The sequence below is a fragment of the Polistes dominula genome, unplaced genomic scaffold (genome assembly GCF_049000335.1).
Source record: "Polistes dominula isolate Pdom_NZ unplaced genomic scaffold, Pdom_raw_medaka contig_18, whole genome shotgun sequence".
NCBI lineage: Eukaryota > Metazoa > Arthropoda > Insecta > Hymenoptera > Vespidae > Polistes > Polistes dominula.
The window spans coordinates 2,597,049-2,741,227 of record NW_028301164.1 but is presented as its reverse complement, the minus strand read 5'-3'; the positions used below and the strand labels follow the sequence as shown (position 1 = coordinate 2,741,227).

Here is a 144,179-nt window from a genome sequence, read left to right as displayed (position 1 = left end):
AGTAAAAGAAAAAAACTTAGGGGATGAAAAGATTAAAAACGTGAAGGGTTATACCCATACAAACACACATACACATACACTAACTAAACCACACGCTTTCAATTAAACGTTCTTCGTTAAGTCGATCCTTACTTGAGCTCTTCTTAATTAATACTTCACAGCTTTCCTTTCAACCGTCTAATTATTACGATCTCATGACCATGAACGTGTTTAAAACGTAACCCTTTTAGAAGAAAACTTGTATTCCTATTTATCCCATAGAAATTCAATCTCGACATTAAACGCTTCGACGACTGTGTTAAAACTTTCAACTATTCAAACGATTTCACAAACAGATTATTTCAATTTCAATTTCAATATCAATTTGTTATGTATATATAATTAAATTTATATATATATATATATATATATATATATATATATATTACGTTGGTAGAAACTCGAATAATAATAATAATAATTATTATTATTACTATTATTATTAATTATTATTGAAAGATATTTTAATAATTGTTATAAAAGCATATAAAACATGTAATTTTATCCTTTGATCTTCTCGTTTGTTTCAAACTCTTGGCATCGTTTTACTACGAATATTAATATTATTATTATTATTATTATTGTTATTATTATTATCTTTATTCTATAGAGATAAATAAATCAATAACTAATATATATATGAACGTTTGAATGCAAGAACGAAGAATAAAAAATAAAAATTAAAAAAGAAAATTTTATCCTCTGGCAGGATATATCAAATTTATGTTATTGACGAGAATCTATTTATTATTACAATTATTATTATTATTATTATTATTATTATTATTATTATTATTGCAATTAATAATGATTATATTAGGAGATTTAAAGTAATAATAATCGTTGATAATTGGATTGCAATAGGAAAATTCATAACGTGAAAATATTTATAAACGAATAATAAATAAAAATATTAAAAAAAAAAAAAAGTAAATGATAGAAAACGCGATAAGATTCGAGGTAGTAGGAAAAAAAAAACAAAATACATTATTATTATTAAAAATAATTAAAAAAAAATCGATCACCCTGTAAATACGAGTTTTATACAGAGCATTGTAATCGTTAACCGCAAAATAAATAAAAAAAAAAAAGTAATGACGAGGAGCAAAGCAAAAAAAAATAAAATTATTAAGAAAAAAAGAAAGAGATAGTATCTATTACGAAGTAACATAAAATACACATATACATATTACATATATGATATAAATATACACACAAACAGGAAGTAAAAATATTTAAAAAAAAAATAAATAAAAACTAGAAAATGTAGTGCACATGAAAATGATGTGACAGTTTGCACGTACTTATGCAAAAAATCATTTTTAATTATAGAAAAAGAATAAAAATTATATATATATATATATATATATATATATATATATATATAAATATAGCAATTATATAGGCAGAGAAGGATAATAAATCGAGAAATGAAAAATTATATATTAAAAAATGAACGTTGGGGGATCGAAGTAGATACGTTTGTTCAAAACTCCTTCGTGTTTGTTTGTTTGTTTTTTTTTTTTTTTTATGTGTGTTTTCTCTATCCAAATAACGGAAAAATATAAATTAATAAAATAATTCAATAGAAGGATTATTATAAACAGAAGTAAACGGGGGTGTTCAAAAAGGCGGTCGATCGTGCTAATCGATACTTTCCTTGTTTTTTTTATTTTTTATTTTTTTTTTTTTATCGATATTAACTCACAAATTAATTATTATAATTCGCAAAAATGATGGAAAAGTATTGAAAATAAATAAAAAAAAAAAATAAAAAAATAAAAACAACAATAAAAATATGTGTTACTTCAAATTTTGAGGGAAAGAAATAAAAAATGAAAGGGGAAAAAATAAAGGAAACAAAATTCTTGGTTTAAGTTTATCAATCCACATCAACTCACATAATACCCACCAAATTCACACAAATACACGTATTACACACATACTGAAACCACACTGAAACGGCCGGCTCGTAAAATAAAATAAAAAATTAAAAAAAATTTTTTGCAAAGATGACGGTACGAAAAATGCGTTAAAGAATAAAAGAAATAAAAAATAAAATAAACGAAAAACTGCCAACTTCTTATTAAAAATAATACGTTATAGTCAATCGCAGCTTAACGCGACGGTGTAAAAAAAATGTCGGAGTAAAAAAAAGAAAAAATGAAAAGAAAATGAATAAACAAAAAAAAAAACGAAAAAAAAACGAAGCAATGTATTAATAAAAAAATAAATAAATAAATAGAATAAAACAAACGTAATTAAAACACGAACGAAACGGCGAGGAAAAGACGATGTTTTAGTTTCGTTAATATAAATATATAAATATATATATTAAATTATTATTATTATTATTATTAATTGGTGTTGTAATTAAATTATTACGTTATTCTTTAATCTTATTAAAAATATTCGTGTATAAACAAATATATATATATATATATATATATATATAAAAGATGCAATGACTGAACAATTGAGTGAATTTGAAATTGCAAATTGTGCGTTTGAAATTTTTCTTTTTTTTTTTTTCCTTTCTTTAGTAATAAAAATTAAATAACAATTATAATATAATATATATATATATATATATATATATATATATTTTTTTTTTTTTTTTTTTTTTTTTTTTTTTTAATATTAAAACAAAACACACACACGTCGTCTATCTCCACGCGAGTCCAACTTCGATCTTGAAAAAGAAAAACAATAAAATAATGGTACGTACACGATCATTCGAATGATTTATTTATTTATGTATGTATATAAATATATACTTATTAATTTACTTACACATATGAATACGCGTATAACGTGTATACGTGTTAATACGTTTTAATCGAGATCGAAGAAATCAATAAAAGCCTTTTCCGTCGCTCGTCCTGCCCGAAGAAACAAATAAAATTGATTTCCATGGAAAAGAATTATAAGAAAGAAAAAAAAATAATAATAAAAAAAGTCAGACACAAATTTGACGATAAGAAATAAAAATATAAATGCAAGAAATTATAAAACATGAAGTGCAAAAATCAGATCACGATCCCCGAAAAAAGCGAAAATGTCACGTTTAAGGAAAACAAAAGAAATTAAATAAAAGTATCGGTGATAATAAATAATGAATCAAATGAACGAAATAAAAGAAAAAAGAACAGAAAAATATATTAGAAAGAAAAAAAATAAATTATTACGATTTATTTAAATATAATAATTGAATGATTGAATAAATGAAATCGTGAAAATGAAATTAATTCGAATTTTTGTTGTCTTGATCGATTTACGTTAAACGTAATAATAATAATAATAATTATAATAATAATTATTATAATAATAATAATAGTAATAATTATTGTAATAATAAAAATAATAATAATAATAATTACAGGCACCGATAAATAAATAAATAAATAAATAAATAAATAAATAATCAATCAATCAATCGATCGATCGTGCGAAGCTCCGACCGAATTAGTGGAACGAAAGTACGACGATATTTGCGAAGAAAGTTTTTTTTAAAGAAAAGAAGAAAAAAAACTCAAAAACCAAAAAAAAAAGAAAAAATAATAAAAGACGAGTCGTCGTCTCGAGACAAGAGAGAGAGAGTGAGAGAGAGAGAGAGAGAGAGAGAGAGAGAGTACCAAATTCTAAAACTGTAAACTTTAAAATAATAAAATATAATAAAATAAAAAGAAAAGAAAAAAAAAAAGAAGAAAAAAAAGCTGAATATGCATAATAATATTGTAGAAAACGTATTCTACGATCGTAAACGATAAGATTAAATAAAAAAAAAAAAGGTGACAATGTAGATACACGATTGACATAAACATACATTAACAACATATACATACATATATACATACGTACACATATACGAACGCGCAGAGATATAAACGAGGAGAACAAATAAAAAAAATAAAAAAAATAAGAAACATGCATACGTACATTAATTAAATATTAAATAAACGAATGAAAAAACGCGGTTTCGAAAAAAATAAAAAATAAAAGAAATAAATATAAAAAAAAAAGAAAAAACAAAAAAAAAAACAAAGACAGAAAAATCGCGTCGATGAAATGTGAAATAAAATAATATTAGAAAATATAAAAAAACAAAACAAAAAATCAAATAAATAATTGTTTGAATGAAATTTAAATGGTATGCACGTTTCAGTACGCACAACACTATATCTTCTTAACGATTAAATTGTAATACACTTACGATACACACAAAAAAAAGAAAGAAAAAAAAAACACTCAACAACACACAGACACATACAACACACAACACACGTACATTAATTAAACGAAAGGATGTGAACCCAATACGGATAACAAATAAAATCTGTAAATCGGGAAAAAATTACTATCTCTCGCGATGCGTTTATATATAAATTAATTATGTACTTTTACCAGCACACACTCGCGGCGTTTAGTCATAGGTATATCACTAATTAAGGAATGAATGAACAAAATAAATAAAATAAAATAAAATAAAATAAAATAAAATCAAATAAAATAAAACGTATACCTATACTAATAACCGAAACACACAGAACGATTTTACGCGGCATTTCCAATTTTCCGACTAATATGATCGAAATGGAAAACAATGACGGAAGGGGGGCAGAGGGGAAAGAAAAAGGTATAAATTTAATGTAAAAGAAAAAAAAAAGAAAACAACAAGAAAGAATAAAAATTAAAACAACCGAAGAAAGATCGACGTAGAAATATGATTGGTCGGATGAAGTCGAATATGATCAGATGGGAGAAAGAAAAAACAAAGAAGAAAATTAATAAACAAATTATAAACAATTATAGTGATCTCGAAGTGAGCGAGCGAGTTAAAAAAAAAAAGATAGTTTAAGCATAGATAAAAGAAAGAAGAATAAATAAAAAAAAAATAAACTAATATTTCAACAAAATATGAAATAAAGATAATAAAACAAAATAATAACATATTAATTAAATAACAAACAAACAAACAAACAAACAAGCAACAAGAACAACCACCCTCGGAACGACGTGAGAAAGTGAAAAACGCGTTGCGCTTACGCGTGTTAATAAAAATGAGCGTCAACAAGAAAGAAAAAAAAAAAGAAAACAAACAAACAAACAAATAAACAAATAAACAAACAAACTAAAGAAAAGAAAAAAGTAACGTGCGTGAATATAAAATAAAAAATGATATATACAATATAATTAAATGAAAAATACTGAAGTATAAAAAAGTAAACACAACAGAGATAAAACACATTAAACAATTAAAAAAAAAAAAAAAAAAAAATTAACAACATTAGATTAGAAGCGTAGTCGTATAGGGATTCGAAATAATCGAATGAATCGAAAGAACGAATAAAAATAAAAAAGAAGAAGAAGATGATAAAAAAGAAAAGAAATAAAAAAAAAAACAACCATTAAATTATAACATTAAACATTAATGATATTATTATAACGTGAAATGATGCGAAAGAAATGAAAGAGAGGGAAAAAACAAAACAAATAAAAACAGACGAACAAAAAAGTTAATAACAATAAACAATGTTGAGAAAGGTAAATGTGTGAATGAAATTAAAATATGAGAAAGGTGGAAATATATATATATATATATACGTGTGTCATAACAAGTATTGCGTGCGTGTATGTAAGTTTCCGCGGTGGATGATCGATGATGTGCATGTATGTTTACATATGTTCATGTACACATATGTGTTGTGTGTGTGTTATGGATTTGTATGATGTGCGTGATACGAATGAGTGAGTTTATCCACGTTGGTTGTATTTTAACCGGAAGTTCCTGTTCCTCGAGATGGCGAAGAAAGGAAGAAAAGAAGACAAGAAAAAAAAAAGAAATGTAAGGAAAGAATGTGAATTAAAAAAAGAGAAATAGAAAGTTAGGAAAGTTAGAGAAAAAGAAAGAGAGAAAGAGAGAGAGAGAGAGAGAGAGGACAATGAAATACATCGTAAAAATTAATACAAGAAAATTGGATCTTTTTATAATAATTAAAAAATAAAAGGATAGATAATAAATAATTAAAAATATTTGATTAAAGTAATTGAAATTAAACAAAAGCAAAAAACGTGTCTTCTTCTCTCTCTCTCTTTCTCTCTCTCTCTCCTCTCCAATTAAATAATTAAAAAAAAAAAACACATTGTATATCGATGCGTGCCTGATCGAATATTTCGAGGAAAAAGAAAAAAAAAAAAAACATGAAATAATCAAACAAAATAAAAATAAAACACGTGAAAACACGCTGTGTATTAATTCGAGATAATTAAATTCACGCAATTAAAAAAAAAAAAAAAAAAAATCATTGAAAAAAAATATGATTTCTTTTTTTTGTTGTTCTAAAACAACAGAAATAATTCATAATTATTTTTGTGTTTCTATCGAAAATCAATTATGTTCGAGAAACTTAATCTTACTTTTTCTCTTTTTTTCGTGTACAATTATTGATTATCGAAAATAATATTATTCAACGTTGGTAACAAGGATCGATACTTTTCCGGAAATCGGGAAAAGAATACCATCTCTATATATATATATATATACATACAAACATACATAGATGCATACATGCATAGATACATTATACATAAATACATATGCATTAACTAACTATACAGGAATGGCTTGAATTTGCGAATAGAAATTGCCATTGATGAAATTTGAAATCATCTATTCGTTTGATGTTGATTTAATCGTATACTTGTTGTTTTAAATATCATACAATTTATATATATATATATTTTTTTTTAATATCAGATTATAAAATGTACTATTATTATTATATATATATAAATGGAAGATCAGGTTCGATTGATAAATTAATTAATTAATTAATTAATTAATTAATTATCGATAATCATTGGGTACGTTGCGTTGTTTAAACGTTTCAAGGAATTATACAAAATTTATTACGATAGAGAAATGTTTGAATTTAAATAATTATATATATATATATTATGTAAATATGACATATGTGAAAGATATTATTATTATTATTATATTAATTATAATGATCTCTGATTTTGTTACGATTAAGAAAATCAATATTCCGTTCCACGTCGTCTCGTCTAAATGCGTTTCTTCTAACGTAAAATATAAAAAAAACTAATCTTTTCCTTGAAAGATGATCAATATACATTAGTGCTGCCATACTTATTATATATAGATGATTATATAACATATATATATGTTATATAATTGAAAAGTACTTTAGTAACGATGGAAGTGGTAATAAGAAATAAAAAAGTATTTTATGATAAATTAAATAATGGAAAAACACAATGAAATAATAAATAGAACCGAATATCGAATTAATTTTAATCAAGTGGAACAATCTTATGAAAATATACAAATAATTATTAAAAAAAAAATTAGATTATATATATCGATACTATAATCGATATTTACAAAATTCTTTATTAATAAGAAGAAGTAATGTATAATTAATTTGAAAAAGATTAATATTCCATTTATTTTGTTATTTTTTTTAAAAACCTATTTTAATAAAAGTTGCATTTAATGTTTGACGTTTCAACTAAAGTTCTTTTCACATAATTATTATATTATATATATATATATATATATATATATATTTTATATTAATTAATTTATAATATATAAATACAGTATTACATTATATAAAATATATATTATTTTGTATAATATATATTTTATATTACTTTAATTATTATAAATTAATTTATAATAAATATAAATATAATATAGAAATATATTATTATTTAAAATATATTAATTTATTAGCAAATAAATAAATTAATCTATTTTGAATATATATTAATTTATAATAATTAAAATAATATATATTTTATATTAACCTATTTGTATTAATTAATTTTATAAACTATTATTAATAATTACTATAATAATTTATTATATTAATTTTATATAACTTTTTCATACTAATCAATTATTATTAATATTATTATTGCATTTTTTTTTTTTTTTTTTGAGAAAATTTTAGAGAAAAATTTCAATTATTCGCATAATGTTTCGCACATTGAACAAAATGATTAAAATTTTGCATTCGAATTGAATAAAATACTCTCTAACTAAAATATAAATAATAAATAATAAATTATTTATATTATAATCTATATCAAGGAAAAGAAGAAGAAAAAAAAAACGAAAAAAAGAAAAAAGACGAGACGCATTATAAGGAACGAAAAAAAAAAAAATTAATTCAAAGCAAAAATTACAAAATAATAAAAATAATAATACAATACGATGGATAAAACGAATGAGCGTTTATTAAATGTGTGTATGTGTCCATGTATGAATGTAATATTTAAATGTAATGCGTAAAAATACGTCGAAAAAAAAAAATACGTGATGTGTATGTGAGAATATGTGATAGGGGAAAACAAAAAAAAAACACGTATGTGTATGTACTCAAGCGAAAAAGTCAAATGAAAAATGAGATACAGGAATGCATTTTAGAAAAAAAAAAAAAAATAAATAAATAAATAAATTAAAAAAAGTACGTAGTAACCAGGAACGCTTGTGTTGACTGCCAAGAAAAGTATGAAAAACTCGATGGGGTTGTAAAGTTTGTGAGAAAAATAATAAAAAACAGATCAAACGATTGCATGGGGTGAGGAAGGGGAGGAGAGGTTTAATAATGAAAGAAAAGAAAAACAAGCAAGCAAATAAATAAATATTAATTAATTAACAAACGAAAAGAAAAGAAAGGAAAAGAAAAAAGATTTGAATTGTGGTAGAGGAGGGAAAAAAGAGGATTTTGCGAAACTTGAATATATATATATATATATAAAAAAAAAAAAAAAACGGTAAAAAAATGGAGAAACGAAGAAGCCAATGAAGATAAGAAGATGGGGAAAAGAAATTCTCCAAGTTACTTGCTCACTGAAAATAATATTCTAAATAAAGTTCTTACCCGAGATAACAAAAAAAAAAAAGAAAAAAATAATCTAGATATTATTATTATTATTATTACTATTATTATTATACATCGGTATAATGCGATAATTAATTATTACGTACAAAACTAAGTATCGAGACGTAAAAGGAAGATTAAGAAAAAAAAACATGTGAAAGAAGAATAGGAAGAGGTGAAGGAGGAGGATTTAAAACGAGAGGAATGAAATTAATGAAATGAAAAAATTACAAAATGTAAGCAGTCGTTGACATTGACGCGCGCACGTTAAATTAAATTAAATTATAAATTAAAGTATTATTAAATAAAATATAATAAAAAAAAAAAAAAATAAAAAAAATCGAATTCGTATAATATTAATAAAAAAAAAAAAAAAAAAGAAAAGAAAAGAAAGAAAAAGAAGATGTGTGTGATGATGAATGAAAAAAAAAAATAAAAGTTCAATGGTTTTTATCAATAAAAAGGAAAAAGATAAATCTCTTTGATAATTCCTAAGATCATTTAAATAATTTCAATTAGAATAATTATTTATTATCGCGTTCTCATTTGCAAAGATTTATTTAAAAAAAACGTATTATTCAAATCATCGAACATTTATGTCATTGAAAAAAAAAATAAATAAATAAAAATAAAAAATAACGAAAGCGATAAAATGATCTCTCGCGTTTGATTAAAACGAGATAAAAATCACATAAAATCGTGTTTAGAATAATAACGATTCGATTAGAACGATCAGATATGAAATTTTCTCCCATCAGAATTTCTTTTTGTACCCTCACACCCTCTCCCGCCCTATTTTTTCATCGCAAGTACCGATGATTCATATAAATTCTCATTTAATGAATAAACGTCAAATGTAAAAAGAAATGTCTACCAATTCGATTCGATTTTTGAAATAACATAAACTCAAAATCTTTATACGACTTGCCGAAACGTAAACGTAAACGTAAACTAAACGAATAGAAAACAAAATGAAATGAAACGAAATTAAATGAAATGAAAAAAGAAAACGAAAGTTTTCAATTGACAAATTGAAAATTCCAAATTGAAAATGAAAATTTAAATGATTAAAAAGAAAAGAAAAAACGAGTGCGCGCGTGATTGTTCAAATCGATTATTGCTCTGAAAAAGAACACACGAATTGTATTTATACAAAAAAAAAAAAAATAAAATAAAAAAATAAAAAAATAAATAAACAAACCATAAAAATGAAAAAAGAGAAAAAACGATAAAAGAAAAAGTAAATATTAAATAATTAAGTAAAAAAAGAAAGAAAAAACAGCGCTGTACATTGCGAGGGTGTATAAGTTTACAGCGAAACGCATAGTATGGGACTTGTAAAAGTAAACTAACGAATACGAACAAATACAAATGAATGATATTATAAAAAAAAAAAGTCACAAATTGAGAAATTGAGAATGATCAAGAAAGTGTTCAGGTGAAAAAATAAAACGAAATCGTCAATCACCTGTGGTACGTAAAATATACACACACACACACATATATAAATATATGTATATACACACACATATATATATATACAAAACACATAATACATACACACGGAAAGAATGACACCGTTAACAAACAAAAAAATGGCGACGAATACATTATCCACTGTTACGTAAAGAAAACAAAATGTAACACAGAAAATAAGAAAAAGAAAAAAAACGTATCGTTGCATGATCGATATACCTAAAGAATTATTACTACGTGATACGTCATTATTATGTAAAGTTTTTATTGAGTGAGTAAAATTATGTTATCGATGAATAATGCATCATCAATCAGTTTCTTTTTTTAAACATTTCCTCCTTCAAATCCTATTCTAAAATCCTGCAAGTTTTTTTTTTTTATCTAAAAATTTGTATAATAATAAAAAAAAATAAATGTTCACATGTTTTCTTTTGTATCATCAACGAGAAGACGATAATATTATTATTTATATGGTAAGTTTAATATTAATATTAATATTCGCAAGATTTTTTGATTAATTACATACACCATCATTTGTTGTTGTTGTTGTTGCTGTTCTTGTTGAATACCTAAATTTTGTAAATTATGTCAATAATGTATCATCAATCAGTTTCGTTTTTAAACTTTTTCCTCATTCAAATCCTATTCTATAATCCTGCAAGATTTTTTTTAATCTAAAAATTTGTATAATAATAAAAAAAAATAAATGTGCACATGTTTTCTCTTGTATCACCAACAAGAAGACGATAATATTATTATTTATATGGTAAGTTTAATATTAATATTAATATTCGCAAGATTTTTTGATTAATTACATACCCCATCATTTGTTGTTGTTGTTGTTGCTGTTCTTGTTGAATACCTAAATTTTGTAAATTATGTCACAGATATACTGTCTGTATTATACATATTTACATATAATTGTATATAGAAAGGGATAAAAATTGTATATGCTGTGTCATGAGATATATTATATTTACATTATGTTGCTACATAATATAATACATTATAAGATATGAAGACTCACTTATGTTGTTCACTCGCATAATCACTCACGATATTTAAACTTGCATACAAGTTTTTGTTTTGCTCGTAAATATATATATATATATTATATCACTTAAAGAATTGCACATGGTTTTAATAAAATAAAAAAAAAATAAAAAAATACAAATGAAAATTAAAACAAAAAAAAAGTAATTATAAACAAATCTTAAAAAGTGAAATAATACGATAGTATTGAAGCAAGTTTTAAACAACAATATAGTCGTTTGAACAACTAAAAACGAAACTTTACACTTTAACAAACAACAACAACAACGATCGATTAAAAATACTAAACAAATTGGACTAATTGATTCTAGTTTCATTTTTTTTTTTTTCAATACTCCTTGTCAATTTTTAATCAAACGAATTGAGAGATTAAAAATTATACGAACGAAATTATTGCAATATTTTAATATCACGTTATTTTCAAACAAACATAAAAATAAACAGAAATTTTTGTGTGTAACTCAATACAAATAAAAAAAAAAATAAAAAATAACACATTAAATTTATTACTGATTAATTAATTTGAAATATAATTTTATATTAGGAGAGAGAAAAACAAAATAGAAAATAAAATTTGTATAAACGCGTACAATAAAAAAAAAAAAAAAAAAAAAAAACAAGAATAAACAATCGTACTTTGCAATCTTACAAAGTACTTCATTCCATTGCATTTATCTATTAATTATTAATATTAAAAAAAAAAAAAAATACAACGTGTAAAACAATCTTCCTTAAATATATTATTTCAATTTGACAACTCGTACGAAATACTAAATGAATTTTCTTCTTTGTATTTGTTTCTTAGTTTTTTAGTTTCATTTTTCTCTTTTCATTTTCATTTTTTAAATGTATACCCGATAATATCTAATCTAAATTCGTATAAACAATAAACATCAAGAAGATATATAATATCGTATATATATATATATTAATAAAACAATGAAACTTTAAGTTTATATCTAGTCGACGAAATTTTTGTGTTTTTTCTTTTTTTCCTTCCTGACTCGATATTCTTAAACAAATTCAAATTGCATTGTCATATGCAAAATAAATTGTTTTCTTTTTTTTTTTAAATAATAATCAATAGCCATGTATACATATATATATATACGTTTTTTTTTCCACATATCACACCACCATAACGCCATACACACCACTTCATACGCATCGTAATGTTCATTTTCAATAGGTGCACTAATATTTGGAAATTTGTACTTGTCTTATCGTAGTATGTATGACAAAATATTCGAAAATTATTTTAAATACGTACGTTCGTATGTATGTATGTATGTATGTATGCATGTATGAATGTACGTATATGTATGCATGTAAGTATTTATGTATAATATTTTTTGTTAACATAAATAATTGGTTAACAATGCGTTATCATTGAGTTCACCAATTATAAGTATACGATTTTGCACATATTTTGCAATACGTATTTTATAATATCTATAAATTATTTAAACGATCCGGAGGGGGTATCGTTAAAAGCATTACGTTCCTAATTTCATAATAAATATTTTATGGTAAACGTATTTTGTTATCTATAATACCGTTGTATGCATTTTAAGTGTTAAGTTAATAGGTTTATTAGTTTTTTTTTTTTTTTTTTTTTTTTTGGTAATCGTATAAAACAACGAATGACGAATAAAATTGATGGAGTTGATAAATTAAATCAGAATTTCTCAAAGTGTATGGTCCATAAATGGGGTTCGTCAACATTTGAAATAAAAATAATCAATTCTTTAGATAAACCAAAATGAATTCTAAACTAAACGTATAAACATGTGTGTAAGTTTAATATAATAAAAATAAAAATAGTATAAAATTAATGCACAGTGTAACGAAAAGATTGAACCATAGAAATGAAGAAGGGAGTTTAATCGAATGGATAAACTTTGAGAAACCCTAAATTAAATTATATTTTTCCATCTATCGTTAAATTCGAATCTTCAATCTTGTTTATATTAATTCATTCTAATCATCCTAATACAATACGATTATTAATAATTAAAACGAACATTCCCCTTTCGTATTTACTTGAATGTCGTATTAAATTTTTGATCCTATCAAAATCACTTTTTAAAAGTGTTATTCCTTGAATAAAAAATCAAACTTATGTTTTATATTTTCTCCTTTTATCAATACTTTCTTGTTTCTGCAAATAATTCTTAATAAAAATGTATATAGCACATAATCCGTCAGTGTTAATCAGACTCAGGTACAATTATACGTGAATAAACGGAAGAATAATTAATTAATAATTAAATCTGTGCAAAAAAATTTCCGTTGGTTTTTCTTCTTTTCTTTCTTTTTTTTTTTTGTTTTTTGTATAAATAAATACATGAGAATTACCTTATGTTACGTTATAAATGATCATAACTTTAAACAGAGAAAAGTTATTTTTGATTAAAGCGAAAACTATGGAAACATTGTCAAGTTACATTAAACGATATCTTGACCATTTTCAACCTGACACCCATAATTATCCTTATCCTTATCATCTTCCTTATCTTTGTTGCTATCGTTAAGAAGATCCCTCTGTTTAGAAAAATCATCCCGATTGTGTCCCCTTTTATCAAGATCCGTGGTAATTGTAGTCGTAGACGTCATGGTTGTTGTAGCACTCGTTGACGATGATGTTTTGCTAGAATTTTCATCGTTTTTACATAAACCAACGTCATTGGTTTGCGATTTGTCGAGTAACGAACTAAATTCACCGAATTTTAAAAAATCCTGCATAGCCGTTTGTTCGGTGTTAACCTGAAAACAAAAAAACAAATCCATGACACAATTTATATTAACATGTTTGAAAATATATATATAAAGATTTTACTTTGATAACATTTATCAAAATGATCATAGTTCAAACCTTTCTCGGTCTTCCACGTTTTCCTTTGACCGGTAAAGATGGCGTAGAAATTGTTGGAGTTGAATTTAAGTTGGTCTTTTTTTTTGGATGATTGTAAATGGGAATCCAAATGTTGTTTCAATTTGTCTTGTCTTGCAAACATTCTTGGACATATGTTACACGCAAATGGTCTTTCACCTGTATGAACTCTTCTGTGTCTTGCCAAATGTGATGCTCGTGTAAAAGCCAATATACAAAGGTCGCATGAAAAAGGTTTGTATTGTGCACGTTCGGATTTTAATGAACTTTTAACTTCCCTTCCTTCGTTTATACCACCCCCACTACCACCACCACCACCACCACCATTAGCACTACCACCATTAGCACTACCATTACTACCACTACCACGTTTTGTAATCATATCTGCTTTTCTTTTTACACCTATTCTCAAGGTTTCTTCTGGGCTCTTTGGTGATATCTAAATTGAATATAAATTATCAATGATTTAATTAATTAATTAATTAAGAAAAAATTATCTGTTGGATTTATGAATATGTGTACATACCATATTTTCTTCTCGTTCTCTCAAATCATCATTCATTTGAATATCTGGTACCGTTGGATCAATAGAACCATTGTTGAATGATTTTACTGTACTACTCGCATCCTCGTAACGCCAATCTCTATCATCGTCCCTTAAAGTTGAACGATCCTTTGGTTTGATTTCTAATGGATCACTATTTCTTGTTATACGACCTACCGATACTCTTTTTTGTCCCTTGTATCTGGTCTCTCTTTTATACATTGGTGGTGGTATACGTCTCTAAACAAAAAAAGAAATAATACTGTAATTAGAACAAAAATTGTGTAAACAACACATTTATAACATTATTTATTAAAAATAAATCATTTTGTTAGATTTTTTTAATAAAATCTTAACCCTCAAAAAAATTTCTATTAAGCATAAAAAACAAATTACAAAAATTACAAATGATTAAAGTATTAATACCAAGTAATATAAAATAAAAAGATAAGATAAAAAGATTTTTATATCGTATTTGAAATAATTCAAATTTTTATTATTAATAACGATAATATAATTAAGACAAAAATATTATTTAAAAGTAGATAATTTTGCTAGATTTTCTAATAAAACCTTAAACCTTAAAACTTTCTATAAAAAAAAAACAAATTACAAATTACAAATTACAAATTTAAATATAATACAATGAAATATATTTATAAATAATAAAAAATAATCGAAATATTAATGTACCAAGTAAAATAAAATAAAAACAAATCTAAATCTTTTCATACCATAATTTCAAATAATTCCAAAATTTATTCGTATTAATTAAAAAATAAAAGACACTTTAAACTTACGATAAAAAAAAGAAAAAAAAGACAAAAATAAAAATCGAATGAAATGATAAACAATTAACAAAAATTTCAATAAAATCAAATGAAATAAAATCTTACTTACGATTTGCGTTCCGGATGATCGTAATGGTTCGTCGTATGTATCTTCGTGACCGTCCATGACCATAGGATCGTCCTCGACCTCGATCTCTTCGACCTTGATGTTATCCTCCAACGATTCAACCGACGATTGTTTTGGTAAAAAAGGAATAACCGATGGTTCTTTTATATACTCGGTTGTATGTACTCTTGCTTCTATGTGACATCGTTGAGTTCTCGATGAATCTAATCTGTTATAAGAATTTCGATTGTTATCCTGATTTCTTTGATCACCCGATAGACCACGTATTTCCAAATCTGTCGCTGTTTTTATCAACGATGGTAAATGTTCTTCGGCTACGTCGATTGATCCACGATACATGAAATCCAAAAGACATTCCATTTCTTCCACTGCAACACCTGTGAATAATTAACTGAATTATTTCTTCGTTTTTTTTTTTTTTTTATTTATTTATCTTATTATATATTATACATTTTATTTATTTTATTTTATTTATTTTTTTTATATCTTATATATTTTATTTTATTTATTTTTATTTATTTTTATATTTAATATCTTATCTTTCTATCTTAACTCTTATATATTTATATTAATTTTTTTTATTTATTTTATTATATATTATATATTATATATTTTATTTAATTTTAATTATTAATTTTATTTATTTTTTTTATAAATTGATTTTTAACATATCTTATAGCAATTTGTAATAACTAAATGATGAATAAATGTTTTTTTCTTTTTTTAATTTATTTTTTCATTAAAAATTTATTTATATTATTAACAAAATTCTGTATATTTTTCTTTTAAACATAATGACTTCTTGAACAAATTTTACCATCAATAATATCTAATTTAACTAAAATCAATATCTCATATATTCAAAAGATTGTTAAAACATTAAATAAAAGTTACACACCTGAAACTATTTTATGAAATATTGTAAAAAATTCTTACAAAATATACGTCAATATTGAAAATAATTATTAATACAATAAACAAATATTTGAACAATCTATATTTTAAAAATAATATCATAATTTTTATCAATTTCAATATAATATTTAATATAAAATTATTATTGAGATAAAATATTAATGGAATATTTTTTTAAAGATTAATTACTTTTTAATTTCCTTTTCTTTTTCTTTTTCAATCATCCATTTCATTGGATTATCAATTCGTTAGAGGAGTAAAAGTGTAATTAATTTCTCGAGTCCTTGATTAAAGGAAAAAAATTTTTTTTTTTTTTTTTAGTTGATGCAAATCCAATTTCAATAATAAATCGAGTAGCACGAAAGTAGAGTAAACGATTGTTAAAGGATAGTATGATATTACATTATACACATCCATATACATATATATATATATATATATATATATATATATATATATATATACATCTGCCAGTTCAATTGTATATATATATATACCTAAAGGTATATTATTCAATTCAAACGACACATGCTATGTATTGTTTCCCCCATATGCATGCATACACGAACAAACGATCCCATTTAATATACATTGAGATTTTCCTTATCGTGCTTTAACGATAAGAGAAACCTCGTGACATGAAATTCATTAGCATAATGAGTTAACGTTGACTTTATAATCAAGTAATATGGAAATATAATAATAATAATAATAAAAAAGAAAGAAATTAGATTTCTTTTTCTTTTTTTTTTTTTAAGAGGTTCAAGATTTCGATGAACCTTTCAATAAATTTACGCTTCAATTTTAATGATACAACACACTGTTGAATAATATCGATCGATTATTATTCATTTAGAAAATGTATCATAGTTTTTAATAATATGTCCAAATATTTCGTCGAATTTAATTATACACAAATTTAATATTTATATTTGAAATAATAAAAAATAAAGAAAATTGCTTTCAATAAAAAATTTAAAAATATAAAAATAAGTTTCTATAATATATTTAATAATAATTATATCTAATCGAATTTAACTACACATTAACTTAATATTTCAATTAGAAATAAGAAAAAATAAAGAAAATTATTTTTTATAAAAAATTCAAAAATATAAATAAGAGTATGTAATACATTTAATAATAATTATATCATACCTTTGAGTATGAGAATAGGTTGTTCTCCATAATGTTCTTTGAAAACTCTTTCGAAGTATGGACTGCATGCTGCCAGAACAAGCCTATGTGCCCTTAACATGCCACCCTGACAAGCTAAGGTCGCATCCGTGAGGGAGCCACTTTTGTAAAGACCCTCGAACAAACCTGACAAGTTTGCAAGGTGATTGTTCCAAGTAAGATTGAACGTTTTCTCGCCCATTATTCTAGAAGACTGTAATCCCTGAAACATTAACAAATTAATAATATTCATCAGAATTATCATAATAATAAATAATAATAATAATAATCATTATCATCATCATCATTGTAATCATTTTCGAGACTTGATCAAAACTCATGAATATAACATACAACAAAAATAACTTATACAAAATCTAAGCAATTAAATAGAGTAATAAATATTTAAAAAAGAAAAGAAAAAAAGAATAATGAATAAAATAGATTCCATATTGTTTCGTATTTACGTAAGGTACATGTAAAACATGTGTTATATAAGATATCAGAGTGTGTGAATAATAAGAGAGAAACAAAACGATTTCTACGACGTTAAAATTCTTAACGTTTGATCGATCGACGAAAATAAATGCCAAAAAAAAAAAAATCATCACCCATAGTTAAACTGAAAAATCCATTTCTCAAATCTTCCTAATAATAATTATACAAACTTAATTACAACAAAATATAACAAACATACGTAATATATCTATATGTACTAATCATTGAACATGATTGAATTAAATAGAAAAAATTATTATTCATCGAATCAAGAACAGAACAGAACAGAACAGAACAGAACAGAACAGGAAAATAAAAAAGAAAATAAAAAATTCTCTATTAAAGATTGTACAAATTTATAACATTGGTACACACACACGCACATTACCATATACATATACATAAGTATGTATATGTGTTTATACAATAGGTTGTTTTAAGATAACAACACAGAGAGGTTCTCTTGTAATAATAGTTACATCATCATTGAAAGAACCACGAACCGACTATCACATTAACGTCGTAGCAGTTTTAATTGACGCGTTGAACGGAAAAAACATTCCTTCGTTCGATCCTCGTTGTCATCATTGTCTCTACCAATATATATATATATATATGATGCATATTTTATATACACTTGCAAGAGAGAAATACTTACTATGCAATACTGACTAGATCGTAATGGTTTGTGCATCACGGATAACTCGTCCATGAAGTAACATTTAAAATAGATTCAATCGCGAGTTGGACCATGCACCCTTTTTTTATTTTGTTTTCTATTTTTTTGTTTTTTTATTTGTACCAAACCCTGTTTTTTTTTTATTTATATCAATCACCAAACTAACAAAATCCTTTTTGAATTTAAATTGCGTTTTATACTCTTCTAACGAGTGTATATATTTATGTATGTATATCGTTACTTATTTTTTTGTATCTTATACGTGTATTAGATATAATACACGTGTGTGTTCATGTTAATGAAAAAAAAAGAAAAAAAATTAATTTCTGTAAAGTGTGTGTGTGTGTTTATAATACACGTGTCATTTGTTACATAAACGTGCTTCGTATGAAGATTCTTGCATAATCTCGCTAAAATCAAATGAATACTTTCGTGAAAAACTGTACTCTCTTTCTCTCTCTCTCTCTCTCTATTTCTTTCTCTCTTTAATTCTCTCTTTCTCTCCTTTACCTTTTCTCACGACGGTCTTATAAACACTGTTCTATTGAGTCGTCTTCCTTGATACTAAATGAATGTGAATAATAAATTTTCCAAATATTAGTCTAACGACCATATGTTTAATCTCCCTCTTTCACTTTCTCTCTTGTTCTCCTTCTCATTCTCTTGTCCTTTTCTATCTTTCTTCATTTCCTTTTTTTTTTCTTATCAGATTGATTGACAAATTTTGAAATTGACTAATGTTAGATAAACAATTTCATTTTGATGACATTCAATTTATATTTATACCTAATCTTAAATATTGTTTTTTTTTTTTTAACTCACCTATCTTCGTAAAAAAGTATATTAGTATTTTATTATAATATAATAATAAAAATAAAAATACCCATGTATCCCGAAAGGGAATCATTATTTTGAGTAAAATATAATAATAAAGATATATTATATAATATATATATAAAAAAAAATATATATATATATAATATAAATTATTAAATAAAAATAAATTATTTATAATAATATAATCGTATAATTACTGTATGCATCATTTTTAAAAATTATAATATTTGTAATTACAAAATATTAATTTAATTAATTATAATAGTATTATAATATAATAATAAAAATATATTATTTATAATAATATAATCGTATAATTACTGTATGCATCATTTTTAAAAATTATAATATTTGTAATTACAAAATATTAATTTAATTAATTATAATAGTATTATAATATAATAATAAAAATATATTATATAATATATAAAAAAATATATAATATAAATTAATAAATAAAAATAAATTATTTATAATAATATAATCGTATAATTATTGTATGCATTTTTAAAAATATGATACTTGTAATTATAAAATATTTAATCTTTGATTAAAAATCGCTGATCAATTATATAAAATTCATTTGATGCGTTCTAATTAATAATATATTATTGAAACAAATAAAACAAAATCTAAATTATTATTATTATCTTCTTTTTTTCTTCTTTTACTTAATATAAAAATAAAAATTCGTACCGTGTTCTCATAAAAAAAAACTCTTTAAATTAATTTATAAAATACATAAAACTTCGTATAACTTTGAAGTCTTTTAACAAATAAATAATGATTAAATTATTCAATCATTTTGTCTCTCATTTTCTTAATTTATCTTTCTCGTTATTTCACAATTATATAAAATAAATGAGGTTAAATTTGTACAAGTGCACATGTGTTCCATCAAAACCACCCTCCGAACAGAATATAATCGACAAAGGGTAACGCGTGAAAAAGAATAAACGAAAAGAGAGAAAAAGGGGGAGAGAATGAACGGTTCAAACGAAAAAAAAATAAAATAGAAGTAAAAACGAAAGAGAGAGAGAGAGAAAGAGAGAGAGAAAGAGAGAGAGAGAGAAAGAGAGAGAGAAAGAGAGAGAGAGAGAAGACGGGGGTGTATATATACCAAGGGGTGAATTTGTACGGATTTTCATGTTCACCCGGGTACGGGGAAAAACGCGTAGAAAACGTGCAAGTTAAGAGAAAGAAAGAAAGAAAGAAAAAAACAGAGAGGGGACGTAAAGAGTGAGAAGAAAACTAAAGAGAGGAAAGGGGGGAAAAAGAGAAAGAGAAAGAGAAAGAGAAAGATAAAGATAAAGAGAGAAAGAGAGAGAAAGAGAAAGCTGTAGGATAAGTTAAAATGCGCAGACGCGAACGCTCGGCTCGACTCGATCCATAATTTCGTTGGTGGACCCACGCACGCACTTTCCAAGGGGCTCCCTACGTTCTCCTCAACCTCCTCCACCTTCCCCGTAACCCCCTAACCCCACCTCATCCTCTTCCTTCTCTTCCTTCACCTTCTTCTTCTTCTTCTTGTTCTTTTTCTTCTTCTTCTTCTAGTTGACTAGAATTTATATTCATTTCTTTTCTCAAATGTGTTTAGTTAATTTTTTTATGTTTGTTTCATGTTTTTAGAAATATATATATATAACTCGTGTAACACTTCAATAAAAAAAAAATTAGTTTCTAACACGAAATACTAAATAATACGAAAACGAAAACGAAAACAACAAGGTTTTTGCTTCTCTTTTTGTCTCTCTCTTTTTTCTCACTTTCTTTTTAGGTTTCTTTATTTTATTTTATTTCTTTCTCGTTTCTTCATATGGTTTTTTGTAAAAAAAAAAAAAAAAAAAAATAAATAATAAAAAAAAAATGTCTTTTCTCATGAACACACACGTGTCCTCTGTACCATATGACAAAATACAACAAGCTTTAAACTTCAAATGATTTCAATATTGTATCTCAAGTTTTAATGATAAATAAAATGATAACCATCGAAGGAGGAGGGGAAGGTGGAAGAAAAGAAAAGAAAAGAAAAGATAAAGATTTGGATAATATAATAAATACCTTTAACAAACAAGGATGTCATAGATCAATATCCTAATCTTATAAATATAATAAAAGAATATCAAATTAAATTCAACGAAAATAGGAGAAGAAGTGTAAGAAGATAACAAGAATACTATGAATATATAAAGAGTATTACAATAAAAAAACAAAAAAAAAAATAATAATAATAATAAGAACATTATATTATCAATATTACAACGATGAAAGTAATTTTCTAACGATTTTATTCCATCTTCTTCTTCTTCTTCTTCTTCATCTTCTTCAATATATATATATATATATATATATTTTTTTTTTTGTATTCTTTTCCCTTTTATGATAAAAGTTAAAACGAAAAAGGGCTTGGAAAAAGAGATAATTGCGTCACAGTAGAAAAAGAAGAGTGATAGTGATAAAAAGAGAAAAATAGAAAGAGAAAGAGAGAGAAAGAGAAAGAGAGAGAAAGGGAAAGAGAGAAAGGGAGAGATAGAAATGTCGAAGGGAGTTTGTCCATGCCGGCACTCTCTCACGTAGGGGGGCCGGAAGATACACAGCGTTCGGCCCGAAAATCGATTCCTCGATTCGCTAGAGGAGAAACGACTCGGCGAACGACCCTCTCTCTCTCTCTTTCTCTCTCTCTCTCTCTCTCTCTCTTGGTACGTACGCCCGCCGATAATATACGGTGGGTCGATGCAAGCCACTAGAATAGACAAGCACGAGTGACTGCATAGCGTTGTACGAACGAAAAGGGGGCTGACTACTATCCTGAGGGAACGTGCCATATTATATACCTCTATTTTCGGAAACGAGTAAAATTGTAAAAACAAGATGGTGGAGAAGTATATATATATATATATGTTAGAAATCATCACTAAAGAACGACGTACCAATGATTCACGTTATTTTTAAGTACCCTATCATTTATATCTACATATCATTTTTATCTAACACTTTTCTCTCACTTTCACTCTCTTATAATTATTATGTTTATCTTTTTTTCCTCTCTCTCTCTCTCTCTTTCTCTTCGTATCATTATTATAAAAAAATATAATATATTTAAATGAAAAAGATAAATGAATCCCACGTGTTGTTGTTAAATTAATTAACGGGATTAATGAAGATTTAGAATAAGAGTAGAATTAATTTAAAAATTCGAATAAATGGTCATAGATAGACGAATGGGATCGAGGCCATGCCATCCTACGTTGTGTCAGAAAGAAAGAGAGAAAATAAAAAAGATATAGAGAGAGAAAGAGAGAGAGAGAGAGAGAGAGAGAGAGTAAGCAACAACGAAACAGAACAGAACAGAACAAAACAGAACAGTGTATGATCGTATGAGTAAGAACGAGTGAGAAATAAAAAAGCTAGAGAAGATAGAGATAAATAGATAGGTAAATAGATAGAAAGAGAGGGAAAGAAAATAAAAACGAGAGAGAGAGAGAGAAAATCTCGATTCATCTCACCGAACTAAACGTCGTCGTCGTAGTCCTCACCGTCGTCGGTGCTCTCTCTATTAATATCCGCGCCTCGACGTCGCCGACACCAACCAACCAACCAACCAACCAACCAATCAACCAACCAACAAACCAACCAACCAATAAACCATCAAACCAACAAACCAACAACGGCTACCTTCTTCAACTAACAAAACGTCTCTCCTTACCTTTTTGTTAGTACAGTCCTCGATGCCCACCTCCGAATCGTCTTATTTTATTTTTTTGAACAAGCGTGACACGTTGGGGTCACCAAACAACTAATAAGAATAAGAATAAGAATAAGAATAAGAATAAGAATAAGAATAAGAATAAGAATAAGAAGAAGATGAAATAGAGGAAAACGAAGAATCAGATGATTGAAGAAGAAGAAGAAGAAGAAGAAGAAGAAGTAGAAGTAGAAGAAGATCAAGGGGAAAAGATAAACCAATGTTAATAATGCTGGCGATGATGGTGGTGGTGACGATGATGACCGATGATGACGATGATGATTAATTGTCTCCAAAAATCCATAAAGAATGTGTCTAACTTTTGTCACACTAAAATTATAATCCACAAATGATAACACCGGTCGTATTTTGCCCTTGTGCACGTTCCCCCGTAACCTCAGCTTTAATAATGAGATTTAAAAGAGTAAGATAGAAGGAGAGAGAGAGACAGACAGCCAGAGAAGAAAAAAAGAGAGAGAGAAGAGATAGAAGAGAGAGAGAGAGAGAGAGAGAGAGAGAGAGAAATAGAGAGTTAAAGAATTAAGAATGAAAGAGTAGAAAATGTTTGAGGAACAAGGTAAAAAAAATAATAATGGTAGGTAGATAACGCGAGTAAAAATTGGTAAATACTTTTTGGTTCGCGTCAGAGGGGCACCGAGCGTAGTTTCGTGCTGTTGGGGCTCCCTCGACCGAGTCGCGACTGATATCATTTCCAGCGGGGGACTGTGGGGTCGGGAGTCCGAGCCCCACCAGGGGGTCTCTGTGCAACCCCCACGCGGTATCGTGCCAGTGGTCGTGCCCGTTCTCGTCCTCATCGTCGTCGTCGTACTCCTCGTCATAGTCATAGTCATAGTCATAGTCATCCTAGTATTTTACCATAAAACTTGTTGTCCTCCTCATCGTCATGGGTCGTCATCGTCGTCGTTTTCGTCATCATCGTTGTCAACTAACACATCATTTTTTTCTTTCTCTTTTACTCTTATTATTTTTTACTCTCTTGTTCTCTCTCTTTTACTTTACTCTCGAAACCCCCCGTGGTAAAACGCATACGAAACTAAATCGTACATGTGTGTTGGTAACGTGTATTACACTGTACGGAAGCCTTACTCTACTAATACTTATACACATTATACAGAAAGATATGTAATACATATATGTATTTATATACCTGTCTTTCTCTTTTACTCGTTGGAAGTTTACTCGTCGTTCGTACGACAAACACACAAATACAAACACATACCCTCCTCCCTCCCTATACACATACTGAGAAAGAGAGAGAGAGAGAGAGAGAGAGAGAGAGAGAGAGAGAGAGAAAGAAAGAGAGAGGTGCGCGCGCGCACAAGCAGAGTCGTACGCTTCCAACTTCTCCTCCTCCTCCTTCTCCTCCTTCACCTCTTCACCCTCCTTCTCCTCGTCGTCCTCTCTTCCTCTTCGCGTTTCATCTTCGTCTAATCGACGAACAAAACTCACTCGCTAGCTCACTCGCACACTCACAAACTTTCTACCTCCCCGCGAGTATTCCAGTTTCCCCTCTCTTTTGGCTACCTCCCCACCATAGAAAACCCTTGTAAACTCCCTCCCTCCCTCCCTCTGACCCTTCTACCCCCCGTTCACTCGGCTCCGCGTACCCGGCGGCTTTATCCACCCTGAACCCTCCCGTATATACATATATATATATATATATATATATATGTTATATACCACCAGGGGTTGTTGCTTCGATTCGTTGGGGAGTCTACCGAAGAAAAATCAAATTTCTTTCTTTTTTCTTCCTTCCCTTTTTTTTTTAATTATATTATATTATATTAATTTTATTTATTTACTTGTTTATTCATAATTTTGTCCGAGAAAGGAACGTCCATTTAAAGTTTTTAATAAAGCTTCGCAATCTCTTGGCGCACGCACCTACCTCGAAACTTTTCCTCTTCGTCGATCGGATATTTTCGGATTTGGATGCCACGCGTACACCAAGCTAATGTTGTTCTTCTCTATATTTTTCACACACACATTCTTGTTTTATTTTATTCGTCTGATACAATACGTAGTTTAATTCTGTTGTTTTCTTTTTGTCCAAAATAATAATTGATTTTTCATTTATAATAGCAAAAAGAAATGTTTCAAAGCTCTCGTGACAAATTAATTTTAACCTGTCTCTCCTAGTGCCTTGTTTATAATTCTTTACGTTATTTTTTTTCTTTTTCAATTAACGTTCGATTAATTAACTTGTCGAATTTTCACGTTGTGATAAAGAAACAAATTATTTATCCACTCGAGAACACGCTGTTTTAATACAAATATTTGTATAAAAATTGTTCGCACAAGGAAAATAGAAAGAGAGATCGATCGAATGAAAAAAAAAAAAAAAGAAAGAAAGAAAAACATAAAAAAAAAAAACAAGAAAAAGATCAAATAATTTTTGTTTAACGAACAATTTAAAACCAGATTGTAGTAGTAGTAGTAGTAGTCCGTGCCCGTTTTTCGTTGTCTTTGCAGACGAGAACCGAAATAGACCAAAGCATGCGTAGAATGCTTAAAAAGGAGGAACTAATTTTGTATAAATGCTGCTAGTTGTTAAAATGAATACAGAGAAAGAGAAAGAGAGGTAAAACCTGTTTCTCTAATTAAATTATATAAACAACAAAAATTGAATTTACCTTAATGAACAAGTGAAAGAAACAAACCAAAACAAAAACCAAAATGAAAATGAAAATGAAATGTCCACATTAATCGTGCTCCCAACACAAATATTTTATTTAAATAACTATTTGTTAAAAAGGTAGCTGCTAGATGAATGGAAAATGAAAAAAAAAAGGATTAGTTCAATCGTATCAATTATTTCCTAATAAAATAATCCAACAACGACAAAAAGAAAAAAAAAACAAAGGTTCTAAAGTTTCGTCGACGTATTATTCCCAAATGCAATTTCTTTTAGTCAATCGAGAACGTGTCAGCGTTATTCAATATTCAAATCTATTAGTCATCGATAAATTCGAAACAAAAAGAGAAAAATAAAGTACGTAGAATCTCTCGTTGACGAGAATTAAACCTTATCTGTAAAAGTACAAAAATAAAATTACAAAAAAAAAAAGAAACAGAAAATAAAAAAATCAATTTTATAAAATGGATTACTTACAAATCAAATAATAATAACATATACAACAACAACAAAAACATGATTCGAATTAAATAATCACGTTCGTTGTAATATCACAGAATATAATACGATATAACAATAATTATCTCATAGATAGGATTATCTCACGTTTAAAGGATTATTCAATATTCAAATATTATTAGTCATCAACGAATAAAAATAATAATAATAATAATAATAATAATAAACAATAAAGTAGTACGTAGTTAGAAAAAATGAAAGAAAATTATCGGTCATACTTCGCACGATGGATGACAAAGAAAAGATATAGCATTGTACATAGAAGGAAGGGACTTGTGAACTTGGACAGAAGGGGGACAGTGGGGTAAAAGGGGGAAGGAGTAAAGGGGCATTTAGGAAAGGGGGCAAAGAGGAATAATAATATAAGCATCGGAGACGTTAAAGTCGTTCGTCTTGAGAAAGAGCTATGAGAAGAGAGCACGTAGGGGCCTTGGAACATGAAACTGCTACTCGTTCGAGGAATGTCGCAATACGATGAGCAGAGACTGCAACGGGGTGCTGACGTAATCGTTCGCCGCATTTATGCGTATACACCACACCGTGAAAGAGAACAAGATCGTTTTTCTCTTTCTCTTACTTCTTTCCCTTTTCCTTTTTCTCTTTCTAATTCTCTCATCCCATCGTTCGTTTATATTTCAATTCGAAATTCGACAAGTTACTTCTAAACATATATTTCTTTTCAATAATTATGATAGTGTATGTTTATATCATATCTAATTCTTTAATAATAGTTTTATTTTAATTAACAATTGTAATTTTTGTACAAATAAAATAATAGCATCAAAATTGTATTCAATTATATTCTCTCTCTTATCATAATTTTATTAATAAAATTATTTAATCTATGTAACATTATCCTATCGTTTTGTTTTTGATTTATGTCATTCCTATCATTTAATAATAAATGAAATAATAAATGCATAAATGAGATAGAGATACGGGGAAGTCAAAATTACGTCAACGTGTTAAAACATTTAAAAGAAACTGAACCGAAAGAAGGACACGTAACGAGATATATATATATATAAGCGTATTTTTTAATGACTGTTTTAAAAGGTGTTTATTTTTATCTTAAAAAATTATTTTAAAAAGAAATAAAACAAAATAACGCGAGAGACACATAATAAACCATAAAGTTAAATAAGACAACAAAAGAAAAGGTTTCGTAAAAATTCATTTCGACTTAACCGACCCGTTATCAAGAGTTCCTGATTAAGGTCAATGTAAAGACTCGACATACATGAACGGGATCAAGGGGCGAGGGGGAGGTGGTTAACGTAATAAATTCGTTCAAACGAGACGAAGAAAGAAAAATGGTATTTTATGGTGAAATATTTTTGATTCGTATATTTAAAAAAAAAAAAAAAGAAAGAGAGATTAAAAGCAAAAAAAAAAAAAGAATAAAAAAAGTATTGCGTATTTATTTACGTATAACAGATAAATTGATTTTTCGTGCAGCAGGAGGTGACCGGAGCGACCGGTTTGGGGGCAACGAGGGAATATCGATTCGTTATTTTTAGGGGAGGTTCAATCTACGGACCCCACCTATACTTTACTTCAGTATCTTCAAAAATTCAATGTTAGCGGACCATCCCTTTTTGTAAACGATTCGATCCTATGTTTTGCATATAGATATATAGATATATAGTTGCTTTCTTTCTCTCTTTTCTTTTTTTCTTTTTATGGTCACGCGTTCAAATCGCTAACAGCGGATACAAAAATAAAAAAAAAGACAGAAAACAAATTTATTTACTATTCGTTTCATTGACGAATTATAATGAATTTTATTTTATGTTTTTATATATATATATATATGTATATTTTTCTTTTTTATCATTTAGTAATTTTAATTTAGACATACCAGTTTGTAGACTAAAAAGAAACAATAAATAAGTTTTAAATAATTTGCATTGAAATAATTGTAAATAATATATGATGTGATATGGATAGATTATGTTTTACTTTCATGATTTAATAATTTGTTCATTCGTTTTTAAGATAATTTGAGAATTTGGATTACAGACTTGTCGATTTAATGTTAATTCATGATATATTATTGTCCTATAAAAATTCTAATTAAAAAATATCTCTCTTATACGTGTACACGGGTTTTACTACTAACCTGCAATCTTATAATTTAATAATACGGAAAATGAAAAAAAAAATATATATAAATAAAATGAAAATATTAACATAAATAAAAATTATTCGCCTAGACATCTAAATATATATATATATATGATTATATTTTACAAGGCACTTTTATCGTCGAATTCATTTAAAATTATCTCGTTGATTATCTCCTGAGAAATATTAACGTCTCTTAAATAAATAATTTATATTATTATATATTAATTATAGTCGATACCTTTAGTCATAACAATTAAAACAATTTGTTTGCATATAAACACCCATATTAGAGAGAGAATGTGCACTTTAAAAACCCTTCTTTTTTCTTCCTCCTCTTCTTCTTCTTCTTCTTCTCCTTTTCTAGTAGAAAATTTTATATCAATGCTTTGAAGCATCATTGATAATTATTACGATAATGTGTATAAACCATTGGAATATTTAAGCGCTTCTACAAGTTCGATTCTAGCTGGATCTGGATTACAGAAATGTTTTAACAAAATACTATTAAATCCACAATCGCTCAAATTTTCTTGTCCGAATATATTTTGTTGCGTTTTAGGTACATCCTCCGTTTCTATTTGTTCTAAAATTGTAAGATAGAAATACTCATTATATTATTGTTTAATAAAATAAAATAGAATTGTGATAAAAAAAGAAGTGTTATTTACCCAAACCATGTTTAGCAGCAGAGAAGGATGTCGTCGTTGATAAATGAGCACAACTAACCGAAAATTGTTCTAATTGACTTGATTTCATCAAATCGCAAAGAGAAGGTAATACGTGAGGTAAAATAGGACCTTTCAACTCCAATGAATAAAATCTATCCTTATCCACTCTAACTATGCTTTCTTTTACCTTGACAAAATTGATAATTGTTATTTAAAAATGTTAAATAAAATAAAAAATAAATGAATTAATTAGTACCTTCAATGGTCTTAGAGTAGCTCCATGAAACGCAGATGGTGCTAACAGAGTTGGTGGAACACCAGCCAACGCACCAGTTGTCGTTATGGCTGATTTACAATTAATTAACAAATTGAACAAAGCTTGAGCTTCGATACCTTTGACAAATACTAGAGACTGTCTCATGCTATCCACTTCACTTTCCTTTTCTAAGTTCATTCTTGCCTGTGATTATGAAAATTTGATGACAAATGAACAGTGGTCATAATATTATTAATCATAATATTATTAAGCATCTTCTACCTGAGAACTATTAATTTTTTGAATTTCTGAATTCTCTACGCCAAGACTTTGCAACCATTTATCTTGTGCCTCGTCTTCTTCTTCATTAAGGACCGCAGATGAAGAACAAGAATCCAATGTTTCACAACCAGAATCACTTAAATTTAATATCTTCTTGTGTTCTTTTTTTAATGGCATAGTATATTCTATCTCTAAAATAATTATGTCGTGCATAAATGGTAATATTCAATTTAAATAAAAAAGTAATATTTAGAAATTTGTTCTACCTTCTTGTTTTAAAGATTGTCGAAAACCACGTGTTGTAGGTGTCAACAAGGCATGCATTTCAGACAGACCACATATACCAGCAGCACGGAAAAGAACAGTGAAATTATTTGTACAAACATAAAAATATGCACATTGTCGTGCTCGTAATAAATGAAAAAGTGATCTAAAACTGTCACACCATTCTCTGTACAAAGCATCTCTTATCATTTGATTATTTGCTACTGCAGCATTGCTTCCTAAACTTGCACTCACTTTGCCAGCAGAGCGAGGAAATAATTCTAACCATGGTAATGATGGATGCTGCCATACGAGGCAACATTGATGAAATCTAATAAAAAGATAACGCAAAATTGAATAGCATAAATGAAATACAAAAATTTAATATTAACAAAAGAAAACTTTAAGAAAGCTTACCTTGCATTTGGGCTCGTATCTAATGTAGTTTCTTTTTCTCCTATATCTAAACATCTTACAAAACTGGTAGTACCCGAAGCCTCTTCGCTTGTTTTCAATTTACTGTTCCAAGGGAACGGCTTTGGGGACATAAACCTCATTTTAGTTTTCAACGACCAATCTATTGGAATGTATTTTTCACCTTTCTGAACTTCTAGTTCTGGTATGCATGCATTATTTTCTAGCTTAGCTAATACACTTGTAAAATTTAAAGAACTATCTGGAATACTATCTTCGACAGTCTTTTTTTTCTTAACATTAATGTTTAATAACTCAAACAAAGTACTGTCACTGCTCATTTCTAAATTGCCTTCTACTACAATATCTTTTTCTTCCTTCTTCGCATTGTCTTTTAAAAAAGGATTTTTACGCTTTAGTGATGCTGGTTGATTCAAATTAAAACTTGAATTATTGGATGAATTATTAATTGGTGAGGATGATTCTTCATTGGTATTGTGCATTTTATTATTCATGCGTGCTTGCAAAGCACGCTTTTTCATTTTTAAACGATGCATTTGCATCACTTGATCCGGCAGCTTCCATTCCAGTATGTTTGGACTTTCTACGTTCTCCATTGGTGATTTTTTATTTATGTCATGCTAATATATAAAAAAACAAATATTAATCATTTAAATAATCTCTTATAAAAAAAAAAATATATATATATCAAATTAAAATTTCTATTGTAAATTAAACTTTTTAAATGATTAGGTTATGTTATACAAAAACACTTAATATTTACGTTAACATATTTACAGGGAATAATAAATATAAATTAGATTATTATTACGTACCAGTTAATCTAAAAATTCATCAATAGGATGATTATCACTTCTAAATTTCGTTTTAAAATTTTAATACATGCATTCCCGACACCAAAATAAATACCCCACCTAAAGCTGATAACGCTCCCATCATGATTCTTAATGAGCATGCGCAATGAACGTTCAGTGCTCTGCGCATGACTGTTCGTGGCGCCACTGCACCTAATCGAGATATTGCGCGCGTATATTCAATTTTAATATATAAGGTGAAGTAATAATAGCGTGTGTATATTTAGCATATAGTTATATTAAAAATACAATTGTTATACGAACAAATCTATGAATAATAATTTCAATTAATTATGAAAAGAATTATTTCAATAAATAAATAATTTATATACTTTATTACACATGAAAGAAAAACAAAACAAAAAGTATCAAATAAAAATTGTATTTTCGTCATACGCTAATATTACTTCTTATTGTATACGCGTATCGTAATAAATTTTAAATGATAATCTTTCGAATTTTGTTATTCAATTTTTGCAGGAAATATCTACGGACACATATAAGGAATTTGGCACGATTTTTAATTATTCGAGTAAAGTAATTATACGATCGTACGATTACGCGCTCGCGTTAAGATTTTATAGATGGATACGAGTAGCAAAAAGCTTTCTATTAACAAATAACATTACTTTGAAAACTCGTAGATAGTATTTCAACACTATTACAGATCATAAATCATAGATTGGCCAAAGTTAAAAACGCTCGTCGTATATAATACAATATACTTCTTATTAAAATGAAGTATCCGATTGTATTCATATATAGGATGTATCAGTTTCTTTCAGAAAAATTTTACAACCATATTTTATGAGTAAAACTAAGAAAAAAACCAAAATTTTATATAAAGCATGAGATCTCCAAATGTTTCTTTTAAAAAGTTATATGAAAAATACGAAATAAAAAGAAATAGGAATAAATGTTTAACAAATAGAATCATCATTATATTTAAATCGTAATTTAAATCGTATTTCTCACGTTTACCAAATCTATCTTTATTATTATAATTTATTAAAATAAACGTACATTATAAATTAAGTACACAGCGTAATAGTCCTATTTTTTTTTGCTTCGTTTGCTGTGTCTCTTCGATAATTTAACAATATCTTCGAACAATTCTGACCGCAATTCATTTTATAGAAGATCCAAAACTAATGGTACAGTTAATCTTTCAAGTAAAATGTTAACTTTCAAATTTATTATCTTTGAATATTCAAATAAATATCGACTGTTGTTTTTTATGTGTTTTTTTATGTAGTATCGGCAATACACTAATTTGTCAATTAATTATTTACTTATTTTTGTTGTAAATGTTTTGGATCAAACCATTTTAAGAGCTCATGCTTATATTATATTTTGTTCTTATTTCTTTTTACTTATAAAATATAGTTGAAATTTTCTGAAAAAAAAAAAAAATAAAAACTGAGAGAGATATACCGTATGTCGAATTTTTTTCTAATTTTATGAGAATAAGCATTGGACGAAGTTAAAGTACCGAGCTATAATATAAAACATTTGTTTACTTATTATTTACTCTTCTCTCTCTCTCTCTCTCTCTCTCTCTCTCTCTGTCTCTCTTTCAATACTTCTAACAACGTTCAAAAATGTATTCTTATTCTCGGAGATTTTGTTTGAAAAAGAACGTGAAGAACGTAAATTTATATATATATATATGTTAGCGTTAAATTTTATAATTTAACAAAAATCGTGATAATAATTGAAATTCATTCAAACAAAATGCAAATAATTTAAATGTAATTTGTTCTTAAAATCTACTTTCATTAATTCTACGACAATGTTTATAGTTATTTCTAGTCTTATCTCATTCTGTATTTTGAAAATGAATGTTCAATTAGTCGTGTTGTTTTATCTGATCTAATCTACGAATCAAAATTTCACACAATCTCATACATTATAATTATTAAATTCATATATTACTTTGTCGAAGTTATATAATTCCTGTTTTTATTTATAATTTAAACAAATCAGTATATAGTTATTATCAGATTTTACATTAATCATTTATCATACGAACTAACAAGATTTACCACAAAATAACGCCAACATATATAAATAGTAACGATTCGTCGATGAAATGTATTTTTATTTTATTTTTTTTTTTATCATCACTTTTTTATTTCGAAACATCGATTTTTCGAGACGTCTAAAACATCCCCAGCGCTTAATATCAATGACAAAATGATCGTTTAATTATTATCGACGATTCTTGTATGAGTGTACGAGTAATTTTTTTCTGTATTTTGCGCACATATGTATGTTTGTTAGAAGAGTGTGTACGTGTATTTATTTATTTTTTTTTCTTGTGTAAGCATGATTTAAAAAGGATCACAAGCATGATCGGGCGCGATCCCTCTTATTTATTTATTTTTTTGTTATTATTATTATTATTTTTGGCGGCAAGTTTCTTTTTTTTTTTCTTTCTTATATATATATATTTATTTTAAATTTTCTGTTTCTCTCTCTCTCTCTCTCTCTCTCTCTCTCTTTTTCTTATTCGTTATCAATCGCTTGTTGTATAATTGCAAAAAAAAAAAAAACCAAAGAAAATTGTTGTTGTCTCATCGATTAATGGCGATTTGCAAATATATCACTACGTCGAAACGCGTACACATTGACAAAACATCATCCATTGATCTCTAAGAAATATTTTTCTCTCGTTCGGCGCTTAAAGTAGGAGTAGGAAAAGGAAGATAGGAAGAGTTTTTTTTATTTTTTTCATTACTGTTTTTCTTTTTTTTTTTTTTTATCTTTCCCTATTCTCCATATCTCATTCTCTTTCTTCGCGTTTCCTTCCTCCAACCTTTTGCATTTTTTTTTTATTCGTTTTTTAATCTCCTTCTTTATGATTTTTTCTTCTTTTTATTTTTTTTTAAACATACACACGAATACACGTACGTACGTCACGCACACCTTACAGACACACATTAGTAGGTACAAGCAAACAGACAGACAGACAGACTGACACACGTCTCTCGCGCTCGAACGACACTTTCGTGTAATTTAATTTTTTTTTTTTTTTTCCTCCAAATCCCCATCCACCCTCCTTTTTTTTTCTTCTTATGGAGAAACCCCTCTCTTTTGGCACACAATCATCCGGTACTCAGCAACTTTGTAGCGAACAGGAAGGGATGCCTTTCTTCACCGTGGCCAGAGTACAGGTATGAAGAGAAACATCGATAGAATATGTGACAAGCTGTTAGTGTATCCTGGAACTTTTCCACTTGCATTGCTTGCACCAGAACTTTGAGCAGCTTCTGCTAAACCTGAAAATAAAGAAAATAAAAAAGTAGAAAAAATTTTATTTATTTTATTTCTTATTCCTATTTTTATTATACACTTATCCTTAAACTGAAGTAAGAATAATATGTAGCAATTATATTTAATAAATATATTTGTATATAAATATAAATATAAATATATATTATATCATATTATATTATATGTATTTCTTATTATATTATAATATATTATAATATATATTTCTTATATATATTATATTATAATATATTATATTTTATATTATTATTATATTATAATATATTATATTATATTATTTATATTATTATGTAAAATATTGTTCATCGTTATATTAATATTTTTTTTCGTATTAAACAAACGTCTATCTGATTTTGTCATTTAAGAAATATATAAAATATGTTACTTATATATACATATAATATTAAATGTTAGATAAAAATATAGAACGATATTGACAAGTGACATCGAGTAATCCACTCACCGCCTATGATAGACACGTGTTCCTTCCCACGAGACGTTCTGTCAAAGCCGATTTTGATCTCTGTAACAGTCAAGGGATAAGCGTTACGTCGATATATCGACTACGTGCTTCTACTAAACATGTAAGATAGACGATTTTCTTTATTTTTAATGGCATTTTGAAATATTTGTCACGTGTACAAATGTTCGCATATATTAATATTTGAATTATTAAAATCAAACTGATCAATTAAAATCAAAGAAATATTTACGATGATAGTACTCTATCAATATTTTTTATTGAACAATATTAATAATTCTAAAAACATATTGTATTAAATAATATTTTGTTTATTTTCAATTTAAATACTCCCTTTTTTCTTTTAATAAAATTGTAATTATTTCAATTTGATACAATAAAAAAGAAAGTAATATTGTCGAAACTTTTGGCATACGAATTTTTATTTAAAAATACATTGATTTGGGAATAAAATTTATTCGTAATTTTTCCTGGATTGACATATACTCAGAGTATCACATAACTATGTCGGTATTAATAAGAATTTTAAAATACTTGTGTACATTTGACAACTGGACGTATCACGGAGTAATTAAAAACAATACTGTGCTACTATATTTGTTTTGCACGGTCAAAAGTTATTGGTGTATGTGTGTGTTGTTTTTCTTTTTTTTTTTTTTACAAAAAAATAAACGAAATGAATGAAGAGAAGAAATTCTGTACGTTTTAAAATTTGATTACAAAACAAAACAAAAAATAACAAAAAAAAAAAAAAAAAAAGCAGGGAAAAAGTGTGACAGATAGATTGATAAAACAATTTGTTACGTTTGTGAACATGATGCTGTATCGAGTAAGAGTATCGTACGTAAAATACCACGAGATTTGAAATTATTTGATAAAAGTTCCATAGAAAATATGAAAAGAAAAAAAAATAAAAATAAAAGAAGAAAGAAACAATTTCTTTTGCTTTTGGATTGAAATTAACGAAGAAACTTATTATTCGATTAAATATTAAATGATTGATAATTCAATTGAAAAATATTTCAAGGAAGAAATAATTCATACGAATAATCACTATTAAAAGGATAATAAAGTTACTTCTCGTTATATTTTCAACATTTTATCGAATAATATTATAAATTATGGAGAATAGATTAGTTGAAAAAAAAAAAAAAGAAATGTTGTTCCAACGTTAGTTGGCCCCTTTTATCTAACATACCGTATAATCTTAAGGTACCATCGGCCCTGCCAAGACTGTTGGTAGAGATGCATTTGTAGCTACCCACATCCTGTTCCGTGAATCCTTTGATCGCCAACTCCATTAGGACTTTATAACCCGATCGTTCCTCGCGAACACTGTACTTAGGTCTGTGTGTATATAACAAACGATGGATTACTAACTTAAATCTTCATTAAAATGATTCCCCCTAACCAAGAATGATGAAGCTAAAAGTATTACCAAAGAATAATTTAAAAAGAATCTTTAATACATAAACCTAAGGAAAAAAAGACACACACAAAAGAAAGATTTACTTTATTCCCCCACCTTTTGTTGAACTATAAAGATAAATGAATAAATTAATACAAAAAAAAAAAAAATTAAAAAAAAAAGTTAGATAATAAATGGTTTCTTACCCTTCCAACAGCATCTCATCGTTAGTTCCACGATGATTTTTCACCCAATAATTAATCGTATTTGGGAATGCTTCGACGTAACATTTTAATGTTACTTCAGTACCCAAAGGTGCTCCTAACAGTTGATTTGGTACCGTCACACTTGGTGCAACTAATCAAATTCAATAAATAATACAATTAAATAATATTCATTAAAAAGTTTCAATAGAAAATATTTTCTATATTCTTAAATATAAATAATCCTAATAAACATTTACGAATGGATTTAATTACAAAATTTAACTTACATTAGTAGTAATAAATATCGGTTAAGTTTAAGGTAAAGGATTACTCGACGATTATTATACCAATGGTGGTTTTATCTTGTAAATATGCATGATGATCCATTTGTAAGGAGTATATGTACCATACTAGTTGTAGTAGTAGTAGTAGTAGTAGTAGTAGTAGTAGTAGTAGATATATACGTCCATTTACAGATGGAGAAGTTTCTAACGCGAAACGTAAATCCAAAGAGATAAGATAGGAGACATGCGATGGACGTTAATACGCTTTTGACTGTGTCAAACTTGAATTTTCCCAGAGTACAAGTATTACTCTCTCTCTCTCTCTCTCTCTCTCACACTCACTCACTCACTCATTCTCTCTCTCTTTCTTTGAACAAGAAGGTTGAATAACTCTCCGAATAATTCGTATCGTTTTGTTTATTTGAACTACGAATATATATTAAATATTATATATATGATATAATATACGAAAAGCTAAAATGTTTGAGATATCATTCACGAGAAAGGAACACGACGATCATTTTCAATATTTATACTATACTACATATATGTTTTTTAATCTAACATGAATATATATATATTTTTTTTTATTCGAAGTGAAACACACGATTTTGTCCATTCACTTGTTTGTTCATTCATTCGTGTTCATTTTCGTTTTTATTCATTCGTTCGTACGTAGACCATACGTGAAAATTTTATCTAGGCAGTCGATATTGTTTTATTTTATGATTTTGTTGTTGTTGTTGAATGAAAAAATATATAACTCTCTCTCGGCCGGTTAATTTCAAAAGAGGAAGGGAGGGGAAGGTTGGGAAAACTAAAAAAAAAAAATAAAAAATATCTCTGACAAATAGAAACGTTGATAATCGAACGTGTCAACGAATATGTTTAAAAGATTATCAAATTTTCTTTATATTTGTATACAGGTGAGAATTATTATATTCATAGGAATTATTCATAACTCGTGATAACTATAAATAGTAAAGTATTGATAAGTTTGTTTTCCTTTTTTTTTTTTTTTTTGGATTTTCAATTTGATAGCAATTTTTATTTGAAGATGTAATAGAGAAAATACATTTTATTCTTATAAGAATAATATCATTTAACACAAATGATAGGAAAATTGTGATCATTCACAAAACTATTTCTTACCTGTGGAAAATATAAATAACATTTATTTATATCAGTTATATGTGAAAGTATACTCATTGATAATAAAATTGATATCGATGTACGAATTGAATAATCTTAAAATGTGTATTTTTTAATTTTTCTGTATCTTTCTGTATAAAAGAATTAAAAAAAAAATTGCATTACATTACATTATAAACATTTCACAATTATTTAAAATATAAATTATAATTATAAGAAATTATATTACTTTTTTTTTACAAAAACAAATGAAACACATTTAATTAATGATACCGAATGAATTTCTGACGATACGAATAATTCTTCTTTCCCCTACCCCCTCTCCAAACTTAATTAGTTTTATATCTAATATTCGAATGACTTTGAAAAGGTAAAATATTTCGAATTACGATCTCGAAATTTCGTTGAAATGGCACGGACTAGTCGAGGTTGGAAATTAATCACGTAAGATATCAAAAGTACTATCAGGTTATATCATATATATTATGTGAAATTTGAAGATGTTCGTTTGTATTTCCATAAACTAAGTAACGTCGTCGTAGTCGTAGTCGTCGTAGCTTATTTCGGTGCTGTAGCAATAGGAGCAGTGCACTCCAATTCTATGTTTAATTCACTAGTAATATCAAAGAGATAAATGTAAAGGAATAGAGAGAAAGAGAAAGAGAAAGAGAAAGAGAAAGAAAGACGGAAATACAAAGATAGATAGAATGAGTGAGTAGTAGGGAAAGTTGGTAGGTTGGATGAGTGGGTGGTTGAATGAAAGGAGGATGGGGATAGGGATGGGGATGGGAATGGGAATGGAAGTGGGGGATAGAAAGGTATTCTATATTTTCTTCTAATCATACTCGAGGTAACCAATTTAATTATGCACATTGCTATTTCTCGTCGCAATACCTTAATAGGAAACAAAAACGACTTTAGAAACGTACGACGACACCGTACAGGTAGAAGGAAAATAATAATAATAATATATATATATATATATATATATTATACCCTGTAATAGAAACGTTCAGAGACAAAGAAGGTAAATGAGAAATATATAGAAAGATAAAAAGGTAAAGAGAGAAAGAGAGAGAGAACAATACTATATTCAACGAATACTCGTTTCGAAATCCGCATTGAAACGACTCCTCTACACCAATGCAATCGATTTACCTAACTTGTCTTGGTTGTGTTTTAAAACCTCTTTGAAAATCGGTTTATCTATCAAATTTGAGGAACTCAATAAGATACTATACTCCTTAACAAAGTATTATATTATATTTTACGAAATAATATAATATGACTATTATTTTTAATATCAAATTTATAATATAAAAGTAATTTTTTTAATTGTATATCCTTCTATTCTATATTCAATTACTATTCTTATATATAGTTATGTTTTTTTTTTTACATGATTTTAAGTCATGAATCTTTCTCCAATAAAATTATGAACAATTTTCTAATCTTTTATTATTTTTACGACGATCATTAAATGTCTAACATTATATAATTTCAATATTTAGAAAGATGACGCTCGCAAGCAACATTTTCAAAGTGTGTCTGGAGGGTTGCACCCTTACAGGCGCACATTTTTATAATTATTAAATAAATAATTACAAAATAAAGTACAAATAATATTATATTATAAATTATCTTACTCCTAATATTATGCATTAGTCTCATTTTCTCAAAAAATTTGCTTTTTTAAAGGGTTTTCATTTCTAACTTGTGTGATCTGCACACACAGGTTTTTTTTTTTTTTTTAAACAAATCAAGTTATTTTTTATAATTACAATAATCGTTTCAAGGGGTTTTTTTTTTAAACACATTAAGTGATTTTTTATAATTACAATAATCGTTTCAAGGGTTTTTTTTTTTTTAAATTATTCGTTAAAATATTGCATTATTTCTTACGATCATTATAATTATGAAATATTGTTTAACGTTTTATTTTTAAAATCAGTATTAAAAATGTTCAAATAAAAATTCGAATTTAATATTTTTGCAATCTTATTTGTATCGTATATAAATAGTAATACTTTAAACTGTCTCTATGAAAATAATTTGAACTATATATTCCAGAAAAAATTAGAATAATAAGTACAATCTTAAAAAGAGAAATCATCTAAGAAGATTATTTCGTTACGTGTTAATGTTATTATTCAAAAGAAAGTATAAAAATAGTTTTTCCTTCCTTGACCAAACTAATGCGAGAAAGTCGATAATAACCCGAGAAAATGAAAACTCAGGATAATATATAAAATATTTTCTTTTGAAAAATATAACCAATTTTTTTATAAAATTGTATGTATTTTTTCATTTGAAAAAATAATCCTATACCTAATGATATTTAACACTATCTCTCTCTTTGCAATAAATCATTCTGAGAATTAAATTATCATCTTCTATAAAAAAATCATAAAGAAATTTTATACGACAAATAAACAGTGTGTGAAAATTTTGTATTGTTATGAATAAAAATAATTTATAAAAATACCAATTGTTCTTGGTATTTTTCTCAAAGAAGAAAAATATTATACAGTATAAATCAAAAACAGAAACAAATTGATATTTCTTTTGATTATTTTTTCATTCTTTTATAGTATTTTCACATATTACTATTTTCTTCGTTTAATAAGATAAAAAGTAGAATAAGAATATGATATATACAAAGGATACGCGTATAACATTTTTTTACATATATATATATATATACTATACATAATACTTCGTTAAAATACCTACACGTTAGAGAGTGTATTATCAGTAACAATATTACTCTGTAGTTAAGGAAAACTTTGGTACGCGCGACAAAGTCTCGTTACATCTCTTTGTGATCGGAACAATGAACCGGAAGTATCGCGATTATGATAATGACAATAGCGTAATTAATAGCTGAGCTTTGTACCGAACAGCGGGAGCCCGCATACGATGGGATTAATTCAACATCAAAGTTTCACAGCAAAGTACGATGAGGAAAGACAGAGACAGAGACAGAGACAGAGTCAGAGATAGAAAGAAAAAGAGAAAGAGAAAAAGAAAGAGTTAGATAGAAAGAGAAAGAAAAAGTAAAAGAAAGAGAGAGAGAGAGAGAGAAATTTCAAAGACGGCATTAGAGAAAGAAAGAAAGAAAGAAAGAAAGAAAGAAAAAAACAAGTAAAATGATAAGAAAAGAAAAGAAAAGAAAAGAAAGGAATAGAAAAGAAGGAAAGATTCTGAAGTGATCGATAAAGAGATCGCAGGATAAAGGGGTAAAGAGAGGGATGAAAGAAAAGGAGGGTAAAGGTGGTTTGAGGGTGGTTGGAATTGAGTTTGGTCGAAGTCGACGGTCAGCGTCTTCAACCTTTCGACGCGTCGTAGGTCCGCAGTGCCAGGTCGTTACATCACACACACACACACATACATACAGACACGTAACTACCACACAGACAAACACAACTACAAATATATAGACAAACGTAAAAAGACAGACACCTTGACGGAATTCAAACACATACACACACACACAGATCTATCTATCTATATATATATATATATAGTAACACATAAAGTAAGAAGGATTGTAGGAGGACAATTCGTAGTTCCTTGTAGATATGTAAGTAGGTACAAAGGGAGTAATAGGTGTGGGTACAACATTGGTTTTCTTGAAAAAGGGAGTATTTTCGCGGTAGAAAAGAAAAAGAGAGAAAGGGGTTGGAGTTGAGGGGGTATGGGGAGGTCATGATCGGAAATCAGAGAGAAGAAAGGAAAGGAAAAATAGGGGAAAAAAAGAAAAGAAAAGGAAAAGGGTAAGAAAAGAAGGTTGAAGGGGTTAAAGGGGGAGTTCGATGGGTGAGTGTTTGAAGGTAAGTTCAGACTTACAATTCACGGCGAGCGTCACTCGCTTGCTAACGGCCGGCGGCACGTCGTTGCTGGCGATGCAGAGATACACCCCCATTTGTCGTCTCTCGACACGATGGAATTGCAGTTGGGAACCATTGTAGGTCTCTAGCTTCTCGTAGGTATTTCCTCCACCTGCGCTCACGTAAGAAAACGTTACTGTCAACTTCTATTTTCCTACTCTTTTCAAACACCACACAATCAAAACCACAACCAGTACCATCAAACAAACACCAAATTTAGTCCTCTACTCCTTACTTTGTTTTTTTATTTTTTAATACTACCAAAACCTTTAGATCTTATTTTGTTTATACATCACTATCAAACTAATCCCTCATTCTTATATTTTGTTATATTATTTTATTTTTCTATCTATCACTATCAAAGTAACCCTTCGTTCTCCTCATATTTTAGTTAAATATTTTATTATTAAATAAATTTTATTATATTAATTATGTATCTTATATTTCAGTTAAATATTTTATTATTAAATATATATTTTATTATATTAATTACATATCTTATAATTTAGTCATATATTTTATTTTTTCTAGATCTTCTTTTTCTTATTTGTTTTCCTACCCTTTTTCTTAACATCGATCGAACCTATAAGCTCTATTTTTTTTTTTTTTTTTTTGTATATCTCCTTTTCTTTTTTCTTTTCTTTTCTCTCTTCGAACTACTCTCCATCACCGATAAGATAGAGATATATTTGACTAGTCACGTAACTTGTTACCTCACGGAGGTATCTCGGTTTACCCAGAATTCACGAAAAGATTCTGAATGGAGAGTTTTTTTTTTAGATAAATCGTTTGTCGAAACGTTTCGACAATTTTTGTGCTAACCTTTTTCCCTTTCCCCCCCCCATTTTGTTGCTATTTCTGTAGCTACTACTGTTGCTGAGTTGTTGTTGTTACTTTTTTCCATTTGAAATGTCATGGAGAATTTTTCTATTGTTTCGATCCTATGTATTTGTTCGCATTCAATTCATTTTTTCTCTCTCTTTGTCTTTCTCTTTCTCTTGATTGAGATTACATTGTCAATAAAGAAAGAATTTAATTAAAAAATAGCGGAATTCTCTATCACATATTGCATAAAAAGATCGATTTTATTTTAATTGACAATATATATATATATATATACTATATATGTATACATATATATGTTTTGATACCTGTCTTTTTATTACATTAAATTACAATTTGTCCCTTCTCGTCTACCAATTAAAAAAATTTCTTTTTTTTATTTATATATATATATATATACCACTAGAGGGTAGTAAATATCGGAAATGAGTGAAAACTCGAAAGACATGGAAAGGAAAAGGGAAAGGGAAGACATTTGGAGCATCAAAGACCACCAAGATGAAACGAGATAAAGGCCTTAAGGCATCTACTACTCTCTCTCTCTTTCTCTCTCTTGTTGTAATTGGTCTAAGTTTCAACTTCTCTCCCTAGCTACTCACCTGGTTGAGAACGTAGATATAAACGTTCTCTACCGGTAATGAGAGCGACTCAACCGGATACGGTTTTGCTACGAAACGGAATACGTTATAACGCGTTTTAAACTAGCAAAGTACGTAATACGTACTACGTAAACGAAAACGATAAGTTTATCGATGAACGATCGTAAACGCTCGCGTTAAATTATATATGCCATCATTTTAATAATTATATTCATTTTCTCGTTAAACTATAAACGTTTACTATAATATATATATTATATTATATTAATATAGTATAATACAATATTACTAATATAATATAATACAATATTACTATATATAATATAATTTAATATAGTATAATATAATAAAATATAAATAAATATATAATAAAATAATATAATATTATACTAATACTAATTATAATATATACTATACTAATACTATTATATCATACTAATATATAATATATTGTAATACAATATTACTAATATAATATAATATTATACTATATATATATATATATATTATATTACACCATTATAATAACAAATAATAAAATAGACTAATATATATGGGAAACTCCCCCTATATTTTTTAAATGTGAAACACCGTTTTAAATGACGATTGCAAAACGATATATGTTTGCGTGCACGACGTGTTATATGAGAACGAAGAAAAAAGGTTCGTTTGGTTGGAGGAGTGGAAAAGAAGAGTTGGGGGAAAATTAATGAAAACGATACATAAAAAAAAATAAAACAAAAAAAAGAACAATAAAAATCTGCTTTGATCTTCGTACGGTTAACGCGATCTGATCGAAAACATTTCGAATATTTCTAAACGAAAATTTCGTACGATAAAACGACGGGGGGGAATGGGGACGGGGACGGGGACGGGGACGGGGACGATTATAAAAGAGAAAATGAATGTATAACAATAAAATGTTTGTACATACGTACGTCGTCATCGTCGTCGACAATTATAATAACGATTTAATATAAATAATAAACATAAATATCGCATCGATGAATATCCTGAAAAGGGGGATTGATAGGTGCATCAAAATTTCAATATGCACGCCTCGCCTCGTTGAACCGATGAAAAATTCAATCAGTTTTTGAGTTTTATCTTTCTTTTTTTCTCTTTTTCTCTTTCTCCCTTTATCATTGTACATTCGATTTTATGTTCATTAAAAGGTTGAATGAATACGATATCAGAGAGAAACGTTTATGCGTGTGTAATTAAAAAAAAAAAAAAAAAAAAAAACACACAGAGAAGGAAAGTATATCGGGATAATAATAAAAGTGTTCGTGTGTGTAAAATTCGAATGAGATTTACACATATATAGTATTATATACGTATTTAATATTATTCATGTTTTCCCCTCCCTTTTCTTTTTTTTTTTTTTTTTTTTTTTACAATATCTATATACAAAATGCCAATAGTAATTCGATTCGAATTTCGAGATTAATTGATAAGCATTTAAATACACGTTAAATATGAAATAGGGGGAAAAAACAGGGAGACAAATAAAAAAAAAAACACCACGAGACTATATATCCGAAAGTAAAATTATCCTCTTTCTATCTGGCATAAGCAAAGACAAATAAAAAAAAGAAAAAAAAAAGAAAAAGAAGAAGTAGAAGAAGAAGTTTCGATAAAGGAAATCCGAAAGTTTTCGAAAGGTAAGAAGTAAAAGTCGTGAACGAATAAGAAAAAGCAATAGGAAGAGAGGTGAAGAGAAGGTAGAGGAAAGGGGGGAAAAAGCAAAGTAGCAGGAAGAAGAGGAAGGGGGAAGCAAAACTAAACGTACAAACACTAGAAGCAAAAGAAGAAGAAGAAGAAGAAGAGACGAGAGAAAGATATATGCTTAATTCACTACTTAGGCAGCTTTAACGAGTTCGCTAAGTGAGCGAGCGCTAACGAGTTTGCCGAGCTCGTAAGAAAGACGATGGTGGTGGTGGTGATGGTTGTAGGATGGTAGTTGTAGGGTGGTGATGGTAGTGTAAGAGGAGAAGAAGAAGAAGAAGCTTGCTCGCGCACGCAAAACTTAAACGTGAGTGAGTGAGTGAATGAATGAACGAATGAATGAGTGAGTGAGTGAGAAAGCAAAAAAGTGAGACAGTCAGTCAATTAATCAATGAAAGAAAGAGAAGGTGAATTAGGAAATGCAATTCTACGGGTTGTTCTGCCATCTGCGGTTTCATCCTTTCAAAGGTAAACGTTGATAAGACCATACTGAAAAATAGTTTACCTGCAAATAAATAGTCTATGGGGATGAGAAAAAAGAAATAGGAAAGCTAACGTGAGTATGAGTGAGATAGACTTTGAAGTAAAAAGAACAAAATTAAAAAAAAAAAAAAAAGAATAGAAAGAAAGAAAGAAAGAAAGAAAGAAAGAAAGATAGGTTAAAGGAAAACTACGTCGACCAAAAGTTTTACCAACTGTAGCCAACTACTAACTTCGTAGCAACTATCTTTTATGTTTGTCTCTTTACGTATATACACACGTATATATGTATGTGTGTCCTGTAGGTGAAGTTTTTTTTTTCTTAGTCTTATTGTTACACGTTCTAGCTCATACATATAGATAGAGAAAGGCTACTACTAGTTCAGGTATACTTTTGAAGACACTGCCCGAAGCCGCGGAACATACTGGCCTGATGCGCAAGTACCATCAAGAGGATTCTACTTCTCCTTTTCCTTACTCTCTCTGTTTCTTCTTATTCGAAAACGGCATACTACTACTATTACTACTACTACTATTACTACTATTACTATCACTACTACCACAACTACACGTTTTAACGTCATCCACCACCTTTCCCTTTTCTATACGCTTTTCTTCTACCTAAGTTCACCAACCAACAATCTTTGAAGAGAAAGAGGAAGAGAAAGATAAAGAGAATGAGAAAGAGAGAGAGAGAGAGAGAGAGAGAGAGAGAGAGAGAAAGAGAGTTCAAGAAGTGGAACTTGATTCAACGACCTTCCTCGTTATACCCACTCCACTTTCTCTCTTTCTGTTCTCTTACATCCAATCTGTGTACTCACGTACGAAAATGTTCCTGCCTCTTGACTTTACACCTACCTACCTTGACTCACGAAACCTTTCTTGGCACCCGTAATATCGCGCTAAAGGTTTTGGACCCTTCGATAACCAACGACCAACGACCTACGTGTTCTACGTGTCTATGTGTGTGTGTGTTTCTTTCTTTATTTTCTTCTTTTTTTATTTCGTTTTTAAACCGCAGTTTGTTCTTTGTAAATTTGCGCATACATTTACAGCCATTAAAAATCCTTACCATGTAAACGAGTGGTAGATAGAAGAAATAGGAGGAGAAAGTAGTGAGAAGGAAGAAAAAATGAAAATAAAGAAAAAAATATCATTTAGCAGATCACACATGTTAAAAGTAAAACCTTCGAAAAGCTAAGTTTCGAAAGAATGAGACGAATGTAGAATATCAGGTGTAGGATAAATACAGGGTTGTAATTTTTTAAATATTATTATTATAATATTGTTACCACTTTCAAAATATATTTTACGTTATATTAACATATAATGCATAACATATTAAACAGTAGACAAGTTCTCAATTCGAAGAAATTGCTTCTGGTAACTAAAAAATGTAATGCTAACTAAAAACCTCTCTGCATACAAGAAATGCACAAACGCCTTACGTCGAACTCTTTGAAACTTCCCTAATAAATTATCTCTGCAGATTTGCATGAAACTGGCGTTAATATTCAGTCAAGAGACACATAAATAACAATTAACAACAACCAATTGCAAATAATTTGGATAGAGAATAAAAACAAATGATACAAAAGTAATCTATAAAAATTATGCTTGTCTAAAATAAGTAAAAAGGATAAAGAGAGATATAAATTGATTAGAAGCTATTTAATGAAGTCAAGAGGTTTATTCCAAAAAGTAGTGAGGTTTTTTCCGAAAAGTAGTGAGGTTTTTTCCGAAAAGTAGTAAGGTTTTTTCCGAAAAGTAGTAAGGTTTTTTCCGAAAAGTAGTGAGGTTTTTTCTGAAAAGTAGTGAAAAAGGAAAGACCCTACGGAAAGACCATACAGACTTATCAGAAAGACCCTACGGACTTATCGGAAAGACCCTACGGACTTATCGGAAAGACCCTACGAACTTATCGGAAAGACCCTACGGACTTATCGGAAAGACCCTACGGACTTATCGGAAAGACCCTACGGACTTATCGGAAAGACCCTACGGACTTATCGGAAAGACACTACCTCACTACTTTTCGGAAAAAACCTCACTACTTTTCGAAAAAGTACTTTTTCCGAGGTTTTTTCCGAAAAGTAGTGAGGTTTTTTCCGAATAGTAGTGAGGTCTAGTAGAAGAAAAACTTTCCGATAAGTCCGTAGGGTCTTTCCGATAAGTCCGTAGGGTCTTTCCGATAAGTCCGTAGGGTCTTTCCGATAAGTCCGTAGGGTGTGTTTAATTAGGCCTCGTAGAAGAGTCTCTTAAACAAGACTCGTTAAAAAGCCTCGTAATCAAGTTTCTTGTATTTACAAACTTTTCTATTTTATTGAAAAATTAGTATAAATTTTCTAAATACGCAAATATTATAATTAAAAAACATGTCTTTGGATATTTATAAGAAAAGTATTCTACAATGTTGTCTAATTCTTTTTCTCTCATGTATCTTATAATCAATTTTTTTTTTCTGTAAAATTTTGCAGACAATACAATTATTTTAATCTACATATTTCATAATCATTAATAAGAATAATTTTTACGAAATAAATAATTTAATAATAATTTTTCAATAAAATAGAACATTTTTAATTAGAAATGAAATGACACGCTTGGTAACAAAAACATACCACGCACCTTCTTTGTTTATGTCGACCGTCGGTTCGTTTGGACCGTGGACCTTATACTTTTGTCGCATACCTACGTGCTTATCTCTTTTACTCTTCTATCGTTCCTACCTACAAACATTTCGAGTATCGAAAGAATATGTGTGTTTACGCTTTGTAGTATGCAGTCGCACTCAAACACACACATATACAACCAGGAGCGATAACCAGGAAGCATAGCATAAAGAGGAGACCGAGAATAGGAAAAACTGTATAGCTATATTCCGTCTCATTCCCTCGCAGTCTAAATCCTATGTTTGTCTCTTTTTCTCTCATTATTTAGTATGGCAACCGTTTCATAGCTTCGTTACATAGCTCCGTTTCCGTTTATTTACTTTTCAGATCACTCCCATTCTAAAGAAGTTTTCACTTCAAAAAGAATTTATTTTTAGATCTTTGATATCCAACATCGGTAAAACCGTTTTCTATCCAACCCATAAAACACTCATCTACCTTTTCGTATTACGTTTTTTTTAAATACCTTTAAGGGGTTGTTTTAAGTTCGTAAGATTTATTTAACGTCGTACTTTTTAAAAAGGATCCTACGCAAAGATGGTAGAAATATACATATATATATATATATATATATATATATATATATATATATATATATATATATATATAAAGAAAAATCGAGATAATATTGCACGTTAGACTTTACTTTTCCCAACACCACCCTACCCTTCCCTCTCTTCTTTTCTTAGTTAGTTTCTCGAAATCCAGGAAGGTACAAAGTATCTTTCCAAACCGATAAAAAGTTGAAACGACGTAACGTCCGTGGTTGTTGCGTTTATCGCGAGAAGTAGCAAGTTTATATCGGTTGTTCAACGCAGACCCTACTTCGTTGTCGTAGTTCCAAGTGGGTGGTAGTGGTGGTAGTGGGTCCAACGAAACTCGAAACCTGCTCAACCCCGATATACATCTATGTATACACCTGTGATATGAGTATACACCTATCTATGTGTATGTATATCTATATATATATATAGATATAAATAGTTCAATAAGCGACGATAAATCGTAAGGGCAGAGTTACGTTGAGAAACGATAATGGCTATACTATGCTACATTTTTGTCGTTACCAAACCATTTTTTAACGAAAATATTTACGAACTAACAAAAAAACAAAAACCACGCACACACATACCCATATATATGTATATATATATAATATAAAAAGTCGAGACAAATTTTATTTACAAATTTACGAGATACTTTCTTTGTCAAGCGATAAAACATTTCGGTAAAAAAAAAAAAAAAAAAAAAAAAAAAAATAATAATGGAAGATGAAAGAAGGATGAACGTGTTCTTTTATCGTAAAAGCCGATTTTCTTTGAAGAACATTCGAATATCTTATTCTAATCCTTAAAAGCATAATCGTTCTCAGACGAATTACTTTTATATAAGTGTGTATATATATATATTTTAAAATTAACGTGATACACTAAGCGGAATATTCGTCGTTGACTTTTCCAAAAGGTGTCAGATTCAAGTGCAATTGAATTATTCAAAACTGTTCTTAACTAAGCGTAGAAGAGACGAAACCGTTCTGTCGTAGTCAAGTTAAAGTTTTTGATTATTCGGAAAGGCCATTATTCGAGTGTAAGCCATTCTTGAAAGAAAACTGTTTTCGCTGGTTCTAATTTACATACGTCCCGCGTGCCACATTTCACGCTGCTAATTAACTTTTCTCTCTTTCTCATACAAACACACACACACACACACACAAACACATATATACGTGTACGCTATTTTCTTTCTACATTTACGGTTTTTCTTTTTCTAAATATTCTTTTTTTCTAATATTTCTTTTATTTTTCTTTCTATGAAACTTACACTCATACAAAAATAAACGACGAACCCATTTTACTATTCTTATTATATAAATGTGTAGGGGTATTTCTAATTATCCAATTTGTTTGATAAAGAATAAAATATATTTTTAAAATAAAAAATAATATAAAAATAAATAAAAGGAAAGTGGTAGGTAGACGCTTTAAACAATTAGAAAATAATAAAAATTATATAAACGATTAATAACATTTTCGAATGTGGGTCAACTAATTTTCTTACTACATTTAGGTTCTTTTTTCTAAATATTCTTTTTATTTTATTTTTTTTTTTAACTACGATAAAGTTTACGCTCATACAAAAATAAACGATGAGCCCATTTTACTATTTTTTTTTATATAAATGAGTAGGTATTTCTAATTATCAAATTTGCTTGATAAGGAATAAAACATATATATTTAAAAAAAAAAAAACAAATAAATTTTAAAGAAAAATAAATAAAACGAAAGTGGTAGGTACACGCTTTGATATAAATTAGAAAATAAATAAATTTTGGGTTAACTGTGTGGGTTAACTAAATGTAATAAAATCTTGAGAACTAATAAGAAAAAAAAAAAGAAAAAATAAGAAAGCAACTGTTAATGTGTGTCGTTGTATGTTTCTAGAAGTAAAAGTTCTTTTTTAGATTTTTTTTCTTGTTCATTTCTTTCCTTATTTCTTTCTCTTTCTTTTCCTTTTTCCTCCTGTTCAACCACTCGTTTTATTTATACCGGTTAAACACTTCTTTAACCGCACGAACGAACGTGCAAGCCTGCTTCGAATTCGTTCAAACGAATATATCACGACAAATGAGGTAAAAAAAAAAAAAAGAAAAAAAAAGAAAAGGAGAAGGGAAATAAAAAATTAACGAGCATTACTAAAGTATAATATTACCGTGAAAATCGTGTCGAGATTAGGAAACTCGGTCAGACTGAAATATTTCTCGATATTTCTAATTATTGTTCGCAATAACCTTTTATTACTGTTTATTTTTCTTCTTTCTTATTAAATGTTTCCTTTTTTTTTTTTTTTTTATTACGTTAACAGTTTATATTATTAGTTCTTATTACGACAATCGAATTGTATATATAACTAAATTTTTATATTTCGTAGAACAAACATTGTACTTTTTATTTAAAAAAAGAAAAGAAAATAAATGTGTAAAGAAAAAATAATGACGTTGATCTCATTTCCTTATCTCTTATGGAAAAAAAAAAAAAAATAAAAATAAAAAAAATAAAAAAAACAGATTATTCAACGCGTGACAACTCGTTATCCATGTTCGAGGAAAAAAAATAATTTGTATATTCTTCGAACGATTCTTCGTAAATGATAACGCGAGTTCTCTATTTTTATTTTTATTTTATTTTTTTTTTTTTTTAATTACAAAATAATGATGTAGATTTAATTTTTCTTATCTTACGAAATGAAAGAGAAAAGAAGAGTGAGAAATGAAAATTCTTTAACGCGTGACAATATGTAGATTCGTTCGAGAAAAATAATTTTTATATTTTTCCAATTCTCATTGAAGAAATGACACGTGTTAAGTAAAAGATTAAGAAAGCAAAAAAAAAAAAAAAGAAATAATAAAGTATGGTAAAAAGAAAAATGATTACGTCGCGTTCTAATCATGATGCTTTTAAATTGATAGAAACACATACGTACACACACACACACACACACACAGATATAAACCTAAGAAGCGTTCGACTATGTTCATGGGGAATAATACTTTATCGGTATTAAACCGGTATACTTGATAAAGCTGTTAGGTGAAAAGGATTCTCTTCTAGGATATTAGAAATAACAAGAGAAAGCGAGAACGAACGAACGAGAGTGTGTGTGTGAGAGAGAGAGAGAGAGAGAGAGAGATTATGGTACTTACAGTTGCTGACTAGATTCTGAAAAGACCCTTGCGAGATGCACACGGTACGTGAAAGTATAAACCTTGCACACCTGCTTCCTCATCGGTTCTCTAGAGGACTATCAACTAATTACCCTATTAATATCCCTAGATTGTTACACGAACAGTTTAATATTTTGACTACCAAGATATTTTACCTTACTGCTTACACGTACCTTCATTTTCTTCCATCTTATGCATAACTTGTGTAGTTTCAAAACAAAAACAAAATAATTCTTCGAAAAATTTTCTTCTAACGTTTCTAATGTATTCAAATGTTTGTTTCTGAAGTCAACAATTTCTTTTACAATGTCAGTGATTTGAAAACAACTGCGACGAAAAAGCAAAGCAATTAAAGTCTTTAACATAGCTTAAGTGAAGACAAATTGACGATTAATTAATTATTCTATTATTTATTAATTATAGTTAAAAATCTTGAGAACATATACATAAAGATACATGATTTTAATTCATGAATCGTTATCCAATAAAATTATGAACAATTTTCTAATCTTTTATTATTTTTACGACGATCATTTAATGTCTAACATTGAACAATTTCAATATTTAAACATTTACTTATCATGTAAGATACTAAATATTATTCTAAAAAAAAAAATATCATGTGGGCAGATCACACGTGTTAGAAGTGAAACCTTCGAAAAACTAAGTTTCGAGAAAAAGAGACGACTGCATAATATCAGGAGTAGGATAATTGTTAAGTTTATTTGTTATAATATTATTATTATATTATTGTTATCACATTTAAAAATTATTATACGTTTTATTGAAAACATATATAAATAGATAACATATTACACAGCAAGCAAGTTCTCAATTCAAAGAAATGAGACGAGTTGCTTCTGGTAACTAAAAAATGAAATAGAAACTAATCACCTCTGTTAGTGTAGTAAACACCTCTATAGTAAGGTTTTTTCCGAAAAGTAGTGAGGTTTTTTTCCGAAAATTATCTGTATATATATTTTAAGAAATATATAAACGTAATGTGTGTGTGTGTGTGTGTGAATGAAATGTTATTCTATATAATAAATATATTTTAAGATATAAATAATATTTTTGTTTTTTAATTTGAAAATGAATTATATTGAAATTTTGATGTATATATATTTTATTTCTATATTTGAAAAGATATTTTTTGAGTATGTAAAAAGTTATTTAAACAAGCGTTTTAAAATTATCTGCTTGGTGCATAGGATCTGTCATATTTTTGTATTATACAAGTATATTTTTACATGTGCCCCGAGATTAAAATAATAAGAAGACGAAAAGCAAATATAAAACTGACAAGGATATTAAAAGACATATTATATGATTGCTTTCTCCTTGCTTGCAAAAACTGTGATTTATTTAATTATCCTTATCATTTTTTTTTCTCTTCACGTATTTCCTTTGTAAGTAAGAAAAAATTATATTAAAAAAAAAGTGACAGGGGGATATTCAAAGGACACGTTATTATTTCTTTCCTTACTTTGAATGCGTTAAATTAAATTATTATTATTATTTCTTTATACGTTTTGCTAACAGGAAGAAGAAGAAGAAGAAGAAGAAGAAGAAGAAGAAGAAGAAGAAGAAGAAGAAGAAGAAGAAGGAACTAAAGAAAAATAAAAAAAGAAATTGAGAAGTATATTTTGAAGACGTATTATTGCTTTTCATTCTGGTTACCAAGAAAAAAATAAGAAAACCAAATGTATTTTATCTCGAGATGAGTTTTTGGACTGTTAAAAATGTTGCATTCGCTATAGGCATGCATTACAGAAGCCGCGAAAAACTTTTTCAAAGAAATATGTATTATAGTTGTAAATAAACGGCTATCGAACGTGAACATAAAAGGGTAGCTCCGAATATCCGGCTGTAAAGAGTTGCTGCTGCTCTGCCTTTCTCGGTGAAACTCGATTTACGTCAAAGTCTCGATATCGGGTAAATATGGAAAATAGTTGTAGGAAGAAGGGGAAAAAGAAAAGAGAGAATAAAAGAGAAAGGGGTGGAGAGAGAGAGAGAGAGAGAGAGGGAGGGAGATGGAGGGAGAGTGGTGAGTCTTTGTTAATGCGAGTGATGTTTGAAAAAAAAAAAAAAAAAAAAATAAAGAAAAGATTGTAGAAAATGAATAGAATATCTTAAATATAATAAAATTATAAAAGATAATTTTCATTGAAGATATATCGTGATAGATATATACATTGAATATTATAAATAAAATTTGCTAATGTAAAATAAATTAATAGAATTTTTTGTTAATCTTAAATATAATAATATTAAATTATATTAATAATTAATATTATTAATAAATGGTATATAATGTAAGATAGATTATATATCATAGAATTTTTTTAATCTTAAATATAACCAAATTATAAAAGATAATTTTCATTGAAGATATATCGTGATTGATGTGTATATATGATATATATATACACATCAATGATATATATATATATATATATACATTGAATATTATAAAAATTGCTAATGTAAAATAAATTAATAGAATTTTTTGTTAATCTTAAATATAATAAAATGATAAAAGATAATTTTCATTGTTCGTGATTGATATATATTAAATATCATATTATTTTTATAATCTATGTAAAATAAATTGATTGAATTTTTCTAATAACTAATGAGTTCATTTCTAAAATATTTAAAATGTTTAACAATAAAAATAAAAAGGAACAAACTCTTGATGATTGTTGTTTGTTAAATATTAATATGATCAACGTGAAAAAATACATATTTGAAAAGAAATGAATTAGTAAGATCTATTGAAAATCTCCATGAATAAAATATCTAAAAATAAAAAAATAAAAATATCTAAAAGAAATAAATGAATGATATCTTCCTTTCAATAAAAAAATATTCCTTAATATTTTTCTATATAATATCATATAAAAATAAATCTTGTATATAATTTTTTTATTTGTATACGATAGATAAAAATAAACCTATATAACTGTATATTTATTTAAATCTAAGGATCTCTTTCTCTTTCTCTTTCTCTTTCTCTTTCTCTTTCTCTTTCTCTTTCTCTTTCTCTTTCTCTCTTATCGACAAACATGTAAAATTTGTTAAAATTCGTATAAACGGATATCGGGTTGGCTCTTGGTAAGAATAAAAATTAAATATCTGTGGAAAAAGTTGCATCGGTGTGAAGTATATAATAGGAGATATATACCTACCAACCAACCTTTAATATATTGAAAATTCGATATCGAAAAAATATGGTATGGTTACGGAATAGGTACGTGAAAAATAAAATAAAAGAGAAAAAAAAAATAGAAGAAATAAACCAGGAGAGATAGAAGTTCCAAAGATAGAAAGAAAAAAAGAAAAAGAGAGAGAGAGAGAGAGAAAAGAAGGAAAGGAAGAGTGGGGTTTAGGATGGTTCAGAATGGTAGAGGATGGTTGAGGGTGGTAGAGGATGGTTGAGGGTAGTAGAGGATGGTTTAGAAGGAAGAAGGAGTAAAAGAGCTTTAATATGAAGGTGAATAAATACGTTGCCGTGCTTTGTGCACGCGTTGAGCACAGAGAAGACGAATAAGAAGAAAAAGAAATATAAGAAAAAGAAAAAGAAGAAGAAAAAGAAGAAAAAGAAGAAGAAGAAGAAGGTAGGCAAGCAAGTGGGTGGTTGGGAGTATGCGATCGTTACGAAATAAAGGAAATAAACGTAAGAATAGAGTGGAATCTTGTTGGAAAAGTAGAAAAGAATAAAAATAAAATAAGAGTAAGAGTAAGACTTGGATGGTCTGCTTTACTAGAAAGAAAGAAAGAAAGTGAAGTGAAGAGAAGAGATGAGAAGAAAAGAGAAGAGAAGAGAAGAGAAAAGAAATAGAATAGAATAGAATAGAAGAGAAAAGAAAAAGACGGTTTCGCAAAAGGTGGTAAGACGGAAAGCCGAAGCAAACAAAATTAAACCTTCGTCGTCTCGTTTCTGTGACTCTCTTCTTTCTTTACTGACATGAAGAAAGAATAGCAAAAGGAACTGAGATACAAGGTGAGTAGAAAAATATAAAAAATACGAAAAATGATAGATGAAAATGAAAAATGAATGACATAAAAAGATATACAAGGAAAATGCAATAAAAACAAAACAAAACAAAACTAAGAATAAACATCCCTAGTAGCACAAAATATTGACAAATATTGAATTCATGTGTATTTAATATTTTTCAATATTTTGTGTTACTAGGGATTTATAAAATAATAATAGGAAATAAATATAATATAATAGTATAATAAATATATAATATAATAGTAAGAAATAAATATAATATAATAGTGCAATAAAAATATAATAATATAATTATAATAATATATACTAGATAAATAATAATAAATTAAATAAATAGAAATAAATAACAATTTAAATAATTAAATAAATAAAATATTGTATAATAAATATATAATATAATAATAAGAAGAAATTCTAATATAAAAAGTTTCAAAAAAAAAAAGATATAAAAATTTGATAATATTTTTGATATTATATACCTGTAGATGAGGACCTTAATAATATGGGCTCGTTATTTTCTCGTTTCCATAAAATTCTTGGAGTTGGTCGGCCAGTAGCTCTACAACTCAAAGTTGCATTGTCACCCTCCGAAACTGCTAAATCCGCGGTGGTATCACCCCCGTAAACAATGTCCGGTGGTACTGTAATGAAAAACACACACACAAACAAATATAAAACAACAACAACAACGACGAATTAGTTTTTTCTTAATGAATTTTGTAGTAAAGTAAAAAGTATACCTACTCTCGAAAAATAATGAAATGAAAAAACAAAAACAAAAAAAACAACAGAAATAGAAAAAAAAACATACGTCAAAAAGAAAGTGTTATCCTTTTGTTACATTATTTAATTATTTATTATTATTATCTAATTTAATGATATTAATAATATTAATATTATTTATTATAATATATTAAATGATATTTTTTCTTTTGGCAAATCATATTCTCTAATTCTCTTTTACATTTCTTTTCTACATTTTTTTCTCTTTCTTTCTTACTTTGTTTTTTTCTTTTTTTTTTCTATTTCTTTTTTCCTACCGTTAGTATTTTCTTTTTGCTATTACGTACCGTAATTTACCCTCGCGAGTAAGTAAAAGAACACGCGAGGGAGAAAAAGTGGGTGAAGGGGGGTCAGTGTCTACCATTCGAGATGATTGATTACACAAAATGTGGGACGATAGCCGAACTTGCGAGATGTAGGGGATGATGGTTGAGGGAAAAGGGAGGAAGGAGGAGAAGAAAGGGATAGGTATAGGGAAAAGGTACGATCGATTTTGATTCGCGAGAAATATGAATTAACGATTCCTAAATATATATGAAAAGAAAGGTAACTCATATATGTGTCAGACCCTAGGAATTTAAAGGAAAGTTATTTTAATATACATTAAAAAAAAATTATTATATAATTATTATATTATATTGTAAATTAATATATTTTATATAAAGTTTATACTTCTGTATACTTTAAATAAGTTTATTTGCTTTGATTTTATTTATAAGTATATTTTTATTTATATAAAAATAAAGTATAAGAGTATATACTTGTAAATAAAGTAGTGGTAAATAAAATATACTGATAAATAAGTATATTCGATTTGATTTGATTTTATTTTTAGTAAAATATACTTATAAATAAATATAGTGTATTTTATTTTATTTTTAGTAGTAAGATATACTTATAAATAAATATATTTTGTTTTATTTTATTTTAAATAGTAAAATATACTTATAAATATAAAAGAGTATTATTTTATTTTATTTTATTTTATTTTAAGTAATAAAATATACTTATAAATAATTATATATTTTATTTTATTTTAAGTTTACTTCTTTATATTTAAAATAAAATTATATCACGTTAATTTTTCTACTTGTATATCATTATAAACCAATGATACAATCATTAACAAATTATTATAAATTTATTCTCGACCTATTACTTTTTGATTTTTTTTTTATATTTGTTGAAACAAAAAAGAGTTAGTAAAGGTAGTCTGAAAAAAAATGTCTTAGAAGATATATTTTGAGTGAGAAAGTTTCGATAGTTTGTAAGGACAAGGGAAACAGATAGATAACAAAAGTAAACCTTAACAAACTACAAGCTTTCGTGAAGTAAGTTTCGTAATGAGATAGACGTTAATATGTAGCGTATGTTATAATTAGACTCGATTCAGGTTTCTAGATAATAAAAATCAAGAGTAGATAAATTATAATTAATAGTTAAGATAAACCTAGAATCGTAATAATTATCATCGTTGATCGTATTATTTGCTTTCATGTAATATAAAAAGTATTTAAAATATCCATAACAATTTAATATAATTCAATGATTCCAATATAATTAATTAATTAATTATTAAACAATACTTTTATAAGTTATTTTAAGATAAATAATAATTAATAGTTAAGATAAACCTAGAATCGTAATAATTATCATCGTTGATCGTGTTATTTGCTTTTATGTAATATAAAAAGTATTTAAAATATCCATAACAATTTAATATAATTCAATGATTCCAATATAATTAATTAATTAATTATTAAACAATACTTTTATAAGTTATTTTAAGATAAATAATAATTAATAGTTAAGATAAACCTAGGATCGTAATAATTATCATCGTTGATCGTGTTATTTGCTTTCATGTAATATAAAAAGTATTTAAAATACCCATAACAATTTAATATAATTCAATGATTCCTATATGATGAATTCATTAATAAATAATAAAATTAAATTACCGATAATTATGTTACTCGATTTACAGCTCAATGAAATTATAAAAGGTACTAGTATTAGTGTACTGTAAGTGTGTGTGTGTGTGTATGCACGCGTGTATGATATTGGAAATTAATCGATAAATAGTTATTACGAGATTATTGTTTATTAGAGGATGAGTGGTGTTGAAGGAGGGGTGACACAATTTGAAAATGTTCAAGTTATTTAAATAATTGTTAATTAATCAAAAAAGAATGTATATTGTATTCTAAATGTGAAGAGTATTAGTTATACGTACCGTTCTCTTCGAAGTTCCATGTTTAAACTGACTCGTTTGTCTCCTCTGTTATTGAATATTGTTTATATGACATCACGAACGTTGTTGAACATATATACAACGAAAATATTCTATGTAATAAATGAAAAATCCTTTTAAGGAAAGTCATATAAACAACACAGTGGATAGAAAAGAATTTCAAATGACTTTCATAAATAACAACGGGTCAGTTTAATGTTAGATTTTTTTTTTTAGAGACGATACATTTATATTTCTTTATATTTTCTCTGTATACTTTTTATTTATAATTAAATTTTTATTTGAAGTTTTTATTAATCTCGTGTAATATTAATAATATAATGGGAATTAATATAATCCAACGTGATAAATGTAAGTGTGGTTGTAAGTGGTGTAATGTAAGTGATTAATTAAAAAATTATTATATTATATATACATTACTAATATTATTTATTATATTTATTTATATTAATATACATATATATCTAATATATATATATATATATATAAAATAATAAATTATATATTAATTAAATAATTATTATATATTATATAATATATCAATATACATATAATAATAAATTATATTTAGTATATACAATTAATATATTATTTATTTATATTAAATAATTATTGATTGTTATATACAATTGTAGAATTAAGTGTTAAGATTTATAACTTTGTTAATAAACTTATTTAATTTTTTTTCTACTCATACTATTAATATACACGTTGTATTATTTAAATTATCTGACCGAATTCTATAACTTTGTTCTTTTTAATAAGTAGGATAAAAAAAAAGGAAATAAATAATAAAATAAAATATACTTTGGGTTGTTTAACGAGTACTATCATAAAGTATCGTGAGTTATTGTATTAAAATTCATCGATGCAGTTGCAAGATCTACTACAACAAAAATGTAACAAAGTTATAATCCAATTGTGAGTTATCGTATACACATTTTATATATATATATATATATATAACGTATATCAAACTTTATCGGCAGATTCGCCCGAACTAAAAAGTATCTATCGAGTTTGAAAATTTCACTTAATTTACATCCCAATGCCTTAACTCTCTCACCCACTCATCCACCCTCCCCTTCTCACCCCATTCCCTTCGTAGGTCGTGACAACGATCGATCAAATTTTTACTAAAGAAAAGAGATAATCAATTGGTCGTTTTGAATGAAACGATGTTATTAATCATAATGACAGTTTATAAAAGCATACTGTAAAAACTGTAACCAGTCATTTCTTTTGTCATATGTGATGACAAACCCATAATACCAGGAAATGTATTGAGAAAAGAACATTACTTTTTTTTTTTTTTACATTCGAATTCTTTTAGATCATATCTATATATGGTAACAATACATTAATGCAAGTTGTACATAAGTTAGGTTGCATTTATGTAATGGGAATTCTAATGTCATTCTAATCAAATAATTAATATTCTTTCATTGTAATCGTTAGGATTTTATCTTCTTACTTGTCAAATTTGATAAATTACAATCTACTTACTTTCTTTTTTATTTTTTTTATTTTATTTTATTTTATTTTATTGTAATACTTGGGATACTAAAATAATTTTAATTAGATTATTTTTCTTAATGGTGTAATATATATATATTATTGTATTATATTGAACTTTCGAGTTCCTAATGCCAATTAATAATAATAATAATAATAATATTGTATATATATTAAATTGTAATATATGGTATATAAATATAATATTATATAAATATATAGTATAAATATTTAATATAAATATAATAATATATATTATCATATAATATATTTAAATTTATTATATTTATTTAATTTAAATTTATACTTTTAAATTAAATATTATATTATATACATATAAATTATAAATATAATATTAATATAAATAATATATATAAAATAATAAAAAATATAAATATAATATAATATATATATAAAATATAAAAAAAAATCGTATTATATATATATATATATATATATAATATTCAATATATTTAAATATTATATTATATGGAAATATAATATATTTTACAATAATTATTGTAATACATATTCAATGAAATTATTAACAATAATATACCTTTTTTTTTGGTTTCATTTAATTTATTCATTTAATTTGCTTTTTTTTTATTTAATTATTAATATAATATTTTATTCGAACACTGGTAAACTTTTGTTATTTGATATTAGAACTACTCACAAGTTAATATAAACTTTTATGTGTTGAATCAAATGCAATGTTAAAGAAAAATCGATAATATTTGTTTAAAGTAAACAAGATAATATTTGAGAAAAATATTTCATAAAAATACAAGTAAATATATATTTTTTAAACAAATAAAACGATGAAAATATTTTCTCGTGGATAGAAAAAAAAAACAAAAAAACAAGTAAAAAAAAAAAATGATATTTGGGATTGGTTTTTCCACCTCGGTTGGAAAAAAATATAAAAAATAAATATTTTCTTAGTTTCATATTTCTAACTTGAAATGAGAAAAGAAAAAAATGAAAAAAAAAAAAAATGAATAATAAATTAAAAAAAAAAAAATATGAATAGAAGATTGGTTGAAAAATTAAAAGTAATAAATGCTTAAGATTTTCGTATATCTCATTCGTGTTGATTTATACATAACGAACGATTATGCGAACTCCGATGAATAGTGGATTTTCTCTTCTTGGAAGAAATAGAAAAAGAGAGAAAGAGAGAGAGAGAGAGAGAGAGAGAGAGAGAAGGCGTAGAGACTCATGGTAAAAGAAAAATATTTTCTTGTCGTTTTCTTCCGAGAAAAATATAACATCTTCTCGTTCCAGGTGGCAATAAAAAGGAATAATTTACCGTGGAATATACCATCGTACTATCTTTCTCTCTCTCTTTCTTTTCTGTATTGCACGAATGCAATACTTTTGCATCGGATAGAACAGAAAAGACAAAAAAAAAAAAAAAAAGAAACAGATGGAATGAAATAAAAGATCAAAGAAAGGTAGAAAGAGAGAAAGAGAAGAGAAAAAAGGAAGACATTTTCTGTCAATCGTATTTATTAAATTCTCAGTTGAGAAATCACCGTTCGTATTTTTTTCTCTCTCTCTCATTCACGAAAGAATGGAAAAGAAGGAATTATTTTCTACTCTCCAATAAATCCATCCCATCACTTGAAAACCGACGAACTTTCTGAATTTTCACGATGATTTTGCACTGTTACTGGGCGTAAATTTAAATCAATTCAACGAATCATTCCAGAATCGATGAAAAATTAATATCACGATATATTTATTCGTGTACGAGATTATTTCCATTCGAATAAGATATAAATATATATATAGATATATATAGATTCATCACGGTTTTTAAATTTACCGAGAAACAAAATTTTTAATTGAACTCGAGCTATTAGTTATGGGTCATGAAGTAATAATAACTGTGAATAACTTTTCAATATGTCGAATAATATTCCATCAGAGCTTATTAAATATTTAATATATTATTTTATCTTATTATCTTTTTCCTCATAATCATATATCACGAATACACGAGATATTTTTATAAACCATATCAACTTATAATTTTGTAATGAATTATTTTCAGTTTTCTTTTTTATTATAATTCAAGTTTTTCATAATTTAACGATGAGTATAACAAATAAATACAGGAATATTCAAACAAAGAGCTTATTGTTAGATAAAAATTATCTTTTTCATTTAACATTAAATCTACTCATATGATCCTTTTGTTATTATTTTAAATTTTCAATGAACATTATTTTATATTTTAATTTTTAAATCAATAAATACAAATTAATCTGCATTATCAACATTAACGTGTCATTATTTTATAAAATTGATGTTATACAAAACAATTCAATCTCAACCGTGATAAAACGATATTGTCAAAAAATTTACTTATATATATATATATATATATACTTGTAATTTTGTAATGAATTATTCTTGGTTCTTTTTTATTATTATAATTCAAGTTTTTCATAATTTAACGATGAATATAACAAATAAATACAGGAATATTCAAACAAAGAGCTTATTGTTAGATAAAAATTATCTTTTTCATTTAACATTAAATCTACTCATATGATCCTTTTGTTATTATTTTAAATTTTCAATGAACATCATTTTATATTTTAATTTTTAAATCAATAAATACAAATTAATCTGCATTATCAACATTAACGTGTGTTATTATTTTATAAAATTGAAATAATAAAAAACATAATTCAATCTCAACCGTGATAAAACGATATTGTCAAATAGTTGTAGATAATAAATATAGAAAATAAATGAATAATTAAAGTAAAGATTGAAATGATTTCCATTAAAAAGGGAATTAACCATTTATATAAATCAATGTCGCCAATAGTAAGCCGTTATCCGATGTGGTATAGTCGACTAACGATTTCATACCAACGACTGAACAAATTACGTTCATATTCGCGAATGGTGGGTAGAAAAATTGATCGCAACCAAATTACCATACCATTTCTCGGCTCATGTAAGCTTTATATTACATAAAGGGACGTTAAAACTTACCGCAAACTTTGCACGCGATCTCTCTTCAATTCTTCACACTTTCACGAACGTATACGTTCCTTTACTTTCTTTCTCTCTCGTTTTCTTTTTTTTTTATGATCGAAACGATTATTTTAACGTTATACCGGGTGAAAGGTGTTTTCAAATATTCTACTTGAATAAACTCGATTGCTATTGACGATACAATAAAATGTGTCGGATAAGAAAATTTACATTGTATCCGTGACAACCATAATCCAAAGTAGTTTCCTTTTATTTTTATTTCTTTTATTTTTTTTATTTTTATTTCTAACATAAGACTTGTTGCAAATATTTTTCCATGTAAATTCGCTCGTACAAGCTTATCGTTTAATAGTATACGAACTTTTATATGCGTCAGGGTTGTATCAGAATTTTTTCTTTTTTTTTGCATACAAGGAATTCATGTGAGTTTTTAGTAACCAAAAGATTTATTCTTTATTTTGTTTACAACGGTATGATATATATATATATATATATATATATATATATATCATATCATATCATATATAATTTTATTTTTTACGTAACTTTTAATAAAACGTTCGAATAGTTTCACCCGTTATAATGATCCTTACAACTTAGGTGTCATAAATTAACGGAGGTAAGAGATTTCGATCTCTCATGGACGGTAAATTTAAAACGTCACGTAACTTTAAATACGTAACGAGAATGGTGATTCGCGAAATCGTGTATGTCAACTTTCTTATCAACGTTGACTCGTAATTGGGAATAAAATAAAATGTTTCAAAAAAAAAAAAATATTGAAAAGAAATAGGAAGCATTTTTTTTTATCATTTCAATTTTTTCGAGAGAAGGATAAAGTATAAAAGTACTACGTTCGTTGCTTTATGAATTAAAGGCTCGAAAATGTGAAAAGGGAAGGAAAGAAAAAAAAAACACACAGAAAGTTTAGGGTGATCATACCGCTAGGGCGAACGCAAATGTTAGCACAACTTATAGGACTTAAAAGTACGATCCGAAGGAGCGAATGACGAGCTACTTTACTGAAAGGTTCCTTCGTTTAACAAATCCCACAGCTTTCTAAAAGTTACGGATTAAGGGAAAAATTTACGATGAAAATATACGATAGATGACTGTAACAAAATTCAACGTAAAACTTCTTTTTTCTGTTTCTTTTTCCTATTAAAAATTTTTATTTTTGTTATGTTGTTGTTTTCTTTCTTCTTCAATTTTTCCTGATTCGTTAAATAATCAAACGAAAATAAAAAAGGAAAAAAAAATATAACGAAAAATAAAGGCAAAGTAACTTGCAAAAAAATTCTTATTTCCGATAACGTCAAAACTAACACACACACACACACACACACATACACACAAATGTATGTATATATTTTATCTATACGCAGTTAGATTGTGGTTTTCATTAAAATACTACTACAAAGATGGAAATTCTTTTTTTAACTTTTTAATAAACGAAATAGAAAATAATGTTTGTTTCGGTGATAGGAAAAGATTGAAAGAAAAAGTTAGCAAAAGAAATAAAAAATAGAATATAAATTAAATAAATGAATAAATGAATAAATGAATAAATAAATAAATAAATAGGAATGAATGGATAATAGGTCTCACCGAGTATATCGACGCAACCCAACTCGGATTTCATTGGGCTAGTGTTGATCTGGCACATGTAACAGTCCCTGTCTGACTCCTTTAGTTGACGAATGTGCAAACGCCACGTGCCGTTGACGACTTCCTCCGTAGCTTGGCTACTTCCTGTCACACCGAAGGCGCCGGACGTAGCACCGGACCCAGAATTACTGCCGGTCTCGTGAGATATCGAAATACGTGCATTGTGCGTCACAGTTCTCGTGTGTACCGTCAAAACCGTCTGGTCCGAAGCTCGTAACCATGCAACCTGTGTACAGAAAAACAAAAAATTAGAAAAAGAATAATACAACACGTTCAATCAAAATTTTTAATATCAATTGAAGTAACAAATTATTTTAATATTTTCCATCTTTAAATTGTTTGAGAAAAATGTGTACGATTTTTAACGATGATGTAAAATGTATGAATTCAATGATGGTAACAATTTATTATTATTATTATTATTATTGTTATATTTGTTAAATGATATAAATTAAAATATATCATGTGTAAAAATGTTCAGCCAATTACCTGATATTTTCGTGAGAATATACAGGATGAATCAAAAGTTGGTTGAATAGTATACAATCGGATAAGATTTATATTCGATTTGAATTTTAATTTTACGACGTTCTTCTTTTTGTGTATTTTATTTTTAAGGGAGGATCGAATTTTCATTATTTTTATATTATTGTATAAAATATAAGATTATAATCAATGTATTAATAATTTGTTAATAAATTTTATAATATATATATTAGGGGTACCGAAAAGTGATCAAAATTTCTTTGATGAGTACACACATATTTAATTTGTATCAATGAAAAATCGAAGGACTTTAAAAATTGAATTGAACAATTTTTTTTTTTTACGTAAAGCAAAAAGTGTTAGAAAATGATAAACAAAATTTTTTCTTGAAATAAATAAATGTTCTTCGGCAGCGAAGAAAAATTTGGATTACTTTTCGGTCCCCATTAATATATATCAAATGTTATGGTGTATAAAGTATAATCTCAAGAGATAAATCTTATTATTTACTTTGTGCAACTATTTTTGGCACACTCTGTATATTTCGAAATAGCTTCCATTTCGTTATACGCGTAATTTATTTTCTTCCCGTTTTCGTACATAGGTAGTGACGTTACGTGGTATACCGTGCTCGTCGAAATGTCCTCTTTACCACGTAGAATGCATTGCATTTCATGAATTCCTCTTTCTCTCTTTCTCTCTATCCTGTTTCCTTTTCATATACACACATATACATACATATATATATATATATATATATATATATATATGAAAAGTACACACGTGCTTTGCCTTTTGGACTATGGTGCGTGTTGCATAGCGCGTTGCGGTAAATAGTAAACTACACTGTGTGAATTTATGTATGTGTGTATGAGTGCGTATGTGTGCCAGGTATTATATTATATTACAATGAGAAATTTTAAGCGACGGTATTATGTTCGTACGACACATTGTACAGTAGGTACGTTGTGTAATGTTACCGTGCGTACAAGATCCGTGGGTTAACCGTAAGTGGCTAATGCGAACCTAGATGCAATGTATTTAGATTCAAAAGGATGAAAATAATAATGAGTTAAAAAAAGAGGGCTAACTTTTCAACGTGTTATAATACAGTATAATATACTTTTTGTTTTGATGTACTTTTCTCTCTATATTTTGTTTCTTTTTGAAGGGGAGTTTATTTTAGAAAAATTTCGACAAAAAAAAAAATTAATAAATAAAAGAACCTATCATAATTTTTACTATCAAAATTGTATCATGACATTTTGAAAAATTGTTCACCGATATCAACGATACGAGATGAGAGTGAGAGAGAGAGAGAGAGAGAGAAAGAGAGAGAGAGAGAAATTTATTTCAAATGATTGTTTTGATAATAGATTGAAAATAAATTGAATTTCTATTTTTCAGTGTTTAAAGTAAAGAAAAATCGTGACGAATATTTCGAATCGAACAGTCATTTCTAACACGGGGTTCAGTGGGAAGGGAGGTATACATTTATCTTTACATATATATATATATTTTTTCTTCATTTCTTTTTTTATCGTAAAAATATTATCGAGAAAGAATTTTTGATCAGTATAAATAACATGGTAGCTTGTAATTGTTAACCTACTTTTTTTTCGATGTATTACTTTTCGTGCATACCACCCACCCAACCCCCTCTTGGAAACGTGCTCAACTCTAGCTCGAAGGTTGGGTTGGGGGTTGTGAAGGTTTCCTTTTTAATCGTACGTATATGTTGAGTTCATGTAAAATGCGGTCAGCAAACTTTTGTATGAATCTTTCGAAAAACTGACAGACAACCCACCAGGCATAGCTTTTACGAACCTCACGGCAGTCTCTTAATTAACGTTTTATCGTTACTTTTCGCGATTGCCAGCAAAAGAGGATAGGAGGTAAAGAAGAAGATGAAGGTAGAAGGGTGAGAAGGAAAGGGTGGGAGAGTTGGAAAGGAAAACGAGGGTATCCCATTTATTTTAGCTAACGTAAAAGTTTCCCCCAGACAGAGTTATACATCCGTGACAGTAATAATCTGCCAAACTCGATTTTCGTAGGACAGTTTGCGTTTTGTCTGGATAACCCTTTTCTCCCTTTCTTTCTCTCCCTTTCTTTAATTCTGTTCGTTCAAATATCTACGGATACAGATTTTCGTATGGATAAATGAAAAAAAAGAAAAAAGAAAAAAAAAGAAAATGTTAATTTAAATTTATATAAAAATTATCAAATGAAATTATATCGAGTATGAGAGTTGAAACATTGATTTAATTATTAAGCTAAATTTAACACTGATAATTGCGAGCGAAATATATTATTCATAGGAATTTATATGAATTTCGTTAAAATGATATTTTAATTAGAAAAAATAATATATATATATATATATATATGCATATTGTTTGATAATATATTATAGAAATATATTTATTTGATCGTAGGAAATTGTGTTATTATTATTAAATAAAAATTAGATTATTAATTTTTTTTTTTACATTAAATGTAAAGTATTTTTTTTTTTTTTAATCAAGGATGATCATTTGTTATAAATATGATTAATAAATCAAATCGAATTATTTTTAATCTACGATATATAAAATATATAATATTTATAATATAATTTAAATATAAAATATATATTATAAATATAATATATATATATATAATATTTTATTAAAAAATTATTTTTTTTATAAAATTTATAATATTAATTTTATTAAAATTTATAAATTATATATATAATATTATATTATATATAAAATCGTATAATATATAAAAATGTTTATTGTATATTTTAATATATAATATATATATATATAAAAGAAAAATATTAATCTTCTTAGAAAAAATAAAAAGCTTCATTTTTCAATTGATGATATATATGTATATATATATATATGAGTAAAAGAACATATATGTTTGAAAGATCGATGTCGAATTCTCCTCGTAGCTTTTCCTACGAGTGTACGAAGCTCGCACGGATCTACTAACGTGATATTAAACTTGATAATAACATTTTCTCTACCACAATAGCGTACTTCTATTATTATATCGTTATGTATCGTAACGGAGCACGACATTACGAGATAATAGCGTACAGGTAATAAGCAAATTGTGTAATATGAAAAAGCCATATCAAATTATCCTCCGATACAATGTTATAGAAACGTATCATCATTTTTATTTCTTCTTATTTCAAATGATTTCAAATGTAAACTTTACGAATCGATGCTTTGCAAATTTTCCTTTAATTTTCATAAACTTCTATAGATATAACGTTTGATTACTATTACTCTCTCTCTCTCTCTCTCTCTCTCTCTCTTTCTCTTTCTATTTTTATATATAGTATGTGTAACTACAAAATCAAGATAAATTTTCTCGTCTTTGATGCTTTTACGTTTAAATCCAAATGAACGATTTCATTTGGAAAATACACAGAAAATTTGGAACGTAAATTTAACAGGATGCACGTACCTATATATTTTATTCTATGCACATATTTTTGATCCTTCAAATTGAATATTATAATGATTAAAAATAAATGTAAATTAAAAATTCACTCGAGTAAGTTTCTCTCAATATTATTTCATATATATATGAAATAATATTATATTAGTTAATAATATTATATAATTATTATTAAATATTATTATATAATTATATATAATTATATATAATTATTATAAATTATTATAAAATAATAATAATTATATATTAGTTATTATAATATATTAGTGTTTTTAATCGTTTCTATTTGCGTATAAATAAAATGTTGTAATAATAATACTACAACAACACCCGGTAGTTATTTGTTCTTATCTTTTTTCTATACTTTGAAAACTCAATGTTCTATTAGTCGCATTTTATTATTGGATTTAATCTTCGGATCAAATTTCAATGTAATATTTTAATTACTCGTCTCTCACAAGGAATTCTTATATATTACCTATTTAAAATATGTTATTTTATCTTCTTTCATTTTTAAACAGGTCAATATATTTATTTAATGGTTTATATCATAAATTAATAGATTTCACATTTATAATAATAGTTACATATATTAACGTAATACACATAGTTAAAATATTTTAATATCATATAAATATTCAAACGATCGTATTATACGTATGTTTATTTCATAGATAAAATTTAACATGCATGCACGTACACACATACATTCCTGGAATATTAACATTTCATTTTCCCTCCTCTCATCTCTGATGAGATCACTTAGAAAACTAACTATTCAACATACTTTAATAAGACAAATTTATATCGATCGATAAACGAGTACTTACTACAAATAAATAAAACTGTCAGACCTTTTTAGAAATATTTTCTTATTATTCGATAATTCCACGAAATAAATTATAAAATATTACCGAGTGTTTATCGATATATTTAAATAACGATACTGTATTAATTTTATCAAAATAAGTGCATATAACTACACTGTATGTTCTAATTAAATATATTATACCTATACATATCATAATTATCTCATTAATATAACAATATGTTTAATTTATATATAAATACGTGTAATATTTGAAATATTATTTTGAATTGTAAAATCAGACACGCTCCACATATATATATATATATATAGTATGTTATAATATATATAAAACATACGTGTATGTTATATTCTGAACGTAACCCAGATTTAACAAGAAAATTTCGCGAAAGATACAAAACTGGCATAGCTTTGGTTCCGAGTCGCTTAGGAAAACATTAAAATTTCCAATAATTAGCTGAGAGGGAGAGAGAGAGAGAGAGAAAGAGAGAGAGAGAAATTAACGTAAGCCGCTTCAGTAATCCATACAAGGGGGTAACACAGACATAATCATTTGCTATCGCACACACGATCATAATCATTTCGCATCATTTTGAATTAACCACTTCGGTTTAAATCAAATCAATTAGCAATTAGCGAATTTCCATAGTGCTCAGTGTGGTAAATCTTTTTATTCCACGATAATATTCCACGAATTAGCCAAAATTTCGATCAAAATTGGAAACTGGAAAGCTTCGGCTTTATATGAATAGAAACGAGATCGATGCAGATAGTAATGGGACTTCCTCTCCAACACCCATCCAACCCACCCTTTTCCTACTCCTACTCTTCTTCTTTCAACCACCCTTCATCCAACTCTTCCCCGCCCATCCCCCTGTCTCCCCTGCCTATTCGTGCGTTTAACTGAAACGAGACTTTACTCTATCCCTCTCTCTCTCTCTCTCTCTCTCTCTCTCTCTCTTTCTCTCTACTTTGCTTTAACATCTGCATCACGAATTTCTCATGAAATTTCTCCAAATCAACTTGTACAACACGATGATATAACGGTAATAATATAAATGAAAATAATAATATAAAATAAAAGAGAAAAATAAAATATAAGTTACTTGTGTTTAAATCTAAAGAAAGTGATTTTTTTCTCTCTCTTTCTTTCTCTATCTCTTTGCGAAAAAACATGATAACAATTATGTAATTATAAAATTTCGAGCAGAGTTATTCGCATATTATTAACTTGACGTTAGTAAAAGTGGAAAAATAATAAAAAAAAAAGAAAAAAGAAATAAAAAAATTAAATAATATATCTCGCGTAAGGTAAAATCAACGCGTTTCGACGTGTTTGTTGAAAAAAAAAAAAAAAATAAAACGAAAGAAAAGTTACAGAAAGTTTTCTCTCTCCTCCCTTTTCATTTTAACGTAGAGAATGAGAGAATGGGAGAGAGAGAGAGAGAGAGAGAGAGAGAGTGAGAGAGAGAGAGAGAGAGAGAGAGAAAACAAGAAAACACAAATTTCAATTTGAATCAAATTACACTACGTTGTGTCTTTGGACGCGTGTAGAATAAAAATGAAAATAAAAAATATATATATATATTTCGTAGAATTTAGATGATAAATAAATTCGTTATGGCAACGAAATAAAATACATTACACAAATATTATGCAATACAGTGTGGCGTTTCAAATCGTCCGGTCGATAAAATGTGTTGTAGCACATTTTTCCGACAACTCGTTTGAATATTTTTGTATAGTCGAAGTTTTTCTCTTTCTAAAAAGAAAAAAAGAAAGAAAAGGAAAATAAAAAGAATAAATAAAAAAAAAAAAAACATGTGTGCAAATCACACAAGTTAGAAGTGAAACCTTCAAAAAAAAAAAAAAAAAAAAAAAAACAAGTTTCAAGAGAATGAGACGAATGCATAGTATCAGTCGTAAGATAATTTATTATATAATATTATTTTTATTCTTTGTTTGTAATTATTTATTTAATAATTATAAAAATGCGCGCCTGCAAGCATGCAGCCTGTAAGTTGCATTCCTATAGGCGTAATGTTTTTATAAATAATGATCAAAATTGAATTTTATTTTGCAATTAATTAATGCATATTTTTAGAATAATATTTAGTATCTTATATATAAAGAAAAATATTTAAAAATTGAAATTAATCAATGTTAGACATTTAATGATCGTCGTAAAAATAATAATAAGTTTGTTTGTTTCGTTTATAGCTATCTGTCGCTTTCTCGTCGCATTCATTTTCAAATCAGCCCCATTCTAAAGAAGTTATTACTTCAAAAAACAATTTCAATTTAAAAAGTTAAGAAAAGACATTTCCCTTTTCACCAATCTCCCTCTCCTCTTTTGGGTGGTAACGACAGATAGAAAAATAAAAATAAAATATTTTCTCAATGAATATATATATATAATAGTATGGGAGGTGATCTATCATCATCGGCATGCTAAACGTCTCTTCAGAAGCCGTATTAAAAGCGTGACAGCTAAGCCGTCGTCGTCGTCGTCGTCGTCGTCGTTGTCGTCGTCGTTTCCTCTAACCTATCCCTACCTTTTCCTTTTTTTCCCCTTTTTTTCTGCTCGATGAATGGTTAGAATAGGAAAGCTTTCCTAGGCTTTTGCAAGACTTAAAGTACGTCCCACCATGAAGGGTCATAGTTTCGATCCAGGAACTGGCATCCTGTTTGCGCGTGCTTTTACGCGTTTTTACTCATTGTGTCCTGCGGCTAGTGCTGCTGCTGCTGCTGCTGCTACTACTCCTTGCGATGGAATTAGAATTTTAAATAGATAGAAAGAGAAAGAGAGAGAGAGAGAGAGAGAGAAAGAGTAAGAGAGAGTATAGGGTTAGAAAGCTTTATCGTAACGGGGCTTCTAGAAACTATTCGAAAGCTTTCACTGGTACCCCTGGCTTATCTTAATCCCAAGCAGTCCTTTCCCCAACCACCCACCACTACCACCCACCCACCGATCTCATAGTTGTTACTTCTACCTTCGAGCTTCTTTACACGTGAGTGAGGGAGAGAGAGAGAGAGAGAGAGAGAGAGAGAGGATGAGAAACTTCTTTCTCCATGAGCCGAGAATATTTCATCTAACCGGATATTTTACGACCTGGAATCTGTCGCCATGTTCTCTCTCTCTCTCTCTTTCTGTCTTGTTTTTTTTTTTTTTTTATTCTAGGTCTCTCTCTTTCTCTCTCTTTCTCTTTCTCTATTTAGGTAAAGTAGAAAATTCGTTTGGCCCTCATCCATAGTTGTTTTTCCTTCTTTTTTTTTTTTTTTTTTTCTATCTTTACTTTTCACGATTATTCTATCCTCCTTCCACGACTTTGTAACTCTTTCTTTTTTCTATTTTTCTTTTCACTTGTTCTCATTGTTTTTTCTTTTCTTTTTTTTTTTTTTTTATATTATTATCTTTCCTCGTTATTTTTCTTTTTTATATTCTTTTTCTTTCCTCTTTTTCCTCTTTCTTTATTTTATAGCGCAGCAAGTGGATTCTAATCGAAAGGGATCGTACTTTAAACGACAAGACGTTGTTACGGTAAGAAAATAAGAGAAAGAGAGAAAGTTTAATTTCTCGGTTCGACAGTCACGTTACTATACTACATTCGGTTAGAAAATTGGATGGATTAAAAATGTATGATAATAAGGAGAAACGTTTGAGAAGAATAAAACCAAAAAAAAAAAAAAAGAAGAAAAATTGGGCTTGTTTCTGTAATAGACAACAATAATTGTTCAAGTTTAAAATCACTTTTTTAATTACACTCGAAATGGAAATATATATATATAAAGAGAGAGAGAGAGAGAGAGAGAGAGAGAGAGGGAGAGAAATATTAATATATTTATCGTTGAGAAACGTTCATTTACGCTCGCAAAACGTCAAACTGTAAAAAAGTTAAAACCGTAGCGAACGAGTTGCCACGATTCGTTTTATTTTCGAGCAAGCTACTTGCGGCCACGTAAACGCGATATGAAGACTAAGTGGTAGAACGTTGATGTTAGTATAGAAAGAAAATATGTGTATAAGTGTATACCTAACTTTCTGTGTGTATTTGTGTGCCAGAAAGAAAGAAAGAGAGAGAGAGAGAGAGAGAGAGAGAGAGAGAGAGAGAGAGTGAGATGAAGAAGACAGGTCGTTGAAGGAATTCGTGGCGGGATTTTTCACTTGGCTCGATTCAATTTTTCTGCCAAGGGGAAAAAGATGGATTTCCATACCTACGTTACTCGTGGTATGTGTGATATAGTGGATCCCTTTTTTTTTCTTTTTTTTTTTTTCATTCTCCTTTTCTTTTTTTTTTTATCTCAATCATTATATTTCTATTGAAATGTCGATGAAATAATAATCGAATTATTCTATTATTTATTCGTGAAAATAATATTTTTATACACTTTTCTCGTGAATTTTTGATTTCAAATAAAATTTAATTTAATTGAATAATTAAATTAAAAAAAAAAAAATAAATTTAATAAGAGAACAAAATTTAAATAAAATTTTATCAAAGTGTATAAATAAAAAGTTACGAATATATAATAATATTAAAATAAATATTAAATAAAGAAATAATTGAAATAATAAAAATAATAAATATATATATGTAACGTGTGGAATATATATACTTTGATAGAATTATTTTTAAGAATCATTTTAATAAGTTCATATGTTTTTTCTTTTTTTTTTTTTATATTTAATATTTAATTGGTCTACCTTTAGCAAGAATAATATGTTGTAAATGTTTATACAGTTTTATGTAGTGTAGAGAGAAAAGATGTTACGATTAATTAAAAATAAATCTGTTGATTTATATTGAACATTTTATTTGTCTTATTTAAAATCAAAATATCGTTTAGTAGGTCAATTTTCTTCATATTTATTGACATATTGTATATAAAAGGGTGACTGAGATTTCTATGTTCAAACAATCTGAGAATGTGTAGGAGGTTATTTAAAGATTTATTAAAATATCATGACACAAATTGTAAACCATTTCTAATTTTTTGTTTAAAGTGTTAATTCTACCGATACGTATGCAATCTAAAAGCAAATGTAAAATGAAATAAATTTGTTTCGTGTTATTGCGAATAAACATCGGGGGAAAAAAAACTGTACGATACTTGACACTTTTTTAATTAAAATTAAAAAAAAAAAATCAAATAAGAATAACTAAATTCACTGACAATTTAAAAAACGATTACGTTATTGAGTAAATAAAAACATTTATAATTAAAATAATAAATTATTAATGAAGGTTTCATATAATCTATTTTTATATATCCTTTTTTTATTCGTGAATAAAATATATAGTAAATGATAAAATATGTATATAAATAAGTATGTATAAATAAAATATATATATATTAACATTTAGTTTAATGTTATAATGAAATATACTTTTCTTAAGAAATAATAAATAATCCTGTATTTAATTAAAATTTATATTTAATTTTATTCAAATTAAAGATTTAAAAACGATTCTTCATTACCCAATAAATAGGAACATTTATATTTGAAATAATAATAAATTATTAATGAAAGTTTTATGTAATTTATTTTTATATATACCTTTTTTTTATTCGTGAATATATATATATATATATAATATATAATATATTAACACCGATTTAGTTGGAAATATTTTAAATATTTTATATACTATACGTATATTATATTTAACTGTGAAATAATTTGATGAAATTTTGTAATGTTATTGTAAAATATTATTTCTATGAAAAATTTTGTAATATTTTTTTATATTTTATTCTCTACATCTTTTTCTTTTTCTCACTTTCTCTCTCTCTTTTTTTTTTATCCGCGTGAATATATTTTTACGAGATGTAGAAAGATAGATATATATATATATATATAATGTATATCGCGAGAAAAATTCTTTTCCAACGCTGTGAACTTTTCTGAACGTTTTCGAAAGATATTAAAACTCACAAACGGTCGAGTTTTTCTTCCGCGAAACTACTTTGAACTATTACTTTTGCAAGAATATTATCGATTTTGAAGAAAGAATATTTGGATGTTGGTGAATCATAGGTTTGGTTATATATGTATATAAAAAGTATCCAATAAAGTATAAGTATGGTATCTTTTTAAACAACTTTATGTCTTCTCAATTAATAATTTAGTTTACCTTGTACTTTCCGATGTTTCGAACGCTGCAAGAGAAAACAACTTCTTTTCCAACAGCTGCAGTTTGATTTCCAACTGGTGCAACGATAATCGGTCCGCTATTTGCACTCAAAGATTCTGGAAACAAAAAAAAAATAATAAATTTTATAATAAATTTAATTAAACGTATCTAATTATAGTTCGTTCCAACACGTTTCCTTGATTACAAATAATTAATAATAATTAACAATCTATATAATTGTATTATTGTTTAAATTGAATTCTTTATTTTAGTTTAATGTTATAAGAAAAATATTTTTCAAGAAATAATTAATAATCACCTTAGATACTGTAATTATTATTCCAACACGTCTCGTTGATTAAAAATAATTTATAATAATTAACAATCTATATAATTGTATTATTGTTTAAATTGAATTTTTTATTTTAATTTAATGTTATAGGAAAAATATTTTTTTTAAAGAAATAATAAATAACCCTAAGTACCATTCATTATTCCAACACTTTTTGTTGATTAAAAATAATAATTAATAATAATTAACAATTTATATAATTGTATTATTGTTTAAATTGGATTCTTGATTTTAATTTAATGTTATAGGAAAAATATTTTTTTTAAAGAAATAATAAATAACCCTAAGTACTATTTATTATTCCAACACGTTTTGTTGATTAAAAATAATAATTAATAATAATTAACAATTTATATAATTGTATTATTGTTTAAATTGGATTGTAGATTTTTGTTGAACAAAAATGTCGTTTTAGAAAAATATTATTCTTAAGAAATAATAAATAACCCTAGGTACCGTAATTATTATTCCAACACGTTTCGTTAATTAAAAATAATAATTAATAATCATTAACAATTGTATTATTGTTTAAATTGGATTCTTGATTTTTGTTGAAGAAAAATTTCATTTTAGAAAAATATTTTTTTTAAAGAAATAATAAATATCCCTTAGTACCGTAATCATTAAGAGTATACCAATGAAATTGTAATTTTATTCGCTACTTTTAAGAATTATAACCTGTGTAAAATAAACGAAAAAGGGGTAGAACATTGGAAAATAAATTATTCATACCCGAGGTAGAGGGATAATTAGGTTTACATTAGAAAGTAAATTTTCAATGGGCCAAATTCGTGAGGCTTAAAAGATCGTAAAGATTATTTTAAGAGTATAGTACGTTTAGAAAGTATAATGAAAATGATGGTGGAGAATTACCTGTTAATTACATTTACCATCTTTCTTTATTTCTTTTTTTTTTATTTCTTTCTTCCTGAAGTAGATGTATCATCTACTAATGTAAATATCATTAAACAGATAATAGAAGAAGAGAATAAAACTTTGAATTGGTAGTTTAAATGAAATAATTATTACAACTATAGTTAACGTTTTATTTCTATCTCTTTTTTCTTTCTTTCTTTGTTTTTTTTTTTTTTTATTTCATTCTTTTCTTATGGCAAATCACAAATTTTTTTATAGCATAATCTTTCAAAACTGTATTTTAACTTATACGAAATATAAATATCAAAGTTATACATAATTAATTAATTCAATGCTGCAATGAATATTAAATTAATCTTATCAAAATCTTGACATTTATTTCGTTGGCAAGAAATTTAACTTGAAATGTTGCTCGACAAATTTATTTCAAATAATTGCCAATTATTTTAATAATAAAATTCTCTTATAATTGACTAATAAAAATTGTTTTACAAAATAAAGACATTAAATGTAATATTCACATCTGAAAAAAAATAAAACAAAATAAAAATAATAGGAAAAAATTTATTTAATCGTCGCGAGTAGCATTTGAAATTTTTCTTTTATCTTTTTTCTTCTTTCCTATGGACAAAATTTTGTCCTAAAAGATAAAATTATCCTGATAACATGCGATTTATTTTTTTAATTACTGTAGATAAGATTAAACGTAAAAAAGGTCTTTCGAGAAATGGTCAAACGGTTTTTTTTATGTATTTCAAAATGCATCATGAGTTTGCATTAAAAATATTACAATTATATTTTTTCTCGGACGTTTAAACGATTTACATTTTTTTTTACTTCTTCTGGTTTACTATAAATTCAAATATGAAATAATTTAATTTAAATTATACAGAACACGAAGTAACTAGATTTTCTTTACGTTTATACATTTACGATTACGTTTTTCGTTCCTTTACTATTTTTCGCTGAATCTCTGTAATCTTCTCTCCTTTAATTACGAAGACAAAATTAGTCAGTTTTTAAAAAAATTTCGTTTACGGATTTTTTAACGTTTACGTTTTACTTATTTTTAAAGATTTAAACGTTATTATCATTACGTCATGCATTTCTCAAGATTGAATAAGAATTTTGTAAAAGTTCGATGAAAAATAAACTCTCTACGAAAAAAGAAAAGAAAACGAAAGTAAATTAGAAAAGAAAAATATTAGCCGCAGGAAGGAAAAAGTTTTTCCTCCCCTCCCCCCCCCCCGTATTTTTACAGGAAATGAATTTAAAATTCCATAATTCCGAATTCGACGATACTTGTACAAGTTTTGAAAGTTGATGTATAATGGAATAATTAAAATAAAAAAAAAACAAATCATTCGGATATTCGTTTGTTGAATGTGAAAAGTTATAACGTTTCAAAGATTATTTGTAAAAATACAAAATAAAAAGAAGAAAAAGAAGAAGAAGAAGAAGTTAAGAAAATTGTTCAATTTCTTTTTTAAAAAGTCCTCCGATTTTTCATTGACAAAAAATACTGTGAAAATTGAGTGTAATTAGAAGTGCTACTCATCTAAGAAATTTTGATTACTTTTTGTAATATAACCCTAATAAATATAACATTTCAAAATAATTTTCAAGTAGATGTGTACCTAAAGGGTTAAACAAACTAATGCAAGATAATAAATCTAAATAAAACTGTAACAAACTATACGTTTTAATTATAACGAACGATTGAATCTTAGGATAAAGATTAAACAGTAATATTACTAGATAATGAAAATACATATCGTCAAATATACTATTACGTGATAACAACGTCGGCAATAGGGATAGATAAGCTTTCGTAATACTCACTATGCAGTATTACCAATCGCAATGAGACCCTATAGATCATTCTACCTCCCGTATTATACGCTTTACCAACTCAGCGTGTGCGTAATACGCTACATTCAACGATTAGCTCATATTCATAGATCATAATCTTCTATTCTTTCTACAATCACGATATACGTTCTCATTAAAATGAAAATCTGATTTATGATTCAATCGACGATAAACAAATGGACAATTTTTTTTTATCTTCTAAACGATCATATTTTTTAATCAAAACTTTATTAAGATCTTTTATTGTTTCTTTACATTTTCTTGTTTTTTTCCTTTTCTTTTTCTTTTTCTTTTTTATCCTAGAGTTTTATCACTTTTTTTTTTCATTCGATCGTAGAAACGAAACAAAATAAAATATAGAGGGAAAAAGGGAGCAAGAGAGGGGATAGAAATGTTTGCAATAGAGAAAGCAAAGTACCGGAACTATACTGTGGCAACGTGTCTTCTCATTTAAATAACAACGAGTTTCTAGTAAGAGCAATCGTTTTTACAGAACTCTAGCAAACCGATTGCAGTTTATTTCCGGGAAGAACACTTTCTCTATATCTCTCTCTTTCTCTCTTTCTCTAGATACACAGACGTAACATGCTAGAAGAATTGCACTTCGATTTACGGGAAATCGACTTTGAACGCGGTATCGGTTTTCCCATCGATACAGCAGAGAGACAGAGACGAAAACAAGAGACAAAAAGTGTGAGAAAGAACAGAAACAGAAAAGAATTAAAAAAAAAAAAAAAAAGAAAAAGAAAAAGAAAAAGAAAAAAGATAGAAAGAGGACAACTCTTGGTTTATAGTTCTTACTCTTACGAAGTTTCTTTCGTATCGCAAGATGCACAGACAAAAGGATTCGAATCCTTGTAAGAAGGAGTAATATCAAAATTGACTGGACAGCAACTCCACTACTACTACTACTACTACTACTACTACTAATACTATTTGGTACTTTTGAGGTTTCCCAACTGTGATCATTTTGACTAAAACCATGAATTTAATGAAACGAACTGTTGGCTATTGAATTAGACGAAAAGTGTAACACAACAATCGTTGTTGAATGTAATATTCCTTTGATATTCCTTGTGGTCTCTAAAACAAATTAATCGAATTATGTAAAGAGAAAGAATAATGTAATAAGAAGAAGAAAAAGGGGATGAAAAGTGATGGAATGAAAAAGAAAGAAAAAAAAACGTAAGAATGAGAAAGGGGGGAAAAGGGTAAGAAGATTTTATTCTCAAGTCCTCTCAACCCTTATTCGAGACTAGAAAACCCCCTTCTTCTTCTTCTTCTTCTTCCTTCACGTCTTTCTATTTTCCGACAGTGTTCCGGTACTCTCCTCTAGCAGGTGACCCAAATTCCAAGGATGGGCGATGTGACAGGACCGAATGATGGAGAGCAACCTGAAGTAAAACTGGCTTTGCTTGGTGTCTACCCAACGTTAGCTACCTAGCAAGCTAGCAACGTTGCTGCTGCTGCTGCTGCTGCTGCTGCTGCTCTGGGAATTTGTTATTACACAGATTGCGTATTTCTGAGAGTGATAAGCGAGCGTGCTGAGAAACTTACTGCTACGATGAAAATCTTTCCTCTTTCTTCTTTTTTTTATTTTTCTCTTGCTACTACTACTACTGCTACTACTACTACTACTACTATTACTATACCATATTTTTACTTTATCTTTTATTTCGTTCACCACATAACATTTCAACGAGATTTTCCAACGTGTTGGAACTACGGGACCAATACCAGTTCAAATATCCATATTTTTTTATTTTCTTGTTCTCTCTCGACGTTCTTTAACGAGCTACGAAGAGAATAAACGCTTAAGTCTCCCAGGAATCCTCCCACGTGACTTAGTTTTTTTTCTTTTTTCGTTCCCCTTTTTAAGGTTTTCTACAATTATTCTTTCTCTTTTTTTTTCTTTTTTTTTTTCTTTTATCAATTCGACGTTGTAGTATCTTTGCACCAGATATATCTCGATCAAAGATTTCGATTAAATGCAAGCTTGAAGCGAGCTTGAAACGAGCTTGAAACGAGCTCGTCTCCCGCGTCTAGGTCGAGCTTGATGAAGAAGAGAAGGAAAGGGGGTCGACGAGTAAATACGTACATACATACATATATACATATATACATACATATATACATATATAAATACATATACAAATATATATATACGTAAAGATAGGTACGATGAAAGAAAGGAAAATCAATCGTTAGGTTTCTATATATCTACACGTTGTGTTATGCGCATACCACTGTAGGATATTTTCAAAATCTCCTAGATCTATCTATATTGGTGTTGCACGATCAACAAGATAGAAAGAGATAGAAAGTATTCCAAGGCGTAAATGGTGAAAATCCGTAAAAGTAATGAATGGTTTAAACGAAACGAAAAGAAAAAAAAAAAAAAAAGAAGAAGAAAAAAAGGTACAGTTCAAATGGGATGCACTTTGCAAAATTATTTCCAAAGAGAATAGAATACTCTATTATTTTCTTTCTATACTCTCTTTTTAACTTATACGCAAACACACACATACACACACACACAAATAAATTCAAAATTATAATGATTTTATATCAAATAAATGTAAATAATTCTATCATATAAAATTTGTATTTCTAATGCAAACAACATTTATTCGATTTAAAATCTATTTTATTTTTTTTTTTTTTTTATTTCTTTTTATTATTTTTTATAACACGCGTAGATCATCGATGAACAAATTTTCTACAAATTTTCTCTTGGCAGATTTTTTGTTTTGTTTTGTTTTTTTTTTGTCTGAAGTAATTTCATTTTGAAAATTAACCATTAAAATTAAATGTTATATCGAGTAAAAGGGGATAACAACGTTATTTTTTTTTTTTTTTGAAGAAAAAAGAGTAAAAAAGAAATATTTCACAAATTTCTGTTTAATACTTTCGTCTTTCATTAACGTACGATTTTATTTATTCATTATATTTGCTTAACCACGGACGAACCTTTCTCTCTCTCTTTCATTTTTTTCTCTCTTTCACTTTCTCTCTTTCTCTCTCTCTCTCTCTCTCTCTCTCTCTCTCTCCCTCTCTTGATTTATACGTTTTAATTACATACTTCCATTTGCATACGCAGTTATTTACGTCGCTTTTAGCGAGTTTACAGTATTCCGTTGACGTTTGAGCGTTGTTAACGCGCGAAATATATCTGGATTCGATAAATTGTGAGTAGGAGTGTACGCACGCGCATTTACGAACGAATGAACGAATGAACGAATGAATGAACGAACGTAATTTGCCTTTTCCCTCGAACAACAAATAAATTCTCTATTTATTTGTACCCACCACGAAAAATCGACTGGCATTTGTTTTACTATACTACACATTTCCACGTATTTTCGCTTCGATCGTTCAAATTTAACCAAACACATACACACATACGACTAACTAACGTAATTTCAAATAATGATACTTAATGAGACATCGATTTAAAAACTATGTTGTTACCTTTGTTTTTCGTTATTTTCATTTTATCTTTTCTTTTTTTTTCTTCTTCTTTTTTTTTTTTTTTTACAACTCGATATAGAAAATGATTAAAATGACGATGGTTAATGTCAAATTCTCATTCGCGAATAACGTGAATATTTTTTTTTTTTTTTTTTTTTTTAAGTTTTGTTTTATCTTACGCATCGTTTCTTCCCTTTTTTATTTTCTCCTTTCTTTCTTATTTATTTCTTTTTTTCTTTTTCTATTTTTCGTATCTACTGAAAAAGTACGCCTCCTACACTCGTAAAATGTTAAGTATGTGTGTATAAGTAATGTGTCGTATGTAGAATGAAGAGATGATAATAACAAGGAAATCACACATACACACGAAGCTTTAGTATTTCTTTAAAATGAATGTTTTAATGAATGGCAGATTCAGTGGTGCGTATTTTAGTTCGGTAAAAATTAGCGAGGGTTTTTCATTATAAAAGTAAGTCATTCCGATGATCATTCATATATAAATAATAAACCCGTCAAGTATATGTGTGAATATGCGTGTATTTGTCAATGTTTCTTTAACCCAAGATTCAAATAGAAACACCCATGATCGGAATCAAATGATTTTATTTCATAAAAAAAGAAAAAAAGAAAAACAAAATGAGAAAAGATAAAATATTATATATTATTAATTTTTTTTTCTTTTTTTAACGAACTAACTTTTTTCATTGACAGTAAGCTCGTAAGGAAGTAATCCGATGATCATTTATAAATAAATAATAAACGCGTTACTAAAATACTCAAAAATAAATTGCAGTTTCGATGTTGCACGTATTAGCAGCTTGTACAGTAGAAGTAACGTCGCAGAAAACACGCCCATAACGAAAGGGTTAACATAAGATTGAAATAGAAACACGCATGATCGGAATCAAATGATTTTCTTTCATAATAATAATAATAAAAAAAAAAAAAAAAAAAAAGGAAAAAGAACAGAAAATTCTTATTTTTTATCTGAAAGATAAAATATATTATTATCGTTTTCAACGAACTGACGTTTCATCGAGAGTATGCTCGTAAGAGTGATTATTTACGAGCTCTCTTTTTCTTTATCCATCCTTCCTTTCTTTCCTCCTTCCCACCCCCTCCCACCCATCCCCCCTGTTTTCTCTCACTTTGGTATATAACATATATATGTATATCTAGGGAGAAGCAAGAGAGAAAGAGAGAAAGAGAGAAAGAGAGATAGAATCGGTTCTAGAAATGAAATATCATTGTCTATGTTAGCGCCATTTTTCTCACTGGGTAGAATGAGAGAACCAGGGACGTATGGTTAATACGTCAGTCCTGCTAGGATAAGAAATAATATATAAGAAGACCCTATAAGATAGACGGGCTAGGAAAGTAGAAGAATCAGGAAAAGAAAATTGCAGAGTGTCGACGAGTGATTGATATTTTCCTTTCCACTTTAACACTGAATTGCTGAACTTGCCTTTAGGTATGACGGTTATTCCGATAAAAAAAAAACAAAAAAAAAAAAAAAAAAAGAAGAAAAGACAAAAAAATGAATCAACGAAAAGGGTAGAAAAGTTTAAGGAAATAATTTGTATCATCATCATTACTATGATCATTATTATGATGGTTATTAATCCTTTCGGTGCATTTCACGTGTCTTACTCGTCATCTGAATTTAAAAAGTTTATATAAATATATATAAATATTTCTATTTTTTTTTTTCAATTATATTTATTTATATTTTGTAATTGAAATTTTATTGCAAAAATATATTTATATCACCAATATAAACATATTCCAAATAAAATATATTACATTTACATATTAATCTAATTATTATATTATATAATATTATACTAAAATATTATATTATTATAGCAACAAATTAAATTCGTTATATATGCATAAAAATCTTCAAATAATTCAGTACTCAAAGGATTAACATTATTATCACACACACACACACACACATAACACATCGTTGTTATATTATAATTGTCATATTATCATTATCGTCAATTCAACAATTTTAGAAAGACAAAAAATGAATTAATGAAAATAGTAGAAAAGTTAAGGAAATAATTTGTATCATCATCACAATCATCATTATGATTATTATTAACAATATCATCATCACCATCATCGTTGTTATATTATTATTATTATCGTAAATTCAACAATTTTCGAAATTATTATCTTCATTTGGTAAATTATATAGTATGAAAGTAATTATATGTGTATTCCATGTGGCATACGAACTTATCCAAATAGATACACATTCCAGAATGAGATTTCTCATACCTCGTTACTCGGCATGTTAAACATTTCATTCCATTCCAGTACCTAGAATGATTTTACTTTCCAACGATGTAACCAAACTACTCAATTACGTCCTTTCAAATTACATATTAAAAGTTCAAACAAATTCGATTTTGACTTTAACACATTTCTAATCAAAAACTATCCCCCTTATTCCAATGCGACATATTCTAATATGTTACCAACATATATTGAAGTAGAAATACATATATATGTAATTTTAAAATCTAATTTTAAGAATGAAAACTAATTTAAATTGGTCGATAATATTAAAACATTAATAATGTTATTAGTAATCAAAACTGTAGTTTTGATTACAGTAATATCGAGATATTTTACCGTGTTACCAATAAATAATTTAATAAACAAAACTACATCTGTGTGTGTGTGTGTGTGTGTGTTATACTAACATCGTCATAGTTTTTAAAATCTAATTTTGAGAATGAAAACTAATTTAAATTGGTCGATAATATTAAAACATTAATAATGTTCTTAGTAATCAAAATTGTAGTTTCAATTACAGTAATGTCCAAATATTTTACCATATTACCAATATGTTAAATAATTTTATAATCAAAACAAATAATTATATCGATACTAATTACGATTGTAATTACAAATCTTTAAAAAAAAGTATATAAATAAAATTGGTCTGATAATTAATAGAATATTTTATTCATTCAAATGAATCTAAGAATTTATTCAAAATGTGACAATCTATAAAATAAATTATTGATTACATCTGTTATACAAACATTGTCATAATTCTACGTGATCTAAACTAAAGATATTACAGTGTAGTATCTAGATTATAGTAATCTTTCTCTCTCTCTCTCTCTCTCTCTCTCTCTCTCTTACTCTCTCTTATGTATTCTATTTTCCGTTCAATGTTTCCACCATACGATGCGGGTTACGAATAAGATGAAATGCTATGGATGATAGGGGGGAGGAAGAAGAGGTGAAGGAAAAAGAAGGATAGTAAGCAGCTTGAAAAGAGTAAAACTGGGAATACTAGTTGTAAAAGAGGAAGGAAGAGTGAGAAAGAAAAAAAGACAACAAGAAAAAGAATAAAGGTTAGAGAGAGAGAGAGAGAGAGAGAGAGAGAGAGAGAGAAAAGTAAGAGTTGGATTCGGCAAGGGCAGAAGGAAATCCCCCTTCGGGAATTCCTTGTTTCCGACCTCGATCGATTTTTTCCCTCGTCGTGAGGTGCAAGGTACCGTACGCGGGACCCTTCCCTTCCTTCCTTCCTTCCTTCCTTTCACCCTTCTTTCCTTCTTTACGAGACGTTTTTCTTCATCCCTTTTCCTTTTTTTTCTTTTTTCGATGTTATTTAGACTGATCTTTCCGTGAGAAACAAATTGAGAAAAACAAAAGAAAAAGGACAAAATAATAATCGTAAAATCGTTGATTATAAAAAAAAAAAAATAATAAAAATAAAAATAAAAATAAAAAAAACAAAGAAAATCACGTAGAAGCAGCCCTTTTTTTCTAGACAGGTGTTATTTATTTGTCTCTCGGTTTATATATATATATATATATATATATATGTATATATGTATATAGTTTAGTTATATATATAAATATAAAATTGTAAGATATATATATCTTACAATTTTTTTTTACTTTACTTTACTTTCATTATTTTTTATGATATATATATTTTTATACTCCTATCGAAGAAAGGAACGATATCATTATAGTTTGATAAGTTACACAGAATTATATATATGTACGTGTGTAGATTGTTGCGACCATAACAACCGATATCTTCTTCCTAACACGTTTCCCTTAAAATAGAAATGATTTTCTGTTACTTTTGTGAGAAAAGGAAAAAAGGGAAAAAGGAAAAAAAAGAAATAAAAGAAAGAGAGAGAGAGAGAGAGGAGAGAGAGAGAGAGAGAGAGAGAGGAAAAAATAAATCAATAAATAATTCCATAAGATCTGTCTTTAATAAAGCTCCCCTTACACAATGATACCGAAAATGAAGGATTCTTCTTTGACATTAAATTATCAAAAAGATTGTTTCTTTTCTGTTACACCTCGAATCAATATTAATATTACATTTAGTTAGTTATTAATGGAATTAATTTATTAGAATTTTTGAACCGTGTATATTATTTGTTAATTATTATTTTATTTTCTTGTTCATTTGTAATGAGAATAATATATATATATATATATATAATTAAATATATTATAACGTATATATATATATATATTATAATAAAATATATTATAATAAAATATATTAAAATAAAACATTCGACTAACATAAGCAATAAATAATAGAAATAATTTAAATAGTTTGCAACATGTTCTCGTCAAGTTTCAACCATTCTCTCTCTCTCTCTCTCTCTCTTTCTCTCTCTCTTTCTCCCTTCATTTTCACGGGGACAACATACGATATCATAAGTGAAAGCTTTGATAACTAAAATCGATACATATTACTTTTATCGATAGTTATACTATGGTATCGTTTGAACTTTCTATTATTTGTAATTAGAATCAATTGCCTGGATCAACAATTCAAACTATGAGTTTCAATTTTAAACAATTTTTTGTCTTTTTTTTTTTTTTTAACTATGTTTCTCCCTTTTTCTTTCTCTCATATTCTATCAATTGGCACGATGAAAGATCAAACAATACCGACACTAACTTTACAATGCAAATTTAATACGAAATACAAAGTTCATTCGATACTACGAATCGATCGTATTCGATAAAATATTCTATTCGATTAATGAATTCTATTGGTTATTCGTTTTTTGTTGTTTTTTTTTTTTTTTACATTTTTTTATATATAAATTCCAAGATGTTTCAAATGATCGCGAATGATTCGAATGATTGATATTCTTTTTCATGATTTTTCATTTTTTCAAAACGTCTGAAGTGTTTGTTGGTTAAATATGTAAAATAATTTTGTGGCTTTAACGAAATTACTTCAACGAAGGATCCTTACATACATGTTTTACCTCTTGGATACGTGAAATGGTTTTTAATGAAATTTATACAGGTTTTTCGGTGTAAACAAGTATTAGACAATGGTTACCTATGATTAGAATGAACGATAAGTGCTTATCACGCGAATACCGCTTACTTATTAGAACTTGTGCTCTGTACTTATCGTCGTTTCCCCTATTTCAACGTTCTTGCGTGGCGAGAAAAGGAAAATGGATAGGTAGCTATTAGAAAAAGAGAATAATTTTACGTTGAAATATATACCCAAATTATCGGATAAAAAACTTTCCAAATGTCTACGTAAATTTCGAAAAAAAAAAAAGAATAAAAAACACAAAATATATTATTTTCTAAGAAGAATCTAACTAATTTAAAGCATTGTACGATCCAAAATTCAGCTTGTATGTAATTAACGACAATTCGAAATTTCGATGTTTTGATTTTGTTTTTGTTCCGCGATTCGGTTGTCGGTCGTAGCGCACCCTACTGTACACAGTTAGACAATTTTTTGATGACCATGGCCAGATAACAAGTGAAAATAGCTCGGAAACCAATCAAAAATCAGGAAAACCTGAAAACCGAAAAACAGGAAATAGGAAAAAGAAAGATACGGAAACGAATTTGAGGACCCCAAAAAAAAAGGTCATCAAGTTTGAAAAAGTTCGTACTTTTACTCTTTTTGCAGATTTGAAAATGTAAAAATTATAAAATTTATAAATCTAAAAGCTAATCTTCAGAAAATCAGGAGTGTCAAACCGAAAATTCCTAAAATTCCAAATTTTTTCCTGTGCGTACGATAATTTTTCTGTGTGTACAATAATTTTACGGCTCTGTGACGATCAGACAAGCTAAAGTCTCTGGGATCACTGGACGGGAATTTTTTTTCTGCCCGAAAGATAGGCAACCCGTAATGCATACGTGTATAAACAGTTTGGGCCGAAAAAAAATTCTGTCCCAACAGGTAACGCTCGCAAGCAACATTTCCAAAGTGTGTCTGGAGAGTTACATATCTACAGGCATACATTTTTATAATTATTAAATAAATAATATAAAAAATAAAATAAAAATAATATTATTTAATAAATTATCTTACTTTTAATACTATGCACTCGTCTCATTCTCTCAAAAACTTGGTTTTTTCAAGGGGTTTGTTTCACTTCTAACATGTGTGATCTGCACACATACTTTTATTTGTTAATTGTTTTTCCACTGTCATCTTACATTTGTTTATTTTTCTTTTATGATAGACAAACTACTAATACTATTATCTATCATAATTCTTTCGAAAGACATTTCAGAGAGAAATTTACGTATATATAGTATATTTCTTCGAAGTAATATGAATTTATAACGAAACGTTATATTATCCCTCCTCCTCCCTTCACCCACCTCCCCCTCTACGAACGCATTTAGTTCGAGTAACTTTCCAAATCAGCTTGTTTGCTATGCGATTATTAATTAATTCAAGAGGCCTGGTCCGAAGCTTAAATGGACTTACTCTTGTAGAAAGTTATCGCAAGTTGAGGGGCCGATTAAGCTTCCAAAGAAAGCTTGTACAGACCAACCCACCCAGCCCATGGTCAGGTTCCAACGACCACGTAGATCGATAGATAAATAAGATTTATTATCATCGAGATAAAGTTTGACAAATTATATGGATCTAAATTAAGAGAGAGAGAGAGAGAGAAAGAAAAAGAAAGATTAAAAAGAAAGAACTTACAAAAATTATTCGACATATTTCATCATAAATAATAACGATCATACTATGCTCATAAAATAATATTTTTTCTATTTAGAAGAAGAAGTGGGAAAAAAGAAAAAAAAAAGAAAAATCAAATGAGAAATGTAAGGGATAGTAGACCCTTTACTTTTCTGTTTTTTTTTTTTATATTTTTTCATTAGTTTTCGTTAAGAAAAGAATTCTCGAAATTTCAAGAAATTTATCAAAGGGAATGGTCTTTATTGCCAACGTTTTATCAGTTTTGCGGTAGTAAACGGGCAATTACGGTCGAGGAAGCTAAAATACCACAGCGGTGGTGGAGAATAGAGAGAGAAACAGAAAGAGAATGTGTGAGTGAGAAAGAAAAAGAGAAAGAGAAAGAGAAAGAATTTAACGTTGGATAAAACGAAGTATTTTCAGCCACGAAAAGGTAGTCGATGGATACTTTCAATAAAAGTTGATACTCTTGCACGTGGTTATATTGTGTGTGTGTGTGTATAAATATGTCTTACTAGTACGTATATATATATATATAAGTGTGTGTGTGTATAGGTTTTTAGGTGTGGGTGTAGGTTTTTAGGTATGTGTGTAACTACAGCAGCTGACGCCGTGTTTTCCGCTTGCTAGAACGCTTTTACGTGCTTCGCTAGACGTCGTAATACTCACACACACATACACACTAATACACCACTACAAAACGACTGTCCACTTTTACATGATGTCTCGTGTGTCTTTTCATTTAAAGTCTCCTCGAACTATAACTATTTCAATTATTAACACGTTGATATTACATTTATTCATTTCCATTCTCTACTTTTCTTTTTTTCTCTAACTTACTACACACTTTTATTATTTTTCTTTTAAACAACATACGAATTAATTTCGACTACTCGATATTCTCGTTCATTTTGCTTATTCTTTTTGTTTTTAGAAAAGTAGGAGAATTAATTTATATGAATTGAAAAGTTTTTTTCTGTTTTCTATTCTTTTTATCTTACCAGAAATTTTTGTTTTTATTTTACAAAAAAAAAAAAAAAATGATACATTTAATTTCTTTCAATCTATTATAGAATAAACAATTTTTCATTTCAAATATATTTTGACTAGATATATCGTTTGTTTTATTTTCTTCTTCTTTTTTTTTTTTTTTTATAACAATTTAAGAACTTGGTGATAAATTAATTATTAAAAAAAGAGACTCGTTTATTAAATTTCTTTTTAAATATGTCAAATAGCATTCGTCTATTCAATATATAATTATCGTTTCACGAAAATTTGTAAATAATTTGAATGCATAGATAAAACATTATTAACACATTGGTATGCAAAACACGTATACTGATACATTTTTCGTAAATTATTATAAGGATGATATTTTGAAAATATACGAAGATGTATCTATATATATATATATATATACTAAAGGATATATTATACTATAAAATATTATTATTAATAATATTATTATTATCATCACAGTTTATAATATTATAATGATAAAGTATATTATTTGGAAATTTTCTATCTTATCTTTTTTCCTTTTTTGTAATCCTATTTGAATACAGTCAAATTAAAAATAACACTCATGTGTAATATATGCTAATAAAATGCTATTATATTTATCTTCCTTTTAATTTTTACAAATGAAATTTACAAAAAAAAAAAAAATATTTTCTTAGACTCATTCGTTTCAGAATTAAAAAAAAAAAAAATCCTACAACAATTAATCTAATTTAAAAATTATTTTTCCTCTCAATATGTTTCTAACACTTTCAAATAATTGTACATTATTGTCAAAAACTTATATAATTGTTTTAAGAACTTATTATCATCATATTTAAATATTATCCTTAAACCATTATATATAATAATACTCTTATAAGATAATAACTTGTCTTTTTTTTTGATATAAAAAAAGACTCTTTTTTCTAAAAAGAAATGACAATAATAAATGTCTAGGATTGAATGAGCTTAGGTTAGGAAAAGATAGTTCGTTCTCTCTCTCTCTCTCTCTCTCTCTCTCTCTCTCTTGAGAGAACGATCTCCCATTGGGAGAGAATATTGAAATCTTCCATGAGTAAATCAGATATATCAACAAAGAAAGGTTGCAAATTCCAAGATATATTACACATTGCGTAACATTCCTCTACTATTCCTGAGTATAGAATGGTATGTGAGGATTTCATTTATGTATATATATATATAGGACATACACACATATAAATGTACCTATAATACCTTTCCCCAAGAATCGTATAATCCGAAAATCGATAGATAAAACTTAACGGTATATTAGCTTTATATGGATAACAGACACAAAGTATGTGTGTCGAGTAGCATAATATAATTCTCTACGTTTTCTAGTGTAAACGTTGAAAGTGAAAATTTCTTGCTTCATTCAACGTACATTGGTACCATGTTTGAGACGTGTAATCTATTCGTAGTAGTAGTAGTACGTATTGGTTATACGTATTATTATGCATTCGTAAATTCACTGTCTTTATTCTAAACTTATCTTTTATTTTTTATTTCTTTTTTTTCTTATTCACATTTCGTTTAGATGGTTGAATTTATATACAAACCATTATCACACTACTATCTAATCATGAAACATTAATGAATTCCTTGCTTGTTATTATTAAAAGTACATTGAATAAATTACGAGAACGTTAAAACGTCGTTTTACGAATAAAACGTTTCAATGGATAAAAAGCAATTTTAATAATTTATAAACTCGTTCAAATAAAAATTCATCTACTAAATATACGTGCATGTACGTATATCATTTTGTTATAACATTGATGAAAGATTTTACTTTCTTTTTTATTTCTTTTCGTCAAATAACGAGTTACATGCATCGTCGTTATAACTTCTTTTCTCTTATCTCTTTTGTTTGATCTGAAATATATTTTTATTTCGTAAACGACGATGGTTCCTATCTAGAAGAAATTTTATTTTATATCATTGGTGAATAAACAATGAACAAATAATGTTTAACGAATATACCCATGATATATTCGTTATATATATATATCAACACACATAAACATAGAGGATCATTCTTCCTTTATTAAATGCTATGGTCAATGCATTATTATCATGGCTGTTATACATGCATCTATGTGGGTATATTGCCTTTGAAAGGAATATAGAGAAGGTATTTATTCAGTAAATATCCAATCTGTAAATACTTCCTGTTACATGAGCGACATGGATAATAAATTGATATTAATTTGTTACCGGAATATAGAATATCTACTCCATTATTCCCCAATATTCAAAAGCCGATTTCACTTTTCACGCACTAACACGATCCTCGTTAACGAGTCACATGTTTGATGATCGAAAAGCATCAAATTTGATGCTACTTTCAATTTGATTAATTTACATAACTTTTTCTAACTTCATTTTATTTATCATTTTCGTAAACAAATTGCAATTTCGTTTTAACTCGTTTATAAATGATATTATTTTATTTGTTAAGTTACATATCAAAACCTATAAATCAATATTAAACAACAGTTTCTATAGTTTTATAAACTTCTTTTCTTTTTATAACGAATAATTATTATAAGTTTGATTTAACAATGAGGCTTACAACGTTTGCACTTGTGCGTAATAAAAATAATTGTTGGTGCATGAAATTGTATAAAACAAACAGTATGCACTTGGCATTTAAACGTAAACGTGCGTTTAATTTCAAGCATTTTTATGTTTTTTTTTATTTTTTTATTTTGAAAACCTTCCCATTCTATTTGGAAACAATTTTGAAAATAGTATTTAAAAAGTATTTATTACAAAATTTTAAAACAATCATTCATCATTCTTATCAAGAATAATAACTGATTAGTAAAGTGACACGTTTAATAACAAAACGTAGGTATACGTTATTTTTTAAACAGAGAGAAAAGAAAAAACCAATTAAATTATTTCATAAAATATGAATAAAATTAAATACACGTCATTAAAATAGAGAATTTTCAATGAACCGAAATGAAACGACGAAATAACGACGAAGTTTCTTTTAAAATGTTTAAGTTAACAGTATAAATGCGTTACTGAATGGTTCTATTTTTTTCTTTCTTTTTTTTTTTAAGATAGAACGTACAAATACACAAACCTATTGTGAAAGTCTGAGGATTGTTTTTTATTTCTTTTTTCTTCTTCTTTTTTAAAGAAAGCTAAGCTTTAAAGTGAAACATTTTAAAATTTAATTAACGAGATTATTTTCGATGTTTCTATTTTGAATTAGTTTCTTTTTTTTTTTTTTTTAGGTTCGCAAATAAAAAAGTAAAAAGTAAATGAAAAAAAAAATATAAATAAAAAAACCAAGAGAAGAGAGAGAGAGAGAGAGAGAGAGAGAGAGAGAGAGAGACAGGAATGAAATAAAAGAGAGAAGAAAACGAAAATAGAGAAAACTCGGCAACAGGTTCTCACGGGAATTCAAAGTTTCTTCTTCGTCCCCTTTTCTAAGAGCCTTCGTACCCAAGCCAAAACCACAAAGTATATCGTAAGAACGTAGATTTTCCCTTGAAGTAATTGCGCAATTGACCTATCCACTAATCGCATTGAAAAGATTTCATTCGTGTCCTTCAGTTGCGGTTGGTTGATCAAAAAAATTTTCTCTCTCTCTCTCTCTCTCTCTCTATCCTTTTTCCTAATTTCATTTAACGAGATTGAAGATGAAGGGATTCAATGAAATAGTGTGTAATTTTTTTTCATTTTTTTTTTTTTTTGTAATCTCTACGAGTGCACCATTTTGAGATTTCGAATGAAAAATAAACCAGGGAAGGAAGATTTATTAATTTGATTTTTCAATTTAGAAAAAAAAGAAAAAGAAGAAAAATAATTTAACTTTATTGGGAAATGTTGATGAACGAAATGCTAGATGGTATTTAATTACAGAGTAAAAAAAAAGAAAAAAAGAAAATGAAAAAACTAACATGAAAGTTATTTTAAAAATCGTATTAATTGAATAGAAAAATTCGACTTTATTCTTTTCTCTTTTCCTTTCTTCCTTTTATTATTATTATTATTTTTGAAATCTCGAATTAGATTTGTTAGTAGAAATTTGGAATGAATATAATATTGAATCGAACAAATTCTCTATTATTATTATTATATGTACATGTAGTTAATCGAGTAAATATTGAATTCTATCGATATTCCTTGAGGCGAGATATTAATATATGTATTGGTATCTAGTAGCAAATACTTCCTATATATTTTAGTATATCACTAATTAAACACCAGATGTTTGGGCGTACAAGTTTGTAGTAAACTTTCCAAACCTAGGTCGCGTTGATCGATTCGTCGGTTGTAATTATTTAATCAAATGTACAAACAACCACCACTTTCTTGTAAGTATAATTATTATATTGGGTTGGCAGGAAAGTAATATTTCACACTAGAAAACCGAAATTACTTTTTTGCCAACCCAATAGATACATCTAAATTTAATAATAAATTCGAATCTTTTTTCTTTGATTTCAATCATTTCTGTGCTATTATTAGGTGAACCGAAAAGTAATCCTATTTCTATCCATGTCAAATTTTATATTATATTTTAATCAAAAATCGATTGATTTATATTTTAAAAATTTGCATACCAGATGGAAAAAGGTTGTCGATAACGAGATTGTTAATTACATTATTGTATAAAAATAGAGAAACTTCTTAAAAAATTTATTATAAGCGACATTAATTTACGCTCCACCAAAATATTTATTCGAGTAAAACATTTTTAGAATTTCTTCGTTGGAAAATTTCTAAACTTTGGAATGCTACTAATTATAGAGGTCGAAAAGAAAAGAAAAGAAATAAAAAAAAAAACGCGAAAAATTTATTCAACAAAGTTTAAGCAAACTGTATAATAGCTAAGAATAGTTATCTCGTATAAGATATAAAATATTTTTTAAAAATTAGAAAAAACGTTTCTTTCTAAATTTAAATGAGAAGAAAGAGTGAAGAAAGAAAGATAGAAGAATTGAAGGATTCAAGGTAAGAGAAAGTTGAAAAGAACAGTCGAGAGCAAAGTAATCGTTCGTCCAAGCTTTTTCTTCCTTGCCGAAAGAAACGTCGTCGTCGGCTTTCCACAAGGGGGGTGGGGTGGGGTGAGGGGGGGGGGACAAGAGGAGAACGAGAAACGTGACAATGCCGGTGGTTGCAAGCAGATGCTCCAATCGTACTCCTTACATACCGGGTGTTCCTTCTAAGTATGTTCTTTTGTACGAGAACAAAAGTTAAATGGAAGGAGCCAACCAAACGGAAGAAACATGAATGCCAGTCGAAGACGGATTAATCGAATGGATATTTTTTTTTCTTTCTTTTAAAAAGGAAAAAAAGAGATGAAGAAAACCTCGTCAGAAGAAAACTAATATTTTTCTTACTTACTTTATCGAACACAAACTTTCTTAATTATTCGCATATTTAATTTTTTGTCGATCACCAATCTCTCTCACCAACTTTTCGAATGTATAAACTTTATAAATGACTACGACAAATATATGAATCTTATACATTTAAAGTATATGTATTTATGAAATATTTATGAAATCGATACTATGATAACAATATTATTGGTGTAGTTAGATAAAAAGAGCACTTTTTTCCCTTTAAAATGATATTTTATTCATGTTTCTACGACCACCGGTTCCAAAGATATCGCCTTTGAAAGATTTCATTCAATATATTAAATACGCACGTTGTTCGTAGTAACGCGAGTACTACACGTAGTAAGTAGTAAACTAGTCACGTGACTGATGCGTAAATAGCGTAAATTCCAAGAAATTATGTAGGTCAATGAAACGATGACCTCATTCATGAATTATATAAATCAGCTGTTCATTCATAAATATATTATTTTTTTAAATTGAAATATCTTTTAAACTAATAGTCGTAGAAATAAAATACAGGTATCGTTTTAAAGGATAAATTTATTACTATTGTTTAATCATATTTTTATAAACAAATTGTTATAAACAAATTGTAATAAACAAAATATTTTTATAAAAAATAAAAATAAAATAAAATGCATCCAATGAAACGTACGTTTACTCTTGTCTCGAACACAATTTGTTGTTAACAATTTGTTATAAACAATTTGTTATAAACAATTTGTATTTTAACGTAAAAATTGAAACAATCAATATTTTTTTAAATGTGAAAAATTTAATCTAGATGATTATATGTATATCTATTTATTTAAATATTAGTTATAATTATTTTATTATAAATAATTTTATAAACAAATTATTGTTTAAATAATTGCCACGGGAAAACTAAACGTCGTAAAGACTTCGGAAAAAGACCATTTTAACGGGTAAGTTTGTTACCATCGTTTAAACGTATTGTTAAAAACAAATTGTTATAAACAAATTGTTATGAACAAATTGTTATGAACAATTGATTATAAATAAAAAATTTGTTTACAACAATAAAAATAAAACAAAATTTATCCAATTAAACGTACATTTACTCTTGTCTCGAACAATTTGTTATTTAACAATTTGTTATAAACAATTTGTATTAGTAAAAAAATTGAAACAATCAATTTTTTTTTTTTATATAGGAAATCATTTAATTGAGATAATTCTATGTATATCTATTTATTTAAATAATAATTATTATTATCCTGTTATAAATAATTTTATCAACAAATTATTGTTTAAATTATTACTACGACCAAAGTAAATGTCGTAGAGACTTCGCGAAAAAACTGTTTTAATGGGTAAATTCGTTACTATCGTATAAACGTATTGTTAAAAACAAATTGTTATAAACAATTTTTAATTAAAAAAAAAAAAAATTTTTTTTTTCACACAAACAAATCTTTAAATCCAGTTACACGCAAACGTAAGCAATACATTGATAAACAATTAATTATAAATAATAAGTTATAAACAATTTTTCGAAAAATCTAATATATCACCAAAAGTCACGTTTTATTTTCTCCCCCCCCCCCAATAAATAAAATATCATTTCAACGAATTATTCGATGTATTTACGAGTACCTAAAAAGTATAGGAAAAAGAAAAAGAAAAAGAAAAAGAAAAAGAGAATAAGAAAAGGAAAAAAAAATAAAAGGAAAATAATCGACTTTCTAGATTCTTTCAATAGATATCAATAAATTGCCAAAAAGTTACTCCTCTCCGGGCCATGAGATAAAAAGAAAAAAAAAACCTTTTCCTCCTCAGTAAATTGAGTTAAGGGAGCAGAGGGAAGAGTAAAAAAACGGAGGAGGAACTAGGGGTTATGGGTGGGTGGTTAAAAAAAGAATAAGTCAAGGAAAAAGAAGAAGAAAAAGAAAAGAAAAGTAGAAACAGGAATAGAAGTAGAAAAGAAGAAATTCACGTAGGTCGAAATCGATTTTTACTTCAACTGGCCCTCCTTTACTTTTCCTTAAAAATCCCGTCTCTACCCGTTCTTCCTCCTCCTTCCTCCTCTCCTCACCATGATTCTTCGTAGATTTCTCTTTTTCGATTTCCTTGAAAGTAAGTCCCGATTACCGTTCAACTTTTAAGAGAAATCAAAGAAAAAAAAAAGTACCAAGCTGCTCCTAAACGGCAGGGGCTGACTTTTTACGTACTTAAACTACTGAAGAAAGGGTGAGTTGTATAAAGTAAGAAAAAGGTAAGGTTAACTCATACACCCTTCCCTTTCCCCTTCTCCCCCACCCCCAATGTTGTTTATATTCTTTACTCTCCGTATCATCGAATTTGATCGTAGGTACAGGTTGGTATTGCGGCTAAATACAGTTGAAGGGTCTTAAAACTCACTGAAATGAATTAAAAGTGCTAGTAGTAGTTGATATCGACTAATCCAACGATATTGCTGTCTTAGAACTTTACCTGGGTGAGTTTGAAGAAAATTAAGGAAAGTTTTCCATTAGGCCCTTCTACGAATATAAACGAATGCTAACGGCTTGCCACGAACAACACGACAGATATCGTGAAACTATTATTTCTTAGAACGAAGAATCGTTTTGTTATAATAATGATGAGACGAAAAGAGGAGGTAAAAGGGGAAGAAGATTGGGTGAAGAGGAAAGGGGTGACAGAGGGAGAGAATAGAGCAGTGGTTCCCAAACTTTTTTGTCGTACTGCCCCTTTTCCAGAATAAATATTCCTTAGTATTTACTGAAAATTAATTTTTCTTAAATTTTAATTGCAATTAATAGGAAATATACATATATATATATATATATATTTATATAGGAATTATATATTATATATTAATATATTTATATTAATTATATAGGAAATATATACAAATTTTTAATACATATATAATATAAAATTAAATATATTAAATATTTATTTATTAATTAATACATATATATATATATATAATATCTCCTCTAATACAATATTCCCCTAATACAATATAATACAATATTCATTTGAATTTAAGGTTAAAAAGCGACATTACTTTCTGGTCCACCTAATATATATTAATATTTCTATACCTTTATCGTAAAATACAATAAAGAAAAGTGTCACAATTAAAAACAATGAATTTTCAAATTATTTATTGGCACCTGTGGCCATCACCGCCCCCCCCTGAATCGCTGCTAGCACCCACTTTGGGAATCACTGGAACATAGAGTCTAATCAAATGTTTTTTTTTTTTTTTTTCAACGATTAAATGTAGTATTACACGCGATAACACCTAAACATGAGAATTACAATACTAGTAATAGATAATGCAACAATGACACGAGATCCATTGAAACTATTATAGTTATATCGTTGTTCCAGATAATATGGAGAGGGAGGGGGAGGGAGAGGGGGAGGGGGGAAGCTTATTGAGGAAATAATCTAAATCGTGATAAACGATTATACCTTTCTCTCTCTCTCTTTCTCCTATTTTTTTCTTTTTTTAATCTTTCATTTTCTCTTCATTCAACGTTTTATATTAAACGTTCTCTTTCGGATAAACCATCGTACGAATTAAACGATTATCTTGATTAGGTTAATGGATCTTTCTATCTCTCTATCTCTCTCTCTCTCTCTCTCTCTCTCCTTCTCTTTCTCTCTGTCTCTTTCTCTTTTTCTCCTTGCTGATAGGATTCGAAGCGCGCAATCGTAAGAACGTCAAGTTTTATATTCGTAATACGAATATAAGTAGGTCGTAACAATTTGTTCCTCTTATTCGATTTTATTCTTCGAGAGGAAACCTTAATATAGTGATGACAAAAAGAGAGAGTGAGAAAAGAAATAAAATAAAAGGAAGATAAAGAAAAAGAAAAAGATAATGAGAGAGAGAGAGTGAGAGAGAGAGAGAGAGAGAGAGAGAGAAATGGAAATTAAATGAATAGGAAAAGGAAGAAAGTGAACATTTTTCTCGTACTTTTAAAAAAATGTGCACTATTTAAAACAAAATCTAATTGGTAAAAATAAAAAGCGTATTTAATTTACAGATAGAAAACACAAAAAAAAAAAGAATAAATAAATTAATAACGAAGAGTTAATAACTAATTACTTTGCGTAAATAAGACGAGATATAAACTTGCGAGCATGTATAGTTATTGCAATAATATTTCAATGTGGGACTAAAAATGTCCCACCGTGCATTACGGTGTATCAAAAAGGTGGGGGACACTTTTAGAGACACTTTTAATCCCATCGTGACCCAAAGAGTTAATAAAAATGCTTTTTATATTTTCCCTGTTTTTTTTTTTTTGGTTATCTTTTTGTTACGAATAAAGGAAGAATAAAAAGAAGAAGATTCAAGCTTGATGATTAATTTTCAACGGCTCGTTAACGTATAATTAATCCACTTTTGAAGAGTTCGCGTCGTTGAGAGAGGATGAGAAAAATAAAAAAAAAAATAAAAAAAATAAAAAAATAAAAAGAATCAAAAACAACGAAGGTCTGACAATTTTTCGTGATATAGGAGCCAATAAAAAGAAAGAAGAAATATGGTAAACAGCAAAAGTAGAATAATAATAAGTAAGTAAGAAAAAAATTAATTAGAAAAATAAAAAAAAAAATAAATAAATAAAAAATAAAAAAACAACAACAAGAAAAAAAATAAGAAAAGAGTGGGATAATAAGAGGACCGTAGAGAAATAAAGAGAGTTTAATGGGATGAGAAATGCAACACGCGTGTCGTCGTCAGTGTCGTCGTCGTTGCATCGATGTGTGTTCCCATCGTTTTACTCGACAGTAATTTAGCGAGAGCAGTTATGGCTTTCGTATTAAGTGTCCGTCGAGAGTACCCGTTAATACCCGAGTTTTATATTATCCAGGTCTCTCTCTCTCTCTCTCTTTCTCTCTCTTTCTTTCTCTATGACTTCGTAAAAAGAGCTTGCTCTTTGCACATGAAAATGCTAGGAGAGAAAGGTGCTGCTAAAAAGAAAATGAATTAAAGAAAGAATGTAATGAGAACGTGTGTGAATGTAGATACGTGTGTATCTGTATATAGGTGTGTAGGTGTAAGTGACACGTGTTATCACCCTCAGCTAAGGACAAGAACGGAAACTTCACATTTTCTTTTCTATTTTATTTTATTTATTTATTTTTTTTTGGTTTTCTTTTGACCCCTTTTGTGCATTCATTTAAACGATTAATTTAAATTCTTTTGTATATCGTATATAAACATAGTTTTTAATGTTATCAAAATTTATACACATAATTGAATGATATAGAATAAATTATTTCTTTTCTAACATTAAAAATTCATTTGTAATATATATTTTTCTTTTGTGTGTGCAATAAAAAGTTGGAAAGAAAATTATAAGAAGAAAAAATTATTTCCTTTTTTCTTGTGTTTATATTTGAACGATTTTGATTTTATATTAAACCAAGTTTGAAAATGATTATAGAAATTGGAAGAAAATAAATCAAATGAAATAATTATAATGATATATATGTATACAGGTATATATATATATATATATATATATATATATATATATATATATATATATAGGGTAAGGGATTTTCTTTCAATTTGACTATGCTTTTGAACGTTCATTTCCTCTATAGAATTCTATAATCAAATAGCCTGTTGAGACTCTTGAAAGATGATTACTTGCAATCCGCTTGGCTTAAACGCCTTTCGAAATCGATGCCGAGTGAGAACAAGGAAAATGAGTAGACGAGAGGAAAACAAAGACGCTTTCTGAGCGAGTTATTAATTGGACTTGACAGGAAAATGACTTCAAACTTCTCTCTCTTGCTCTCTCTTTGTCTCTGTCTCTTTCACCTTTCATCGTGATTAACTGTCCACATACTTCGTAATCCTGCTTGGCCGAACACGTGTGCAATAGAACATTCGTACATGTGTATGAAGAGTACACGCATACATCGACAAAGTATTTATGTAGGTGGTAAAGCACGCACGTAAAGCTTGACACGTTCCCCGGTGTAAAATGAAAGTGGAAGAACGTGAGTCCTGCTACGTGGGTGTAAAAGAGAAAGAGAGGTGGGTCGAGAAAGAGGAATTACGTCTCGCGTGATAAAGGAACTTATTTCCGAAATTGCTTTAATCTCCCGTCGGAAATTTCCCTTTTCGAGATTTCGAACGTGAAACACGCGCGTTCCGATCCCTCGTACACTCGTTAAGCTCCTTCGTTTTTCGAGTTATTAACCAAATTATGAATAAAAATAAGAAAAGGATACGTCAAAAAAAAAAAAAAAGAAAAAAAAAACAATATATAAATTATATCGGAGAAATATTCATTTAAATATTAATGCATTCATTTATTTTGCATTAATATGTATTTTAAAATTAATACATTAAATGTATTTAAGGTACGAATCATTTTGTTCTTTTTTTTTTTTTTGGAACATCTTTGGAAAATTTGAGAATAATTTTTTTTTTTTATTTTTCGCTATGTTCTTTGTCTGTAAGATAAATTTCAAAAATATTTTCTAATATCTATTTTATTATAAATAATTTCTATTTTCTTGTAATGACAAGTTTCATAATTATTCTATAAGAAAAGATATTTTCTACAAATACAATTATTCGAGTCTGAAATTAATATAAATTTGTATTTTGCTAATGTATATTTTATCGTTGAGATATTTGATTAATTTAATTAAATATTGCAAGAGATACATTATTTTATTATCATCTATGTCAAATTATATTATTACGCGTGTTTAATCATAAATATTATTTGAAACGATATAAATATTTAAATAATATTTCAATATATATGTTTTCTTATTGTATAAAAATTGAAAAAATATTCTTTAACATCACGTGTAAATATTAATTGTTGTAAATTAACAATGAAAATACGAATATTCCTATAACTTTAATGTGCATTGACGAGGACTCTCTCTCTCTCTCTTCCAACGAGATTTGTTGGAAGTCAAACAAGTATCATATCTATGCATTTATCCTATGTAATATCTCTGTATATATATATATATATATATATATATATATATATATATATATATATATATATACATACATACATACATATATCTCTATATATACACGTAAAGCGTTTTAATTAATTACTCCCGTACTTTAGCTTATGTCCACGTAGACCAGGTGCAATTACGCGATCGTATATTAACTCGTTAGATCTATGAGCTACGTTAAAGGTAACTCTGTGATATTTAGTCGTACAGTTGATACACGTATATATATATCAAAATCATTTTATTCCTCGTTAAAGATACCACATACATCCTATTATTAAAACAGTGATAAATGTGTACAACGAAACTTTCTTATCATCGTTTCAAATTATCCAATCATTTTATTTCTTATCTTACAAAGATATTATTTCATTGTATTTTAATGACAGATAATTTCATGAATTTAATTCTAATTAATTATCAGCGATAAAAAATTTCAATTTAAATCGATCATGCATTAACTTTCAAGATTTGTATCTGTTTTAATTCTTCTTAAACATGATTGAAAGTTAAAGTTTCTATCTAGTAAGTCCACGAGAGTTGATTTACAATTTTGGGAACAACCAGTGCTCCTTTGGGTTCATCCAGGTTGTAACCAAGTCCCCTAACAAACTATGATAATCCCTTTCATGCTTTTACTCCTTTGACACTACTACAACTTTAGATATATTATACATGTAAGCGTATATTATATATATATATATATATATATATATATATATATATATATATATAAGAATACAAATTTCTAATTATCACGAGTATATCTATCATTAGTTGAATTACTTTCGATATTTTATTTTTCTTATTTTTTTTTGTAAAAAATAAAGAAGCCCGTTTAATCCTGATTGTATATTTTCAAACTTAATTAAAATTAAATGTAATTTGATCTTCTTCAAGGAAACTCAATACTCCATCGTCTAACCTCTATCACCCCTTTAAAGAAGCTAAGTTTAATATAATTTAATAATACTTATGAGATAATAAAATTCAAAAGCAAAGTCCTGTGACAAATCGATATTGTTATCGTTTAATAAAATGAATTAAACAAAACCTTATTGTTTGTTAAACTTATTCAACTAAACGAAATAGAAACTAATGAGCTATATCGAAAGAAATAAGAAACCTAGAAACTTTAATGAAATTCAATTTACCAAGCTTCGAGTGAAATCCTGCCAGAAACAAGAATCGTTGATTACTATTACAATCTACCAACTATCATCACCACCACCACCATCACAACTTTCAAATAAGTTTCTAATAATGAGTTTATTCGAAACTTAATTGTAATACTTTAAACTTTTAGTTACAGAGTATAAATAAAAATTGTATTTATACGAATATTTCCTCCCTATATTTATATATATATATATATTTGGCTGTTATATTTTTTATCTCTTTATCTAGGATTCTTTACAAGACAGCGAAATATTTGAGCAGAATCTTTGAAATGCATGCGCTAACAAGAAACAACTTTCCTACCCTTCAAAACCCCCTATACCTACTCCTACTCGTACAACTTCAATCCCCAAACTCCCTTCATCCATTCACTCATCCACTTCGTCCACTAAAATGCAAGATCTATTTCAAAAAGTAGCCCGACTCTAGACTACTATATTCGTTGAGAGAGAGAGAGTAGATTTTCTAAGAAAGGATAAGAGTTGGAGTAGTCGAGCATTGTGTACCAAAACTTTTCAATGAATACTGAAGAAAAGCATTTGAAGATTCTCGTTTACTTATTATATTTCCTCTAGTGCTTGGTTTAGATTAATGATCATTAAAATGAAATCAAGTTGTGGACATTTAACACGATCCAAAATGAACAATAGAACAATTCACATTATTATTATTATTATTATTATTATTATTATTTTCTTACTTATAAAAGAAATATGTTATTTTGTGAATTTGTTTAATTTATTTTTGACTAACAATATATTCCTTTCATTTATTTCTCATTTGAATGAATTTAACAAAATTGCATAGATAGAAAGAATTTAATTTGTTTTGATACTTGAAATGTGAATATGTATGATAAGAATAATAGGATTTTATATAAGAATTCAGACAAAATCATACACTATAAAGATTATAAAATTATTCATTAATATTTTTAATTCATTATTAATATTATTATTTAAAATCTTCTAATGAAACTTAAAAGACTATCTGATATTTTTAATACCAGTATATGTGTTATTAAAAAAAGTAAATATTTCAAATCAAAGAGTAAAAAAATCATCGTTGAAAGTTTTCATATGGATTAAAATAACTATACAGTTCGACATTTATATTTTTTATTTCTCTCTCTCTCTCTCTCTCTCTCTCTTTCTATTACTCATCCTTTCTCTTTTCTTTAATCGCAATAGCTGTTAGGTTTTTCCCTATTCTTTGAAAATAACCAGCCAGCCAGTCAGCTCACCAAGGACACGTTTCTTCGGGTCGGCAAGTTTCTTCTAAAAGCCGTTGTCATTTCAATGTCTCTCATCTGTCGCGAATAAAGAAATGTGGAAGGGTAAAGAGGGAAAAAAAGGAAGATTGGGGTGGTGGAGTGGGAGTTAGGATGATAGGGTGGTGGTGGAACGAACGTTTGTAAGAGAAAAATAATCGAAGAGAAAGAAGATGTTCGAGGGTAGTAGTAGTAGTAGTAGTAGTAGTAGTAGTAGTAGTAGTAGTAGTAGTAGTAGTAGTAAGAGTATGAGTATGAGGAAAAAAAAGGAGATGGAAATAGACTAGGAGGAGGAGGAATGAGGAGGTGGGGATTGGGTGGGGAAGGAAAAAAAGATAAAAAAAAAAGAGCAAGAAAGAAAGAAAGAAAAATAGCCAAGAGCTCCGAGAGCTGACATAGCTTCGCTTCTTACCAAGGATTTTACAATGCATCTCGGCAAGGAAATGAGAGAAAAGCTAAAGAAAGGTGGAAGAGGTGGAAAAAAAAAGAAAGAAAGGAAGGAAGGAAGGAAGGAAGGAAGGAAGGAAAGAGGATGGGTAGAGGGGCGTGGGTGGGGAATAAAAAACCAAGAGAAGGGGGAAGGCAAGAGGGAGGAGAGTCGCGTCTACGGATGAGCCAGCTCTCGAGTGGATAAACGTAGTCGCGAGTCATTAATCGAGAAAGACAAAAAGAAGAAAAAAGAAAAAACAAGAGAAATAAAGCAACCCGAGAGTGGAGGTGTTCATACGGCAGGTGAAGAGTACTCGAAACACGAGCCCACGATAAGTGGCCGATTTGTTTCGACAGTGCACGTGTGTTTCCGTGTGTTCGTGTGTTGATTGCATTACCGTTGCTCCTATCTTCTCTCAAAGTTTTTCTACTTTATTTATATATACTGTATATGACATTATTTGTTATATGTTATATGTTTTGGAAAAAACAATATAAGAAAAAAAAAAAACAAGAACAATTTGATCCCGAAGAACAATCAAATTTTAATATAAAAATGTATATTAAATAATAAAACAATATTATTTTTAATATATAAATATTAAAAAATATATATATATATATAGGTGTTGGAATTAACTCGTAGCTTTTTTTGAGCAATTTATAACACAAATTATTTTAAATGAAAATAAATATATAAATAATAATATATATGTCTAGAAAAAAAATAATATGTTATTTCTATTAGATTTATTTTGACCAACGAAAATTTCACTAATCCAATTAGTAATTATTGATACTTATTTATAAAAAAAATCGTCAGAAATTCCTATCTATTTAGAAATATCGATATCTATATATATATATATATGTCGATTGAATAACAGAGAAATGGAGAAACGTATAGGTATAAATAGATTAGTTTTGATTATAAGTATATGTGTCCATATATATGTGTGGGTGTGAATATCATAGGTATATGAGTATACGTTGATCTTCTCAGGAAAGATCCTCTCTACCTATGTTCAAACGACTACGACTACGTCTACGACTACGACGAAGACAACTTAGGGGTCGCTTGATTCAACCCTTAGTCACCGTCGTCAAATCACTGTCATGGAATTACTGTCGTGATGTGTCTCTTAGACGGGTTTAATTGTCTCTCATACGAACGTTCAACTTGGGAGGACACGATCTAACCGTGTTGAGAGAGAGATATCGACGAAAATTAATGGATTATCACGTTAATATTAGATCTACATGCATTCGAATATAGTTCCGAGTGTGAGAGAGAGAGAATCATAGACACGAAAATTATCTTGAATTCTGCAAATGACAGAAAATAAAAGAGATGCTTGTTGAGAGAATTAAAGAACACACCAAAATTATTAATAATAATAAAAAGAAAAAGAAGAAGAATAAGAAGAAGTAATTATCGGAAAAATCGATCGAACTTGTTCATGTTCAATTTTCACCCCCTTCTATTATTTTAATTTCCTTTTTCTTTCTGTTCCTTCCTTCCTTCCTTCCTTCCTTCCTACCTTCCTCCCTTCTTTGATTTTATCGTAAAACTTCCTTCCTTATTCGTTTCCCTTTCCCCCCCCCCCCTAACATACCACCATCACCATTACCATTCACTCACTCACGTTTATTTCTTAACTGTTCCGTAGAATTGCACCTAGCCTCGACACTTTTACGTATATACCAATTCACGTTCCCTAAAATATCACGCTTGTAACTTTGCCATACGGAAGGGACATGCTAATGTAACTTTGCTTGAGAAATCTGAAGCTTAGTTTGCCTTTGGCGTAACTGTAATACACAAGAAGAAACTTCTTGATGCTATTTAAAATACGACACATCCTAGTGCCTTGCTACTGCTGCTATTTGTTACAAACGTTGGTCTTGTTCATTCTAGAAAATTCTCATCGTCAACAAATTACAATTTTCATGCGAAAATTTCTTTTAGAATGTGGATGATTTGAAAACGAATACGACCAAAAAGCAAAACAATTAAAGTCTTTAACATAGTTTCAGTGACGATTAATTAACTCTTATATTATTTATTAATTATTGTTGAAAATCGTAAGAACATATACATAAACATACATGATTTTAATTCATGAATCGTTATCCAATAAAATTATGAACGATTTTCTAATCTTTTATTTATTTTACGACGATCATTTAATATCTAACATTGAATAATTTCAATATTTTAACATTTACTTTTCATGTAAGATACTAAATATTATTCTAAAAATAAGCATTAACTAATTACAAAATTAAAGTTCAATTTTTATCATTTTTTATAAAAAAAAAAACATTACGCTTATAGGAATGCATTCATACAGGCGCGTATTTTTATTATTTTTAAATAAATAATTTATGTAAATAGTAAAAATAATATTATAATAATATTGCATATTATTATAATATTATTATAATATATTATTATAAATAATATACAATATTATAATAATATTGTATAATAAATTATCCTACTTCTGATACTACGCACTCGTATTATTCTCTCGAAACTTGTTTTTTTTTTTTTTTTTTAAGGTTTCATTTCTAATTTGTTTTTTTCTCTTTCCTATCATGGTATCAACGTATATAATTGTTCCTTAAATATTTAATTAATTATCTCATATTTGACACAAGAAAAAAATATTAAACAACGTTTATTATATAAACATGAACAATAAAACAAAATGGATTACTTTTAACATTATAAAAGAAAATCAATCGACAATCTAATTGTGTTGATTGTTTAATTCTAAAAAAAAAATTTCGATGAATAATTTTTTACATTTTTTAACGAAAATAAAAAAAAGTAATCGTTTTATCAAAAAATAAAAAATAAAATAAAAAATAAAAGGGAACGATAAACGTAGTACCACATTGAATAAATTTGATCCAACATTGTCGTTGACCATAACCTCGTAGAGGGAAAAATAATATCGAATATCGTTCGAATGAAAACCCGATAAAGGTTTTCGTATAGAAAGGTGATGGTACGTGGAGAAAAGGTGAAAATAACGTATCTCAAAAACGTCTTGTATAACGTTAGAAAATAAGCGTCCTTAGAGAAAACATTGGATAAGTATCTAACACGATTTCTAGCGATCACGGTAACACACCCTTCTTCTATATTTTTTTTCTTTCTATTATCACTCTTTTTTTTTTTTTACTTTATCATCTTCCATGCATACAAGTTAATACACGAATAGAACGACGACTTATGAAGAGATACACATAGAAAAAAATGTTTGGTCACGAATAGACACGTGTGTTAGATGTATATTACGCATTTGTTGAGAGAGGAAAAGTGGGTTGTCCCTATGCGCTCATATAAAATTTCAACAGGGACGAGCATCGAATAAAAAGCAAAAACGTGTTACTACACATTAAAAATTAAAAAAAAAAAAATATACGTGTGGTGTCATAAAAATTTTAACCCATTAAATAGAAGAAAGAATATGAAATGAATGTTGAAAAGAGAGATTGAGAATAATGAAGAAGAGGAAGAAAGACGAGTAGAGGAGATTAATCGAATGATAGGGTAAAAAGAAAAACGACGAAAGTTATCCTAATTATGTATGTATGTATGTATATACATGTATCCTTTCAAGCAAGTGACAAAAAGAAAATAAAAAGAAAAAATTACAAGCAAAAAGAAGAAAGCTTCTTGAAAACGCTTGCGAAATTGATTTGCCGTAAAATTTCACGTTAAAAAATGATTTTTCAACGTTGCGTTGCAACGTCACGATCGAACCCCCGTGTGATAAGAGAAAAATTAGAGCACCAAATGAAACACAGAGGGGGGGGTGGTACAAAACGTGCAGAAAAAAGGAGTGAAAGAAAACGAAAGAGAGAGAGAAAGAGAGAGAGAGAGAGAGAGAGAGATCAATAGATTGAAAAGTAGAAAAGAGGGATAACGTAAAAAGGAGGAACGTTCGTTTCCAGACTCGTACCGACCCTAATTACCAATTCCTTCGGGTTTTTGCGCGTGAATATGGAAATCAGGTGACATACTATATGACTCATATATAGATCGTTTGAAAATCGTGAATAAGCGAGAGAATTGAGAATGCGAGTGCGACACAGAGAGAGACTGTGAGAGAGTGAGAGAGGATGAAAAAGAGAGAGAGCGTGAGAGAGAGGAAAAGCCAATCGAGATGGCTTCTTGTAACGCTATAGCGAATCGATCGGCCCAACGTTGTAACGAAATGTGCCACGCGCATGTTGCTCGAAATTACGTTAGAGAAATTGCAGCAGATTTGTGTGTGCGTGTATATATATATATATATATATATATATATATATATTTATATATGTATGTATTTTCCTCGATGCGGCATGCGTTCACGATCTAAACGTTAAAGGTTTCTACATATATACACATACGTGTGTTTAAACTTGTACGTACACATTCGCATACACTTATAATTTACCAACACATCGTTAAATGTTTCCCTTTCCTATGATCTCCCACTCTCTCTTTCTCTCTCACTCTTTCAAGGCATTTACGATAAAATAGAATACAAAATTGCCATGCACTATGCTATCTAACGATAATATCGTTTGCGAATCATTGAACATAGTCCGGTATAACATATTTATCGTGCACGCCAAATACAATAGAAAAGGTAAATACAATGTTTAATATTTATAGATTTTGTTTGTATTGTTTATGGCGGATATATCTCGCGAGAAATAATTTATATTGATTTATTATTCGTAAATTTGCATAGACAGGATTTTTTTTATTCTCTAATTTGTTTTTATAACTTTATGGTTCTATTTAATTGTACGATATTATTCGATTATTATGTATAAATAATATAACTATAATAATAATTATTTTGTAAATGATATATAATAATAATAATTATTATTATTTAGTAAATGATATAATTATATACCAATTTTGAGAAAAATCTATTTCATATATTAAACATATTAAATTAATATTTAATTGATAAATAATTAAATATTTTGATTATTTTTCTAAGTAATTAAATTTATTTTGTAAGTAATATATTCCATAGATTTAAAATATTAATTCAGTATGGAAACTTTTCGAGAGAACTAACTTGTATTAATACTTATTACTATTTCTCAAATATAAAAACTAAATAAGAAGAATCTATAACTTTATAAAAAGATCAAAACTAAGATTAATTTTCTATGTTTGATTAACCACATTAATAAAATAACATTATCGATAAGAAGTAGATATAGGAAAAACTTTAGAGTAAAGTTTTCAATGAGGAAAAGAAATAAGGAAAAATATGAATGATCAAATATTACGAGAGTTAAAAGGAAAATTAATTATCGAGAAAACATCCATGAACCCTTAGCCCTACCGCATGTAAATACACAGATAGAAAAAGTTGACGATGGGGGTGGGTGGCGGATAGTTAAAGGGATTTAAAATTGACTGGGGAGGATTGGTTGAAGGAGATTTTGGTTGAAGGTTGTAGACGGGACTATCTAATTAGCTGACATTTCAAGTTCACCGAGTTTTCTTCGAAATTAAAGAAACGCCAGATTTAACCGTTGCATCTTCTTCTATCAACATTTTACTTCAATTCGTTTCTACGTTCGTTCGTTCGTTTATATTTTTTCTTCTCTCGTCCTCTCCATTTCTTTTTTCACAGTCTTCCTAGTTTTCATGAAATTTAATTACGTCAAAATAAGGTTCAACGAAGGTAATTAATTTTGGATTCCTCCAATCCTCGTGTATTCCAGAGACTCTCTCCTCCATAAAAGTTTGATCAGGAAGTTTTCACAGTTGAGCATTCATTCCTACCCTTCTGTTTATCTTCCCTCTCTCTCTCTCTTTCTCTCTCTTTTACTTTTAATGCAAGCGTGCATCTGTGTCTGGATCGAGTTATTTTCAAAAGTATCTTTTTAAGATGGCCGTAAAGACACGAAACGAGGAATGAACTCAAAGATATGGAAGAGTGGATGCCCGGACCTGAGAACCCAAACCCGTACCCGGACCCGGGCCAGGCCATCCCTTAATCTTTTCTCCTTCGTAAAACTTTCTCTCCTCGCAAATCTTCCACCTCGCATTTCGTCTAACATCAGACCTCTTGGGAGTACCTTTTCCCTTTCCTCTCCTCCCTCGCCCATCCCACATTCCCCAATGGGAATACAAGAAACGAGCGTGTAAATCAGAGAACATTCGACTTTTTAAACAGATTACATTCTTACCACGGAAAGACGAGGAAAAAGAGGAGTGAGTGGGTGGTTTTCCTAGACGACGACTACGACGACGACGACGACGACGACGACAAAGTTGAAAAGAAATTAAGAAAACAAAATAAGAAAAGAAAAAACAAAATACCAGACGCCAGTAGTGAATGCGAATGGATAGATAAAAATAAATAAAAAATTAAATGAAAAATTGAAAGCACAAGGGAAAAGAATACAATTTTGCAAACTCATTTTCAGCGAAGTAAATGACATTTTTTTTCGAAGTTTTAAATGTTTTTTGTTTTTTTTTTTTTTTTTTTTTTTTTTTTAATATTTCCAACTGTTTCTACTTTTTTTTATCATCTACTATTCATCTCTTCATTTATTATTATTTATTATTCTAAATAATAAATTATATATATATATATATATATATAAAATTATAAATAAATTTAAAAAAAAAATTATAAAAAATTTAATTAACATCCGAATAAAATTTCCAAAATATAAATTAGATTTAATTATAATAATATAAATATTTAATATAATTATATTAAAATAAATAAAATTAAAATTATAAATTTATTATAAATATAATATACAAATTAATATTATAAATAAATTACAATATTAAAACCATCAATTTTTCTTTCAACATTACGAAGTAATAAACACACACACACATTGCAATATAATTGAAAAGTTTTGAACTAACACAACGAGTAAATACGATTGAAAAATGTTGAGTTTGATGCATACTCAAAACTTATTTATATACATATACATATACCATCATATAATATCCTTTGTCGTAATTTTCTAACCACGAAATGAAATTCCATCGTACACTCCTAGTATCATAAACGCGAAACGGACGACGTTTAGAGGGGAATTGCTTAGAGTGAGAGAGGACATTAAAGGTAGAAGAGAAAGGACAGAGGCTCTTTACGATCGGATTAATCGTTACTGTATTCGCTTTGGAATATAACGATCCAAACGGGATATACTTAATCTACCTCGATATACTCTCTTGAGATCACTAAATTCGTCGAATACCGGCGTACCGATATACTACTTCGTTCTAACCTTCTAGAAAGCTTGCTGGTAGTACAAGTGGCTATCGTGAAATTAATTAAAAGCAATCGTCTCCTTGGGACACACGTAGGTAAGAGAAGAGACTGTCGAACCCAATATAAATACATACATATATATATATAAATACATAGAACAAGTACAAGTGTATGTAAGTAAATGGTGTGTAGGAAACAAACGCGGTTTACGCTCGATCGCCAACATTGGAAGAGACTAATTAAAGTCCAGGTGTGTATATGTGTGTGTTTGTGTGTGTTCGTCGTACGATTAGTACCCGTTCACCGACTGAGTAATATCTGACAATGTGAGCAAGAAAGAAAGAGAGAGAAAGAGAGAAAGACAAGGAATAAGAGGAAAGGTGGTTAGAAGTGAAAACCAAGACAAGAAGGTTAGGACCATGTCGAAAATTTCTCTAACGGAGGTAACTTTACACTATGAGGGATTTCTCAATTAACCGAATGGAATGTATGATGAACTACTACGGGAAACTGGAGAAATGTTTAAAAGGAAAACTCTCTACAGGAAATGGAATGGAACGAGGAAAAGGTGTATGTATGTTTGGGTGTGTATATATATATATATATGTATAAGATTCGTTATGGAGAAAGAAAGAAAGAGAGAATGAGATAGATAGACAAGAAGAGAAAGAGAGAGTAAATGAATGAGAGAGAGAGAGAAGTGACAGCTCATCCAATGGGACTTTAAGCTCAAGACGTCAACGGAGTTTAGCGAAACGGTTAAAGGAACGACCTAACGAGAAGTCCCATTGTCCCAACGGATAACTTTCCCCTCCATTAACCGGTCCACGCGATATGCTCCCCGATGTATCAGGAAATCCCATAAGAACAAATTAGCTGAACTCTGACCTCTGTCACGATACTGGCAACGATCCATAGAGAGAAGAGAAAGATATTATCTTTCTCTATCTATCTATCTATCTCTATCTCTCTTTCTCTTTTTATTTTATTTCTTTGTAATATACTTTGAAGAGAGAATAAAGTTGTCAATGGAAGGGTGAGATGATTATTTCATAGTCCTTTCTTTTTTTTTTTTTATCATTGAAAGAATTATATATATATATATATAGATATAGTTATTCTGATTTGAATGTTTGATAATGTTCAATCTTTTGTCGAATTAAAATGTGCTTTTTTCTTTGCTTTTTTTTTTGTTAACCCTTAGAGTGCAATGGACGCATATATGCGTTTGGTAAAAATTACCAGTGTCATTTATCGACACATAAACGTGCTTGTTAATATTAACACTTTAATGGCCGCACGTGTACGCAGTCAAACGTCGTCATGGACTCGGTAATATTTTTTTCATAAATTAATTTAAAAAAAGCTTTATTGTCATTCACGAAAAAATTAACATAATACAAAAAATAACAAAATTAATTTTATATATAATTTTAAATATATATATATATAAAGTTATAAATATAAATAACGGTGATTTCGGCTATCACATACATGTGTGAGTGGCCATTAAAAGTGTTAATGTAAAATAATCTAATGTTTATATTAATTAATTAAATTATATTCAAAAAGAAAAATTTTTAATTATTAAATACCATTTATTATTAGAATCTAGTTAATAATAAATTATTCCGTTCCTACAAAACATTTTAATTAAAAGTATTCAGTACTCAAACGGTTAAATAATAATTTGATCAAAATATGATTTTGTTTTTTTTTTGCGTGTATAAATTGTTGGGCCGTTTGGAAAATGTTGTGTGCAAATTTTATATTAAACAACTTAACGTTGATTTCATACGACAAATATTTATCGAATTAAATAAATATTAGTATTAATAATTTAATGAATACATACGTTATCTGTAATTAATTAAATCAATTAATATTATCGTTACTTTACTAAATAAATATATATATCGAAAATATTCCAAACAAATTTATAAATCCCTTTTTTCATGCAATCAAATCAAATACTTTTTTTTTCCATGAGATTTCGTAATATATTTTTACATTTGTATTATTTTCAAAAAGATATCGAATTGTTTGAAATAAATTGTTATTTCGTATATTAAATAAAGTTACTTTATGTGCACGCTTCTATTGCAGTTCAGGAGCATTGTAATTCGGTAGATTTATATTCGTTCAGTCATTGACGAGTTAAAAATATCGTTTATCTCTTATCATCTCTCTCTCTCTCTCTCTCTCTTCTCTCTCTCTTCTCTCGAAAGCTATTCTGCTCGTCTATAAATTACGTGTCTCATCGAATATGCTATGCTTCCCAACGTAATAACAGCGCGTTATCTTTCTCAAGCGCTAAATGCAATATACCTCATACCGTTCCACGTAATTTTATCGAGCTAGACATAATCCGTCCTCCTCCTGATCTCTCTTTCTCTTTCTCTCTAACACACTCTCTCTTCGTCGTCGTTTTCTGAATCTCATGGGACTCAAAACGGGTCTTCTCTCTCGTCTATGGCAGTTCGTTCGTTCGTTTTATTCCTACGTTCGATTATATAATATTTATATATATCAAAAAATGGTAAGTTTTTTTAACGTACATTTTATTATACCAAATTATATCAAAGTTTAATCATTTTCTTTTGAATCAGAAATAATATGATCGTCCAATTATATACCAGAAGCATATAAATATAAATTAATATCATTAAATTACAATATTTCAAGTTACGAAGATAAAAGAAAGGAATAAAAGTATAACGTAAATGGATTTTAATCTACGTATTTTAAATAAACGTATATTCTATTGTACAATTGTGCCCACAATTATGAATGTGGTCTAAGTAAAAATTAAAAAAAAAAAAAAAATTAAAAAGTGAGTTTATCAGTTATTACGCATCACATTATTTTAAACGAAATAAATTCAATGTAATTTTCACGATATTGTCAAAAATGAATTGTTATATAATATCTGTTATTTCAACATTATATAAAATTCATATAGAATGTTCAAATATAAATCATTAAATATCTCGAAACAAGAGATATATGACATAGACCACTTTTATAATTATGGGCACAATTAACAGATAATATAAAAAAAAAAAAAAATTGAAAATACAAGTAACAAATGTTTCAAAAAAAAAAAATAACAATTCATTTAATACGTTAATTCGATGTATCATTGTGTCTCTGTGTGTATCTTCTGATTGCATTTCGTTTCTCAAAAAAAAAAGAAGAAAAAAATTAGAAGAGGTAAACTCTGCTTAGTTTGGTGAATTTAAGAGATGAAAAGAAAAGAAAAGAAAAGAAAAAATAACAAGAACACAGAAAAAGGAATAAAATATAAGACGCTTTAGGCATCATCTCTCGGATTCAACCGCATCAAGGTAAGCGTGAAGAAACTACGAGAGAAAGCAGAACGAATACGAAAGAATACGAACACGAAAGTAAGAAAGAAAGAAAGAAAGAAATAAATAAAGAAAGAAAGAAATAAAGGAGGAAAAAGTTTGGAAAAAGACCGGTCGAGAGAGATAAGATAAGGCAGTGAGTTTAGCGAGGAAAAGCTGAAGGAAAAGGTACAGTGCGGAGAGAAAACGTTTAACGCTTCTTTCCATTAACTCGTCGACACCGCTGCAAAGTCTTCTCCTTCTTCTTCTTCTTCTTCTTCTTCTTCTTCTCTTACTTTTACTTTTTATATTATTTTTTTCTTCTTCTTCTTCTTCTTCTTCTTCTTCTTCTCTTACTTTTACTTTTTATATTATTTTTTTCTTTTCTTCTTCTTCTTCTTCTTCTTCTTCTTCTTCTTCTTCTTCTTCTTCTTCTTCTTCTTCGTTTAAGGTTGCCGTTCGTCGTCAGAATCGTATCGCGGAATCCCCGAGGAAGGAATTAGGCAAAAGGGCAGGCACATTTCTAAACGTGGCGGAGAACTTAAAGGAGCACGCGAGACCATCTTGATAAAGTCGACCACCTGGCTCGTATTTCAACTTCACCTATCCTTTTCTATTCTACATGCAACTATTACCACCACCACTACTACTACTACTACTACTACTACTACTACTATCATTATACGTACTTTCTATCTCTTTCTCTTTCTCTTTCGGTTAAAATTGTCCGCCATGCTAGGAAAATCCCACACATTTTCCACCCTTATTATCTTTTCTCTCTTCGTAAAATCGAAGAAAAGGGCCCCCTTACTTTATATCTTCTTTCGTGGCAAATAATAAACGATCGAGGTTACCAATTCTCTTTCGAGAGAAAGAGAGAGAGAGAGAGAGAGAGAGAGAGTGAATGAGATGAACGATGTAGAAAATTAATTTCAATGATCGTAGTTGAACGACAATTGAAACGTCACAATGAGATTATTCTTTTCTTTTTTTTTTTTAATCTATTTTTTTATTTAACTATGACTTTTAGTTTGATAACAAACCGAATATTATTGGGATGGTGATAACGTACTTTCGATATTATCTTTCTCTTTGATTTCTATAAACCATCATCATTTTTATCATCTATTTATTATTTAATTATAATTAATTATAATATGAAAATATAAGATATATATTAATTAATATTTTATTCGAAACTTTTGACACGTTTGTATCCCAAGGTGTTAATAAAATCACGAGACATCTTATAAAAAACGAGAAATAAGATTATCATTATAAGAAAATAATTATGCAATCTATTAAAATAACATGCCAATCCTCTTGTTGAATATTATAATAAATCCCAATCAAATTTCCCATGGTAGATTATTAATTTAGGATAGAGTAACGCGCGCGTATGCATGGCATAAGCGTATATGCCTATAAACTTTAATAAAGAATAATAATAATAATAATAATAATAAAAAGGAAAAAAAGTAGTAGTAGTGACATTAATCTGATAAAAGTTGCAAAACTTTGGAATTACTCAGAAACCCATTTGAAGTTTTAACCTAAGCTACGATAAAACAAAGCGTCTAATAATCAAAGACAAAGAAGCGAGATTAATATAATAAAAGGTTGAAACTTTTAAATGGGTTGTCTGTCTTTCTCTCTTTCTCTCTCACACATACACTGTATGAGTTCATTTAAAATAATTTCACTTAAAAAAACATTATTAAAAGAAAACCACAAAAAACAAAACAAAACAAAAATCAAACCATGAGAAAATATCGTTCGATTCTCGATAGGTACAAGAAAAATACATTTCAACGAACAAAACACTTTTTTTTTTCATTTTTTTTTTTTTCATTCGATTTAATCAGATTATAGAAAGAACAACACCGGTTGATAGTGGTAGTAGTATCCCGTCATCGGTGGAAAAGAAAAAACAAAAAGAAAAATCTCTCTCACTCTCTCATCCCCCACTGACAGAGAGAGACAAAAAAAAAAAAAGGAATAATCGATAGGTTGATCTAATCGTAGAAGCTTTAGATGGCTTAGGGAATACCAAGAGGAATCTTCTCGTAGAAGAGTCTCTCTCTCTCTCTCTCTCTCCTCGATGCAGAGTAATTCGAGCGAACATCGATTCCCTTGTCGCCGAGTTAAAAGCCGGATCGTGCGAAGAGCTCGTCGTCGTGTGCTTCGATAGAATCGTTCAAATTTTTTTAGGTTAAATCTGTCTTACATCTATCCCTACAACGTCCTATACACAACTTCCTCCTCCTATCCAACATTCGATGCCAAACCCTCCCCCTTTCCCCCTCTGTATATATACTGCAACCACCCCCATTTCTCTCACTCTCTCTCTCTCTCTCTCTCTCTCTCTCTCTCTCTTTTCTCTCTTCCTCTTTCTCTTTCATTTTGATCTTTTTCTATTTCTATCTCTTATTTTCTTCGATGTAATATAATTTCCGATATTTTCCGTTTTTAGTGTATTTCTCTTTGCGTTAACTCAACAATTCATATATATATATATATATATATGTGTTTGTGTGTGTGTATGTGTGTTTATACTGTGTATTATGGTATACATCAATTTTTCATACTGGATAGATCTATCTCATTAAAAAAGTATAAAATAGTATCGGATTGTATTGGAAACTTCCTGCCGATAAATGTTATTAATTTTTAATCAACTTCTTTTTTTCTCTTCTCCTTTCTTATATATCCCACATGAAATAAATTGGAAAAGAACCTTTCGAGAACGAATCGAATGTTAGAAAGATTTAGATAGAAAAATATCAACCGTATATTTACGAAAGAATAAACGACGAAAATATAAAAAAAAAGAAATCTTTATTTGTTTCATTTATTTTTATTCTCTACTATTTCTTCTTAAAATAAAAAATTAATTTTTAATTGAAAAAGAAAATGATATTTTTACGTTAAGATCAAAATTATTCAATCAGATTCACGTATAATTTGTAATAAATGTAACGATTAAAATGATCATTTATTTTAAAATATTAATTAATAATAATTAATTTGAAATATAATAATAATAATAATAATAATAATAATAATAATAATAATAATAATAATAAAATTATTTAATTGAAAGTATATACAAGGTATCGAATATTTATTTGCTGATCCATTAAATCGACGTGGGAAACTATCGGGGAAAAAGCCGAAACAATAATAATAATAAATTTAGTCGAAAACCTTTTCCAAACGAGTTCAACCCAATTTCTTCGTAACCCCCAAAAATATACGTTTCCAACAAAATACGTTACGAGAACTAATAACGTGATATACTTTATCGAAAGGTATAAAAGGAAGATAGGTTCTTTAAATAAATAATATTCTTTTTTGATAAAAAGGGATGGAAATTTAATAAAAAAAAAATAAAAACAAAGAAAAAATGTATCAAATAAAACGTGAAAAATCGAATGAACAAAAAAGAAAAAGAAAAAGAAAAAGAAGAAGAAGAAGAAGAAGAAAAATAAGGGTGGCAAAAGTGCATGTCAATCATATTTCTTCTAGGGGTTAGAGGAATAATCCTCATAACCAATCGTAGTCACGTCGATGGGATTTCAACGGTGGTAGAGTTGCGGTCGTTACACGATATCAAAGGCAGACGCTATTGGAAACGCGGCAAACTAGTAACGAGAGAAATAGAAAGAGAAGAAGAGAAAGAGAGAGAGAGAGAGAGAGAGAGAGAGAGTGAGTAGACAAAAAAAATAGAATTAAAGAGAGAAAGAGAGATAGGATAGAAGTTTTATTCCGACGTAGGCGTGTTAATCTTGTAATTGGGACAGACTCAATCACCGGACCGAGTTTTGGCTCTGGCGTTCTTTCATCGTTATCCGCATTCTAATATAGCTGTCACTGTGTTACCGAGAACTACTACTACTACCAACTACCACAATCGTTCTACCAATCACACTACTACCACTACTAAAACACTAACTACGACTACGAGACTATTCCGAGATATTCTGGAATTGCAACAACACTGATGTAACCCAAATCAGTCACTCCTGCAATCGTCGGTTTCGACCAATATGTGTGTGCAACAAGAGTACTATATGAGGACGTACAGAGCTAACCACCACCCAACTGGGTGAATATACTGGAGATGAAGGAAAGAGAATTCGGGCTGTGGGTGGATGGTTGGTAGGATGACAAGAGGAATGAGAAAAGGAAACAAGAAGAGAACGTGGAGAAAACGAAGAGGATGTGCTGCTGCAAGTTGGTAAGGATGGTTTGAAAACTGTACGAGAGGAAAACGAGTGAAAGATGAAACGAGAAAGAGAAAGACAGAAACTATGTGTGTATGTGAGTGAATGAGAGAGTGTGTTGGTGATGTGTATACTATAGGAAAGGCAGGCAGGCAGGCAGGCAGGCAGGGAAACGTTGCAGGGAGAGAAAACGTGCGAACACCTCGGGCGAAACATCACGTTCGACCTCACATCGAACCGGAAAATTGTACGGCGCGCGAAACAGACTCGGACCAATTTTTTTTTTTTTTTCCTACCACCCCCGTCAACCTCCCTTTTTTCCTATATCTTTCTCTCTCTCTATCTATCTATCTATTTCTCTCGTGTTCTCGTGTTCAACCGTCCCCGCTTCCCCTCCGTCGCCCTTCCTAGCTCATCCCAACGTCCCTTTTACCATCTCTCTCCCCTTTTTTACCCACCCTTTTACTCGCTTTTTTATCCCACCACGATTTCAAATATATATCCTACGCGTTTCATATACAGCAACCACTGCGAAACGAAAATATATGCGATCACAAGCCTTTTCCTACCTCCTGCTCCTCCTCCTCTTTCTCTACGTCCACGTCCTAGTCCTCCTCCTCTTCCTCCTCCTCCTCCTCCTCTTGATTCTGCTCTTCTATGTATGTTCGTGGCAAAAACGAAACTAAATTTTCGCGGAAACGCAGAAAAATTGCAATCGAGATTTCAGCGGCTGGCGGCTTTTTGATCGCATACATTTGTATCAGTTTCTATCTTCTATTTTCGTTCAACGTTCTATCAACGAAAATACAATGCTCTTGTGTATAAATTACGTACTAGAAAGAAAAAAAAATAAAGATATATATGATGTTTGGAGAAAAATAATCAAAATATATAGGGGAGAGTTGGATAAGTAACTAGAAAGATGAGCAAGAATTTTTGTGAAATGTTAAATGAGTTTTTAAAATTATCGAAGAAGAAGAATGTAGGTATAAAGACATTTTTAATTACTTTGAGACCTAGTTAATATTTTTTTTAAATAGATTCGTTCATTTTGTATAAATGAAATCACAGAAAAAAGAAAAATTCTATTCTAGTAACATTTTCACCATACGTGTGTGTGTATGCGTGCGTGCCTAAAAAATACTTCGTTAAATTTTTAACATATTTCTTTCTCCTTTTTTTCTTAACATCTCGATTTCACAGGGATTTTTTTTCTGGTTGAGTACAGTGAAAACAAATAGAAAAGAAAAGAAAAGGAAAGGAAGAGAGGTTTATTTTTTTTTTTTCTATTCTATAAAAGGTTTGATTTTAAAGGGGAACGATTGTCATTGACAGCATTACTACGAATTTAAACTTCTGATATTTCGGTAGATCGTTGAGAAAGACAATAAAAAGAAAAGAGAAAAAAAGGTAGACACACGTATGTACACACATACATGCTCGAGTTTAATTCATAAGCCTGTAATCGTCCGAGTTCAACTAACGAGTCTATTCTCTCGAGCAATCTAAAGGTAAAACTTTCATTGAAAAATCTAAAATTATCACCTTAGCGATGTCAACATTTTCTTTTCTTTTCTTTTCTTTTCTTTTCTTTTCTTTTAATACTCATCACTTCTTTTAAATTTTAAACTGATACAAATTAAACGTAAAAACGTATTTAAATGGATTTAGTTTGAAAAAGAAAAAAAATATTATCTTTATCACGTAATAAGAAAAATAAAATTTTCCTGGTTCGTAAACATAATTTTGTTGACGAATGAAAACGATACAATTCTCTCTCTAATAAATCAATAATAAATTTAACAAAATTATTAAACTAATGTAGAATTAAATTCCGAAAAAATTAATACGAATATAGAAAAAAAATATAGTAAAGAATAATAATAAAAAAACAAAAAAAAAAACAAAAAAGAATCACGAGTACAGCTTACACGAGTTAAAAGTGAAACCTTCAAAAAAACTAAGTTTCGAGAGAATAAGACGAATGCAGAGTATCAAGAGTAAGATAATTGTAGGATTTATTAATTTCAAATCACATCCATTCTAAAGAAGTTTTTACTTAAAAAAACAAAACAAACATACAAAGAACAGTACAGATGTAAGGTAATTTGTTCGGAAAAAAAAATATCAATCAATTATTTTGTTAAACCGTAAATGCGGACGATAAATATATCCTACAATATAATGAAAAATTGAGCACGCGTGTTGTATATCAAAAGTTCGTGAAGTAATTAACGCAATGATCGATCGGACTAGTGTGTTGCCGACTACTGACCCAAAACGAAATAACTTGGGTTCTTCTCGGTAACAGGAACGTTGTGTTCTCGTTGTTACGTGTCCTTAAGCTTTCTGCGAATTGGACGCGTGCGTGAAAGGATTACATGTGGTTGGTTCTCCTGCCATTACCAAAAGAGGGTTCGTTAATTGACAACCAACAGAGAGAAAGAGAAAGAAAGAGAAAGAAATAAAGGATGATTAATTATACTCAATTAAATGTTATTTCTTGTTGTAGAAATGAACGTTTAATTAGTGTTTAATAAATCCATCGAAAATGTTATTAATCCTATTGATTTGTTAAACGATTAGCTAGTTCTCATTTAAATCCCCTCCTTTGATAGGTGAAAGAATAAAAAATATCCTTGAAAATTTAATGATTCTCATACGAGTTATTCTCATACGATAGTATCGGAACACGTCATTCATGGTAACGTTGATTAAGTGAAGGATCGATTAGTCGAAAGACAAATATGCTGAAGCATCGATTATTACTAACAACGAACAACCTTCCCCACAAACAACCTAACGCAAATTTATCCATCAAAAGATCCATTGTTTCTAAAAGAAAAAGAACCAAAAATATAAACTTAATAAATAAATATCATAGATCGTAATTATTATTATTTATAATTTACTTTGTGTATTATTTTAATTTGTAATCTACGTTTATATTTTATTATTATATATATATTAGATTTTTTTTCATTCTAATGTAATTATTTTTTCGCTCATGCGCAGTGATGACTTCCATTGCATATTATTATTATTATAATCGATTAAATGTATCTAAAAAAAAAAATAAAATAAAATAAAAAAAACCACACAATATCTGTATTTATTTATTATTAAATGATTAAAATTGGTATATGGTTACCATTACGATTTAATGTTCAGAAATATGAAAAACAATTTGCCAAAGTAAAAATAAATAAAAAGAAGAAATGTTTTATTCCGAATCGACTTTCGATTTCGCACATATATCAAAGATGTACACCTCGATCGAGGATTAAATTTATCTTCCTCTAACGTTATGATCTTCAACGATCCTTTCGGAAACGATCGTTCTCTACGGTCTTGGGAATAGCACCTAGGGTGAACGAAAGATGACAGTTTTGCGATAAGATCTGACGTGGCGGAAAAAAGACAACTTTATCCAAAACGTTAACCTTCACTCTATATATAACATCAAACTATTTCTCTTATACGTTTTATAAGAAGTATGTGATCATATGTTCAATATTTATTAGTCTACAAATTATGACATATTTTATTTTTGTAATATATAATCACGTAATTAATAAAATTTAAAAAAAACCTAAACAGGAAAAACGAGTTAAAGAACCTTTCTTATCTAGTTGTTTATTTTAATATAAATTTATATATATATAATATTAATTTATATTATATATTTTATATATATTTATTTTATATATACATATACCTATATTATTAAAATTATATAAAATATATAAAATTATTATATAATATTATATAATTATTATATATTATATTATTAATTTGTAATATTAATATAATAATTTTATAATAATATTAATTATATAAATAAAAAATAATTTGTAAATATTATATTAATATTATATATATATATATAATATAATATTAATAATTTTTTTCTATTCTTTTTTCTTATTTTCTCTTTTTAAATATAATAATAATAATAATAATAATAATAATAATAATAATAATAATAATAAATAAAATTTTAATTTTAATTCTTGCTGATCGACTCGTTTACCCAACGAACATTATACAGTAAACGATTCCCATTTAACGAGGGATTCTATAACTCTTCGAAGATATTGCAATTACCGTTCTCGTATAACTCGTGAATCCTTTACCAACTACTACTACTACTACTACTACTACTACTACTTTTATTATTACTACTACCAGGTACACAATCAAATGTTGGAGTTTGATACATTTAAAAATTATATTACATTTTATTTCAATTTATTTTTCGCATTTTTATTTGTATTTTTTTTATACTTATTAAACATTACATCGCTCTCTCTCTCTCTCGATTCTTGGCAATTTTTAATGAGATTGCAATATGATCTATCGATAAAGTGTCTGCTTTTATTACCACAATAATATATACGTAATTACTTTTAGTGCTTTGAAAAATCAATGCTCTGTTTACTCGTACCTGTTATATCCGATCTACTTTTATACATCAAATATCAATTTAATATTTTTTAACAACTACACCACGTCTATCGTAAATTCTTAAGTTACCTAATAAAAATATATTCATTCTAATTATCCTTCCTTTTCCATCATACTTTAAACAATTATCAATATACTTCATTCATACGAACAAATCAATTAATTTAAACGTTTCAACAAAGTTCAATGATATTAATGGGAATAATAACAAAATATTCGAATAAATGAGAAGACAAATTACAAGAAATGAAAACTATTCGTACAAATATAGTTGGTAATAATAACTCACAGTTAAATTTGATCGTGAATACTACCCCTCTCAACCTTCCCCTTTCTAAAGATGTCCGAACGATGATCGAGAAGAGGAGTAACAAAAAGCTTAGGATAAAACTATCGAAACTTTCGCGTACCTTAGTACTATATATATATATATCATATAATACATAGATTACACTCAAACATTGAACGTGAAGATTCGTTGTCCTTAAAATCGAGGTTCGAGGTTTTAAACGAATCGATTTCGAGAAAATACCTTACGTAGGTAGGTACGTACGTATGTAAGGTTCACGTCATTAACGTTTACACTAACTCCCATTAATTCTTTCATTCGGCAAAAAAGGTGTTGTGATCGATCGTTTTCCTACATTCTGCCTGATGTTAAAAGTGAGTTTACTATATCTATCTATATATATATATATACATTTGAAAAAAAGAAAGAAAAAGAAAAGAAAAAAAAAGAAAGAAAGGGAAAGAAAGGACGAAGTGGAAGAGGGGGTTAAGAAAAGGGCAAATAGGTAGAAAACAAATCGTTCTGTCAGCCGGTTTGTACTACGCGTTCTTCTAGCAAATCACAAAATTCATACTCGACGTTGAAACTAGAAAGTTTTCTTAATAACGAATTCCAACGTCTGTTAGCCTGTCTCCATTGTGTAAGTAGGTCGGTGGTACCGCATACGATATCGTAATAGTAACCAGCAGATTGTATCTCCTTTACGATTACAATTGTGCTTATTATTTCATCTCTGATTTTATTACTCTTACCAATCTTTTACTTTTTTACTTATTTTTATTATTATTATTATTATTATTAGCATTATTAGTATTATCATTAAAAAAACAACATTTGTGTTTAAACTAAACTAAATGAAATTAAATGAAACTTTATTTCAATATATATTAGGTCTACCGAAAAGTTCTGTCCATTTTTAGAATAAAAAGAAAGAGTATTTTCATATCTCTTTAATTGACTAATATTTATCAATTATCATTATTTATAATTTCTTATTATAGTGTGATGACAATTTGTATATTGCATTTTTAAAAAAATGTTTTCTCCCTAGAGAGACGAAAAATTGAACCGGTGTTTGTCAGAATGGACAGAACTTTTCGGTAGATCCTAATATTTTCAATAATTAATATTAATTACTATTTATTTCATACTTAAATCATTTGATTATTTTGTTTTAAGTTACTTTTTTGTTGCTGTTTATTTGTCAACTATTATTTTGTTTTATTATAAGATATAAGAGAAAAGCAGAAATGCGAAAAGTAACAACAGTAACAGCAGCAGCAGCAGCAGCAGCAGCAGCAGCAGCAGCAGCAGCAGCAGCAAACCCCTCTGCTAATTCACAAAGAGAAATAATATACGTGTCGTGTGGTAACGCGTGTATTTGGCACATAGTATGTATCTCCTGGTTCTCGCACTTGTAGTGAACAAGTAAATACGTAACGTTGACGCATCCCAACACGTCGTAATACACGTGTGATACGACGAACAAAAAAAAATCCAAAATAATACACGGAAATTCATTTGTGTATGTAGAGTATACGTTAACGAATCACGTACCAAACTATAAGAATATACAAATTTTACGTACTTACTAAAATACCATGGTATGTGGTCAATTCTTATATTTTAAATTAAAAATTGATTGACTTTATTCGGTCCTGCATTCAAAATTTGCATACCAAATGAAAAAAAGGTTGATTATGTTATTAATTAAAAATAAAAATTTGTTTTAAATTTATTCGTTTGAATATAAGGTTAAAAAGTGACATTACTTTCCGGTCCATCTAATACATACATACATACATATGTAAACACAACCAAAACAAAAATATTGTAATACAATACATAATGTAACACTTATTGCATATTAATGTTTTCAACAACATTCATTTATTTATTTATTTTTTTTTTTTTCTTTTTTTTTTACTTCATGTTATGTATTAATCAAGCATTTGAGGTTTAAAACCCATAGATACATTTAAGCAGTATAATTCGCTAGTATCTCGTACGTATATTTTTCATTGCATTGAAACGCAAACCCTTCAATATTTTAATTCGAACATAAATGAGGTAGGCTACTTTGAAAATAAGCGGCTCATATATGGGGGGCAGTAGGATTTGGGGAGATTTATGGTGAATGCCGCTTATTATCGATAGAAGTACTGAAAGAGTTAAATGTACATATATATATAAATACATACACGTGTGTGTAAAGGATACGTCAATTGGTATTTAATCAAAAACTTTATATCGGTTAGATTCCACGACTCAAAATAATGACAAACCGCGTTGTTTATAATAATAATAATAATAAAATATATATATATATATAGCATCGTAAATGTTTTATCGTAAAGTTATTTGCAATTGCAGAGAAACTTATTCATATTATAAATGACTAATTTCTTGTTTGATTCAGCATGAAAACGTTGTTTGAGCTATTATTTACCTGAGAGTTTGTGAGTTGCATGCAGTAACCAGATAACAAGAAACTAGTCGTTTATAATTTTGATATATCTCTGGTATAACTTCATAATTAAATATTCACGAGTATACGTATCCTTTTTTTCTTCTTCTTTTTTTCCTTTGATAATTTTATTTTTCTCCAACTTCGTACAGTTAACAACACGTTGACGATTTTACGACGATGCAACAAAAAAAGAAATAAAACGTTAACTACTGTGTGTGTGTGTGTGTGCGTGTATGTGACAAATGATAATATATTACAAAAATAGTTGAAGAGGGGTGTTGTAGGGTGAAGGTGGAAGGGAAGAAAGGGCGCGTAAGATAGGAAACGATAGGGTAGAATTATCGTTGAGAGAACGTTTAAGCTTTCGTAAGGACGAGCGTAGATTTATCGAATGTAAAAAAAGAAAAAGAAAAAGAAAAAGAAAAAGCAAAAGCAAAAAAAAAACAGAAAAAGAAAGAAAAAGAGTGATAGGAGGTAAAGTGCTGGGCGGAAGGGAACGAGGTTGGGAAGGAGGGAGGGGAAGGGGTTGAAGAAAAATAGAGAAAAAGAATTCCAAGCACTCGAGTCCCCCGTGGCGATCGTTCAACCCTTCGACGCTTTAGTTCACCAGGCAAAAAGTGATTTTGTCGTTGGTATACTTTTTACGTTCGCGAGAAAGAAAGGAAAGAAGAAAGAAGAAAGAAAGGAAGAAAGAAAGAAAGACGCACCATGTGACGCTACTCACTATATTTTCGAGAATCGAGTGGCAATCCTAGAAACATTCCTTTCACTATTTCTTTCTTTCCTTTTAACATGGTGAATAAGTAATGCATACTCATACATTTCCTTACACACACGCATACAACACCCTACTATATTACATATATTTGAAATCTTTGCATCAATTTACGAAAACAGAATATTTATTAAAAAAATATAAAATATATAATATATACGTATAGGCAGTATTCCCCATACATTCCCCAGATAATGTAGGTATATGATTACTACTATCTATAGTACTACAGCCTAATAAATTACAAATGTTTAAAATCTTTGCGTAAATTTACGGAAACAGAATATTTATAAAAAATATAAAATATATAATATATATATAGGCAGCATTCCCCATATATTCCTCATACATTCCCCAGATAATATGAGTATGATTACTATTATCTATAGTACTCATTACTTCACTATTGTATGAACGTACTGTGAAAAAATAGACCATTTTAAAACGTTAAGTTCTACTACACCTGTTTTATCTTTCAGTCTGATTCGTGAGATAAGATTCTGTCAAAAATCGGATTTTGGCTGACAATTTGTTTAGGTTAAAACAAAGTAGTATAAAACTTTTAGAAATATATTTTAAACACGTTCAATGTCGCATCAGTCGTCATTGATGAAAAAGCCCTGAATGAAAAAGTTTAGCGTCAATCACTCTTGAAATTACTATGAATGTTACATAACACGTTTTCACGGCTTACGCTAGCCCTTGAGTGTACAACCACTCTCGTGGAAAACTTTCTCGAGGAAAGGGTTTTAAATAGTATTTTTTAATTCAATCGATTTCTCTTTTACTCAACGATAAACGACACTTTTGATTACGTAAAAATAAAAAGAAGTATAAAACAATTTTTCAATGTTTAATTTTCGTTGAATCGATGTTAACTGGTCGTTTATATTTCTTCACGGTTAATTGCTGACATATAGGGTTAGATTCACCAAGCCAAGATTTTAGCTGGTAAAATTGTCGAAGAGGTGACAGAAAAATAGTCAAATAGAAATACCTGAATAGAGAAAAAAAGAGAGAGAGAGAGAGAGAAGTTAGCTCCCATCGAAAAACTATCAAATTTCGAGAGTGCAACCGATAGACATTCACCAATGACACGTCAAAAATTCATTTTGCATCTTTCAACATGTCGATACATATTTACCATACCGCGTGTACATATAGATTTATATTGTTATTTTCCCAATATTATTCGTTCGAATAGAAACCAAAACAAAACAAAAAAAACAACAATAACTTTATCTTTATATCTCATTGAAATCGTTATGAACAACAACGCTAATGCGATTTGTCAGCTAACGATTGTTTTTATTCGCTTTTAATTCATCCCCTGGCTAGTTCTTCTCTCTCTCTATTTTTTTTTATCCTCCCCTTCCATTTTCTACATTTAATTCATTTTGATTCGTTCGAAACTCAAGCTCTCATTCTCTCCCATGTTCAACGTATAGCATAGCAGCAAACGTTATCCAATTCGTACAATGGGACTTTGATTATCCTACGTGAATTAGAATGAATAAAAAAATCCTCAACCGTAGCAATTTTTGACGTACATACATCTCCACCGATGTGAATATCTTCTTCTTCCTTTTTTTTTCTTTTTTCTTTTTTTTTGTTCCCTTTTAGACAGGTCAATAATCCCAAGGATGAGAATCAGAGCAAAAAGAGAGAGAGAAATAAAGGATACGACAATTTTAGCTCGTTGTCCGTACACATCTTTCAAATTGGACCATTTTACTATTCAACGAAAAGAGTTCTAAACATATATTCTATATACGTGTGTATATGTGTGAACTTCATACTTTGAATCATCCTAATGCAAGTTTAAAACTCTTCACAACCTCTGACGCATTTGTAGACATTCGGTTTCATTTCATTATTTTTAGACATTTTAATACCTGAAAACTTTTTAAATTATAAATAAAAATGAGAACAAAAATAATTACAAATGCATACGGTGTTAATGAAATGAAAGATTATACGTACTTCTCGAAAAGATTTACAGAATGAGTTGAAATTAATGTTAATACGAATTTTAATAATAATAATAATAATAATACTCAGATAAAATTCTTCAAATTAACATACTAACAAAAGGTATTAATTAACGTAAATTAATATAAAAATATCTTACTGTAGATAAAGATAATCGGAACATTCTTCTGTCTTTAGCATCAATAAAGGAAGAAAATATCTAATCTTAGATCGGATCCGTGAAATTCGATAAGTCGCGAGTAAACGTCAAAATTATTCGACTAGAGAAACAGAGAGAAAGAGAGAGTTTCTCGTCAAAGAGATGAAAAGGAATTCTCTCTCATGCACGAATTACCAGGAACAACGTAACTTTCTACCTTTCGCTGGTTCTGTATCCTATCCTACCCTATAAAGAGTTAAACTATTCGAACTATTTGGAATTCTCGTTGCCGATGTTCGGCACGTTCTTTAGGGAGGGAGAGGGAAGTCAAGAAGGAAGAAGAAGAAGAACAACAACAACAGGAACAAGAAGAAAAGCTCTTTTCTATCCGACCAAAGTTAAAATACCAACAGTTCAATAATCAACAAACAAAATAATTTTAATCATAAACGACAACAACGATAATTAGAATATTATTCAAGATAAATATTATAGAAAGAATAAAATCTTATTTTTGATTATACAACGAATTTTACTTTTACTAACCTGGATGCAATGCAGTTTTGCCGGTAGAGACAGCAGGATAAGCGGCAACAACGGTGTGTCCGATCCCATCGAAGCCGAGGAACGTCACGAGGATTGTCCCTAACACAAGGATCATCTGGACAGTCCTGTCACCTTTAGCGTCAAACTCGACAGTACGAGTACCAGGAGAACAACGACGACGAGTTTTCCCACTCATTCCTGAGTTCAACACTTTATATAGACACTTGAGAACGAACAATTCACCACCGATCCTCGAGAGTAGTACAACGAGAGGACAATGGGGATTTCAAATTCGACTATACGCGTGAATAATATAGAAAATGAAGGAAGAAAAGGAAGTGCTACGAGGAAGATATATAGGGGGAATTGAGAAGAAGGGGAGGGAGGGAAAAGGAAGGAGGAAGAGGAGGAGGAGGATAAAGAGAGAGAAAGTAAAAAAAAAAATGAAATAGAAATGGGATTGGAGAAGACAGATTTAAACGTTCTCTCTTTCTCTCACTCACTCTCTCTTTCTCTCTCTCTCTCTCTAATCTTCCCTTTTGCGTCCCGTATTAGCGCACCTGATGTCGCCTGGAGCGCCTTCTGCGTGCGTGGCACGTGCTCCGAGCAACTCTCGGCCAAACGACTCCGCACATCTCCTTCGCCGCTTATCTTCGACTACCTCCACGAGGAAGTAAGTACTACGCGGTTAACCTCACCGCACCACACAAGCTTTTCTTCCAGTTTCCCGCTTGGAGTTTCCCGCTTGCTAGCTTGCTAGAGCTTTCTAGAGTTTGCTTGCTAGCTTGCTAGAGCTTTCTAGAGTTTGTTTGCTAGCTTGCTAGAGCTTTCTAGAGTTTGCTTGCTTGCTTTAGTTTCCAGCCCCTGGCTCTTCGAGTCGAACACCACACACTATTACTGTCTCTTCTATCGCTGAGATACGAGAAGTTTCAACAAATAGTTCGAGAAATATATACTGCGTGAAAACGATGTGTGACACGAGTAGTAACGTGATAACCACGCGAAACGCTACACCGAAATAGCGGAGTCAACTCTATAGCTCCAAGGTCACGAACACACGATAATCAAAAACACGTTATATCCCTCTCAGTGCTGAACGTCCTAAAGATAGATAGATAATGATCGATGGATAGAAACCAAAAACAAAAAAATACACAGAAAGAGAGTAAGAGAAATTTTAGAAATCCTAAGACAAATAATCCCAGACAATTATCAATCCTCTTGCAAATAATTACAAAAATAATACGAGAACACGATCACGTGTAAAAAGAAGAAAAAAGTTCGTTATAGCTTGTAGATCTCGCAAGACTTGAGGACGATGATGACGAGAGAAATCCTCGGCCTTCATCCACCACCTCGCCTCAACCTCCTCCTCCTCCTTCTCCTCCTCTTTTTCACTCCACTCCACTCCACTCCCTCTCACCACCACCACCGCGCACACCACCTCCTCCTTCTCTCGAGACCGGTCCTGGTCCCTCTGTCCCGGGCCGTAGACTGCTGCCTGCCTGCTCTTCAAAAGCCTCGGAGTACTGAGTACGTTTCGCGATCCTCCACCTCCGACTCTGGAGCACCGCCACCACCACCATCACCACCACCACCACCAGCACCACCACCGCCAACCGCCGTCGATCTCCTCTCCTACTCCAGCCTACCTACCTACCTACCTACCTACCTACCTACCTATCTATCTATCTATCTATCTACCTACCTACCTACCTACCTACCTACCTACTACTAATATTACTACTACTACTACTATCATACTCCTTCTCTACCTACAGGAAGACCACCCTCCGTTACTTGCCGCCGATAAACTTCGTGCGAGCATCCCCCTTTTCCTTCCTTCCTTCCTTCTCTCTCTCTTTCTTTCCACCTCGCACCCTTCTACTTCCTCTCCTGCAGGTAGAAAGCCGTCGCACGGGGAAAACGTCTCCTTCCCGGCGCAAGCGCCAACGAAAGCTCGTGCCCTGATGCCCGGGCACTGCTGCTGCCACTGCTGCTACTGCCGGTGTTGTTGCTGCTTCTACTACTGCTGCTACTGCTACTGCTGCTACTGCTACTGCTGCTGCTGCTACTACTGCTGTTCTATTGCTACTCCTGACTCCAATTTTCTATCTATCTCTCTCTATCTCTCTCTCATCATCCTCTCCACTACCGTTCCGGAGATCGACTCTTTTCTTCTTCTCCATCTCTTCATTCTTTTTCTCCTCTCCCGTTTCTTTTTGCGATAATGTTGCGCGTTTCTTTCCTCCCATACCTTCCTTTCTTTCGTTCTTTCTTTCTTTCTTTCTTTCCAGATGAATACTTCCTGTTGACTACTTTCGCAAATTTCACTTCCGATACTTTTCAAAACTGATCTATCGATCTTTCAGATTTATTATTTTTCTCCAATAACAATCCTGAATTATTCGAGCGTTATTAATTTATAAATACTATTACTAACCCTTTTCATTGATAAACGTGAGAAATACGTAATGCAATTGTAATGCATCGAAATGCATTCATTGTAATACTTCCTGACATACAATTTCATTGAAAATCATTTCTTTTTCTTTATTTCTTTCTTTCTTTCTTTTGAAACGTATACACTAATTTCACTTTACTTTACCAGGTATCTTCCAGGTAATACATACTACATACACACATGTATACGTTAGAATGCATTAGAATGTGTTCTCATCGATGTGCGATGATATAGTATCGCGTGACGTGTCAAAGACATTTTATATTGCAAAAGATTAAAAGGGGAAAAGCTAAAGAGATAAAAGAGGGAAAGAGAGAAAGAGAGACTTTCTTTATTTTTTTTTTTTTTCGGTCTTTGCATTTCCAACGACACGAATCTAAAGAGGTGCTGTTAACTTTTCTTCAAGGCTTGCTGCTTGCGGTCAAAGGTCAAAGAAAGACGAAAGCGATCGTCTGGAAATGACGAGCAAAGTCGTCCGCGTTCCTATCAAAGTTTTCTGCAATACGGTTCACCTCCTCCTCCACCTTCTATACGTGTTAAAAACTACTGGCATGACCTTGGAATTCAAAGCGTTCATTAAATATTATTTTTTTCTTTCTTGGACAACGGAAATGACAAAAATCAGGAATAAGAACCAGTGATAATTGTTATCATTTTTTATCAAAATAATTATAATTTTTTATTACTTGGTATAACATTTAACCTTTTGAGTGCTGAATACTTTTAATTAAAATGTTTTGTAGGAACGGAATAATTTATTATTAACTACAATCTAATAATAAATTATATTTAACATTATGCCCGTCCGCAGATCTTAGATATGTTTCTTTTGTTCGACGCCGGCATAATAGATTGGAAATTTTGAATTTTGACAAAATTTAGAAGAGGGCTGCAATATTTATTGCTTTAATTAAAATATCTTAGTCAAACATTGTTCTTACTTAATTCTTGGTTAAATAAGTACAATTTTATAGTTATTATGCTCCCTTAAAAAACACCCACGAAATATAATTCAAATGTTATTTTTTGGTTTTTTTTTTTTAATGGCACCAAAGTGGTACCACCGGCACACAACAGATAGTTTTTGCATGTCACCGAACGCCATAGTGTTAATAATTAAAGTTTTTCTTTCTGAATATAATTTAATTAATTAATATAAACATTACATTATTTTACATTAATATTAACAAACATGTATATGTGTCGATAAATCACTCTGGTAATTTTTACCAAACGCATATTTGCGTTTATAGCACTCTAAGGATTAAACAAATGGAATGCGTATAAGAGTATTTTATATATTAAATATATTTATATATAAAAGAAGAACTGTTTTTCTTGCATAATAGAAGGGCTGAAAAGTTCATAACTTTTCAATGCAAGAGGAATGCAAATTTTTGTCCTAATTTTTGGAATGATTGTATCAAAATATTTTCATACACGTAACAGAAATTCTTCGTTGGTTCGTTTTAAACGATGCTAATCAAAGTTCCAAGTATCGAATTAGAATGATAATTATAATAAAATGCATATGTATATATAAAAAAAAATATGTGTATATGTGAAAAATAGCAAGGGATACGTACGATATATTATATTGTATTTTTTCTGTTTATCTAATTCTCTCTTTTTATGCATATTTTTATATTTCTTTTTTTAAAACGCTCGGTAAATATTAATCACCCACAAGTTCAACGAACTCGATGTGTTTCTATATGTATGTTACATTTGTACTCGCTCACGTTAATGTATATATATATATGGTCAACGATACTAAAAAGTACCAACACACTACTACCATGATGAATAAACAAATGAATTCATTTTTAATGTCGATGAAAATTACATAGTAAATTTCGTAGCCACGACGAAAATTCACGCGAACACTTTCCAACGAATTATTTTCTCTTCGTCAAATTTTGATTAAATCCTCGTAAAATAACAACGATGAGAGAGAGAGAGAGCAAGAGTGAGGGGGGGGGGGGAGAAAGTACGATCAAAAAATAGAAACGAAAAATAGGATATAAAATAAAAAAATAAAAATAATAAAAATTGGAATGAGGGGGAAGTAGGGTGGAAGGGATTGGGACATGATCGTTAAGAATTATTATTTCGAATGTTATATATTATTATTATATGTTTGTACAACGTATTTCGAAAATTGTCAAACGTATAAGACGATAACGAAAGGGGTGGATTGGAGGCTGGGTGGGAGTGTGTTATAAAAAATATTGAAATACACAGTTTAATCGTTTTTTAAAATACGCGAATACATATATACCAATAGTAGTAATATTTTGAAGTTGAAATTTTGTTGCTTTGGGATTAATAGCGTGTTGCTTGCTCTAGCTCGTCGGAAATGACGCAGTCGTAACTCGTTACCGATCGGACATTAATATTAAACTATCGAGCTAACGCCTCGGCTTTCGAAGCACGAATGATTTGTAGTTAACGTCTATGCTACGAGCACGACCTCTCACCTATCCCACCACCCAACCCTACCTTACCTACCTACCTCCCTACCTACCTAGCTATCCAACCAACCTCTCCACCTTTACCACCCCATTTTCCTTTTAAACCTTAGACTACGATTTTACCTCGTAACTGACGACTCCTTTCTTTTTATTATTCTCTTGTTGGTATTTACAATTCTAATATCGAAATACAAACGATATCGATACATTTGAAAATCGATTTTATTCATTAATATGAGATATTGATATTGTTTTTCAAATATTATTAATAAATCGTTTAACAAATTTGTAGATAATATAAATTGAATATATCTTTGTATTATGTAATAATATAATATGGTTTGGATAATATTAATATCGGTATATTATTAAAAAATAAATATTATAATATTAGTTAAATTCTACCAAAAATAATCGTCAATAACATTTAATATAATTTTCATATATAATAGGTTTCGTAATATTTTGTAAATATTTAAAAACTTATCCACATATAATTTTGAAATAATACAAATGGAAATACATGCACGTGTACGCATTAAAATATTATTTAATTTTTTAAAAATAATTATTAAGAAATTAAATAAAAATGTGTTTCTAAATAATATGAATAAAATACAAATAGTACTTATTACAATATGAATTGATAAAATCGTTTTTTTATAAGGTAATTAACAGGAGAGAATTATGCAAATCGGTTAAATCGATTTGTGAAGATTTCAAGAGAATAAGACGAAATTTAAAATGACGGAAATGATCGTCGGGGAATTACGAGGTACGATCAGTAGTCTCGTTAACGAGAGCAGACGTCTGCGATCAACTCGACCCACGTCGGTGAAGGGGTTGGGTGGGTGCCTCGTGAAACTACGGAGGGTAAGGTAATGTGTAATCGACCTTGAACACTGAATAGAAACGTTGCACGTTCTCAAGAACGTTTAAACAAGTAGTACTCGTGGTGCTCACGTTTCTACGATCATCATTTGATGAAAAGTTTATCCTACAAAAATTTACTACTATTACTACTATTTTACTACTACTAAATATTGTAACATTTTAAATAAATATTATTACTATTATAAAATATATTAAAATATTTCTAAAATAATCGTATAACATTAAAATTAAATATTAATTCGTTTCAAATACAAAAATATATTATAAATGAAATTTATTTTATTTATAAGTTTCCTCTTACTAGTATTACTACTGAATATTATAACACTTTCAATAAATATTACCTATTACTTTTACAACATATATCGAAACATTTCTAAAATAATCTTAAACCATTAAAATCAAATATTAATTCGTTTTAAATACAAAAATATATTATAAATAACGTAAATGAAATTTGTTTTGTTTAACTTTCTTATGACACTTTATACAAAGCGTGTGCGAATAAAAAAAATCATTCTAATACAATAAAAAGATAGAATTGCAAAGTTGAATACGATTTGAATGCTAAAAAAGGAAGAAGAAAGATGAATAAGGAGAAGGGGGGGGGAAATATAAGAAGATGATCGTAAAAATATCGAGGTCTAAAGTAAAGAAAAATGCGAAGAAAGTTAGTAGAGAAGAAGAAGAAGAAGAATAAGAAGAAGAATAAGAAGAAGAAGGAGAAGAATAAGAATAAGAATAAGAAGAAGAATAAGTTTGTTGGGATTTTGAAAAAGAATCGAAAAGCATCTTCTTGTAGGGACGGTAACCGTCCAAAGGAAACGATTTAGAATGAACGACGATCGACAAAGGAAAGGAGTCTCCCTTTAGCGAAAATAAGAACTTACCTTGGCTAGGTTTGTATCGAAGGAACAACTTTGAGAAGACGTTATTACCACCATGCATCTTTCGTATCGTTTCTCTCTACCTTTTCTATCTTGTTCTTTGCTTTTCTATCAAAGGCTCGATTGATTTTCTAAGGTCGTAGGTGGGTGACTCTCTCTTTCTCTCTTTCTCTCTTTCTCACTTTCTCTCCCCATTCCCTATCGACTGATCTCTTTCGTGTTTGGATTCGTTTATCGAGACAACTCAAACAACAACACGCGAGTCTCTTTTTATTTTCTATTTCATTTCTTTTTCCTTCTTCTTATTTTTGTTTGTTTGTTTGTTTTTGCATTAAACAATAAGAAGACGGATTTAAAAAAAATCTGAATTAATTTCCATCGATTGACGACTCAATTAAAAATGTACATTCATCGGGGTAAAAGAAAAGAAAATAAAGTATATGAGAAAGAAAGAAAGAAAGAAAGAAAGAAAGGATGAAAAAAAAAAAAATTAGAATTTAATATCTGAAACAACAGAGAATATAAAGTACGAGCTTTTAACCGACTACACCGTGAAAATTTAGCTCGACGAAAAGTAATAAATGAAATGTCGACTAATTAAGAAAAACGAGATGCACCGTAAGGTGTTCTCGTATCAAAAAGTTGAGAGAACAACTCCGATATTGGCTCGTATTAATTGAAAACCCCCGTCGCGCGTACCCAGAGGGATGGTGATGGGGACGAAGAAAGGAGGAGAGGAGGAGATGGTGGTTATGGTGGTGGTGGTGAGAGGGTGATAGCCCCGAGATATCTATCCGATAAGATAAATAGAAAATCGAAGTTAGGTGTAAGTTCGACGAATTGAAATAACTCAAATTATCGGAATTAACTTTAGTATTGCATTAACTTTCCTTCTTTCGAAGGAGGTTTTCCTTTAAATGACGTTCGTAATATTTGCCAAAATTTCAGAAGCGTTCCAACACGAAAATAAACATATATATCCGAAAACAATATTTTTACTGTAACGAGTATTCATTTAATTTAATTTATTTTAATTTAATCTTATTTAATTTAATTTAATTTAATTTAATTTAATTTAATTTAATTTAATTTAATATGATTTAATTTAAATCAATGTAATTTCATTTCATTTCATTTATCATGACGAAAATGTTGGTACGTAAAAAATTAGAATATTTAAATAAATTAGTCGAGCTAAAGTAAGAATATAAAGGTTTAGTAAAGCCACGTCGTTGGGATTAATTTAAACACGCCGTGTGATACCTTTCAAAAGTTTTTAATAGTTATGCATATATATACATTATATTATTACTATTATTATTAATTGGCATTAGGAACTCAAAAGTTCATTGCCGCAAATATCAAATCTAGTCAGTGCCCCTGTAACTGAGTTTGACCCCTTCTATTCGTGGACTTCGTGAAAGTGAAAAATTTCTTTAAGATCCCGAAATAATATGGTCCTCCCATCTATCCAGTGGTCTTTTCCCGTTCGGTATACCGACCAGTATTTTATCAAGAAACAAAAAAGACCACCATGAATACATATATATACATACAGGAAGAAAAAAGTTTACCTTGTCAATCAATTTCCGTACAATTATATGACAAAGGTTTTCAGTTGAAATTTCTGATACGCGTTAAGTTTTAATTTTATTTTCTTACATTCCTTTTTCCTATCCTCTCCTATATTTCTTCCCTTTCGTTGGCTGAAAGACGAGAGAAAGGAATTAAGGACGATGTAAGCGATTGTTTCGAAATTGAGACCAACTATTTCATCGTTAACGTTAAAGCTAGCGACAACAAAGACTACAACGAAACCACACCCTCCCATTTCATCCCCCTACTATCCTACCTCTCTTCCTTCTTCTTCTTCTTCTTCTTCTTCTTCTTCTTCTGCTTCTTCTTCCCCATGGCTAAGTAAGATCTTTGTCCTTTTTAGGAAATTTCTAATAAGACCGATTATCTAACAGCTCCATGCATCGACGTGTTTTCAACGAACGAGAGAAAAATAATTAAAACAAAAGGGAAGAGATAATTTAGCAACAAGAAGTGAGAATAATTATCTTAACTAAAACATTGTTTAAAATATTATTAACTTTCATATAGGGAAAATAATGATATATTATAATTAAAATAAGTTTTTTTTTTATCTATATAGAGTTTTTGGTATTACAACAAAAGTTACATTACTTTTGGCAAATTCGTTAGTAAACTGATTCGAACAAACATAAATCATAATGTATCTACGAATACTTAATTTCGAAGAGAGTTTGTAAAAGTTTGTCGTTACTGCATCGTTTATATAAATGCATACTACACATACACACAAATATATATACATAAACATTTCAAAACGCATACCTCGTACGTACGTACGTACGTACATTTGTGTTGTTTGATTTCTCGTTAGTCCTGTCTAAAATAAATTCACCCACCCAGTATTCGTGTCGATTCCTACTGTTTCGAGGAAAACGTTAAATGACTAAATATCGAATATCAAAATGAAGAGAAAAAATACGAATAAAAATATAAAAAAAAATAAAAAAAAAAATAAAAATAAAAATAAAAATAAAATAAAAAAACACCAACGAAATATAAAGAACGCAAAAAATGACGGAAGAGGGAGGGAGAGAGGAAAGGTGTGACGAATGGGAGAGAGAAAAGAAAAAAAAATAAAAAATATAAAAAAAAAAAAATAATTTTTTTCAATTAGTTAACGCGTGAACACACACACACACATACACACGTACCCAGAGTGGTGTTAAGCGTTCGAGCGTGAAGTGCATTGCGTGAATGACCATTACATGGGGAATAATAATGATTATCGTTAGCAACGTTACACGAAGGGATGTCGAGGAGGAAAGGAAGGAAGGAAGGAGGGAGGGAGGGAGGGGGTGAGAGTTTTGAGGGGGGCGGCATACTAATTAAAAATAAAATTCCAGCTCGTAGCACGAGATTCGTGACACTTTTAGCAACGATTTAGCAAAAACCCTACCTCCCTCCCTCCCCTCCTCCCTTCCTCCTACCATCCCTCCCTCTCTTCTCATACTCCCTTCTCACCATTCTTCTCCCTCCCTTTGTGAGCAATGTTTACCCTTGCTAATTAGCGCGAACGTCGTACAAATTCGTATAATATTTCGAGCATATAGGGTAACAAATGAAACTGCGCCGAACCGTGAAAGTAATTAATTGCTCGCATTAGCAGAACGCCAAGGAAAGGCAGGCCATTGATTAACCTATTGCATGCGCCAAGGCATGATGTGTTAATTTCTAATAATTATTTCCGTACGTTTAATGCGCTAGGTTCCCTCCTATCAATAAACTCGATGTCGAAATGCGTTTAATAGTTCCTCGTTAACGAGAGACGTTCAAATGTATCCCCCCCCCCATCTGGACATATAGTAGATTAATATAACAACGTTTATGTATTATATTTTAGTACATGTATTAGATGCACGCGATGTGCATACGCATATGCATACACGTATGTTTGTAACATTGATGTTACATCTTTGAATTTAGTTTATAATTCGATACAAGTATTATCATCTTTTTATTGGCATGTGTGTGCGTACGTGCGTACGTAATTGCATCATGTTCCAGGATAATTATTATTATTATTATTATTTTTACTATTGTATTATCTTTCTTCATTCTTTATACTATATATATATATATATTTTTTTTTTTTCTTTGCCCTTTCCATTGTAATTCTTTCTTTTTCTTTTGTTTTTTTTTTCTTCTTGTCTTTTTTTCTTTTTCTACGTTCGCCACCGCAACACCGACCGTTCTCATAATCACCGTAATAAAATCATGGTGGCTGCCGTGGTAGTTGGTGCTCCCTTTTATGACCCCTTTTAACGCGTCTCTAATTAATTCTTGATATACCAGCTAGACAGACTCCTCGCGATAATCATATCCTATTTTCCGAGGTTTATTTTACGTTGAAAAGGAAAATAATAAAGGATTATACTTTATTATTATAATCATCATCATCATCATCATCATTATCATTATTATTATCATACTTTATTAAATTATTGTCAAATGTTGGACGACCAAGTGTCAGAAGTTTCATTTCTACATTCTCTTTCTTTCATATTTTTTCTTATTGTTTGTTTCTTAATTTCGTCGGTGATAATAAAAAAATTAGGAAAAATAAAAGCACCGAGAGTGTGAGAAAGAAAAAGGTATATAAGAGTAAAATAAAAAATAAAAAGTTAAGTAGGGGAATAAAAAAAAAAAAAGAGAAAAGAATAAAAAGGGTAAAAGAGAATAAAAAAAAAAAAAAACCAAAAGTATAACAAACTTACGCCATTTGAAAAGCTACCCTCCCTCCCTTTCCTCTATCCCTTTTCTCCCGTCGTTCCTCTTCGAGTGGCTCAATTTCAGGATCGCCAAAGTTCATGTTCTCTTCACTTTCGGAACAGGGTAACTTTTCAAAATACTTTTGCAGAAGGAAGCTGCTGATCTCTTTTCGAGGTATAGTTACGTGTTCGTTCGTTCTCTTAAAAAATGTACGCTAGAATAGTCCCAGATGGAAAAGCTATACATGTATACATGTATCTATATATGTACATTATAATATATTTAAAAAATGTGTATTGATAGCCGGAATTAATAAGAAATATCCCGCCGTTAATAAGAAATATTAATGAATGCATTCGTGAAAAATGTAAATATCTCGAGTATGTTGCAATAAGAAATATTCATTCATATATGTACAAAATCTAAAAAAGATGAGTGAAAGAAATACCAATATTCGTTTAGTTGAACGAAAGAAAAGAAAAAAAAAAAAAGAAGAAAAAGGAAAAAAGAAAACAAAAAAGATATCGAGAATGTGTCAAGGATGTGAGAATGATTTAGTATCTGGTTCGTAAATCCTTTACTCGTCAACCATTCGTAGATTAAAAGCAACCACCTCTAGTCGAGATCCATCGAAAACAACATCGAAGCGTTTACAAATATCGATTTATACAGTGACCTGTTATATATAAAATTAAATAATAAAAAACAATCAAACAAAATAATCTTTTGCAAGTAGGAAAAATACATTTTCTTTTCCTTTAGTTCATTATTTATATTTTTAATAAATATTAATTAAATGAATGAGTATTAAATTCGCGTTAATAACATTTACGTTTTATGGTAAAAAAGAAAAAAAATAATAAATGAAATAATAATAAAAAAAAACAAAAGATCAAACTTTCAATAAGATTTATAATTAGATACCTTCGAACGGAAATATAATTTGCGTCGTGTAATCATATTACATGATTGAAATGTTTGTAATTGTAAATACGATTATTTGAAATGATTGAACACGAATGATAAAAAGAACATTTTTTTTTTTTTTTTTAAAGACGTGACGAATAAACGACCAGAGGATCAGTTTTGCTTGAAAATATTATATATTAAGTAGAG

The 144,179-nt window shown here is 28.5% G+C and overlaps 4 protein-coding genes across 10 annotated transcripts in view; 1 reads left to right on the top strand and 3 right to left on the bottom strand.

Annotated features, from left to right (window-relative positions):
• The window catches only part of Rdl (Resistant to dieldrin), a 114,882-nt gene extending 112,637 nt beyond the window's left edge, over positions 1 to 2,245 (top strand). For all 6 annotated transcript variants that reach the window (XM_089178950.1, XM_015328429.2, XM_089178949.1 and 3 more), the window contains one exon: positions 1 to 2,245. This exon is cut by the window's left edge and continues 7,569 nt beyond it. The gene's annotated coding sequence lies outside the window, so the exon portion shown is untranslated.
• Positions 2,246 to 8,828: 6,583 nt separating this feature from the next.
• Positions 8,829 to 19,484, bottom strand: LOC107070343 (uncharacterized). Its single transcript, XM_015328447.2, is given in 7 exon segments — positions 8,829 to 14,249; positions 14,359 to 14,448; positions 14,450 to 14,815; positions 14,903 to 15,160; positions 15,821 to 16,215; positions 17,912 to 18,152; positions 19,086 to 19,484. Coding segments are annotated over 7 exon segments (1,722 nt in total). The 5' UTR covers positions 19,140 to 19,484; the 3' UTR covers positions 8,829 to 13,931.
• Positions 19,485 to 25,871: 6,387 nt separating this feature from the next.
• Positions 25,872 to 32,063, bottom strand: hd (humpty dumpty). Its single transcript, XM_015328451.2, has 7 exons — positions 31,714 to 32,063; positions 30,881 to 31,518; positions 30,466 to 30,794; positions 30,200 to 30,390; positions 29,918 to 30,121; positions 29,662 to 29,848; positions 25,872 to 29,576 (listed from the first exon to the last, which is right to left on the bottom strand). Exons 2-7 carry the CDS (start codon positions 31,492 to 31,494, stop codon positions 29,401 to 29,403), a joined length of 1,701 nt encoding a protein of 566 aa, XP_015183937.2. The 5' UTR covers positions 31,495 to 31,518; positions 31,714 to 32,063; the 3' UTR covers positions 25,872 to 29,400.
• Positions 32,064 to 34,494: 2,431 nt separating this feature from the next.
• Positions 34,495 to 133,595, bottom strand: LOC107070353 (lachesin). 2 transcript variants are annotated; one of them, XM_089178951.1, is made up of 10 exons: positions 132,597 to 133,595; positions 132,037 to 132,234; positions 76,690 to 76,805; positions 65,716 to 66,001; positions 57,014 to 57,175; positions 42,427 to 42,579; positions 37,142 to 37,292; positions 36,726 to 36,874; positions 35,510 to 35,569; positions 34,495 to 35,033 (listed from the first exon to the last, which is right to left on the bottom strand). In XM_089178951.1, the coding sequence occupies exons 2-10, from the start codon at positions 132,230 to 132,232 to the stop codon at positions 34,909 to 34,911; spliced, it is 1,398 nt and encodes a 465-aa protein (XP_089035077.1). In that variant the 5' UTR covers positions 132,233 to 132,234; positions 132,597 to 133,595; the 3' UTR covers positions 34,495 to 34,908. The 2 variants fall into 2 exon arrangements, with proteins under 2 accessions (XP_089035077.1, XP_015183951.1); XM_015328465.2 differs by having other exon boundaries at positions 132,037 to 133,137; positions 133,272 to 133,594.
• Between the last annotated feature and the right edge of the window lie 10,584 nt (positions 133,596 to 144,179).

Bases quoted from the DNA above. Each gene is read 5' to 3' on its own strand.
- hd (XM_015328451.2), bottom strand. From the start codon at position 31,494: ATGGAGAACGTAGAAAGTCCAAACATACTGGAATGGAAGCTGCCGGAT. The intron at 30,391-30,465 runs GTAGAACAAATT...TAATTATTTTAG, and splicing joins ACAATCTTTAAAACAAGAAG to AGATAGAATATACTATGCCA. The intron at 29,577-29,661 runs GTAAATAACACT...TTACAATTTTAG, and splicing joins TGCTGCTAAACATGGTTTGG to AACAAATAGAAACGGAGGAT.
- LOC107070353 (XM_089178951.1), bottom strand. From the start codon at position 132,232: ATGAGTGGGAAAACTCGTCGTCGTTGTTCTCCTGGTACTCGTACTGTC. The intron at 76,806-132,036 runs GTTAGTAAAAGT...TTTTGTTTCCAG, and splicing joins CAAAACTGCATTGCATCCAG to AATCTTTGAGTGCAAATAGC. The intron at 35,034-35,509 runs GTGAGTGGATTA...CTTTATTTTCAG, and splicing joins ACACGTGTCTATCATAGGCG to GTTTAGCAGAAGCTGCTCAA.